Source organism: Coenobita brevimanus, chromosome 14 (genome assembly GCF_032717465.1).
Source record: "Coenobita brevimanus isolate Jiangsu-jjx chromosome 14, ASM3271746v2, whole genome shotgun sequence".
NCBI lineage: Eukaryota > Metazoa > Arthropoda > Malacostraca > Decapoda > Coenobitidae > Coenobita > Coenobita brevimanus.
The window spans coordinates 48,346,668-48,490,846 of record NC_136967.1 but is presented as its reverse complement, the minus strand read 5'-3'; positions in this window follow the sequence as shown (position 1 = coordinate 48,490,846).

Sequence of the window (144,179 nt, the reverse complement as noted above, 5' to 3'; positions counted from 1 at the left end):
CTAATTCTCATCTTATACATGACTTTTCTGAAAAAATAACACCCGTTTCAACTTTATATTTGACTTAGCACCTACTGACTGGCCTTACCATTATCATGAGCGTCATTTCGCCTTCCCACACAGTTTCAGTAGTGTAGGAAATTATGATATTCCTTGAAACAAGGCTGAAGGCACAACGCAACATTGCACTCGACACACTCATATCTTGTGTCTTTTCTCTGCGTGGATGGTCTGACTGTCGAGTGCCTACATACATGGCAGCGACGCTGGGGTTTATGACGGTTTGGTTCAGAAGGAATTGCGCTGGGGTAGTGGCGGCCTGCAAGACGTAGGGGAGTCTGAGCAGCACGGGGGGCGCGGGTACGGTGTGTGGGTCTGTCCTGGGCATGCTGGGCGATTATTTCACGTGCCAGCTCCCTCACAAACCCCTCAAAGGTCTCGGATACTCCGGTGGTCATTGCGTGCAGGTAGTGGGCGTTCAGGACCGTGATGTCGAGCAAGTGGAAAAAGAGTTTCTTGTACCACTTCATCGTGGTCCTGGCACAGTCAACACTTGAAATCATCGAGTCTGACTGATCAACTTGCCTCATGTTCAGATTATATGCAAGTACAGACTCTGTTTTCCATACGTTGCGCCTCCTCTCGCTACGGTGATCCACGGAGTCTGTGCGGTGCATCAGGGGGCTGTGAACAGTTGATAGGAGGCAAACTTCCCTGTTGTGGTTCCACAGGGTTGCAAGGATGTTATTGGCCTGGAAGAAAACCACCTCATTCTTGTCAAGTTTCCTCCCTATCTTGACCATATGGCGACGGTTTCTCTTGACTGTACCACAGACTCCGGTGTCGTGTTGGTGGAGGAACCTAGTGAGAAGAGGGCTAGTGTACCAGTTGTCCAGGTACAACACATGACCACGATGAAGGTACTCTTCTATCATTGTCTTCACCACGGCCCCAGAGAGTCCTATACTCCGATCTTCTATTATATCTGTCTGTGCGCCCGTACACAAGACTATGTCTTGCACATAACCAGTCTTACAGTCACACATAACAAAGATCTTGAACCCGAAACGGTGTCTCTTGCTGGGTATGTACTGCCTAAAGGAAATATTGCCTCTCCACAACACAAGACTCTCGTCTATGACGAGGTCTCTGTAGGGATAAAATGAGGAGCGGAACATTTCCCGTAAATGATCAAATACCATCCTAATTCTCCTCATTTTATCGGTGTTATTTGCATTGGCTGGATCATCTGCATAAAAAAAGTGGAGGCGGCCGAGAATAAACTGAAATCTGTTACGACCCATCACCTTTCCAAAGAAAGGTGTGAGGATGATTGGGTCCGTTGTCTAGTAGGCAGGAATTTGGTTTTTCCTCACCACACCCATCAAGATTACCAGGGCAAAAAATAGGAACATCTCTGAAATAGTCACGGGATAGTCATACTGTTCTGCATGCTTGCTTGTGGTTCCTAACCGTTCACTTTCACGGCGCTGGGATTGTGAAAAAAAATTTGTTTGTTCTACTATGCGCCCAACAAACGACTCACCAAAGAACAAGTTGAAAAACTCTAACCGTGACGACCCAGCATTTACATCTGGAGCCGTGCAACCTGACTGCCACTCCTCAGTGAAAGGGTGAATGATGGGAGTAAAATTACTCCCATCCTCCCAGTTCCACGTGACACCACCGTCTCCAGCCACGTCACCAACGTCCCCTTCGTCAGGGTGGGGAGGTGAGGGTGGTGGGGGAGGTTGGGGAGGTGGAGAGCGGCGCCTCTCATCACTCGCACTTCTCTTCCCTCTCCCTTTTCCTTTACCCTTTCCCTTCCCTTTCTTTCCTTTCCCCACATCCTGGGGCTGTGGGGAGGAAGTTTGGGAATATTCAGGGGCGAAAGAAGTGCTGGGGAGTGACTCAACCTCCTCTCCCCTAGGCCTACGAGCACCACGTGCTCGTGCTGCCTCCCTCACACCACTTGTCCCTTCACCCCGCACTACCCCCACACCACTCTTACTTTCACCCCGCGCTGCCGCCACAACATTTTCCCTTTCTCCCAGCAATCCCACCACACCACTTGCCACTTCCCCAGACAAAGTACTTTGACCATACCTTATGTGTCGTCTCGCCCCACCTTCTGATCCACGTGGTGATATTTTCTCCTTTCCCAACCACGCGGCAATATCACGTCCTAGGCCTCCGTCATCCTCATCGTCCTCATCCTCGTCCTGATCAGATTCGTGATGGAGAGATAGCTGTGCACGTGGTTGGGGAGCAGGCTGGCCTTCCCTTGCCTTACGGTATGTCACATACCGCGTTTTTCGGGGCGAAGGGACCTCCTCATCACTGCTACTTATTTCTTCCTCTGGCTGGACGTAATCGCGATCCACCACATCATCATCGAGTGGAGAATCACTATCTCCAGTGAAGGCTTCCAGGACGGATGCAATTTCCTCGTCTGAGAGACCTTTCCGCGCGCCATGTTTGACCTGGGTCACTGCTAGCAGGTGAGTGACCGAGACAAGGGCGAGCGCGGGTCACGCGGGGTCTAGGACGCTGCCCACCTGGCGGCAGGTAGGGGAGGCTTGGGTACCCGGGCGAAACGAAAATCTCCCGCGAATTTTGAAAATTGTGGAAATTATGAACCTTGCAATTGCAGGACGTTGAAGTACGTCCCCGGGATTAGCTGTGACAAAACGTGAGGACGTGGAAGTACGTCCCCGGGACGGTGTGGGTTAAAAAATCAGTAAGAAATATTATATATATATATAGATATATATATATATATATATATATATATATATATATATATATATCAGCAAAGGAGAGCAAATTCACTAGGTGATTCAGGTCATTGTAAGAAATGTTCTGTGAACATATGGTGGATGCGCAATGGTTACCAGCATGAATTTAAACCTTATTCGATATAAAAGTAAAAAAAAAATTCCATTTTATCACCTTTTACTCTCACTGATGATTTATTTTTTGTTAGACAGCTCACTGCGTCTTTCTTGAAGAGTGATTTCGTTGTCTTCTCAACAAAGAAATGAAAAGTAAGGAGAACGCAAACAAGGTTGGGATGGATAATTTCTCCATTTAGCACCATTCAGATCTAAATACCCTTTACTCCATAACTGTTGCACACTGACATATTGAATGTTCATAAAACATATATGTCTCAGAATGACCTTAAGAATTACTGCTGTAAACTAGTACGTCAGCTAGGCCTATTTGATATCTATCAATATCTGTATCTATATATCTACCTATCTGTTTGCCTATCTATCTGTCAGTATCTACATCTATCTATCTATCCATCTATATATATATCTCTATCTATCTATCTATATCTATATCTATGTCTATCTATCTATCTAACTATCTATCTATCTAACTATCTATCTATCTATCTATATCTATCTATCTATCTATCTATCTATCTATCTATCTATATGTATATATATATATATATATATATACATGTACGAAGTATGCTGATACCAACAAGGAAAAGGGAAACGCGAAATATCCCAGTCTACTTTCGTGTTTTCACATCTTCAAGGATGTAAACTAACGAAATCGATTTGAATATTTTTTATATTATCTTTCTTTGTGGATATCAGCATATCTATGAATCAACCGTTAATGATTCATTTGTATATATATATGCTTGTTGTACAAGGCGACTAAAAGGGTTGGCGGAGGGTTAGTGCCCCTCCCCGGAAAACAACTAACTAAAAAGACAAACAAGAAGCCTCGGACAAGGACTGACCAAAAGATGACGACCAAGGACAGGACAAAGGACATGGTAATCGGAACATGGAATGTAAGAGGTGCGAATGATGAGGTGAAAGAGAGAGAGAGATTGTCCAGGTGCTTGAGGGTGCGAAAGTTGATGTATGTGGAGTAACTGAGACTAAATGGCGAGATGAGAGTGTGAGAGAATGGGAGTATGGATGGGGTAGGCTATATGTGCAGGAGTAGGAGAGAATGAGAGGGCAAAAGAAGGAATGTGTATAGTTGTGAGTAAGAGATGGAAAAAGAACATAAGAGAGTATGGATCAGTTAGGTCAAGGATTTTGTGAGTAGGATTGAAAGTTGGAATACAAATGTGGGCGATTGTGTGCGTATTTGCGCCAACTCAAGATCGTGCAAGCAGAGTGAGAGAAGAATTCTGGACAAATGTGGAAGTGTGCATGGAAAAGTTTGGAAGGAATGAGAGAGTGTTTTTGATCGGTGATATGAATGGTAAAGTAGGGAATATGAAGGTGGATGGAATATTTGGTGAGTGGGGTGTGCCTGCTGAGATAGAATGACAGTGCGTTAGTGGACATTTGTGCTGGGAGGGGGTTGGTGATAGCTAATACCCTCTTCAGGCATAAAATGATCCACAGTTATACATGGCGAGTGATGAGAAGGGTTGGTGGTGAACTGAATGAAAGGAAGGCAATGATTGATTATGTGTGTGTGGATGAAAGGATGCGAAGATGTGTAATGGATGCAAGAGCTTATAGAGGTTGGGGGAGTGGACTTTCTGACCACTACTTGGTGGTGGCCACAATCAAGATACAAATAAAATGGAGTAATAGAAGAAAGGAAGGACGGGAAGAAGGAGTATTTGCAAGGAGAGTGGAAAGGTTACAAGAGGATGAGAAAAAGGCAGAATATAAGAGAGAAGTGGAGGAACGATTGGGCAAATATGAATTGGAGCAGATGGGGGACGTGGAATGTGTGTGCAGGATATTCACAGAAGAAATATGTGCAGCATGTGATGTGGTGTGTGGGATGAAGATAAAACGAAGGGGGGTGCAAGGAACAGTGTGGTGGAATGAAGAGGTGAGACAGGCTGTGGCACAAAAGAAGAAAGCATACAATGAATGGAAGAGAAATAGGGGCATGGAAGAAGTTGAGAGGCGGAAGAGAGAGTTATATCTAGAAAGAAAGAGGTAAAAAGATTAGTAAGAGAGAGTAAGAAAAGAGTGGATGAGGAATTTGGAAGGCATCTGAGTGTAAAGTGAAGAGACCGTAAGAAAATGTTCTGGAAAGAGGTGAAGAGAGTAAGACAGGGTGGAAGCGAAGTTAGAAGGAGAGTGAAAGATAAAAATGGTAGATTACTAGTGGAGAAGGGAGAAAAAGTGAGCAGATGGAGAAAACACTTTAAGGAATTGTTGAACATAGAGGATGGAAGTGATGGGAGTATAAGTGGCTGGGGAATGGCTGAGAGAAGGATGGAGGTGAGAAGACAGTAAGAAATCAGTAGGATAGAAGTTGTGGAAGCAATGAAGAAAGTTAAATTGGGAAAAGCCCCAGGAATTGATGGAGTGTGTGGTGAAATGTTCAAGCATGGGGGAGAGATAGTAGTAGAATGGACGTGGAAGATGTGCAGATTGTCCTGGGAGGAAGGTAGAGTTCCGGAGGATTGGAAGTCAGGTATAATTATTCCCTTGTACAAAGGAAAAGGGGAAAAAGAAGTGTGTGGTAATCATAGGGGCATTTGTCTTCTTAGTATAATAGGAAAAGTGTATGGTAGGATAATTATTGAGAGAGTTAGGGAAATAAAAGAGGAATTAGTTGGAGAAGAACAGGGAGGATTTAGGAAGGGAAGAGGTTGTGTAGATCATATAGTCATTCTTAGATCTTTAGTGGAAAAGCTTCTAGAGAAGGGAAAGAAGTTGTATGCGGCTTTCATGGATTTGGAGAAAGCATATGACAGGGTGGATAGACAAGGATTGTGGAAAGTATTAAGAATATATGGAGTAGATGGGAAGTTGATGAATGCTGTGAAGAGTATGTATGATGGTGCTAAGGCTGCAGTGCGTGTGGATGGTGAACTGAGTGATTTTGTCTTTTTGGAGGTTGGGTTGAAACAGGGATGTGTCATGTCTCCATGGTTGTTCAATCTGTACATGGATGTGGTAGTAAAAGAGGTACAAGGTAGGGTAGTGGATGTTGGAGTGGCCCTGGTGAGAGAGGATAGTGTTTGGAAACTCCCTGTACTGTTGTTTGCAGATGATACTGTGTTGTTGAGTGAAGACGAAGGGAAACTGCAAGGCTTGGTGGATGAGTTTGGGAGAGTGTGCAAGAAACGGAGTCTAAAGGTGAATGTAGGGAAGAGTAAAGTGATGGTCTTTAAGAGAGGTGAAGTCAGTGAATGTACAGCGAGGTTGGATGGTGAGGAATTGGAAAATGTGAGTATGTTTAAGTACTTGGGCAGTGTGATGAGTAAGGATGGAGGTTTGGAGGGTGAAGTGCTTGAAAGGGTACAGCAGGGAAGAAAGGTTGCTGGTTCTTTGAAAGCAGTGATAAGAAACAGGGAAGTGAGCATGGAAGTGAAAAAGTTACTACATGACAGTATTGTGATACCAACTCTAACGTATGGAAGTGAAGCTTGGACATTGTTGGAAGGACACAAGACAAGAGTGAGAGCAGTGGAAATGAGTTATTTAAGAGGAGCCTGTGGAGTCACATGGAGAGACAGGCTGACGAATGAGGATATAAATGAGCGTTGTGGTGTTGATGTGGATGTGATAGGAAGTGTTATGAGGAACACACTGAGGTGGTTTGGCCATGTGGAGAGGATGGAGGGTGAAAGACTGACGAAGAGAGTGTATGTGAGTGAGGTTGAGGGGAGAAGAGGGAGGGGGAGGCCGAGGATGAGATGGAGGGATGGGGTGGAGAGGTATATGAGAGAGGGGGGTGTGAGTTGGAAGCAGGACAATGAAATGGCGGGTGACAGGACGACGTGGAGGCGATTTTTTTTGTGGCCACCCCAAACGGGATTGAGGCGTCTGGCAATTGATGTAGAAAAGTTAGTGGGGCCCACGCAATTCCGAGACTGGGTGTTGATTGATGCTATTTTCTTTTTCGTGACCTGATTTGTGAAAAGATGAGTGTAATTTTTTGGTGTATATGCGTCATTACTCACAAAGGAATAATGGAGCATGCAATAATATATTCTTAGCCTGAAATTCAACTCAAACCATTTACCATCGGCCGTAATCGCTGAGAGGTGTCAAGAGGTTTATGAAATTTGTAATTCTACCTGGGGCATTTCCGAATCACATATCGTTATATTATTTAGCAATTCTGATGTAGAGTAAACAAGTTAATGTCGTTAAATTCGTTCGTGAAAGAAACAGACATTCTTTACGCTTTTGTCTCCACCTGCTTAAGACTTGGTTTCGCCACTCGAATCATATGGTATCTCATAATGATTTTCTTTTCTGCAGATAACACGTAAACGTAAGACCTCAGTATACCGACGTCAATGCATAAACTGCTAGTTTTGGACATTTAAAGTAAAACTAAATCCGGCAATAGCCTTTGAAATTATTATCCATGTGGTTCCACAAGAATCACGTCCCGAAACAAGCGTGACAACATCCCTGAATGATTCCAAACTGAAATATTCCTTGTGAATCATATTCAAATTTATAGCAATAGTAAATGTATCGTATTTAGTAAATTATGTAAAGAGATAACCCTTGGCTATATCCATTACTTAGCGAATGCATAATTTAACAACAGTCATATTTGGAATTTCTCACAGATTAATGTGGGAGATACCTAGCAGCTGAACTGTTGATAATGAAACTCATCAAACCCTTCAGTAACGACACTGCGCGCGCGCGCGTGTGTGTGCGTGTGCGTGTGTGTGTGTGTGTGTGTGTGTGTGTGTGTGTGTGTGTGTGTGTATGCCGTTCTTTACCTATCAAGGTGAGGCTAATACCATGACACAATTCTGCAATATACAAACTTAGCACGTATTCCCTAAGAATGATCAGTACTAGCACTGAAGTGGTACCATGTGAAGGAGTGTGGAACGTACATCTGGTGGCTGTCAGAGAAAGGGGTTGTTAAGCCTAAGGAGCGAGAGACACATAAACGAAAAAAACATATATTATTTAACGTACGTAAGAGCTATCATTGTTAAGTTAGATAATTTGAACTACATTAAGTGGCAAGCGAAAAGAAAGGACTGACTCTAACCTATAAGACAGAAATAGACAGATTAACAGAAAGGGGAAAGGGGGAAAAGGAATGGCTAATACCTATACAGCTAATATAGACAGATTTACAGAAAAGTGAAGGTAAAAGAAAGGACTGGCTAATACTCATATGGCAGAGACAGAGATGAACGGATAGGTAAAAGGAAAACAAAATACTGGCTAATACTAAGAAGGTCGATATAATAGATAAGCAGGTAGGTGAAGGGATACTGTAACAATAACAGCCCATATGAGCCTCAGTACAGAATCAAATCTTCTCCTACTTTCTGCTTTCCTTCTTTATATCTGCCTTACTACTCATCCTCAGTTCGCCTCTCTCTCTCTCTCTCTCTCTCTCTCTCTCTCTCTCTCTCTCTCTCTCTCTCTCTCTCTCCTGCCACGCAAACAAAGGCATGTTTCCACGAAGATGAGGTATTTTTAGAACAGTATACGACATAATAACACTATATTGAGTTTACATGGAAGCAGAGTAGGAGATATTTTTGTTGGCATAGGAGACTCCATGAGAGAGAGAGAGAGAGAGAGAGAGAGAGAGAGAGAGAGAGATTATCTATGCAGTACATTTGTGGTTGCTATCACGAGCGTGTTAGAGACTTCAAATTGGTGTTGTTAAATAGATCTCTCGTTTACTCAGCCATGATGCACAATGTGTAAAATGACTGGAGTTACTACAGATAACAGTTTCATACACCAATGAACACTCTTGCAGTCAAGGTTATCGCTAATCTCATTATGGTGGATACAACTCCTATTTTCTTTAAGATCTCGCCGAAAGGTTTTATTTTGTTTCGAGTTAGCCACAGGAACATGAGTGTTAAGTTTGATACCAATTACTTCCTTATGGTCAAAAGAATTCTTATATGTAATTCCTGATAGCGCTAGATGATTTTATTCAGGAGTTCGTTATAGATACCTGTGTGTTAAACAAGTGAGGCGAAAGAATCGATGGATGCATAGTGAAAGAAGCAAAAATAATGAAAAGTTATAATGGAATGGGAACAAATCTATCAATACTATTGTTACAACTGTAGTAGTTCAGTTGATACGTAGTGAACTACGCGTAGACAAGACAGGCGGTTAAACAAAGGCAGCTGAGTAATTCTGGGTCTTATTCCATCTAACCACAGCTGAGATACACTTGGAAAATGCTGTGACTTTTCTCATCCACGTCGCCTCACTCCTTCCCTCGCTACTACTCAGTCACTGTCCGTTCATTGACTCGCTAACTCACTGACTCTGATTGACTACTCCATTATTCACTGATTAGCTCTCACTGTCTGACTCATTATGTAGCTGACTCTGTCACTGTCCGTCCCCCACTGACCCACTGACAACTGTTCACTGAATCTCTCAATGTTCACCTACTGTCAATTGCTGACTCTCCCTCACTAAATTGCCACTGCTACGCACAAACTCACTCTGTTCGTTACTGACTAATACTGATCCCCTACTAGCGCAGCCCAGAATATTCTAGAGCCTAGCACAGTAAGTTTTGCTATATAATAAGAAGTTAATAAAATTAAGACAAATTTCATGCATGATTAAAGAAAGTGGCTTTATGATTAATTACTTAAATAAGAGGAAAGAACACATTAAAAGGCAGTAAAAAGAGAGGTAGAGCAATATTTGATGATAGATGAAGCTGAAGTTTTGTTGAATATCTATGAAGTTTCCTCGACTTTTAAATAATGTTTTGCGATATGAATATGGAGGAAGGGCCCTTGATTGAGATGTGTCGCGAGAGAAGGGAACGGCAGGGACAAGGGAGGCAAGAAAAAAATGTTAGAAAGATGAAGAATGTGTTAATCATGAGATGAAAAAGAATATCAGATATAATTTGATGTGATAATACAGTAGACTGCAGAGACCGGATACTTGAAAGGATTTACTTTCAATTATCTTCCCAAGTTCCACCTTACTCGGGGGAACAGTGATGCAAGTTCTTTCAAGTCATACTCGAAACATGGGGGCCGCTCTATTTAGATGTAATTTTCTATCTATCTATCTATTGCCAGACGCCTCAATCCCGTTTGGGGTGGCCACAAACAAATCGCCTCCAAGTCGCCCTGTCCCCCGCCATTTCACTGCCCTGCTCCCAACTCACACCCCCCTCTCTCATATACCTCTCCACCCCATCCCTCCATCTCATCCTCGGCCTCCCCCTCCCTCTTCCCCTCTCCACCTCACTCACATACACTCTCTTCATCAGTCTTTCATCCTCCATCCTCTCCACATGGCCAAACCACCTCAGTGTGTTCCTCATAACGTTTCCTATTACATCCACATCCACACCACAACGCTCCTTTATATCCTCATTCGTCAGCCTGTCTCTCTATGTGACTCCACAGGCTTCTCTTAAATAACTCATTTCCACTGCTCTCACTCTTGATTTGTTTCCTTCCAACAACGTCCAAGCTTCACTTCCATACGTTAGAGTTGGTATCACAATACCGTCATGTAGTAACTTTCTCACTTCCATGCTCACTTCCCTGTTTCTTATAACTGCTTTCAAAGAACCAGCAACCTTCTTCCCTGCTGTACCATTTCAAGCACTTCACCCTCCAAACCTCCATCCTTACTCATCACACTACCCAATTACTTTAACCTACTCACATTTTCCAATTCCTCACCATCCAACCTCGCTGTACATTCACTGACTTCACCTCTTTCAAAGACCATCACTTTACTCTTCCCTACCTTCACTTTTAGATTCCGTTTCTTACACACTCTCCCAAACTCATCCACCAAGCCTTGCAGCTCCCCTTCTTCTTCACTCAACAACACAATATCATCTACAAACAACAGTACAGGGAGTTTCCAAACACTATCCTCTCTCACCAGGGCCACTCCAACATCCACTAGCCTACCTTGTACCTCTTTTATTACCCCATCCATGTACAGATTGAACAACCATGGAGACATGACACATCCCTGTTTCAACCCAACTTTCAAAGAGAAAAATTCACTTAGTTCACCATCTACACGCACTGCAGCCTTCGCACCATCGTACATACTCTTCACAGCATTCAACAACTTCCCATCTACTCCATATATTCTTAACACTTTCCACAATCCTTGTCTATCCACCCTGTCATATGATTTCTCCAAGTCCATGAAAGCCGCATACAACTTCTTTCCCTTCTCTAGAAACTTTTCCACTAAAGATCTAAGAATGAATATCTGATCTACACAACCTATTCCCATCCTAAAGCCTCCCTGTTCTTCTCCAACTAATTCCTCTGTTCTTTCTCTAATTCTGTCAATAAATATCCTACCATACACTTTTCCTATTATACTAAGAAGACAAATGCCCCTATGATTACCACACACTTCTTTTTCCCCTTATCCTTTGTACAAGGGAATAATTATATCTGACTTCCAATCCTCCGGGACTCTACCTTCCTCCCAGGCCAATCTGCACATATTCCACATCCATTCCACTACTATCTCTTCCCCATGATTCAGCATTTCACCACACACTCCATCAATTCCTGGGGCTTTCCCTGATTTATCTTTCTTCATTGCTTCTACAACTTCTACCCTACTGATTTCTTCCTGTCTTCTCACCTCCCTCCTTCTCCCAACCATTCCCCAGCCACTTATACTCGCATTACTTCCATCCTCTATGTTCAACAATTCCTTAAAGTGTTCTCTCCATCTGCTCACTTTTTCTCCCTTCTCCACTAGTAATTTACCATTTTTATCTTTCACTCTCCTGCTAACTTCACTTCCACCCTGTCTTACTCTTTTCACCTCTTTCCAGAACATTTTCTTACAGTCCCTCCACCTTACACTCAAATTCCTCATCCACTCACTTCTTACTCTCTCTTACCAATCTTTTCACCTCTCTCTTTCTTTCTACATATAACTCCCTCTTCCGCCTCTCAACTTCTTCCATGCCCCTATTTCTCATCCATTCATTGTATGCTTTTTTTTTTTGTGCCACAGCCTGTCTCACCTCTTCAATCCACCACGCTGTTCCTTGCACCCCTCTCCGTCTTCTCTTCCTTCCACACACCACATCACATGCTGCACATATTTCTTCTGTAAATATCCTACACACACCTTCCACGTCTCCCATCTGCTCCAATTCATATTTGCCCAATCGTTCCTCCACTTCTCTCTTATACTCTGCCTTTTTCTCATCCTCTTGTAACCTTTCCACTCTCCTTGCAACTACTCCTTCCTCTCGTCTTTCCCTTCTTCTATTCCTCCATCTTACTTGAATCCTAATTCTGGCCACCACCAAGTAGTGGTCAGAAAGTCCACTCCCCCAACCTCTATAAGCTCTTGCATCCATTACACATCTTCGCATCCTTTCATCCACACACACATAATCATTCATTGCCTTCCTTTCATTCAGTTCACCACCCACCCTTCTCATCACTCGCCATGTATACCTGTGGATCATTTTATGCCTGAAGAGGGTATTGGCTATCACCAACCCCCTCCCAGCACAAATGTCCACTAACGCACTCCCATTCTCATCTATCTCAGCAGGCACACCCCACTCACCAACTATTCCATCCACCTTCACATTGCCAACTTTACCATTCATATCACCGATCAAAAACACTCTCTCATTCCTTCCAAACTTTTCCATGCACACTTCTACATTTGTCCAGTACTCTTCTCTCACTCTTCTAGCACGATCTTGCGTTGGCGCATACACATATGCAATCGCCCACATTTGTATTCCAACTTTCAACTTTACCCACACAATCCTTGACCCAACTGATCCATACTGTCTTATGCTCTTCTTCCATCTTTTACTCACAACTATACGTACTCCTTCCTTTGCCCTCTCATTCTCACCTACTCCTGCACATATACCCCATCCATACTCCCATTCTCTCACATTTTCTCCTCTCCATTTTGTTTCAGTAATTCCACATACATCCACTTTCGCACCCTCAAGCACCTGGACAATCTCTTTCTCTTTCACCTCATCATTCGCTCCCCTTACATTTCACGTTCCGATAATCATGTCCTTTGTCCAGTCCTTGGTCGTCATCGTTTGGTCAGTCCTTGTCCGAGCCTTATTGTTTGTTTTTTTAGTTAGTTGTTTTCCGGGGAGGGGCACTAACCCTCCGCCAACCCTTTTAGTCGCCTTTTACGACAAGCAGAGATACTGGGGGAGTATTCTTGAAAACCCCCCCTACCTCAAGGGTACTCAAAGCAGGAGCGCCACTATATCATCCCATAATGACTGGATGAATCACTCTTGCGTGATAATCAAACACGGTAAATAAAACCCACACTTGTAGACGAAGATAATATTTACCAAACAGTTTCGGTGGACACTGCCACCACCATCAGTTGTCAAGGTAGAGAGAGGGAATGACATATTGACAATACAAGGACTCCTTTTATGCGTGTGTGCGGGGGGGGGGGTAAAGCAGAGGTGGGGTGGGGTGGAGTGTAAGCGGGGATTTCCCCAAAGGTGAAAGGGAGGGGCATTACTTGATAGGTCAGGTGTAATTCCTCTCTGACCTCTCATGTGTCGGTGCGGAAGGGACATTTCCACCAGGGACCTCATTATAGCTTGTACATGCCTTCACTAAGGTTGAAATTCTCATATTTTTGGATACACATGGCATCAATAATTTTTCGTTTTCGAAAGTCATGACTTTTATACAGTAGATGGCTACCTTGCCAGTCAATTCTGTGGTTGGCTTTACAAACATGATTAAATATTACACTATTTAAATTACACGTTTTTATGGCATACTTGTGTTCCTTAATCCGTGTTTCCAAACTTCGACCTGTTTCTCCTATGTAAACTAGACCAACGTCTGCCTGCATCTGAATGCATTATATATTTGTTCTTTACTAACACTGTTTTGATGGTGGAGGTATACCTAAACGCTATATTTACATCACTACTATAACCTTCTAACTTTACCATATTCAAGTCTGCAACATAAGCCAAAGTGAAGGAGCGTTTCTTTTCTTTGGTGGGGTTTATACGTACAACCCATCACAGATAAGAAACGCTTCCATACTTTGGCTTATGTTGCAGACTTGAATATGTTAAAGTTAGTATGTTACAGTAGTGATGTCTATCTATCTATCTATCTATAGCCCGACGCCCTAATCCCGCAAAGGGTGGCCGCAGACAAAACGCCTCCAAGTCACTCTGTCACCCACCATTTGACTCCCCTCCCCCCAACTCACCCCCCCCTCCCTCATATACCTCTCAACTTCATCCCTCCACCTCATCCTCGGTCTACCCCTCCCTCTCCCTCCCTCCACCTCACCTACATACACCCTCTTAGTCAGTCTTTACCTCCACCATCAAATCAATTTTGGTAAAGAAAAATGTATAACATATTCAGAAGCAGGCATATATAAAATTCCTCACAAAGATTGTGGTCTAATTTACAAAGGAGAAACAGGTCGAAGTTTGGAAACACGGACTAAGGAACACAAGTATGCCATAAAAACGTGTAATTTAGCTAGTGCAATATTCAATCATGTTTGTGAAGTCAACCACAGAATTGACTGGCAAGGTAACCATCTACTGTATAAAAGTCATAACTTTTGGAAACTAATGATTATTGATGCCATGTTTATCCAAAAATATGAGAATTTCAGCCTTACTGAAGGCATGTACAAGCTAGTTCCTATAATGAGGTCCCTGTTGGAAATGTCCCTTCCCGCACCGACACAGGTGAGGTCAGACAGGAATTACATTTGACCCGTCTAGTAATGTCCCTCCCATTCATCCTTGGGGAAATCCCCACTAACCATACACCCCACCCCACCCCACCTCACGTTTACCCCTCACCCCACACAGACGCATAAAAAAGTGCCCTTGTTTTGTCAGTATGTCATTCCCACTCTATCTTGACCATTGAAGATGGTGGCAGTGACCACCGAAACTGTTTGGTAAATATACTCTTCGTCTACAAATGTAGGTTTTACTTACCGTCTTTGATTATCACACAAGAGTGATTCATCCAGCCATTATAGGTCACACGATAAGACAACGATTCTTCTGCTTTTACACTCTCACCTTTCCTCATCTCTTGGCATGCTTTCGACAGCATAATTAGCTTCTCATGGCAGTGAAGACCAGGAAACTACAACAACAATTTCTACTAGATTGCCTCCAGGAACAGGTCATCCCTAGATCCCTTTGACCAGCACTGTTCCGACAACCAGATTCTCCATTCCCCGATTCTGCCAAGTATATAATAAAGGAAAAAATCCAACAGGCAAAGAGGGACATCGATAAACTATACTATTGTCTCCGCCGAAAACTATGGATCCTATAGAATCAACTGCCACATGACCTCCTTGAAGTTCTTCGAGAAACAGCCAACAATAAGTATTTAAAACAAACGCATCTTCAGCAGTTAAACCTAACTAGAAAACTGTCGGAGTTGTGCGAGAATAGTGTTTGGAGCAAATGCAATATCCCAAATGCAGTACTAAATTTATCATCTTATGCGTATACAAAAGTTGAAGAACAGGTTCTCAGTCTTGGATTATCTTTTGCACTAATACTAAATAATAATGTTGCACTGGATTTTGTTGCCTCCACAATTAATACTCGAGAGAGTTTTCCATGTCTGGGAGGAATGATAATAGATGGGCTAGTGAAACATTTAATTCTCTTGATTCCAATGCTAGAAGATTTCGTGCTGCTCTCACAAAATTAAGTAAAAATGAAGAAATTTTCATAACTAAATCAGACAAAAGTAATACAGTGGTTATTCTTGGCGAAACCTCAATATGAAAATAAAATGAACCATCTATTGAGTGATACCAAAACATACGAAAAATTACGGTCCTCCCCTTTGAAGAGACTTGCATCAGCATTCAACAAGAAAGTGAAGCAAGTGTTGAAAAATGTGCCTAATGTATATATCAATAAGTTCATTCAGATCAACCCTAAATTACCATATATACAGTATATGGATTACAAAGACCTATAAAGATAATATTCTATTCCGTCCCATATTTCACAGTGTGGGTATTATACGTATAAGTTATCATAGTTTCTTGCCAATAAATTAGCCCCTGTAGTACGTACAGTAACCTCAGCACGCGTTAAGAACTCTTCAAATTTTATAAAATTAAATCACTTGGCTTTTTCTCCGGTAAAATGGTTAGCTTCGATGTTGATTCGTTGTTTACCGAAGTTCCCATTAACGATGTTTTGGAATTTCTAGGAAACAAATTGCCAGAATATGATCTTGACTTGGGTATACCAACTGACTGTTTCATAGAATCTGTAAAATTATGTGTGACTTCAAATGGTTTTTTATTCACCAACAACTTCTACATGCAATGTTTTGGTATGGGTATGGGTTCTCCATTGTCACCCATTTTAACCAACTTATATATGGAGTATTATGAAACGGAACTACTGCCACGAGTTTCTCACCTCAACTCATTTGGTTTCGTTATGTTGATGACATATTATCATTTTGGCATTCAGCACTTGATAATTTTGACGAGTTTTTCACACACCTAAATAATCTGGCTCCCTCCATTGAGTTGGAGAATGGGAGTGTTCTTCCTTTTCCTGATGTTCTGGTGATGGAGAAAAATCATTCTCTTTGCTTTAAGGCCAACCAATTGTAATTTGTTCATTATTTTTCGTATCATCAGTCTGCCACAAAACTGTCTGTTATCAGTGTTCCTTAGAGCCCTTAGAATTTGCAGTACAGAACATATACAAGAAGAAAATACTCTCATTTGGGAAACCTTCCAAAACTTAAGGTATCCCATATGGTTCATTAAACAAGCATACCTTAAAGCTAGGCAATCTTACTACGTACCTAAAAAACCCACCACAGAAAAGAGACGCTTCCTTACTTTGGCTTATGTTGCAGACTTGAATATGTTACAGTTAGTAGGTTACAGTAGTGATGTAAATATAGCGTTTAGGTATACCTCCACCATCAAAACAGTGTTAGTAAAGAACAAATGTATAATGCATTCAGATGCAGGCAGACGGTGGTCTAATTTATACAGGAGAAACAGGTCGAAGTTCGGAAACACGGATTAAGGAACACAAGTATGCCATAAAAACGTGTAATTTAAATAGTGTAATATTTAATCATGTTTGTGTGGTCAACCACAGAATTGACTGGCAAGGTAACCATCTACTGCATAAAAGTCATAACTTTTGGAAACGAAAGATTATTGATACCATGTGTATCCAAAAATACGAGAATTTCAGCTTTAGTGAAGGCATGTACAAGCTAGATCCTATAATGAGGTCCCTGGTTAAAATGTCCCTTCCCACACCGACACAGGTGAGGTCAGACAGGAATTACAACTGACCTGCCTGGTAAAGTCCCTCCCTTTCACCTTTGGGGAAATCCCCATTTACAATCCACCCCACCCCACCTCATCTTTATCCCACACATACACACACGCATAAAAAGGAGCCCTTGTTTTGTCAATATGTCATTCCTTCTCACTATCTTGACCACTGAAAATGGTGGCAGTGTCCACCGAGAATGTTTGGTAAATATATTCTTCTTCTACTGTACAAGTGTGAGCTTTATTTACCGTATATCATCCCTTAGCTATGGATCTATCTATCTATATACCTAGGATGCTTCCCTCAAGGAAAGGGAGGTAGCTGAGACAGGACGACACACTCCCCATTTACGCATCCATTCAACACATTGATTCGCATCTTAGCCCCAAAGGGGAGAAGGGACAGATCCTCACCGCACAAGAGTCAACTTCGCAGTGCAATCAGTGACATCCGCAGCAGGGTCCGACAGCAGAGCTGGTTTACCCCTGCCACATCATAATAGACCCATCCCCTTACCCTCGCCTGACCTGACTAACTGATCAGACCAAATGCAGGAGAATATCCCCTCAGGGCTGCGTCATCATTTATTCATTCACAGTTTCTCTCCATTCTTCCTTGCTCAACAGACATCCCTCTCACATCCAGCGCTCTCTTCACACTGTCCATCCATCCTATTCGTGGTCTCCCTCTCAGCGTTACACCTCTCACATCAGATCTAGTTATCTTTTTCACCAATCGTTCATTATCCATTCTCTCCATGTGCCCAAACCATCACAACACCTTCTGCTCAACTCTATCAGCCATCTCCTGAACAACTCCAGTTTTCCTTCGCGCTTCATCATTTTGCACTCGATCCATATGCTTCACTCCACACATACTCCTCAGACACATCTCCATTACATTCAAACTTTTCCTCTCTGCTACACCCATATTTCATGTTTCAGCCCCATATAACGCAGTCGGTACCACAACACCCTCATACAGCCTTCTCTTTACATCCATTCTAAGCGAACGACATCTAAACATCTTTTTCATTCCTCCCAGCACCTCTCCTACTTCATTCATTCTAAACTTCACTTCTGCATCTATTCTTCCATCCACAGCAACATGTGACCCTAAATATTTAAAACACTCTACCTCCTCAAGCAACTCACCATTCAAAACTGTATTCATCCCCCTACCATCTACCAACCTCGTACACTTCATCACTTTACTCATATTCCCATTTACTTTCAATTTCCTCCTTTCAGACACCCTGCTAAACTCCTCTACCAATTGTTTCAATCTCTCCTTTGCATCAGCCACCAGTGCAGTATCATCTGCAAACAGCAGCTGCTTCAGATTCCACTCTCCACCATCAACATTCACCAGACTCAGACCTCCACCTAAAACTCTTGCATTCACCTCCCTTACAACACCATCCATTTAAATATTAAACAACCAAGGCGACATCACACATCCCTGTTGCAGCCCCACTCTCACCGGAAACCAATCACTCACAGCATTTCCCACTCTTACACACGCTCTACTATTTACATAAAACCTCTTCACTCCTTTTAGTAACCTACCATCAAGTCCATACAATCTTAAAACAGTCCACAAAGCTTCCCTATCATTTCTATCATACGCTTTCTCTAAATCCATGAATGCCCAAAACACATCCTTGCTTTTCACTAAATACATTTCACACACTTGTCTCACAGCAAACACCTGATCCACGCATCTTTTCCCTCTTCTAAAGCCACACTGCTCATCACCAATCACTCCCTCTGTACCCTCTCTCTCATAATTAACACTTTACCATACACCTTACCTACAACACTCAAGAGACTTATACTCCTAAAGCTAGTACATTCATACTTATCACCCTTGCCATTATACAAAGGGACCACACATGCACTTGCCCAGTCAACTGGCACCATGCCTTTCACATAGCACACATTCAACAATCTTACTAACCAGTCAACAATAGTCACTCCATCACCCTTCAGGCATTCCACAGCACACCCATCCATACCTGCAGCTTTCCCTGTTTTCATTTCCTTTACCGTCTTCTCCACTTCCTCCATTGTGATCAAAGAATCATTCAACTCTCCCAAAACATTTATTCCTTGCACCCTTCCATCCGCCCATAGCTAGTGGCAATATTTTTCAGCAGGTCAGAGGTGCGGTAAGTCCATTTACGTACAGGATTTGGGTCCGTCTTTCATTAGTTAAGACATTTAACATTTAACACAAGTGAACAGTGGAGCGTAGACACTTGAAAGCGAATTTTCATAGTTACCACAGGTAGTGTAGTGCAAAAATATGTTGAATAAGCGTCTATTGCGTGTCATTTATGTGACAGTAATAATGGCGTCTCACGAAGTTTACTGACGACGTTTGTGGGACTTAAGTCCTTAGGATTAATGTCCCCTGGGACAAAAGCCACCTTACCTATCCTACACTACAATCTTATCTACTCTACCGTACTATTTCGTACCCTACCCTACTTTGAATCTGACCTAGTCTTCCTTAACCAAGTCTGTCTTTTCCTAGAACAACCTAATCTAAACTAACCAAACTTCATCTCAATTAGCCTAACCCAGCAAAGTGTTTTGTCCCAAGAGCTTTTAACTTACGGGGCTTTTGGGTGAACCTGAGTAAGGATAGCATAAAGCAATGATCTCTTACATCAAGGAGAGACACTAGTGCAGTCACTGCTAATGTAAACTTCTGTACTTCGAGAAGTGGTTGATAATGATTTACTAGTCCAGAGACTGGGGGGGGGGGGGAAGGAATATTCTCTGAAGCAAGTCTATTGGAATTAATGATTAATTCCAGTGCCACAATTTAAAATTCACATGATTACTGTGGCTAATAACAATAGGGAAATTCATTAGTTTTGTAAAATTCTCCTAATCATACAAAATATAATTTTCAAATATCCTTTTATTGCCTCCATTACCTTTTGCTTTCAAGGATGTTAGTTTTTTTTTTTTTTTTTTCAGTTCCGTGTGTTATTTCTTAAATTTCAGTTTGATTAACAAATTTTTCAACTATGTATTTTTAAGTAATTAAAATTAACTCTTTAAAACACTGCATGTCATTTTGAGTAACCTTTTGGTTTATAGTAAATAAACAATGAAAAAAAAAAATCTTTATTTCCTTTAGATTCCTAAAGCAAGCCTACATAGAATCTTTAACAGTCATGTTGAAATTAGGTGGTGCCTAATAATAACCGAGCTTGTCGCAAATGAACTAGAATCGTGTCAAGGTCCTCCATATCTATACCTTTATTTACGGACAAAAGGTAGAAAATGTTCTCATAGTTCATCGCCAGTTTACTTAATGAAGTGCGAGGATCCACCTAAACCGTTATTCGGTGACTGGGGGCATTTACTTCCGGATTTTTTTTTTTTTTCTGTCTGGAACGGCACACTTTACCTCTTATTTTCTTGAAACCGATGAAGTGTAGTTAAAGTGAATATAATAGTCAGGAACCAAAAAGAATAAAATTATCATAATCGAAGTTCACTATTGTGGGTTAACTGCTGGCTCTGTATTATAAATTTGCCGGTGAAATTCTTATGTTTTGGAATCGGGCCATGAAATATATTGAGCATTTATACATATGCTCCGTTTATTGAAGTATTATTCACTATCATGATATGTTCATAATTTATTTCATCATAGACGCCATTGCAGTTTCACACGGCTGTGTATTGCTTAATATAAAATACCGTAGCCTCCCTCCGCCTCACATCAATATGTGAGTGTATTTGTACTAATCAGCTGAGCTGACTTCATTCGCGGTTTGAAGTTGAGTAGAATCCTCTTTAAATGCAATATAACTCAGCGCTGTGATTGGCTGAGAGACTTACAGCCGACTAGCAATTTACATGAGGGGCTTACAATGGGCCGGAGCTACTTAAACATTAACTAGTTTTGAGAGTTGTCTGTATAGCCACACCGAAAATTCCATTCATGTAAAATTCATGTAAGGTAGTTAGTTACAAGGCTATCGCTCACGTAAATTACGCGAGGCTTCGACTATTCGGCCCCAGATCTGTAAGTGTATTAATTCTATTCTGAAAATAATGTATACCAGCACTGATAACTATTACAGTGGTTGGTGCATTTTGGTAGATGTGGCAGAAATGTGTTTGTGTAGGTCGTTCATTCAGGGGTATCAATGGTCTGGCAAACCCTGTTAATACAATCTTATAACAGTGAAATTTTCTGTTCATATAGGCTGAAGTGGATGTATATAAAGTATATGTATGCATATTACATCCACATGGAATATAGCTGCAGTACTCCTAACATATAAATAATAATTTAGATGAATAGGGTATACTATTAAATCAGGTGTGTCTGACTTCTTTCCGGCTAGGTGAAACATGAGTGCATTGAAGCAACTGATATCAATAGCCTTAGTGATAAACTAATAGGTTAAGTCATGGTGTTCTCTTAGGACAACTAAAGAATATAATATGCACAAAATGACATGTTTTGCAGAAACAGTGTTACATATTCAATATCTATCAGGCATGGAAGCAGACGGAGTTCGAAGGGTTCAAACGAATCCCCCTTTCCTTTTGAGGTTCGAATAATGGATGACCATGCAAGAAAATATTTATAAATGATTACGGTACTAACTTCATGCATGCGTATGTTAATATGGAATATGAAATGACGAAGAATTTAACATTCTTGTAAGAGAAGCTCCCTTTCTTTCACTGACACACGCTCCCATCCCGTAGTACTACCTTTTAAGCACCTGCTTGAAGCACACACCCCGTCAACACGCACGTATCCTCTCTCTCTCTCTCTCTCTCTCTCTCTCTCCATATTTTACACACACCTCCTGATATTTGCATCTCCCTTACCTCATTCTTTCAAGTAAATTATACTGCTACGTATCATCTCCCCTCCTATTTTTAGTTAACTTCCTTCTCCACGAGTTGTCCTTCCCCCGCGTAGTATTTTTCCTCTTTATCCTCTCCTTCCTTCATACACAAACTTGCTGTTCATGTTGCCACATCCTTGCTCACACTCTTACTCCAAGCACTTCCTCTCGTCTCATACACCTTCCCTAATAGAAACACTATTTCGGGAACCCATTTCCTCAATCTCATCTATTTTCATACTGTTTTTTAAAACGATACTTATCTTTGTTAGGTTGTGTGCTACATAAACTTATTTCCTCGTACGCTTTGTATTTGATAGTAGTTTCTATGTTCTGTTCGAAGTGATGTGTTTATCTGTCTGGTTGTCTGTCTTTAGAGAAAATACAGAGTTTATCTAACTTTAACCAAAGTTAGCATAATAGTTGAGGTCAGCCTAGAGATGGTCATTATTTACTGAAAACTATATAAAGGTCACAGTGCTAGATCAAAGTGGTTGGGTCAACCGAAAAAGTTTTTTTCCGATTAAAACCAGACTTGTGGAAGGACTGAGTGCACTACAAGGAGGACTGAATTCGGCCTGATAACAAAGTTCATGGTCACAGGGCAAGGTCAAATTTCAACCACTGTGTATGTGTGTGAAGAACAATAATTACCACAATTTTTATCTAATTTGCACCAAACTTAGTGGAATGGTTGAGGACCAGAGAGGGGTTTATCTATCGCTTCTGCAGCCATTACTTTAGGAATCTGGGTCACATTGAAAGATCAACTTTGAAAGTTTATACCTTCATTAAGCAAAACTCTGTGGAATTCTATGGAATAAGACAGTGACAAATATAAGGATTCGATTTCGAAGTCAAGCAATTAAAGTTTACGGTCAAAACTAATGGTGAATGGTCAGAATCACAGGACAAGATCTGCTTCAACACGTTGGATCTAATTTGAATCAAATTTACTGGATGGGTTAAGGTCAAACAAGAATAAAACAATTCGTATTTGATAACATTTGATCACTGGTCAAGGCCAGAGTGTAGTCGAATGCTTGGTCCCTAGACCAATACGTGGACGCGGGTGTGGTACGCTCAGGGTCTTCCATTTTGTTACTTATTTAATAAATAATAAATACTGAGTAAATAAAAGTGAATTTAAGTGAACAAGTGATAGGTTATAGCTGATTATATTGAGTGCCTTAACAGAAGTGATTTTTTTTTTTTTCAGGACAATTACTACACGAAAGTTGGAGTTAGTTTTAGATATTTCTTCCTCCCTCGTCAATTCCTGTGTTCACCGCAGCATTTTGTTATCTATCTGTGATATGCAGTGAGTGGTTATGATTTAGTAAAGGTCGTCTAGGTATGCTGTCGTTTATTTATCATGAACAAAATGACACAATAGTGTATAAGAGATGAACAATTTCCCTCAGCCCCTCTCCCTCTTTCACCGTCTCCAGTATTTAGTATTCTCTATTCAAGATATCACTTGCAGCTGAGTGGTGTAGTTGGCTGTAATGGTCCATATAATATGCATATTCTTCCTCATTCTCCACTGTTACTTAGAATATCTGCATACTTGCACAAAGCTGACGGTATCCCAGTAAGAAAAAGGAAAATTATGACATTTTTGCCGTTTAATCATAGGTCACCGATGACAAACATGCATACAACTCTGCACCATTATAACAAATCTGATCGTACTAGCTGTAGAGAATAGTCCTTTAGCAGCAAAACTGCCATCCAAACACACACACACACACACACACACACACACACACACACACACACATATACAGTATATATATATATATATATATATATATATATATATATATATATATATATATATATATATAAAGTTTAAGGCAACCCGATGTCAGGATTGTGACCTTTATCTTTTTCTCTCTCTCTCTGTATAGAGAGATCATTTATTATCTTGTCTGGTTGACTGAAGAGACTCAGACAGAGGGAGAATAAAAGCTGGAGTTGTAGGGGAACGTCAGGGTAGGTCGTCTCTGTCCCGTTATCCTCATCGTATTTTAAGCAAGGTGAGGTGATGAAATAGGTAGAATGGGATCGATGGACTTTTACTGTGCGACAGTTGCTTGACAGAAAATTTAAAGAAGCTTGACGTGATCCGTGTTTGGTTAGTAGCAGTTTGTGCTTGCTAGCATCTTCCTCCAGCTCCTACTCTCCTTGTCCTTCGTTCTTCCCTGGCTGTCTCTGGTGTTGATCTCTCTGGCTCTCTCACTGGTTCTCTGATTCTCCTACATGTGATTTCGGACTTACATCCCCCTCTGACTTCCGGGCGAAGTGTGTGGGCGCACGTGTTTGTATGTATGTGCGCGTGTGTGTGTATATTTAAGATCACACTTCCGACACATGAACAGCGTCCATCAGGTCATCCTGTGTTTGGACTACATGAGTGTCAGGCTAAGTGGAAATATACGTAACCTCTTTCTGGAGACCTCACACATAACTACCTCTATTACTTATCGTTACCTATAGCTATATAGTTACATAGTTACATATTACAAACAGTATGGTGTAACATGTTAATGCCTACATATCGCTCGGTCACGCCGAACTCTCCTACCCACAACATCTGTATATATTACAGTTTTACAAAGCATATGGGAACATGATACCCCGATAAGAATATAATGAACATACATTCATAGCACTCATTATAATATTGTAGTGACATATTAACACTGTAGAAAATAACATATGGCATTGATATATTATACCAGCATAACTGTATATGTATAACAGACATATGTATATATTTATACAATGGTAATATGATGGTAATACAATGGGAAGTGAGAGCAGTGGAAATGAGTTACTTGAGAGGAGCATGTGGAGTGACGTGGAGGGACAGGTTGACGAATGAAGAAGTGAAGGAACGTTGTGGGGTAGATGTGGATGTGGTTGAAAAGATTAGGAGAAATACACTGAGGTGGTTTGGACATGTGGAGAGAATGGAGAATGAAAGACTGACTAAGAGGGTGTATGTAGGTGAGGTGGAGGGAGGGAGAGGGAGGGGTAGACCGAAGTTGAGGTGGAGGGATGGAGTTGAGAGGTATATGAGGGAGGGGGGGGTGAGTTGGGGGGAGGGGAGTCAAATGGTGGGTGACAGAGTGACTTGGAGGCGTTTTGTCTGCGGCCACCCTTTGCGGGATTAGGGCGTCGGGCTATAGATAGATAGAGAGATAGACAATGGGAAATCTACAGTATTCAGCTGTATCATGAATCAGCCATATGTAATGTACTTCCTATTTATGAACATATATATTAGATATATTAATACTGTTATATAATGCAGATACATGTATATGAGTTTAATTATATATGCATTATATTAAAAGTACATGACCCCATAATTTCTTTCTTTTCCTTTATATATATATATATATATATATATATATATATATATATATATATATATATATATATATATATATATATATGTGTGTGTGTGTGTGTGTGTGTGTGTATGTATTACATTAACATTATTTACATAATATACATGTGTACAGTCAAAGACAAAAATAGTGTCGCGGTTTTGTCCGAAGATTATGTGCAGCACTTGAAACATTATGAAATCTCTACCACAGCTACACGTTCGTGGTTGGCTAGCCTGACTTCCTCACTTCATCTTTGCTGCTGATGGGATGACAGTATGAATAAACCCATGAAATTCCGAAGCCTTAACATCGACTCGCAAAAATTGCTGATTCCGAACTTCCTATGAGAGACGAAATTCCAACGGTTAGGCGATGCTCACCTGACATTTCATCTTACATCTTACCACAAAACGTCAAACAGTATAAAGAGGTCAAGCAACATGCATCCAACTAATAGGAATATGAGAGGTGGCATGATCTTCCTTTATTTACGGAAAGCTAAGCCTGAACAGAAAGCTCAAACATTTGTTACAAGCATAACCATAGAAAGGTGGATTAGGATTTCAGGAGGAAGGCACAACAGAGAACTGTCATCGTTCAGCTCGTCCTCGTCTTACCACACCACTATAGGACCAGGAAATAATCACAACGATGGAAGCAGCACCCGCAAGCAGTGCTTACGCCGTAAGAAACGAAGTGAACCTAGAATGAAGCACACGGACAGTTGTGCATAAACTTCGGTCGTCTGGTTTATGTGTTCGAACTCGTCTGTGGGATTCAGTTTGCCAGCCACTCTAAAAGAAAAAAAAAATCAATTATCATAGTACAATAACTCTGTTCTCATGTGCTGAATACTATAGTGAGTCTTGTTTTACAACACTGTTCAATCATGTTCCAGGTCATAACTATCGACTTAATTAGCTAATTAACAGTTAATAAAGATGGAGAACTGACTTCGAAGACCTATGTAGCTAACTGAATTGTAACGTTGCGAATGTGGTCATAGATAAAAGATGAGAAACGCTTCATAAATACTAAATAAAAACAGCAGCCAGAAAGATTTAATAATTATGAAGATTAGTTTCGTTGTTACAAATATATATATATATATGCTGGCATCCGCAGGCCAGCCACCTGGAGCAAATGGCAACTCAAGTCAGTGCTACCAACCGATCGTTCGACACAAAGCAGATCTCTCCAAAACTATAGTCTTTCAGCCGATATTTTCACCAAATTTCACGACACGACTTTTGCCTTCGACTGTACAACTTTCATTAAGGGGGTTTGCCTGAATGTTGACTGCTCTTCCCCCCGTGAATAATGATTCTAAGTTTGCAGTCCTAATTTGCATTCTGTGCATAGCCAATAGTGATATAGCAATTTTGATGGAGAAGATTATACAGACAACTGGAGCTGGACTATACACATACAATGGACTGAACATACTCAAATATATTTTTCCCAGGGCTCCATTGTTTGACTGATCAGTTGCATGGTTTAAAACTTGGGTTAAGTCAACATAATGTGCACTCAAATTTAAATCCATCTTAGGTAGTGTTTCAAAGTGCATATGAGTGTGATTGAGGATGGCATGGTGTTTTTTCGTAGTTAAGACGGGCAAAGATGGTATAAGCACAACACAAAAGTCAGTTGCTATGTATGGACCTGATGCTGAAGTATAAGATGGTGGTGAATCTGGACAAATTACGAAGAATGATGTGTTATGAGTCAAGTAGAACTGCAAATGACTGATGGGTTGATGATAGATGAGCTTATGTGGAGCAAATGTGAAGCTGCAATGCTTATGAATGTTGTAGTTTCTTATGATAGCCATTTCACAAAAGGACTGATCCAGCTGGCTGAAACGTGAAGATGCAGGCAGGACAGAGGTGAAAAGCATTTAATGATGCACGACAATTCGTTCAATTGTTGATTCACAAGCGAAAGTGACAGCGTCCTGTTTCTTATCCACCATGATAAGTTCCATGTTAGTGTTGATGGTGACCAATGTGTCATCTTTCTTTAAAGGGGATGAGTATATTTAATAAACAGTGGACAGATAATCTGTTATGAATGTTACATGAACTACTATTTGTAACGATACCCTGTAAACCATACATTGTAACCCCATACTATGTAACTGTAACCATGCTATGTAACCATACCTTGTAACCTCATACTATGTAACCGTACATTGATAATATCTTAAATTTGCAAACTAGAACTAACAGTACATAAGTATATAAGTTAACAGTATATGTACCTACTAGTGAGTGCCTACGTGACGAAATGTGCACGCATCATGTTAAGTACTGGTATCTTGTGCAGCCCACACCGCGTGATAGCTCAAGAGGATAACAAGTTTGAAAAACAGGAATTCTCAACTAGAGATACTGTACCAAGTGGATGTATGCAGGTGATCTTAAGTGTGCACTGCGAGGCCTGGTATTGGAAGAGTCACTTGCACAAAGTGCCAGTATATCTCCTCCTTCTTCTCCAATTCCTCCATCTGAACTCTCTTCACACACCTTCACCTCCCTCACCCAATGAATATCGAACCAAGTTGCGTTCCACAAACAAACGTCCTATTTCATGCATATTCACCTCCACATAATCATTCCCATTAATTCGAACTTATTTTATAGGTAAGATGTTTGAAGCCTACCTGCTGGCAGTTGTGACCCTAATAGGGTCCGGGTTAGGTGAGGAAGATGGTGGAGTATGTCCCGGGGCTTTGGTCGGCTGAGGAGGCAAGGTAATAGTGATGGAAGATGTAGTCTTCCTGAGCTACGAGCTTGAACCCCTGGGCGACGTAGCCATCGCTCTGCCTCATTACACATACCAAATGAATGAGATACGGGACCTCCTTTCGACCATCGTGGGGAAACACAACCCAGATAAGTTTCGATACTCTCTTTATCTACCACTTTCTTGGAGACTGGTATATATCAAAAGTAGGTTCTCTCACTTAAATGACACATTTTCCACCCAGGCACCTGTAGGTCGTTCACGTGTGAAACGTGGTCTCTGACCTTGGGGGAGAAATTCTAAGTGGCTTATTTGGAGTTGCAACAACTTGTGACCTCTCTGATTTCAAATCCGACCTTGTTCAGTTAGCCGGTGCCCTTGAGTCTCAAAATTGAGTAATAAAGGTTCAACACACTATGCTACAGAAGATCACAACCCACTTAAATGATGTTACATACACTCTAAACAACTTCACAAAAATTCTAAAAAAACAAATTTCATAAATTAGCATTGTGTTTGAGCTCGTTTATGTAAAACTACACAATGACAGCCTTCAACTCTCCCTAGACTCTCTTCTTTCACAAGTCACTACCTTAGTTCGTATTCTAGTTGATGCTGTCGGTGGTGGTGTCACTCCAGACCAAGTACCTGTCTCTGATCTTTGTTCTGTTTTGGAATGGGCTGGCTCTACTTTCGACTTGTCTCCAGTGCTTTCATTCTCCTCTCTAGAATTCTACTCTCCAGTACTTGAGGCAACCATCCTCGCTAAGGACATTGTCGTTCATATTCCTGTTCGTTCTATCATCACATTCGATCTCATCCAAATTATTTCTTTTCCTTTCTTGTTCGATAAGTCGTTACTGCAGGCCTCTATTCTCTCGAAGTATTTCCTCTTATCCTACGATCGTCTCTCCATGGCTTTCACTTTCTCCAGTGATCTCGACAAGTGTTCTTTCCTTACACCTGCATCTCATTTTTGTGCTGCCTACAGTACCTTCTGGCTATTTTTCTTAGTAGCGCCGCGCCCTGCGAGTCTGCCTTGGTTTGCAACCATTCTGTACAATCTGCCTGTTCCTTTATTCCAGCTCCTCAACTCCCAGTGCATCATGCTTATGTGAACCACTTCCAGTACTTCATCACTGTCCCAGTCTCTGTTAGTGTCATGTGTCCTGGAACTTCTGTTCGTACAGTGCCTGCTAGTGGTCTCTATAAGGCATCAGACTAGTGTACAGTTAAATCAGAATCATCACCTATGCTACTCGTTATCATCAGGTCGTACGCAGTCACACATATGAAATCTTCCAACCCATCAACAAGACTTCCAGCCTCCCTTTTGACAATGCATCCATCACTTTTGCAAACTTGGGTATGTTGGACTTTCTCAACGAGAGTGATTTTGTTATGTGTCAGTTTTCCTTGGCCTTCAACCATTCATAGGTATATCCGGTCTTTGTGTTTCCCCCAGTGGCTATCTCATTTATTGGATTCAGTATAACCATTGGTGCAGTGCCTTGTTGTGTTAGGAATGAAATGCAGACTACATCGCAACAAGGATAGCACAGCCACCACAGGACGTTGAAGCTGGCCGTACTTAGCATCCTCTCATATGACTGCTAAAAGTGTAAAAAGAATCATATAACAACTGTGGAAAGTAAAATGACAAATACGGAAAGTAAAACGACAAGTAGAGAGGTTCACTGACTACACAAAAAAAATTAATTAAATACAGTGATACTGTATACTGAAAAGGATGTTAAAGAAAAAAAGAAGACAAAGAAGAGAGAACAAGTGCACAGAACATTATCAAAATAGTAACACAGAAATTAATAGAAAACACAATGAACAGTAAATAACGTGAAAATGACACGAGGAACAATACCCCAAAATGACACATTTAAAAAAAAATATAAAAGAAATATAAAAGAAAAGAAAAGTGAGAACATATCTGGACTTCATCCAGACAATTTTTGTGGGTTCCACTGTTGAAATATCACTATCCTATTTATTATTATAATATTATATCTGTGTACAATGTACTTCGACCATTGAGTGAGGAAGAGTACTAATCTGCATTATTATTAGAAATACTATTCCCACTGTGCATATATCCACTATATACATATTCTTCCATTTATATATTACTGGATTTCTCACTTGATTCACATGGCCATATATTGTAAATACTGTCCTTCTATGAATCCTACTACTTATATTAGACCATTCTACCTTATAATTATTATCTTTCCAAGTACTTAGAAACCTAGTTAAACTTATTCCCTTCATATACTCTTAATAAAATAAACACATTGTATTATAATGACTCACTGTGTCAGGAGACACCATTTTAATTAAACGGGATAATATTGTAACCATACCTTGTAAACCATACCTTGTAAGCCCATCCTATGTAACTGTAACCATGCTATGTGACCATACCTTGTAACCCCATACTATATAACCATACACTGATAATGTCTTAAACTTGCAAACAAGAATTAACAGTACAAGTCTATAAGTTAACAGTATTATGTATCTACTATGAATCCCTACGTGACGAAATGTGCACGCATCGGCTGATTTCATAAACTGCACAGCAAGCATGTTGGCTTCCACGCATTGCCCTCGCTCTAGGTCACTTGTGGGGCTGGTATAGAACGGGTTGGACCTGTGTTTGTCTTCTCCAAATAAACTCCCGTTCAGAATACATCTAGACCTCTAGATTACTCCCAGCTGGGGACACAAGAGGGGGTGGAACATATTAATGTCGGTGTGAGAGTTGCATCTAAATATGGGTAATATAGCACGAGTTTCTTTTCCTCAAACAACGGCTTTAAACCATGTTTATAAATGCCTTGACTGACTATTTAACGTAATCGTGGATTGGCAGTAGGCTAATGGTGATCTTGCCATTACCAGCATTGGCAATATCTTTCATGAAAGCTTGATAGCAAGTCCAGGTATTGTCTAACTGAAGTATTATTATGTCAGTTGCTCCATGACCACTGAAAAGTGTTAAAAAAGTGTCATATTACCTTTCAGTGCAATTAATTTCTCCACACTATCTTTAGTTGTTGTTTTTTTCTGCCTTTCTGAGATTTTTCACAGTTGTCATCATTGCAGTGTTCTGTGTATCAGTTAGCTTCTGTTGATATGTCAAGATATGAACTGTCCTATTAAATTTGTTCTTTATTTCTTCAGGATCTCTTTCTGTAGCCAATCCGAAAATGTTATCCATAATTCCTCCACTTAGATCGAACAAACCACTTCTGTCACGCGTATGTGCGATGTTGTTTGTGTCCCTAAGTGACTCAGTCCCATGTGATGGGATACCTTGGATCATGGTGAGCATGAGGAATTTTGCTTTTTCCAGTTTCCATTCTGCCAGCTTAACGAATTTAGTCACTTCCTTCGTGTGATGAGCTTCTAACGAAGAGCTTCTAATCACTGCTCCCAAAGTCCTAAGTGGTCTAGCAATGTTCTCCAGCATCAGTGGTAAGTCGTTGATGGTATCCAAACTAATTTCATTACTCATTACATCCTGTACCATTGCCGTCGAGGCTGTTGGGGTGATAAGGCACCCTTTCCTTAATATATATTGAGGGTGTAAGTGACCCGATCCTCTTGCTATATTCAGGAGAATCCATGGAATAAGTCTCCTCATCGTTACCGAGAAAATAACTTTAGTAAGTAGCTAACTTAGTCATGCTGAGGAAGATGATAGTGATGATGAGCATTATAAACTGGAGCTTGGAGAACAATAGCTATGGTCTACATTGCTTGATGTTTTACCTATGAAGCAGTTTAAATCTATTCCTAGATCATGTTAATGCTGTACTGTGGCATTTGCTGTAACAGTCGCAACTATCTTTGTTTGTTTGGTATGCGACCGTAATTTATTCCTGTATGTGTTAATTTCTTCTTGTTTACTGTCATCGTATGTGCTAGGTTGTTTGACTGTATCCGACGCTTCATAATTGCTGGCTGAATTCCCTAAGACTCTTTTTAAATGATCAACATAAATTTGTTTTTTATCAGTACTTGACTGCGACTTAAGCACTACTTTATCGGCTGTTTTCTTAATAACTCTGTATGGGCCTTCAAATTTTGGTGCCAGTTTATTGTCTCTAGTGAGAATGATGCCATAGACCAGGTCGCTTATGTTAATATTTGATTCTTTTGCCTTTTTGTTAAATGACTCCATCATTTCTTCCTTTGATATTGTTAATTGTTTTCTCAAGTATGTGTGTATTTCTTGGAACTCATGGAAACGTAGTTTAGGGTAATCGTCATAATTGTACATTGGCAATTTTTCACTTTTTGGATCTCGTATGGTAAACGTTTGTCTTTCCTGTAGATAATGAAATGGGATGTGTCTCCTATAGGCTTGTTTACTGTATAATTTATTGATGCATTCTCTCTGGGAATCCAATCATCCCTGCTTGCGTAATTCTCATTGAGACTATGTCGTGGTACGTCCAGCACCTTTTTCGTTCTGTCTCTCGAGCAATCCATCGAACGCTGGATGAAATGCAAGGACATTAACTTTTTTTTATATTGTATTGTTTCCATACTTCTTGTAAGAGTTCAGAATTAAATTCACCTCCGTTATCACTTATTAGTACCCTTGATGTGGTGAAGCTTCAAATAATATTATCTGTAATTACCCATGCGATTGTTTCAGCTGTCTTATCCTTAATTGGAACTAAAATCATATATCTTTAGCAATGATCAGTAGCCACGAAGAGATACTGATTATTATTATTAGATAAGGGTAACTTAAGTCAACCGCAAGTCCGCAACAACGTCCCACGGTTGATTTGGGATGGGATAAGGGCCTCATTTTGTAGGGGTGGCAGAATAACCTATGTGTCTTGCACAAGACCCACCTTTATCAATGTGCTCATGTATGTCTTTTCGTAATAATGGCCAGTAGTAGAACATCCGGGCCTGTCTGACCATCCTATCTTTGCCAGGATGTCCTGCATGTGGACTATCGTGTATTGTCCATAGAATGTGAGGTATCATTGCATTAGGAACCATTAGTTGTCTGTTATTTCTTCTGTTATTTGGTTGTCCTGGGTTTGCATTATTGACTATTGTGAATTGTTTGAGTGGTATATGTTGCTTGGGTAATTGTATGTCCTCGCCACTCTTCAGTTTGTATATAACTTTGGACCACGTTGGCTCAAGCCTCTGTGCTTGCGAGATTTCGTCATGGTTGGGGATTAGTTCCCTTAGACTTAATGTAGCGACATAAGTTGGGTTCCTTGATAAAGCATCAGTCACTGAATTTATTTTGCCCTGTATGGAGGGAATATGTACATGGTAATTTTCAGCTGTACATTTCCATCTTGCTCTCCTTCCAGAAAGGAGTTTTTCCTGAAACATACCCACGAGTGGTTTATGATCTGAATAAAGATATGATTTCTTAACCATATACCAATCACGAAACATTTGTAATGTAGGGACTATTGCTAGAGCCTCTAGGTCTGTAATACAATAACTCTCCTCTGCACCTTTTATCTGTCTGCTAGCGAATGCAGTTGGTTGATATTTTCCACCCAATATCTTCTTGCATGAATATGGCCCCTAATCCTTTAAGAGATGCATCCGTTCAAATTACATATGGTTTCGTAAAATTAAGATAGGCCAAGCAAGGTGCATATGTAAATTTATCTTTTAATTGTTATTTTTTGTTCCTCTCCCCACTGAAATGTAATGTGTTTTCTCAGTAGCTGGAATAATGGTTCTGATCTTTTAGCAAATCCTGCATAAAAGCAAGGTAGTAACCTGTTAGACCGAGAGCTTGTCTTAGCTCATCCACATTTTTTGGTTCAGGGAGGTCTCGCACGCTGTTATCTTATCACCTAAGGTGTGTATACCTACTGCAACCAGTCTGTGGCCGAGGAATTTCATTTCCTTGAAGCAAAATTTACATTTCGACAATTTTTTTTTTTTTTTTAACTAGCATTGGGTAGCTTGTGTAGGAGCCGGTAATAGTGGCGCTTGTATTAGAGTGAATTCAGACTATGAAATTGAATGTTGTGGTGGAGGTGGTGATGGTGGTTATTGGTGTGGTGGTGGTGATGGTGGTAATTGTTGTGGTGGTGGTGATGGTGGTAATTGTTGTTGTGGTGGTAGTGATGGTGGTTATTGTTGTTGTGGTGGTGATGGTTATTGTTGTGGTAGTGATGATGGTGGTTATTGTTGTGTTAGTGGTGACTGTGGCTGTTGCTGTTGTTGTAGTGGTGGTGATGGTGGTTATTGTTGTTGTGGTGGTGGGGGTTCTTGCGGTTGTTGTTGATTTTGTTGTGGTGGTGGTTGATGACACGTTACTCGTGGCGGATTCGGAAGAGAAACTGCAAGACCTGGTGGACAGATTAGTGGAAGCATGTCAACAAAAGGGGTGAAGATTAACATTAGGAAAACAAAGGCAATGGTACTAACAAAACGGAGAGAAGAGATAATTATCCAACTTAATATCCACGGAAGCTATATGGAGCAGGTGAGAAGTTTCAAATACTTGGGTGCTGTTATAAATTATGAGATGACGGAGGAAGTGAGAAGGAAATTGTAAGAAGAATTGGTATTGCCAAAGCAGCTTTCGGATGAATGAGAAAAATATTAACTAACATAACTATGGATATGAGGACACGAATAAGAGTGTCCAAATCTTTTGTCTGGTCAACGCAATTATATGGGTGCGAACGTGGACAGTAAAGAAGAAAATGAGAGTGAGATTACAAGCAGTTGAGGTATGGTTTTTGAGAAGAATGATGCGATTGTCATGGATAGAGAAAGTAACAAATGAAGAAGTTCTCAGAAAGGCAGGAGTGGAAAGAGAAATGATGAAGACTATAAGGAAAATACATGGAATTTTTGGGACGTGATAAGAGTAAAAGAACTTGAAAATGACTGTTTACTTGGAAGAATAAAGGGAAGAAGAGCAATAGGAAGACAACGATTAAAGTACATGGACTGTACAAGAAGCGATTTACAAGGAACAGCAATGTGGAGTTAATCAGGACAGCTGAGGATAGAGGATGATAGCGCTCCATGGCCGCCAACATCACATGACCGGCACTTCGATAAAGGTAAAAGGTGGTTGTGGCTGTTGTTGCTGTTGTGGTAGTGGTAGTAGTTGTGGTGGTGGTGGTGGTTGTGGCTGTGGTTGTTGTGGTGGTGATGGTTGTTGTGGCTGTTGTGGTGGCGATGGTTGTTGTGGCTGTTGTGGTGGTGATGATTGTTGTTGTTGTGGTGGTGGTGGTGGTGGTTGTAGTGATGGTTGTTGTGGTGGTAGTTGTGTTGTTGCTGTTGTTGTTGTGGTGGTGGGGTTGTTGTTGTTGTTGTGATGGCGGTGGTGGGGGTGTTGTTGTTGTTGTGGTTGTGGTGGGGTTGTTGTTGTTGTGATGGTGGTGATGGGGGTGTTGTTGTTGTTGTGGTTGTGGTGGGTGTTGTGGTTGTGGTAGGGTTGTTGTTGTTGTGGTGGTGGTGGTGGTGGTTGTTGTGTTCGTTGTTGCAGCTGTGGTGCATTGTGATGGTGGTGGTTGTTGTCGTGATGTTGGTGGTTGTTGTTATGGTGGCAATTGTTTTTTGTTGTGGTTGCTGTTGTTGTTGTGGTGATGGTGGTGGTTGAGGTGGTGGTGGTTGTGGTGATGATGGTTGTGGTGGTGATGGTTGTGGTTTTTGTTGTTGTGGTGGTGGTGGTGGTTTTTGTTGTGGTGTTGGTGGTTGGGGTGGTTGTTGTGGTGGTGGTGGTTGTTATGGTGGTGGCTGTTGTTGTGGTGGTGGTGGTTGTTATGGTGGTGGCTGTTGTTGTTGTGGTGGTGGTTGTGGTTCCTGGTTCATCTGAAACGTGAACTCTGTGGACTGCAGGCCTAAGTTTCCTTTGTGCAACCCATCATCATCCTTTCGGGGGATAGGAAAGTAGCAGAGGGACGCTTGCATAACCAGACAGTTGAGCCGCTCTTGCTATCGGTGCCACTGTAGATACGTTCCGACGCTTTCTGCACCAAAAAGCAGCATAGTGTTGCGGCATTTCTAGGCAAACAGTGGTCAGTTTTGCCCATTGTCAGGAACACAACATCGTCTGCCTTGACCACTCCAAGATGGCTGTCGCGTAGACGCATCGAAAACAGTGTCATGCGGCATCTAGGCTTATTTATATCTATGCATTTATTGGCTGTGTGTCCTGGAGTACGTTAATCTCGTGTTTAATCTGGTTTGTACAACCTAATTTCTCATCAGGTAATGGGACTGTCTGTCGGTGCTTTTGTATTAAATTTAGTAGATCATTATCCACATTAAAATTTCCTGAGTGAATCAAATTCTTATTTTTGCACTCTTTCTGTCGATTTTATTTTGATATTCCACCAATTGTTACTTCGCAAATAGGAGCTGGACAAGTCTCTGAAGTGCATACACAAGTTATTTTTTTGATCTGTACTCCTCCATTCATCTGATTAATTAGGAACACATGAGTTTCCCAATTGTTATTCACCTGACGTAGGGCATTTTCCACAAAGACTTATTTTCACTTACAAGATTCATCTAAGGCAATAACACTACAGTTGTTCTGTTTACACTTTATCGTGACTTTCGTATATGATTTAGGTGGAATAACTGCCTCATTGATGAGATGTGAGAGAATTGATGTGGGAAGTTTACTGTCACCTTGGTCCCTGGGTAGAAGGGAAGGTAGAGATTGGTGGGAAGGGTGAGTTGTCTCGTTTTCTTTGAGGTCAGGCTGAATCGTTCTGCTATAGTGTTTAATTGTTGACATTCCCTTTGATTTTCTACCATTGTTGGGTGTAGGAAATTCCTTTATCAAATCTCTGTCGTACTTTATCTCATTGAAGTATGGCATTAAGATGATATTATCGTCTCTCATGGTACTTAGGCATAAAAGGATGTTTGTTGTAACTGCTAAAGCTTCCACAATATAGAAAATAGTAGTGACTGTTTTTGTAGTCCCTGTGAATTTGATATCTAACTTTATCGTGCCCTTTACAGGTATTTGTTTGCCATCTGCAGTATATAAATCTAAATTAGATGCCTCCATGAATGTCATTTTTTTTCTTATATCAAAATACCTCTTTAATACCTCTTGTATTATTAAATTCTTTGGTGAGGGCTGAATCCAAAAATAATGAAATCTCTTCATCTTCACAGGAAGCTATCGATCTATCTATCTATTGGCAGACGCCATAATCCCGTATGGGGTGGCCATTTGACTCTGAGTTACTTGTTTTACAGGGAGGGGCACTAACCCTCCACCAACCCACTTGACATGTAGGGAGCACGTATGGTTTGGTTATATGGTTACCACCCAGCGTTGTAAACGGTTTCTTGGCTTACAGGAAACGGAAACCAAAATACACTCATTTCCATGTATGCTCCCTATTTAAACTTCAGGTTTGGATTTCTTCATGTATGGTCGCTTTTTGTACTGGTATAACCTTCTACTGACTTAAAAACAGATAAACAAGTTAACATCCAATCTCCTGTGGCCTCATACCTTCTGCATTAAGGCTCAAGTCGTTATTCTTTTTCCTTATCCTCTTTGGATTTAATATAACGCTCAGATTTTGTATGGCCTGGGTTAGCACGGTAGGCTAATAAGAGAGTGTTAACCTATCTCTAGAATGTGACCTGCTAAATGATTTACCATATTTAAATTTTTCTGTGGCACGGTTTCTGCCTGGACTACGTGCAAATTTTTTTTAGGCTGCCTGCAGCCTGGTGTATGCAAATGGTGCCTTGGTGACTGATGTTGTTTTGTTTGTTCTCTGGTTGAGATCTCCATTGTAGTGTACTTGCGCCAGATGTATTTATAGCTGCCACTGTGTCTGTAATTCTCATCCCTGTTATATTGGATTGTTGCGTTTCAGCCACTCCGGCTTTGTTATAACTCAATTCCACGTCATCAAAAAAGTCAAGTAAACATGTTCCTGGATTACAAGGGATTGTTTTAGCAATCGTTAAGATTCTCTCAGGCAGTTTGCATAATCCAGCATTATAACCAATAATATCAACTACATGCATTGATTATACCATATTCCTCCATTAACTATGACTCAGTCTGAGTTTTCAATGCTGACTAATAGAGTTCTTGTAATCATGGACACATCAGCTGCGATTTCACTTAAATTATAAGGTGTGTGTTTGTTTGATGAGACCTACAATATTATGTAATTCTGGTGCTATACTTGTTAAATAATTTCTACCACCAGAGAATTTCTTCATGAATTCTGTTTTAAATTCATTATATGTCACAGATAGTAAGAGTTTATCAGATTTAAGCAAGTTTCCAGCTGGACATCTTTCTTGATTAATTCTAGATGAGTGCATGCTATTTTCTCTTTCTTAACCGTTATATTTCTTCCAATAAATAGCTGACCACACTCATTTATGACTGTGTGGACATCAGTTCTATCTTTCTCAGTGCCTGAGAATTTAAGAACATTTTTGTATTCCTATACACAAATAATAGAAGGTGATTTCTGTGTGGATTGGGTGGATTCTGTGAGGAATGCAAATCACTATCACCTGTTGCACTAGCCATTGTGTTTGTGTGTTTATCCAAATTCACTTGAATTCCCATGCTATTATGATTAAGGAATGCATCATGTGTTTCCAGATCTATGTTCTCTGGTGCATAAATTGTTTGGGTTTGCTAAATTTTCGTAAGCATGTATGATTTCTCTATAATTATCCTTCTCTATCTCTGAAAACACTGGCCATGATACTTCATCCTCAATTACTCCTACAGGTGATGTGTTTGTTTCCTGATCACGTGTTTGTGGAGAATTATGTATTTTATTTCCGTTTTCCTCTCTTTCTGCTAACTGTGAGCCATTATTTGTTTGTTGGGGATTTTCTACAGAAGTACTTGTTCCCTCAAACTGTGTATCGTCATTAGGTATTGCTAATGCAAGTATTTTTTATATGAGTACCATAATAACACTAATCACTAGATCTCATTGATAAGAATCCATTGCTAATGAGTGTTGCCTAGTTATACTTATAAAACTCGTTTTTTATGTTTGTGTCAAATGTATAATTGTGTATCACTTATGTGTAGGCAAAAATAGGATTTGATGATTATATAAGTTGGGAATAAATGAATGATATAAAGGATTGTATGGGTAGGTCAGATAAATAGCTTACTGGGAAGAACAAAAGTAAAAGTACATTCTACTCGATGTTAGCATATAAGCATTGCAATGGCTTCCGTCGTCACCAGATGTCATCAGCTAGGTAGGACGGTCTGTAGGGAGTCAGGTAGGCAGGCATTTAGGCAGTCTGGTTGTTGTCAGACACTTGGAATGAATGACGTGTTGTGCTGCTCATAACAAATGATGACATTGCTGAGTCGCTGCCTTACTCTGGTAGTTGAAGTGGTGAAGATGGTGGTGTGGGAAAGCGTGGTAGAGATGGGAAAGAGTGGCGGAGATCATATTGGGGGGTGGAGGAGGTTGATGGAATGACGAATGGAGATTGAATGTGTTGATGCTACTTCATCATGCTGGATCAACACTATTAGGACAGTACAGATGCACTTCCTCGTTCTTCACTTTGCTTGTTGTTGCTTGTAGTTTGTGGAATTGTTGTGGTTTGTAGTTTGTGGAATTGTTTTGGCTTGTAGTTTGTGGAATTGTAACTTGTAGAACAGTCGTAGATTGTTTGGTTAAGAAGTTGATTCTTAATGCTCGTCGGGGAAGAAGTGACAGTGCGGCCTTATTCTTTACCGACATCCGCGGCCTTACCACAAATTTAAACTCAGTTCATTTTTTCCTACAGTCCATATCCCCTTTGGCCCTTTTCCTCACAGAACCACAAATCTCATCCTCTACCGATATATCTCCATTTTGTTTTCCCGGTTACCATCTCCTTACAAACTTATGTAACAAGGGCAGCACCTGTTCTTATATCAAATCCCAATATGCAGTTGACACTATTTTAAACTTCATTTCTTTCAGTTTTGATTACTCATTATAAAAACTAAATTGTCAAAACATTACCAAATATATTTGTGTAGTTTATCGTTCCCCCAACGCTTCTTTGGAACCCAGTGTATTTTATTCCATATCCACTCAGTTTAGTAAACTTAACCTTGCCCTTGGCACCGAAATTACCATTTTGGGTGATTTTAACATACATAATGTTGAATGGTTATTGCATTCTGCCCGGACTGACGACGCCGGTCTAGAGTGCGAGCTGTTTGCGGGATCATTTAATCTCACACAGTTGGTAAAGCAACCAACCAGAATACCTAATAATCCTGACCATAATACCCATCTCTTGGATTTATTCTTGACAAATAATCCAGATCAATACAGGATAGAGGTGCTGTCACCACTTGGATCCATTGACCACAATCTCATCAAAGCCTCATTAGTTAACCCTCCCACACCTCCCCGTTCTGAACCTGACAGGGTGACCCGATGGCACTTTGATAGGGCAGACTGGGATGGATTTAGAAATTATCTTGCTGACATTCCATGGCAGTCTTTCTTCTCTAGTGATCCCAATACTACCCAGTCCCACATTTGTGACTTAATTCTAGCTGGTATGGATTTATTCATACCAAGTCAACAGTTCACTAAAAGATCGAACTCTTCAAAATGGTTTGATGGCAATGTGCCAGAGCAACAGCCCAAAAGTCATTAGCATATAACTCTTACTTAAAATCAAAAACATCTGAATCACTTTCCAAATTTCAAATCGCTAGAAATCATGCAAAAGCTGTATTAAATCTATCTAAATCAGACTTTCTTCAAAAGCAAGCATCAAAACTACTTAACAACCCTAATGACAATAGAATATTCTGGTCAACTCTTAATTCTTTCAATAATAACTTTAACAAGTCATCTTCCATTCCCCTACTAAAATCTTCAGATGGCAACATTACAAATGACCCACGTGGGAAAGCAGATATCTTTGCCAGTACCTTTGCCAGAAACTCTACCATAGACGATACCAGCCAGAATGTCCCAGTACTGTAACTTGATTCTCCCGAAATTGCCCTACTTAAATACAGACAAGATACGTAAAATCCATCCTAGACAATTTACCAACCAACAAAGCTCCAGGCCCAGATGGAATTCCGCCAATTGTTTTGAAAAAGTGTTCCCCTGAACTTGCCTCTGTCCTAACAAAATTATTCAGACTATGCATACGTACTTCTTTATTCCCAAATTCATGGAAAGAAGCCAATATCCACCCAATTCCAAAGAAAGGAAGTTCGTCTGACCCCTCCGATTACAGACCATAGCTGTCACATCTTCTCTTGGTAAGGTATTTGAAACTTTAATTAACCCATCACGTCCTGACCACTTTCGCACCTCTGACACTCCCCAGTCCCGACGATTTTTGGAAAAATTATTTTTTGGCTAAAACCTCCGCTTTTGGTGAGAAACATCGAAAATTCATAGAGAAATCGCTCACCTGAGGTTTAACCCGCCCCGTCCCGACCACTTCTTCACCACTGGTACCCCCCAATCCCGACCATTTTTGGACCCAAATTTTTTTTGCTAAAACTTTCGCTTTTGGTCAGAAACAATGGTCAATCACGAAGATAGTGTTCACCGGGGTCCATAAGTTGCCTAAACAGGTATACCTTCGTCACACCTGGTACCGTGTTCTCTGTAGGTGGTCTGAGGCTCTCACGTTTTCTATGGTATTATAAGTCTGGGAAACCAATGAAAGTAAGTAGATATGTATTTATTACAAACATAAAAACATGTGATACAAGAGTAAATTGGATTTTATACAAAAATAGAGGTGAAATAAGCATTGTACCATCGGGCAAACCGAGTGAAATCGGCCTAACTGTTCACGATGAATCGCTAACATTGCTGAATCATGATACATATCATTTTTTCTACTTAGATAATACATCTCCAATAACATTATACCATTTTACATTTTATTGAACTGTTTTTACGTATTCACAGGCCTTTCGATAACATTTAACGTAATGTTAGCGCTTATTTATGTAGTGAGTGAACTCGCTGTGACTGTTGTTTCAACTCGTATTGTGTTTTTTCAACTTACATAATACTTTCCTAAGAACATTATACACTTTTCCACTTTAGAGAACTGTTTTGAGATAGTTTCAGGCCTTACGTAACTATTTAGCGTAATAATAGCGCATAATAACACAGAGGGTAAAGTCTATCTATCTATCTATCTATTGCCAGACGCCTCAATCCCGTTTGGGGTGGCCACAAACAAATCGCCTCCAAGTCGCCCTGTCCCCCGCCACTTCCTTGCCCTACTCCCAACTCACACCCCTCTCTCTCATATACCTCTCCACCCCATCTCTCCATCTCATCCTCGGCCTCCCCCTCCCTCTTCCCCCCTCCACCTCACTCACATACACTCTCTTCGTCAGTCTTTCACCCTCCATCCTCTCCACATGGCCAAACCACCTCAGTATGTTCCTCATAACGCTTCCTATCACATCCACATCCACACCACAACGCTCCTTTATATCCTCATTCGTCAGCCTGTCTCTCCACGTGACTCCACAGGCTCCTCTTAAATAACTCATTTCCACTACTCTCACTCTTGACTTGTGTCCTTCCAACAATGTCCAAGCTTCACTTCCATACGTTAGAGTTGGTATCACAATACTGTCATGTAGTAACTTTTTCACTTCCATGCTCACTTCCCTGTTTCTTATCACTGCTTTCAAGGAACCAGCAACCTTTCTTCCCTGCTGTACCCTTTCAAGCACTTCACCCTCCAAACCTCCATCCTTACTCATCACACTACCCAAATACTTAAACGTACTCACATTTTCCAATTCCTCACCATCTAACCTCGCTGTACATTCACTAACTTCACCTCTCTCAAAGACCATCACTTTACTCTTCCCTACATTCACCTTTAGGTTCCGTTTCTTACACACTCTCTCAAACTCATCCACCAAGCCTTGCAGCTCCCCTTCGTCTTCACTCAACAACACAGTATCGTCTGCAAACAACAGTACAGGGAGTTTCCAAGCACTATCCTCTCTCACCAGGGCCACTCCAAGATCCACTACCCTACCTTGTACCTCTTTTATTACCCCATCCATGTACAGATTGAACAACCATGGAGACATGACACATCCCTGTTTCAAACCAACTTTCAAAGAGAATAATTCACTTAGTTCACCATCCACACGTACTGCAGCCTTCGCACCATCGTACATACTCTTCACAGCATTCAACAACTTCCCATCTACTCCATACATTCTTAACACTTTCCACAATCCTTGTCTATCCACCCTGTCATATGCTTTCTCCAAATCCATGAAAGCCGTATACAACTTCTTTCCCTTCTCTAGAAACTTTTCCACTAAAGATCTAAGAATGAATATCTGATCTACACAACCTCTTCCCTTCCTAAAGCCTCCCTGTTCTTCTCCAACTAATTTCTCTGTTCTTTCTCTAACTCTGTCTATAAGTATCCTACCATACACTTTTCCTATTATACTAAGAAGACAAATGCCCCTATGATTACCACACACTTCTTTTTCCCCTTTTCCTTTGTACAAGGGAATAATTATACCTGACTTCCAATCCTCCGGGACTCTACCTTCCTCCCAGGCCAATCTGCACATCTTGCACATCCATTCGACTACTATCTCTCCCCCATGCTTCAGCATTTCATCACACACTCCATCAATTCCTGGGGCTTTCCCCGATTTAACTTTCTTCATTGCTTCCACAACTTCTATCCTACTGATTTCTTCCTGTCTTCTCACCTCCCTCCTTCTCCCAGCCATTCCCCAGCCACTTATACCCGCATTACTTCCATCCTCTACGTTCAACAATTCCTTAAAGTGTTCTCTCCATCTGCTCACTTTTTCTCCCTTCTCCACTAGTAATCTACCATTTTTATCTTTCACTCCCCAGCTAACTTCACTTCCACCCTGTCTTACTCTTTTCACTTCTCTCCTGAACATTTTCTTGCAGTCCCTCCACTTTACACTCAAATTCCTTCCAAATTCCTCATCCACTCTCTTCTTACTCTCTCTTACTAATCTTTTCACCTCTCTCTTCCTTTCCACATATGACTCTCTCTTTCGCGTCTCAACTTCTTCCTCGTCCCTATTTCTCACCCATTCATTGTATGCTTTCTTCTTTTGTGCCACAGCCTGTTTCACCTCTTCAGTCCACCACGCTGTTCCTTGCACCCCCCTCCGCCTTCTCGTCCTTCCACACACCACATCACATGCTGCACATATTTCTTCTGTAAATATCTTATACACACCGTCCACGTCTCCCATCTGCTCCAATTCATATTTGCCCAATCGTTCCTCCACTTCTCTCTTGTACTCTGCCTTTCTCTCATCATCTTGTAACCTTTCCACTCTCCTTGCAACTACTCCTTCCTCTTGTCTTTCCCTTCTTCTATTCCTCCATCTCACTTGCATCCTAATTCTGGCCACCACCAAGTAGTGGTCAGAAAGTCCACTCCCCCAACCTCTATACACTCTTGCATCCTTTACACATCTTCGCATCCTTTCATCCACACACACATAATCAATCATTGCCTTCCTTTCATTCAGTTCACCACCCACCCTTCTCATCACTCGCCATGTATACCTGTGGATCATTTTATGCCTGAAGAGGGTATTGGCTATCACCAACCCCCTCCCAGCACAAATGTCCACTAACGCACTCCCATTCTCATCTATCTTGGCAGGCGCACCCCACTCACCAACTATTCCATCCACCTTCACATTACCAACTTTACCATTCATATCACCAATCAAAAACACTCTCTCATTCCTTTCAAACTTTTCCATGCACATTTCCACATTTGTCCAGAACTCTTCTCTCACTCTTCTAGCACGATCTTGCGTTGGCGCATACACACACACAATCGCCCACATTTGTATTCCAACTTTCAACTTTACCCACACAATCCTTGACCCAACTGATCCATACTGTTTTATGCTCTTCTTCCATCTTTTACTCTCAACTATACACACTCCTTCCTTTGCACTCTCATTCTTATCTACTCCTGTACATATACCCCATCCATACTCCCATTCTCTCACACTTTCTCCTCTCCATTTTGTTTCAGTAATTCCACATACATCCACTTTCGCACCCTCAAGCACCTGGACAATCTCTCTCTCTTTCACCTCATCATTCGCTCCTCTTACATTCCATGTACTCATTACCAAGTCCTTTGTCCGGTCCTGGGTCGTCATCGTTTGGTCAGTCCTTGTCCGAGGCTTCTTGTTTGTTTTTTTAGTTAGTTGTTTTCCGGGGAGGGGCACTAACCCTCCGCCAACCCTTTTAGTCGCCTTTTACGACAAGCAGGGATACTGGGGGAGTATTCTTGAAAAACCCCCCTACCCCCAGGGGGTAGGGTGAAGTCGCTATGAGTATTATTTCAACTTACAACCTATTTTTGTACTTATATAATACTTCACCACTAACATTACACATGTTTCCACTTGATATAATTGCTATCACATAATGGGAGACCTTACTATTCTACTGAGCGTCATATTATCGCATATTTACACAGTGTGTGTTATCGCGATATCATTTGTTTCATCTTACACTAGTATTCAACTTATAAATTACTTTCCTACTAACATCACAACCTTGTCCACTTTATATCATTCCTATCACATACTTACAGACGAGAATGTTCTACTGAGCATAATATTTTCGCAGATTTAAACAGTGGGTGTACTCGTGACATCATTTGTTACAACTTACACTATTTTTCAACTTATACGTTACTTTTCTGCTAACATTACACCCGTTTCCACTTTATATTCTTGCTATCACATATTTACTGACCAGAGTGTTATACTGAGCGTCATATTTTCGCAGATTTACACAGTGGGTGTAGTTTTGATATCACTTCTTTCAACTTACACTATTTCTCAACTTATACATTACTTTCCTGCAAACATTACACCCGTTTCAACTTTATATAAGACTTAGAAAATACTGACTGGCCTTACCATTATACTGAGCGTCATATCGCCATCCCACACAGTTTCAGTAGTGTAGGAAGTTATGGTACTCTCTGAAACATGGCTGAAGGCACAACGCAACATTGGTGGTGGTGGGGGAAGTTGGGGAGGTGGAGAGCAGCGCCTTTCATCACTCGCACTTCTCTTCCCTCTCCCTTTTCTTTTACCCTTTCCCTTCCCTTTCCTTCCTTTCCCCACATCCTGGGGCTGTGGGGAGGAAGTTTGGGAATATTGTGTGGCGAAAGACGTGCTAGGGAGTGGCTCCACCTCCTCTCCCCTAGGCCTACGTGCACCACGTGCTCATGCTGCCTCCCTCACACCACTTTCCCTTTCACCCCGCACTCCCGCCACACCACTTTCCCTCTCACCCCGCGCTCCCGCCACACCACTTTCCCTTTCACCCCGCACTCCCACCACACCACTTTCGCCTTCCCCGGACAAAACACTAGGACCATACCTTATTTGCCTTCTCACCCCACCTTCTGATCCTCGGGGTGAGATTTTTTCCTTCCCCAACCACGAGGCAACATCACATCCTAAGCTGTCGTCCTCATCCTCATCCTCGTCCTCATCAGAATCTCTCTCTTGGGATTGGAGAGAGGTCCGTGCAGGTGGTTTGGGTGCAGGCTGGCCTTCCCTTGCGTTACGATATGTCACATACCGCTTTTTCCGGGGCGAAGGGACCTCCTCATCACTGCTTGTTATTTCTTCCTCTGGCTGGACGTAATCTCGATCCACCACATCATCATCAAGTGCAGAATCACTATCTCCAGTGAAGGCCTCCAGGGCGGACGCTATTTCGTCGTCTGAGAGACCTTTCCGTGCCATGTCTGACCTGGGTCACTGCTAACAGGTGAGTAACCGAGACAAGGGCGAGTGCGGGTCACGCGGGGTCTGGGACGCTGCCCGCCTGGCAACAGGTAGGGGAGGCTTGGGTAGGTGGGCGAATCGAAAATCTTGCGCGAATTTTGAAAATTGTGGAAATTATGAACCTTGCAATTGCAGGATGTTGAAGTACGTCAACGGGATTGGCAGTGACAAAAACGTGAGGACGTGGAAGTACGTCGACGGGACGCCGCGGGTTAAAATACTTGATACAGGTAGGAGTACCTCCTTACCTTATAGGGTTTTCTATCAGGCTGGCTGCAAAGAAAACGAGTTCTGTGGGAGGATAACTATTCCACACCACTCCTAGACGGTATTGATTGATTGATTTATTTGGTACGAATTTATATGTAGTACAAGAGTATATTGGTTTTCAAACAGTAATATAGGCATTATAAGCATTGTTTCACTCACTAACTCATCACCATTCCTGACCTTCTTTTGCCACATTACCTGATCATCATTTCTTACTGTTTCTTCCTCTAATGCTATGTAAACTTTGTCCTCCACATTGTCATCGATTGGGGAATCACTCTGGCCCTGAATGTCTTTATTGGCCAGGTCATTGGTAACAGATGAAATGACAATGGCATGCAGGGGGGGAGGTTATGCGGTGTAAGGCATTGTCCCTGCTTGGCATCTTGTAGAGGAATAGTTGAAGGTGTCCCGTGTATACGTACGAAAAATCACGAGCGAAAATTGAACATTTTGCAAATTAGGGACCTTTCAATTGCGAAACGTACCAGTACGTCGACGGGACTGTCAAATGCAAAATGTTGCAACGTACCCATACGTTGACGGGATGTCTCGGGTTAATAAGCACATTGTTAGACATCTTGAATCCAACAACTTAATTAGTGATAGAGAATATGGTTTTCACCACGAAAGATCCAACATTGACATACTCAATCTCTTAACTCATACCATCCATCAATCAATTGATCTTTTTGGAGAAACTCATGCAGTAGGTCTAGATATCTCTAAAGCTTTCGACAGAGTATGGCACCGTTCCCTGCTGTCCAAACTCCCTTGCTATGGACTAATGTCTTTTGTTCCTTTGATTTCGTCATATCTTAGTGACAGGAAAATAAGAGTAAAAGTAGATGATGTATATTCCAATTTCCACTCAATTAACGCCGGCGTGCCGCAGGGATCAGTTCTGGCGCCAACCTTATTTCTGGTTCATATTAATGATCTCTTATCTGTCACCCACAATCCCATTCACTCATATGCAGATGACTCAACACTATGTAGTTCATTCACACTCAGACACCCATTTACAAAGTCTAATATCTCTACCTCTCAACTCAGTACAGCCATCTCCATAAATCAAGATCTATCTACGATCAGTGAATGGGGACAAAACAACCTTGTCTCTTTTAATGCTAGTAAAACTAAATATATACAGTTTACTAATAGACAGATATTGCCAGATTCGTACATTACCTTCAGTGCTACTAATATTCCCATCTCCAAGAGTGTTGAAATTCTTGGCATCTCACTTAACAGTGCCCTCAGCTGAACCTCTCATGTCAGATCACTTGCTAAAACCGCCTCAAAGAACCTTGGATTATTGTACAGAGTCCGTAACTTCTTCGCCGATGAGCAGTTAGCTATAATTTATAAGACTCACGTGCACTCTCAGCTTGAATATTGCTCACCCTTGTGGAATAGTTGTAGAGAGGTTGCATTAAGACAACTAGACAAAATTCAGAACAAAGCTGTTAGAATCATTAACAACCCTGTCATTACATATAAACTACCTCCCCTGCATGTAAGAAGGAATGTTGCCTCCCTTGCATTATTTTACAGATATTTTTTTGGCAAATACTCAGACGAAGTTGCGTCCATGGTGCCACCTCTCCATGCCTTCCCTCGTGCTACATGGGCATCTGGTAGCTCTCATGACTGGAATGTCACTCAGCCATATTGCAGAACTTCTGCCTATCAGAATTCTTTCATTCCCAGAACTGCATCTCTCTGGAATTCGCTTCCCCAGAGTTGTTTCCCTCCAAATTTCAACCCACAGCTGTTCAAGTCTAACTGTTACAGATATTTTATGAACGGAGGATGCCAGTAATCTGGTGTATGGATTGTTTTTTTTTTTACTCATTTGTTTTTCCTTCCTCCGTTCTGTTATTTATAAAAAAAAAAAAAAAATTGTTCGTTGAATGTTGATAGAGATCTTAATCAGCTTCGTTTACTATTTGCATATAATTTTGAGAAATGGATTCTTTGTAACTCATTTCTACTGCTCTCACTCTTGACTTGTGTCCTTCCAACAATGTCCAAGCTTCACTTCCGTACGTTAGAGTTGGTATCACAATACTGTCATGTAGTAACTTTTTCACTTCCATGCTCACTTCCCTGTTTCTTATCACTGCTTTCAAAGAACCAGCAACCTTTCTTCCCTGCTGTACCCTTTCAAGCACTTCACCCTCCAAACCTCCATCCTTACTCATCACACTACCCAAGTACTTAAACGTACTCACATTTTCCAATTCCTCACCGTCCAACCTCGCTGTACTGTACATTCACTAACTTCACCTCTCTCAAAGACCATAACTTTACTCTTCCGTACATTCACCTTTAGATTCCGTTTCTTACACACTCTCTCAAACTCATCCACCATGCCTTGCAGCTCCCCTTCGTCTTCACTCAAGAGCCTGTGGAGTCACGTGGAGAGACAGGCTGACGAATGAGGATATAAATGAGCGTTGTGGTGTGGATGTGGATGTGATAGGAAGTGTTATGAGGAACACACTGAGGTGGTTTGGCCATGTGGAGAGGATGGAGGGTGAAAGACTGACGAAGAGAGTGTATGTGAGTGAGGTGGAGGGAGGAAGAGGGAGGGGGAGGCCGAGGATGAGATGGAGAGATGGGGTGGAGAGGTATATGAGAGAGGGGGGTGTGAGTTGGGAGCAGGGCAGTGAAATGGCGGGGGACAGGGCGACTTGGAGGCGATTTGTTTGTGGCCACCCCAAACGGGATTGAGGCGTCTGGCAATAGATAGATAGATAGATTCTTTGTAATTGGTCCGTTTTTCCCGCTTGCCACCAATGTCACTAGACGCAGCCATAGACGTACAGTAGATAGACGCAGAATTTTTTTTTTTTTTTTTTTTTTAAGTAATTGAAGCACCGCCAGTATAAAATCGTAACGTGTCATGTGGCGTGAACTTGTGGCGGCCATAAATATCAAAGGCCACCAGATGTCAGGATTATGTGGTTTTTATTTTGTTATAGGGAGAGAAAATGTATTATCTTGTCTGGCTGATTGTAGAGACGCAGGCAGAAGGAGAATAAAAGTTGGAGTTATATGAAATTGTCAAGGTGGGTCGTCCCTGTCCCATTATCCTCTTCATATATTAAGCAAAGTGAGGTGATGAAATAGGCAGAAACGGGTCGATGGAGTTTTATTGTGAGACAGTTGCTTGACTGAAAAGTTAATGAAGCTTGACGTGATCCGTGTTTGGATGGTAGCAGTTTGTGCTTGCTAACGTCTTCCCACTCTCTCTCCAGCTCCTACTCTCCTTGTCCTCCCTTCTTCCCTGGCTGTCACTGGAGTTGATCTGTTTGGTTCTCTCACTGGTTCTTTGACTCTCCTACATGTGATTTCGGACGTATATCCCTCTCTGACTTGCGGCTAAAGTGTGTGGGTGTACGGGTGTGTACATATGTGTGTGTGCGTGTGTGTCTGTCTGGGCTATAAACAAGCTGTGCAGAGGAGCTCCGTTATTTTCAAGCGCCTACAGTGACCAGGAACCTCGTACAAAACCCTGAGGTGGTCTTAAAGCTCCGTGAGTTGTGCAGGATTAAGGAGTCAAGTTTTGGGGTCTTGGATATAGCTGGACTTAGTCGCTGTAGCCTTATAAAAGTGAAATACTCAGGCTATACCCTCCCTTTGACCCTGATCCTGGCTTCTGCTCATGCGCAGTAGGGCGCCGTGACGTCACAGCTGTCTAGTACTCGCTGCACGTCCCATCCCCCCCTGCTCACCTCACCTACCCACCTCGGCCCCAAACACCAAACAGCTATTTTATCGCCGATATGGCGAGGAGTTTGGCCGAGGTGATGAAGCAGCGGAATCAGCTGGCAAGAATTAATAAAAAAGAGCTGATAGAGAAGATATTAGCTGCTCAAGGGGGGGATGAAACACCCGTACTGAGGACGCTTGATGAGAAGTTGAATGCAGTTATGGCAGAAGTGGCTGAGCTCAAGATCGTGATAACATCACCTGAGAGTTTCGTCGCCAAGAAATTCGCCGAACTGCATAACAGAATTGACAAGCAGGCAGAGATAATCTCGAAGCAACAATGTTTTTTAGGGATGCTGGATCGGAAGGAGCGGGAGATGAACGTCGTGGTGCTGGGACTGCCGGACGAGGGTGAGGCGCTAGATGGTGCGGTCACGGACACAGACAAGTTGGAGTGAGTGTGGGAGAAGGTGGGCGTGACTGGTGTGGAGTGTCAACACCGGAGGCTGGGTGCTGAGGCTGACAGGAGGCGTAACAGACCCCTGCTGCTTACAGTTCAGGACAAGGAGATGCGGTCGTGGATCTCGCTAATGCCAAAAATCTCAAGACTGCCGGAGAGAAATACTCTACGGTTTACATTAAGAAGGACGTCCATCTGGACGTGAGGAGGGAGTGGCAGCGACTACGCGAGGCGGAGGCGAGGGAAAAGGAACGACCGAATAATGTAGGGTGCGATATCAGGCTGGACATGCGGCAGCACAAGCTCTACCGCGATGGTGAAGTCATAGACACTTGGAACCCGCAGTTTTTGTAAAAAGCCCACAGTGTGCTGAAAGTATTAAGATAGTATCATGGAACGTTAATGGTGTATACTCAAAGCTAGAAAGAGTCAACGTGGATCGTATGTTGCGTGTTTATGATATAATTGCACTCATCGAAGTTAAAACCACCCTACCCGTCCATCTGCCTGGGTTCGTGTCCTACGCTGGGAAAACAGTGGGCACTATGGACCGAGTTGGTATTGCGGTGCTAGTCAAAAACCATTTGAGCAGTTTTGTTCATAACACTGATTTAAGTATAGGTGATCAAGTATGGTTGCAGCTTAGCATTTTTGAGCATGTCATGTTTGGTTTCTGCAATGTCCCCCCGTGTGACTCCCAGTACTACTCCCTTGATATTTTTGCTTCAATCCAGGAAAAGATAATGTCTAATCACATGAGGAATGGCTATGTGATTATGGGCGACATGAATGCCAGGTTTGGGAAGGCTGTGAGAGACTTGGCAACGATGTTTGAGTTGCCAGGTATGAATATTTCTTACCCCATCATTGAAGATGACGTGGGTCCAATGAATGATAATGCAGGATTATTATCATCAATGTGTCTGGACAATGAGCTACTTGTGCTGAATAACCTTGAAACTCAACATAGACATTATATTAGTAGTAAGATGTATCGGAAACACACATGGGTGTCAGAGTTAGACACATGTATTGCGTCTCCCTGTTTAGTAGAACATATTCACGACTTTGTGGTCATTAAGTGGGTAGATCTTCCCTCCGACCACGCCCTCATTAGTATATCTATGAGCAATCCAGGGACTCATTTGGACAACGTCTTGGCCAGGGCTGAATTGCTGGGGGACCACGCTGTGCTGTATGGCAGTGCCGCGAGGTATGGTGTGGCAAGGAAACCTGTGAGGTTTGCTAACATAGATAGGCAGAAATTTACTGTTAATATTGCATGTACGGATATTCCTAACGTGGGTAATGATATCAATGCCTTTGCTAAGAACGTGTCAGACACACTATATGAGTGCACTGAGAGCAGCAGGAGTACGGTTCTGGCGGGTGTAAGTCAGGGTGATACACATTTGAGTAGATGGGAGAGGCTGTTGGGTGATGCTGATGATGCTAGAGTGTGGAAAGCCATTAGCTGGAAAGGGGACTTCGAGATGTCCAGGTGTAATATGGCAAATCTCCCCAGCGATGAGGATTTTAAGTTTCGTTTTGAGCGCGTGCTGAACCCCAACCCCGCCCCACCGTCCCTGCACATCAGCACCGATGTGACGATACTGGTGCTGGATGGCCCCATCTCGCCCGCAGAGGTGGAATGTCAGGTTAAGAGAATGAAAGTGGACAAAGCTTGCGGGCCAAGTGAGCTCACCCCTGGTGTCCTCACGATCTTGCCAGCCCTGCGGCTGTTAACCATTACTGTACCACATTATTTAACGCGTCTTTATGTCTGGCATGTACCCTGTGTCATGGGTGAGGGCTATGATTTTTACTGTTTTTAAGAGAGGAAGCAGATCTGATGTTAATAATTACAGAGGTATTAGCATCATTAATTCTCTTGCTAAGTTACTTGATATGGTTCTTTGCAACAGACTAAATCTGTGGTTCCGCCCATTCCTTGATCAGGCGGGAGCCCAGAGCAAGCGCGGGTGTACTGAGCACATCGTTGCATTACATCTTCTCACGGACATGGCGCGCCGGAAAAAGTGTAAACTATTTATAACCTTTGTTGAATTTAGTGAAGCCTATGATCTGGTCCCTAGTAACAAACTATTTATGATTTTAAAGCATATGGGTTGTGGGTTGGTAATGTTGGCTGCATTGGTGGCTATGTACAGTGTCATGGAGTCGGTGATAGGGGAAGCCATCATGACTGCCACGCTTGGGGTCCAGCAGGGCTCACCCACGTCCTGCCATCTCTTCATAGTGTTTATGAATGAGCTCATTAGGATGCTCAAGCAGGGGTGCGCGCCTGACTCTAGTTTTAATGGATGATACAGTATTGTTATCCACGACCAGGGGGGGCATGATGAACAAACTTAGGATATTGCATACCTTTTGTAAAGATCATGGCACGATTATCATTGAATCAAAGACGAAGTTTTTTGTCATTAGCGGCACAGAGAAGGAGGCGGAACCGTTGCGGGTGGATGGGCTAGTTATTGCCCCCTGCACTTCATAAATGTACCTGGGGTCGCCCTTCACCAGTGACGGATCTGCCTCGTCCGCGCTCAAGTTACATGCAAAGAGCAAATTATGTCACGTGCTCAAGTTCGTATCTTTTGTTAGAAAGAACAATGACGTGCCTTTTGTGGTGAAGCGAAGGGTATTCGATGCGGCGTTGGTGTCTTCGTTACTTTATGGCTGTGAGTCATGGGTGGGAGCCGACCTAAAACCTATCATTAAGCTTTATAATTGGGCCCTTAAGCAACTCTTGGGAGTGAGAAAGGCTATCCTGAAGGATGTTTGTTATGCCGAGCTAGGATACCCTTCGTTACCCGACTTGGTCAGATTTAAGCAACATAAATTTTACTCCAAAATGGTATCAGAGAGATCCAGTCTGACAGACGATCCCTTGATTTTTGCCATTGATATTGTCACTAGAGGTAATACTGGGATGAGGAGGACGATTAGAGGGTTCATAGATACGAACGTGCCAGATATGAGTGCTCTCATGCAGAATGTGTATGCACGTATCACAGCGTCCAGTGGTTCAAGGTGTGCAGTGTACCGTAGCTTGAACCCCAGCTTTATGCTCCACAGTATATACAAGGACCGTCATACGGTGAACGATCGCTTTCGAATGGCTTTCACCCGTTTCCGTGTGTCGGGTCATAGTTTGTGTATTGAGACTGGACGATGGAATAGGCGTGGACGGGGTCGTTTACCACTGGAAGAGCGTCTGTGCGTATGTGGATTCAGACAGAAAGGCACGTTGTGGAGAGTTGTCCTGTCACGAGCGATATTAGGCAAAATGCAGGCTTGATAGGCGTACAAGAGCTCTTCAGTGGCAAGTACGCAAATGATGTTGCATGTAAAATTGTTTACGACAGTCTTAAATTATACCCATAGAGCGTACGTATATTTGTTGGTTCCTGACATGATGATGACCGACCATTTTCATTTTCTTCGTTTCTTGTTCAAGTTATTTTGTGGATTGCAGAATGAATTTCCGTTTTAATAGTTCACATTTTATTTACTATATATGTTGATATATATGTTTTCTTAATGTAAAGACAAATGTAACTGTGGTCAATAAAATATCTATCTATCTATCCATCTATCTATCTGTCTATCTATGTAGGATCACACTTCCGACTCGTGAACAGCTTCCATCAGGTCATCCGGTGTTTGAAATACATGAGTGTCTGGCTATGTGGAAATGTACGTAACCTCTTCCTGGAAAACTCAGACATAACTACCTCTCTTACATAACGTTACCTACAGCTATATGGTTACTTAGTTACATATTACAAACAGTATCGAGCCATAACATAATAATGCTTATATATATATATATATATATATATATATATATATATATATATATATATATATATATATATATATATATATATACTGTATTATATATAGAAAGATAGATTGATGCATACATATTACAGTACATATATACATACTTACATATACTCAAATACACACATATGCACAGGTACACATTTACACACACGTATACACTGGTACACACTCACATACACACATATACAGTATACACAGACACGCGGAGATAGATTCATACATATATCCATTCACACACATACACACGCATACACACATAGAATCACATACACAAACATACACACACATACACATATACTGTATACACCCATCCACAGTTCCACCTGCTGTTGATCGTCATATTTATACCTTTTTCCCACCCTTAAAACCCTCCACCTACATTACTTTCCTATAAGATTATACCTCTGATATAATCGCACCCTGCGAATCTAACACCTAATCTTCTCGATCTCAGTGTCTGCAACATACCATTTACAATAAAATCTTTCATAATTATCAGTCGTTTACGTCACTCTAGTTCACGATGATGACACATTGGGATATTTATATGCGTGTCAGTTGACAATGATTTGGTGCGATAGATTATATATTTATTCGTAAAAAAAAATCGTGGTCCATGATTGCTTCATTAATACACTCACAGAAATCCGGTTCTGACAAGAAATCCAAGGAGTCAATCCCCACCTACCTATTTCCCGTAGGGAAGTTTGGCAAGTTTTTCCTAATGGGCCAGCTTTCCCCGATGAACCTTTTATCCCAATGAGCCATCCGATAAAACGTTACATACAGACCTAGTTTTCCCCATAGGCATTTTTTTCCCTTGGATCTTTTTTTATCTATGGAACTATTTTTTTTTCCTCCATGCGGGTATATAATAAACATTGATCTCCTTTTAAACTGATGTATTTTATATAACTGGCCTATTTCACTCTTGGACCTATTTCCCCATGAACGTAGTACCCTTTATGGACCTACTGTATTATCCCATGGACCAATTTTCCACATAAACTTGTCTTCCATTATGGACCTATGTCTCCCCTTGTAGCAAAACCAAATGTGCACATGGATACTTTCATGGACCTATTTGTACACAATGGACATATTTTTGTTTAGGCAAATATCCACAGGAATACATTAGCCATTATCCAGTTTCCCATATAAGCCTGTTCTTATCATGGACCTCCTCGCCTTACTGGAGTATTTCACACTCTCCACTATCCCATCCATCTTGACTGTCCTCTCACTCTGAGCTTCCACCAGCACAAGCATCCAGTCCAATCCATCCCACCCCAAACACCCATAGAAGCACAATTCACTCACAGGCCCACTTATCCAATGAACCTAACCCATGCACCCATCCACAGTCCCACCGACCCACTCTCTTATCCCAACAACCCACCCTCCATACCCATTCACCCTATCTACCTGCTACTCCGCACACCCTACCGATTGTCACAGCCACCCTGACCTAGCGCCGACCCACCACCCCACAGACCCACCTTGCCTGTTCACCCATTCGCACAAAGACCCCAGTCATTTATGCCCCACTCAAACAATCCACCCACCCTCCCACTGATCCACCTACCTATCCCATCTACCTCACTCACCTTACCTACCTCAGCATTGCCACTATTACCGTCAAGCTTTACAAAACATGACTTTACAACCATGTAAGTTTTCTCTCTCTCTCTCTCTCTCTCTCTCTCTCTCACAGAGAGAGAGAGAGAGAGAGAGAGAGGCGAGTAGATACATGGACGTCAATGACAGGGTGTGTGAGTCTAGCTGAAGGTGCATAAGAGGAAGGAGAAGCTACAGGCAATGTGGGTCAGCTTGAAGGAAATAGGGCTTCTTTAAACTGAACATTAAATACTTGGTCATTTCATTTTTTATAATAATATTGCGCGTCCACGAAGATAGTAATCATTCAGAAATAAATATTTTCTGTACGATCACCCATTAGTTGAACTCAAAAGGTAAAGGAGATTCGTTTGAAGTAGAGATCCTCGTTATAAATGGAGGTGTGAACAGCAAAGGATTCTATGTCTGTCAATCATGCATCTAGATAATATTAAATTCTGTGCACACGAGATTTGTGTAGACGGCACAATTATGATGGCAATAGCTTTTGAAACTGACGAACTCACTGCCACTCCCCACCTCTCACATGGAACAGTGGAGGAAAAAGTAAGGAAGAGAAGAATGGGTAGATTATGAGATACAGAAGACTGACGTAAGGACCTTCAAGACGATGTTGGTCACTTCTGCAGTGGTGATAGTCCGCTGAGATATTCATACGTATTCCCTTACAAGCTGTCACTCATTGTTAGATTTTCAATAACAAATACTATTTACCTAGGGTGCTGAATGATAATAGGGGAGTCAGTGGAACTCGTAGTGGTTGCAAATTTGCAGTGGTGATGATATCCTGAAATTTCGTACTCACTCACTGATTCCCATATTCCCTGACGTAAGGGAGAGTTGGTGTTCCTAATGTCGTGATAAGGGCACGAAATCTGCGAAGCAAAGCAGACTCTTTCTTAGCGACTATTATTGCATAATTATTACACCTTCATTCTCATGTATGTTATTTCTATTGTTTCAGTACAAACACTGTTGCATCATAAGATAAAAGGGGTTATGAGGTGTATTATGCAAAATAAACTGATAAAGAAGAGGTGATACGAAATCTATAAATCCCCTCAGAATACTAAACAATATCTACTTCACAACGTGGGACTTCACTTAGGATAAAAAAATCGTGTCGCTCTAGCATGAGAAAATGTAACACCAGAACATTTAAGGGAGTTATTGTTAACTTATTCACTGTGATAAATATCAGGCGATACCAAGAAAAGACTAAAGGGCGGAAAGAACTTGCATGAAAATCATTCAGATTGGGAAATATGTCGTCACGTAAAAACAGTCAATTGAAAGTAATGAGATTTGTATAAAAAATCTCATTAATCGAACGCGTGCCTACGGCATGCCAAGCAAACCGTCAGCCGGCATAAATGTCAGAGGAATATGAACTGAAACTGCCTATGACTAGCTCATACAGGAGATTCACATCTATTAGTTCCAGTCTGCTAAGGGCCATTCAGATCTGCTCAGCCTTTGTCATGCCATGTAAAGTCAGCTCATGACCATTCAGATTAAAGGACTTTGATGCCTGGTCCTGGAGAGTTTGGATGTATGCTCGTAGTCTCTCTCCTTTTGTTTTTAGGGCTGCATCTCAAACATTTTTCACCTTTCTTGAGTGATTAGGATAGCTAGTTTTCAGTCTCCCCTTCCTTGTTAGTTTGGCAGAGTGGGTGTCTGTACCTTTGTACTGAGATTGTCTTTGCCTCCTTTCCACGGACGGTTTCCCCTCACTGATCACTCTGGGGGCGTGAGTACACGGTTGGGCCTCCCAGGAATGGGTTGTGAGGCCAATTTCAGCCTTTGTTAGTCTGTCCTGGGTCACTTTCCCTTGCTCGCATTTCTCCTTCTTCCCACTTCCGCTGAGAGGGTGAGGTGGTTACTATGTTGACCCCACCTCCATCTCCTCGAGCCGTTAGGGAGCGGGGTGGTTCAGATCTAACCTTCACTGCAACACGGACCTACTCCCGAAATGACAGCTCCCAGACTCGAGCCCCACTAGACGTCATTGTAAATAATGCAACTTATGTCCGTCAACATGCTCTAGGTTCACCTTCTCTGGCCAGTCTCAGTCCTTTCATTATCTTGAAGGTGACTGATGGCTGCGCTAATGAGGCTGAATGTGTTACAAAACCTGATGATGATGGTCTCCTAATTGAGATTGTTAATGCTTCACAGGTTAAAGACTTACTCAAACTGATTAAGTTTCATTGTTATAAAGTCCAGCCGATGATTTCATATTCCATGAGCTCCTGCATGAGTGTAAGCACTTGCAAAGACCTTATGGGAATGAAAGAGGAAGAGATCACACGTGAACTTGCTCAGGAAGATGTTGTTCATGTTCGATTTATCACATGGTTTTCAGAAGGCTTGAGGACAAAGACTGCCAATTTTATGTTGACTTTTGGCAAACTTTACCTCTCAGTCAATTAAAGTTGCTCAAGAGCTGTGCTTTTGTGCCTACACCCTGCCCAGGTAAACTCTTTCATCTTTGTCTATCAGCTTGTACCTTTCCTGCTTGCTATTGCTCATTTCCTCTAACATCTTTTGTTTCAAAAAGTTTCGAGTCTTTTCTTTAAAAAATTCTAAAACATCTTTCCTATCACAACCTCCTTTCTGACCGTCAGAATGGGTTCCACCAGGGACGTTCCACTGGCTATTTTCTCACCTACCTTTGAGACTTCTGGTCATCCTCGTTTCGGGACTTTGGCGAAAGCTTTGCCATTGCATTTCACATCGCAAAGGCTTTCGATCGTGTCTGATATAAATATTTCATTTCCAAACCGCCCTCTAATTGTTTCTATCCTCATATCAGTGCCTTCATCTCTAGCTTCCTTTCTAGTCTTTCTATAGCTGCTGTTAGAGACGGCCACCGTTCTTCTTCTAGAGCTATCAATGGTGGTGTTCCTAAATGGCTCCGCCCTACCACCAACTCTCTTCCTTTTATTCATCAATGACCTTCTAAGCTGTATATATAACCCTATCCACTTGTAGGCATTATATAGGAACTAGTATATGTCTCATATCACAATGTGCAGGATGTAGTGTCTGCTGGAGACATACACAGCTTCTTACTAGGAATATCAATCCACATAATGTATATCCACAATCTTGTCCTAGACCATCAAAAATGTCTTAACATATGATGTACCTCAAACAATATCTTTGCAGTCCACATGAATGGTAATGTACCACATACACACATCCTCTCCGAGATGTATATAATGTCGGAGAGATTCCCTTCAGGTCAGAATGGGTTAGAGATTGCCCAAGAACACAATCGAGGGTGGAAGGCAGGAGATAAGGTCAGCTAGGACGCTTTGCCATGACGCTACGTTATACTGTAAATCACAGTTCGATAAAACTGCATACAATAACCTCCGTAACCGCAGAGTTGCTCTGTAACTCACTTTGCCATATACTGTACATACAGAAATCACACCCACAAACTGAAGTGGCTTTTAAGTTCTACCTTGGAATTTGTTGTGTGCGGTGCAATATTTAATAACACGTATCTGTTTGCTTTCTTTTCTGTCCCCCACATGGCCCCATTTACAGTATAGTCGTGTTTTAACATCACTTTTTGACCACCTTCCAGGGCATAAATTACTTCTGGGTGATATTAACGCCAATCACTATCACTGGGATTGCTTGATGATCAATGGTCGTGAGGAGCAAGCAGCTGACCTAATACTACAGTCTAACCTGTCGTCTGAGCAATGGTAAAATGACTGGGGTAGATGATCACACAAGTAATTTTTCAGCTACTGACTTACCTCTGGCCTCCCCAAAATACATCTAGATTTCTTGTGGGACCCTTATGAAGACTCCATGAGAAGTGATCATTAACCCATGTGTCTTTCATACTCAGGCAATGTGTTTTCGGATCCTCCACTTCCAAAATTTAACCTTAAGAAAGCAGATTGGGGATCGTTCTCATGGATCACAGATTTAGATACATCTGGCGAGACCGTAGATGTAAGGGTAGAAAATTTAACTAATTTCATTTTTCACACGATTGATGCTGCTATTCCCAAGACTTCTCCAATTCATGCAATGCATAGAGCTCATTGGTGGACCCAGGACTGCCGACAAGCACTGAGGAAATGCAACAGGAGATCAGGGGTTTCTGACAGTCAGCCAACTGAGGAAAACTTTATTGCTTACATAAATGTATGAGCTGAGGCTAGGAGAACTATTAGAAGAACTAAACATGACTCCTAGAGTTCTTTTGGGTCCACGGCGAATTGCAATGTGATTCTTTCTAAACCACACAACAGGTGAGTGACGATCCCATGGATGTATCAAGTATCCTCGCCAGGGATTATTCTCACGTAAATATCTCAGCCAATATCAACCAATGTTTCCAATACTATAAACGCACGGCTAAGCTACAAGTGTTAGACTTTGCCACAGAAGACATAGACTCCCATGGCCACTAAGTGTTTACAATAAGTAAAATTCTCATTACCCTAAAATTTTGTTGACACCAGCCCTGAACCAGATACCATTACGTACGGTTTGATCCAGCATCTTAATTAGCGAAACTTGTTTAGGTTATTAGCTTTGTAAAATGAGCTTGGGCATCTCAAACATTCCCAAACTCATGGCACTTCACTTCTGCCATACTGCTACCCAGTTATTCTGGTCATCTTATGGATCCCACTTCACTTTCTCTTTTTGTTTTGACTTCTTGTCTGTGTAAGATCATTGACTATGTGGTTGATAATAGGCTTCTTTTTGTTATATAGTCCAAGAATTTGTTAAATGCTAAACAATGTGGCTCCTGTAAATACAAAAATACATTAGATCATTTCATGTTTATAGAACACAATATTCTGTTTTGGAGATATTTGACAATAAAGAATTCATGATAGGGGTGTTCTTGAACATTCATAAGGCGTACAGCAAGATGTGGTGAGACGTTAAATTGATGAAGCTCAGTGCTTATGATTTAAGAATTCTATCTATCTATCTATTGCCAGACGCCTCAATCCCGTTTGGGGTGGCCACAAATAAATCGCCTCCAAGTCGCCCTGTCCCCCGCCATTTCACTGCCCTGCTCCCAGCTCACACCCCCCTCTCTCATATACCTCTCTACCCCATCCCTCCATCTCATCCTCGGCCTCCCCCTCCCTCTTCCCCCCTCCACCTCACTCACATACACTCTCTTCGTCAGTCTTTCACCATCCATCCTCTCTACATGGCCAAACCACCTCAGTGTGATCCTCATAACGCTTCCTATCACATCCACATCAACACCACAACGTTCCTTTATATCCTCTTTCGTCAGCCTATCTCTCCATGTGACTCCACAGGCTCCTCTTAAATAACTAATTTCCACGGCTCTCACTCTTGACTTGTGTCCTTCCAACAACGTCCAAGCTTCACTTCCGTACGTTAGAGTTGGTATCACAATACTGTCATGTAGTAACTTTTTCACTTCCATGCTCACTTCCCTGTTTCTTATCACTGCTTTCAAAGAACCAGCAACTTTTCTTCCCTGCTGTACTCTTTCAAGCACTTCACCCTCCAAACCTCCATCCTTACTCATCACACTACCCAAGTACTTAAACGTACTCACATTTTCCAATTCCTCACCATCCAACCTCGCTGTACATTCACTGACTTCACCTCTCTCAAAGACCATCACTTTACTCTTCCCTACATTCACCTTCAGATTCCGTTTCTTACACACTCTCCCAAACTCATCCACCAAGCCTTTTAGCACCCCTTCGTCTTCACTCACACACAGTATCATCTGCAAACAACAGTACAGGGAGTTTCCAAACACTATCCTCTCTCACCAGGGCCACTCCAACATCCACTACCCTACCTTGTACCTCTTTTATTACCCCATCCATGTACAGATTGAACAACCATGGAGACATGACACATCCCTGTTTCAACCCAACCTCCAAAGAGAAAAATTCACTTAGTTCACCATCCACACGCACTGCAGCCTTAGCACCATCGTACATACTCTTCACAGCATTCAACATCTTCCCATCTACTCCATATATTCTTAACACTTTCCACAATCCTTGTCTATCCACCCTGTCATATGCTTTCTCCAAATCCATGAAAGCCGCATACAACTTCTTTCCCTTCTCTAGAAACTTTTCCACTAAAGATCTAAAAATGAATATCTGATCTACACAACCTCTTCCCTTCCTAAAGCCGCCCTGTTCTTCTCCAACTAATTTCTCTGTTCTTTCTCTAACTCTGTCAATAAGTATCCTACCATACACTTTTCCTATTATACTAAGAAGACAAATGCCCCTATGATTACCACACACTTCTTTTTCCCCTTTTCTTTTGTACAAAGGAATAATTATACCTGACTTCCAATCCTTCGGGACTCTACCTTCCTCCCAGGCTAATCTGCACATCGTCCACATCCATTCTACTACTATCTCTCCCCCATGCTTCAGCATTTCACCACTCACTCCATCAATTCCTGGGGCTTTCCCCGATTTAACTTTCTTCATTGCTTCCACAACTTCTATCCTACTGATTTCTTCCTGTCTTCTCACCTCCCTCCTTCTCCTAGCCATTCCCCAGCCATTTATACTCGCATTACTTCCATCCTCTACGTTCAACAATTCCTTAAAGTGTTCTCTCCATCTGCTCACTTTTTCTCCCTTCTCCACTAAGAATCTACCATTTTTATCTTTCACTCCCCTGCTAACTTCACTTCCACCCTGTCTTACTCTTTTCACTTCTCTCCAGAACATTTTCTTACAGTCCCTCCACTTTACACTCAAATTCCTTCCAAATTCCTCATCCACTCTCTTCATACTCTCTCTTACTAATCTTTTCACCTCTCTCTTTCTTTCTACCTATAACTCTTTCTTCCGCCTCTCAACTTCTTCCACGCCCCTATTTCTCATCCATTCATTGTATGCTTTCTTCTTTTGTGCCACAGCCTGTTTCACCTCTTCAGTCCACCATGCTGTTCCTTGCATCCCCCTCCGTCTTCTCTTCCTTCCACACACCACATCACATGCTGCACATATTTCTTCTGTAAATATCCTACACACACCTTCCACGTCTCCCATCTGCTCCAATTCATATTTGCCCAATCGTTCCTCCACTTCTCTCTAATACTCTGCCTTTTTCTCATCCTCTTGTAACCTTTCCACTCTCCTTGCAACTACTCCTTCCTCTCGTCTTTCCCTTCTTCTATTTCTCCATCTTACTTGCATCCTAATTCTGGCCACCACCAAGTAGTGGTCAGAAAGTCCACTCCCTCAACCTCTATAAACTCTTTCATCAATTACACATCTTCGCATCCTTTCATCCACACACACATAATCAATCATTGCCTTCCTTTCATTCAGTTCACCACCCACCCTTCTCATCACTCGCCATGTATACCTGTGGATCATTTTATGCCTGAAGAGGGTATTGGCTACCACCAACCCCCTCCCAGCACAAATGTCCACTAACGTACTCCCATTCTCATCTATCTCAGCAGGCACACCCCACTCACCAACTATTCCATCCACCTTCGCATTCCCAACTTTACCATTCATATCACCAATCAAAAACACTCTCTCATTCCTTCCAAACTTTTCCATGCACACTTCTACATTTGTCCAGAACCCTTCTCTCACTCTTCTAGCACGATCTTGCATTGGCGCAAATACGCACACAATCGCCCACATTTGTATTCCAACTTTCAACTTTACCCACACAATCCTTGACCCAACTGATCCATACTGTCTTATGCTCTTCTTCCATCTTTTACTCACAACTATACATACTCCTTCCTTTGCCCTCTCATTCTCATCTACTCCTGCACATATACCCCATCCATACTCCCTTTCTCTCACACTTTCTCCTCTCCATTTTGTTTCAGTAATTCCACATACATCCACTTTCGCACCCTCAAGCACCTGGACAATCTCTCTCTCTTTCACCTCATCATTCGCTCCTCTTACATTCCAAGTACCCATTACCAAGTCCTTTGTCCGGTCCTGGGTCGTCATCGTTTGGTCAGTCTTTGTCCGAGGCTTATTGTTTGTTTTTTTAGTTAGTTGTTTTCCGGGGAGGGGCACTAACCCTCCGCCAACCCTTTTAGTCGCCTTTTACGACAAGCAGGGATACTGGGGGAGTATTCTTGAAAAAAACCCTACCCCCATATATTTATTTCCAATTTTTTAGGGCAGAATTTTCTCTGTCAAACTGCCCTGTAACATAATATCAGTTGATTTTATCCTATAATAAAGGACGTCCCACCACCGAGTGCTTAGTCCGACATTGTTTAGTATTATACTTATCAATGATATTGTGTTCTCAGCTTCCATCCCGAGGAATAACAAATGCTCACTGCATGCTGATGATCGTGTAATAGAGCACTCCACCTGTTATACACAATTTGCAGACGAGTGGATTCAAGTGGCTCTTGATTTCGTCAACTAGTGGGCCTTCCAAAAGGAATTTAAGTTTTTCGTCCCTAAGTGTGCCACTGTGGTTTTGACCACCTGTAATGTCCCTGACTTGAATCTGAGTTTAGATAATCAACCAGTACCTTTAAAAAAAAAAAAATAAGATTTTCCGACTGGCATTTTGACTGGCGATTGAATTCTAGATTTCATGTTAGTAATTTGCTTGTTTATTATAGTAAGGTACTAACTGTACCTTAAGTACCTAATGGGTACTGACTGGGGAGCCTACGGTAAATCTTTATTAATGGTGTAAATGCCCCTCATATTTCAAGTGCACTATGGCTAAGAGGTATAGTGTGTGGCATGTGTTGCCACATAGAGAAAGTTGGATATGTTGCAGAATAAATGTTTGTGAATGTGTCTTGGTACCTTGTTGTGTATGTCTGTAGCTTCTATTGAAGAGGAGAATATACCTCCCCATCTAGACCACCTGGTTTTGTCTTATGACGTGAGAACCATATGGAAATGAAAAATCGGTAATAAGGCTTGTATTCCCCCTGCATCAACACCCCCGTCATGTACAGGGGGTTCGTCGGCCATTTGCCATTCGTCTCCACTGACTGACTCATGGGCCTGGTGTGGACTCTATTGACTATGAGAAGTTGTTGCTTGAAAATATAGCAGCCTGGGAGCCACCCAAACAGTTGATGTTTCATGGCTCCCAACACTGAAGATCAAGGCGCCAGAGACGGAGGACAATCACTTGTTTGGTAACATCATCAAAAATCATTTGGGTCCCACCAGTCATACATCGATGGCTTTAAGTCGGGTGGATATGTGGGTGCTCGTATGCGGCTGACTAAATATGCCCATCAGTGTTTACCTCTGAAGTTGTTGACATTGATAAAGCCATAGACTATTCTCAAATTTCCCAACATTTGTCATATTTTCTGACTCGAAGTTAGTTCTTCAGGCATTGCTTGTTGCAAAAATATTCATTTAGAGCCAGACTAAATTATTCTAAAGGACTGACGGCCTTTTCAGCGAGTTGTCCTACTGCCTATTTGGGACAAGATCGTGTGGTATGGTCAGGTTAAGAAAGTTTGATCTGGTTTAAACCAAACTTGAGGGAAGGTTTAAGGATAGAGGTCATAGGGCAAGGTCAAATTATCGACCCTATAACTAAATCACTTTCCATTCGATTAGGATCAGAGATGATAACAGGGCTGAACGTCATGCGCGGATGAATGGAATAGGTTTTGAGAAAAATAGGTCAAAGTTCAGGGTCTTAGAGGAAGGTCAGCACAAACAGCTTTGATCCAGGTTGAACCAAACTCGGTAAAAGGACTGAAAGTTAGGAAAGGATGAAGTAATTTTGAGAACAGTTGGTTGCAAATCAGTCACAAACCAAATCAAATATTCGTTCTTCACACCAAGTTTAGTGGACAGTTGTTGCACTCTGTGGGTGTTCCATCTTGTTGTAATGGTCACCACATCAGAGTATTCATGGGTGGTGTTGATGGGGTGAGCTGGATAGCCTGACTTGGTGACTGTATATGCTGTGGAAACGTGTGTCATAGACAGGTTGGAAGGTGCAAGATAATGGTGATGAAGGAAAGTAATGGGTAAAAATGGATGAGTGATGGTGGATGTGGGTGTTGGGTCTGGATGGAGATAATGTAACCAGTATTAATGAGTGTTTTTGGTTGGCCGTGGTAATAACTTAATTTGAGCCGAAGAAGAAGAAGAAGCAGAAGAAAATGAAGAAGCAATGAAGAAGAAGAAGAAGAGGAGGAGGAGGAGGAGGAGGAGGAGGAGAAGGAGAAGGAGAAGGAGAAAAGTAGACATGTGTTGCTCTCACATAATTGTATTTCATCTCGTGACATAAGGATAAATTTGATATCGTAGTGAAGGCGTCATACACTCAGAATCAAATCAGTCTTACACAAGGATGGTAGGAAATCATCCCATATCGTAATCCTCATCTCCTTAAGAAGATACAGACTGAATAATTAAGGATGAATCTACAGTACTTAGGCTGATAAGATGTATCATCGTCAGCATCTCACTTCACCGCGCTCACCCTCATTCCACTCCTACGTTCTATGCCTCAGTCGATGACACTGTATTTTCCTGAAGGATTTGACTTACAAATTGTTTCTGGCTGCATTAGACATTAAACTGAAACGAAATCTGTATTTGACTGAGATGGGGCAGAGGCCTTAATCCAAGTGGCATATGAGATTTTATGCTGCCGATTCCTTTGCCATTTCATCCGAACATTGAACCTCAGTATCCCCTGATATGTTACTGGGACGAAGTATATCGGTACTAAAGATATATAATTAACGTAAAGGAGTTATGAAGGTGTAGTAGGAATATTAAATCTCTGGGAAAAATGTACCACGAAGCCTTCAATGCCAAAAAGAATACGGACGCAGATGATCAAGAAGTGGAAATCGGGGGATGGAGCAAGTGTCAGGACGCAGTCTAACATACTAAGGCACTATTAGGTGAGTATGTGACAGTCGCTAGCATATACAAGCACGAGTGGCTGGAAAAGTTTCCAAGCATTGCCCAGGTGACGACTCGCAAACGTCGATATACAGTGCAGGTCTTTGTTCTTAATTACAGTTTAATGAACATACCGGGTTAAGAAGATCCTGGTCAAAGGTCCTGTGATCGACTTTGGAAAAAAAATGTTTTGTGTGTGTAATTGGCAGTGGCCATCAACAAGCGCCAATTTTCTGTTCTGGTTTGAAACTGCTTCACTCACCTCATATTTTATACCGTTAGCGAAACGGAAATCATGAATTTACTAACGACACCAATCACGTAGATATTGTGCTAGAGTTGGTTTTTACGCATGTATTTGTGTTTCTGTCTATATTAACAAAGTATCTCATGAATGCCCGGTACGATTAGAATCTAAAGTGGAATACGTATTGTCTAGTTCTGGGAATAAGTGACGTGCAGATGGATCAAAGGTCAGAGTCTCTGGTCTAAGTTAAAGTTCAGGATGCCGAGAGTAAGCTCATGAATTCGTACCTGACTTGGGTCATACTTGGCACAAGTATTTTGTGTGGAGATGGGCAGAAATTCCTCACTGGTAGCACAGCTCAATCAGATATCAAGGTCAAGTCATGCTCAAAGCTCGGGGGCAACATCCTCGTGTTCACTAAGCATCCTTTCTAGCTTAGGGTTTGATCCAGACCTCGACGCTTGGATATGATATATGTATGTGGAAATTATTTGCTTTTCAGAGTAACGATTCCAGCACAAATATCGATAAACTTGACCACGGAAAAAAAAAAAAAAAAAAAAAACAAGAAAGTGGCATATAATTATCAAACCCTAAGGTGCGACCATTGAGGCCCGTATACTTTTCAGAATATTAGGTTATAATTTCATAACTGATTTAAAAATATATCGGGTTAATACTCTAGCTGTTTTTACTGTCTAAGACTCTTGTAAAGCTGCTAAAACTAAGCATGAAAGACTTACACTTAAGATTTTTAATAACTGTTTCCACCTGAGAACCTTTTTCCTATTTTTGGAAGTTTGTAAGCGATTCCATGGGGGTTTAGGAAAGGTTGATTGGATTGAAAGGATTACTGAAAGCTACATCTAACCCTTGTAGCTCAATGCGTCTCTCCTAAATGAAAGAAAAAAAAAAAACACCTAGAGATAAGAAAAACAGACCATTAAATCCGTCATCGAAGAGGTGTTTAAAGTGTAAACATTATGTGAATATTACGGTATTGATAAATGGGGAACACCTATTAAGTTGTAAAAAGTGTCTAATTTTTCACATTTATTGCTCAGGCCTTAATCTGCCGCCCTAAAATCCGGACTAGAGTGTCGTTTAAGTTTACCTGTCGGCCTGTCTATTAATTTTTTATCTATCTATCCATATAATTTTTTTCTATCTACCCCTGCCCATCCTGACGTTGCATCCTGTGAGTCTACCTATATGTTTATTTTCCAGGCAATCAACCTAACTATCTATGCAACTTTTCACTGCATATCTGTTTGTCTGTCAGTCTGTTTACCTTTATATCTATCTATTTTCTATCTGTCTATCAAACTGTCTAGCTATTTATCCATCCATCTATCAACCTATCCATCTTTAGCATCTATCCATCTATCTACATCTCTATTTTATCTTTCTACTACTTATCTACCAGTCTATCTATCGGTTTATCTATCTATCTGTTTATCTGTCTATCTGTCTATCTATCCATCTATCTATCTACCTGTCCATTTATCTATCTATCTTTTTGTACCTGTCCATCTGCCTACGTCTATCAATCTATTTATTTATCAGTATTTGTCTACGAGTGTCTATCTTGCTAATCTGTCTGCCAATCTACTATAACTATTTGCAATTATTTTTATCACAGCACCTATGAGTACCTAGTTATCAATTTAGCTGCCAGTCTACCTTTGTGCCTCTTTCTTTCTGCATATCTTTCTATTTTTTATCTGACTGTCTTTCTATGTATCTATCCATCTATGAAATATGTTTATCTTTTTCAGTATCTGTGTAATGTATCTATAAATATCTAGCAAGCTGTATATCAGATGCTTGACCCCAAATTATGTGAAGCGTGGCAGTGAAATCCGAAACTTCAGCCAATTCTGTCCCTACTCCGTAAATAATCCTCTTCATGAGACTCATCATGACCCTTCCATTCAGAGGACCGTATTTTAGGTGGCAGAACAGGCTACACAGTTACTTTCCTCACCGTTTTATTTTATTTTTTTTTCACATTACACCCTTTTTCCCACCTTTGGATTGGTGGGGAATTTAACACACACACACACACACACACACACACACACATATATATATATATATATATATATATATATATGCAATTAAATCAATAACACGTGATTCAAAGATGTGCCGATATCCTTTTCCTTGTGGATATCAGCATGTATATATATCTGACACATTTTGTCTGCATTCTTCTCTATTTCATCTCTCCACCTCCTTTCTGGCCTTTTTCTGCTACTCTTACAGTCTCTTGGAGTCCAGTCAGTCAGCCTCTTGTTCTAACGGTTATCTCTTATTAATACCACATGGCATATCCACTTCCATTTCTGTTCTGTTATTACTTCAGTAATGTGTTTGACTTTAATCTGCTTTCTCTCGCAAGTTGATCTTTTCCTGCCTCTTAAAGTATTGCGAACACAGACCTTTCCATTCTTCTTTCGGAACGGATCAGTTGATTTTCCATCGATTTTGTAGGTTTCCAGGACTCCCAAACGTATGTCATAGCTGGGACTATGTGTTCGTTATAGATATATGGTTTCATACATATTGGCAAGCTACTTTTCATTATGTCTATGTTTACCGAATGCTCTCCATTCAATTGTAATGAATCTGTCACGAGTTGGCGCGTCCTATATTTGAATAAACTCGTAACATTAAACTTTAGTGAGAAACTGCGAATTCTAGTGGAATCCCAGTATTTATCACTCAGTCAACCGCCACGTATTCACCCGATCGGGATTGTTTTTCAGGACATTGTTCACTGTTTCATAAGTGATCGTCCTTGTGCACAATGTTAGCACCTCCGCTGAGTGATATTGTGGGTGTGTATCACTCCCACATGTTGGCCGTTAGCAAGTGCGGCTCGACACTTGCCTCTCTCTCACAATTTGAATCAGTCAGGATCTGAGTGCCGTGAAAGCAGGTTGGGCCCAGTGTGTAGCAGTGCCGCCGTTGTCCAGTTCCTGAATTCCCACCTAGCGTGATTTGGCAAGAGGCTCAGCGTGTGCAGGCGTCCTTCCTCAGCAACGACACCCAACCATGCTTAGTCCACTCTCTGATCAGTATTTCTTTTCGCTTTTCCTAGGTATAAGAGCTTAGCTTTTGAGTGAGCGAGTGAGTGTGTTCTTATTTTTGAATTCATAATGAAACATGTAACGTAAATTTATTTCATTGTAATAAATAAATTTAACAGTTCTTTTTCTTGAGCTTAATGTAATGTAAATTCGTGTTTTATTTCTCCATTAAGCTTATTTTAGTTATAGCTCTTAGTTTGCATAAACGCTTTGCATTATTCATAACTGGTACTTAGGCCAGTCCTTTTGTATTAAGCTTAAAACCCGTTGTGCAACCAGGAGTTAATTGCACCAGCAAGAACCTGTTTATCATTAATAGCATTAGTTGTTGATTGTCAGTGGTGGAGTCACTTTCTCCAGAGGCCAACAGTACTAATAAACAGCACGTATGAATAATTAGTCTCTGCTGTGTACTGTTGAGAAAGTTTATAAATTCTTGTCCTTAGAGAATCGGCGAAGTAAGCTGGATTAAAGTAAACATTGCTTGATTTTCACAAGTCAATTCTTTGTCCTGTTCTCAAGTATTATTGAATATCATTCTTTAATATTGCATACGCATAAAAACCCCGTGACAGAATCTCTATATTTCTTTATCATGGTATTAAGTTAGTTGTATTTTTGCCCTACTCCCTGACTTCTTCAAGAATTTCTTCTCTTATTCTGATTGACACTCTTTGGTGTATTCATATTAAAGATTACACTATTTTTATTTTGGTTCATCTTCAGACCTACTTCAAGACTTTCTTTGTTTAGGTCATTTAACTTTTCATGCAATGTCTTTGCTCTTTCAGAGATTAGGACAATGGCATCTTCAAATCCTAAATGGTTTAAGATTTTGCCATCTATGCTTTCTTCTTTGTTTCCAGTCTAGCTTTCTGAAATTACTTTCAAGGTATGCTGTAAATAATTTTAGTGAAACTGTATCTCCGTGATGCACAGCCTTCTCAGTCTTTTTTTTTTTTTCGAGTTTTCGTGTAATTTTATTGTAGCAGTTTCCTCTTTATATATGTTTTCAAACAATTTTACGATGTTCTCATTTACTTTTTGTTCCCGCAATGAATTTATAATTACTATATTCTCCATAGTGTCAAAAGCCTTTTCGGATTACAGTAAACCTAAGCATCGTGGTTCATTATATTCCGTAGTTTCCTCAGTTAGCTGATTCACTGTGTGTAGATGATCAGTAGTTGAAAACCAGCTTCGAAATCATGCCTGCTCCCGATATTGGTTTCCTTTCAGATTTGTTGTTATTCTGTTCATAAGGACTTCAGTGACGAGTTGGCAAATAACTGGTAATAAGTTAATGCGTCGATAGTTACTATGAAATTTTGAGTCACCTTTTTTGTAAAGCAAAATAACTATAGCATTACAATATGTTTTGGGAAGTTTCTTCTTTTTATACATTGATTAAGAAAGTAGTGTTTCCTGTTTTGTACTTCTACTCCTGCATCCGACAGTAAATCTGCAGCTGTTCCATCTTCTGGGGCCTTCCCTCTTTTCATACTTTTAAGAGACACGTTAACTTCGTCTGGCGTTACCTCAGGTATTTCACTTGTGTCAGCTAAAAGACTTCACCATTTTAGTCTTTTAGTGAAAATAATATTTTATTGCTTTCCTAGTGCCATTTTACTTCCGACCTGGTTCAGACTTTTACCTTTTTTGGTGGTTTCTTTGACCCGATCCATGTTCCCTCCCCCCCTTTTTTTTCCTTCTCTCTATCTCTTTTGGTGAGCATATATATTTATTCATCTTCTGTTTCATGTTTCTTTTTTACTTTCATATCTATTCTTCTTTTTTTGAATACTTGTTGGTTTTGGTTGTATTAGCTTTCACTACTACCTCCAGTGGCGCCTCTGTGGTACAGTTGTAGAATGTGCGTTTTCGTACATGGGAGAACCAGGGTTGGCTCCCGGCCAGAGTAATAAACTCTGGGAGTGTTCACCAGGCCACAGACTACTTTGGCGGACATAGGAGGTGCTGTGGTTGAACTAGTGTTGCATACTATAAAGTATGCTTGCACCCAGTCGTCTTGCTTAGGCTGATTACACTTGGTTCACAGACTACTGTGCACACACAGATCCAAAACCACTCCAACATTACAATCACACTTACAAGCACTTCTTACCCTACATGCACTCTCTGCCAGACAGCCTAAGGCACTTGGTAGAGATACATAGGCTGTATCATCCCCACTTTGGTCGGGATAGGCCGGTCCTACAGTGGATACTCAAACGGCTGCTGATGATGATGATGATCACTACCTCCACTGATTCTCTTAGCCCTTCTGTTAGTCTATCATTCAACTCAACAATGTCACACTCAGCATAACTGAAAACCTGAAATCTATTTGTTGTTTCTAACTGAAAGGTTACTTTGTTTTTGGTTACTAGCTTGGGGCTTATTATTATTTTTTTTATCCCCTTCTTTCATTCTCTTTCTAAAGTGAATCTCGCTCTGCAACCCACCACTCTGTGGTCAAGTCTTATATTTACTTTGTTGAAAAGTATGATATTTATGATCCTGTTACTCTTTTCTGGTATAATGAAGTTGATTTCATTCTTTGCTTCTCCATTTGGACTTCTTCAGGTCCATTTTATTACTGTTCTTTTGTTCATTATTCATTTGTTAAATATTTCATGAAAATTTACCATAATTTCCCCTCTCATTCCCTTCTCCCACTCCGAAGTTTACCATACTTGGGGGAGGCCATGGCTGAATCGGTAGAGAGGTGGTCTGTAGTCCTAACGAACCTAGGTTTGAATTGCCGCTGGGGTAGAAAACTGTTTAAGGATTTGAATTTCATAAAATGCAGACTTTACTGATATACCAAATGATCCGCCAACATGTAGTAAAAGTACCCCCGCTAATACCAATACAACAGTCCTGTATGAGACAGCCCTAGCATGTATTCAATATGGACGGTGGGTGTTAGCGCCGAAGTGGTAACATGTGGAGGTGTAGGAGGACTACTGGGCCTTGGGATAGGCTACTGCCCCCGAGATATAGGCCCTGAAGCCTTTGCCCAGAGTCGGACACATAAAAAAAAAAAAAAAACAGTACCTTATACAGACTGAGTAGTGTGTCAGTGGGGTACTTGGGTACCTACCTACCCTGTGGTAGTCATAGAAAATGGCCGCGAGTTCAAAGGGTGGCAGGAAGGTGAGTGCAGTATATGACAACAGCCAGTGGTGCTCTGTGCCCTGAATCATGACGGCTTTACATGTCAGCCGGTGGTTAGGGGTTAATAAACAAATATCTTGCAGAGAACGTTGTTAAATTCAATATTGTATCTGACAGAGCAGCATGGATTGTAATTAGACTAATGCAAAGGATACACTCTGAAAGTAATACAAGTATATGCACTGACGTCTCAAAACTCTATCAATCTATCTATCTGTCTATTCCCAGACACCATAATCCTGTAAGGGGTGGCCATTGACTTTGAGTTACCGGTATTTGTTTTACGGGGAGGGGCACTAACCCTCCACCAACCCACTTGTTGACACGTAGGTAGCACGTATGGTTTGATTATATGGTTACCACCCAGCGCTGTAAATGGTTTCTTGGCTTACAGCAAACCATTTGGCTTGTCACTCAATGTAAAGCCACCTGTAAAGGAAAGAAAAGCAATCAGATGAAGAAATAGAAACATTCTATGACGACATCTCCCAGATTATAAAAGAAGAAAAGACTACATACTATACTCATGGGAGACTTCAATGCAAAAGTTGGTGAACCAAAAAATGGAGAAGCAATTATTTTTTTCTTTTCTTTTTTTTTTTATGTGTCAGACTCTGAGCATAGGCTTTACTGCCTGCTTCCAAGGCCCAGTAGTCCATCTGCATATCATACACCTCCACATGTCACCACTTCGGCGTTAACACCCACCGTCCATATTGAATATATGCTAGGGCTGTCTCATACAGGACTGGTGTATTGGTATTAGCGGGGTATTTTTACGACATGTCGGCGGGTCATCTGGTAGATCAGGAAAGTCTGCTTTTTATGAAATTCAAATCCTTAAACTGTCCCCTGCCCCAGCCAGGATTCGGACCTGGGTCCATCAGGACTGCAAGCCGCCTCTCTACCGATTCAGCCACCGCCTCCCCCAATGTAGAGTGATGTCTTTCTTATCCTCCTTGTCCGATTTCATCCCTCCATGCGCGAGGCCTATTACTTAATTGACCCCACGAAAGTTCTGCCCCTACCGCCAGGGAAAAGGGCTTAGTGACTGAGCAGGTGTGTGGGAGACTGTAAATGGTAAACAGGTATACACAAATGTGTTTTTTTTAATACATAAGTGAAATGTAAGTTCTAAGTTATATCTAGTAAGTATTATGACTTAAATGTTTATAATAAGTTTTATAAGTGCATTGCAATAAGTGTTACTGTTTATGGCTATTTGTGAAACAATGATTGGATATACCTTGAGTAACCCTCTCTAGTACAATGATAGAAAACCAAAAGTGCATGGGAGAATAAGAAAAATGACTTGGTTGGCTGTAACTATTTTTTCCCCTCGTTACTCAGAAAATAATGTTGAATATGTGAGCATTAGCGTATTTGTGATGTGATGTACAAAAAATGTATGTTGTGTATAACATTAGTAATATTGTCACATTGCCCATGATTAGTACAAATTTGCCAGAATTTCTGTACATGTTATTACCTCATACTCACCCATCTGCATGAAACAGCCACAGCATTTACTTCTCAAGGTGCAATTACCCGTAATAATGATGTCAAGTGCAAATATAAGTGCCGTAGTAGAGGGAAATTATTGTAAATAACACAAGAAATGAGTACAAAAAATAAAGAGCTATTCTTTTCCCATATGTTTATGGGGCATAATGGCGTTATGAAACGGGCGGAAGACCCTGTGGGGAGCCACATGGAAGGGGTGATGACTCATCTTTACGACGGAGAGTAAAGTCGAAAAAATTATTAGAATATTCTGAGAGGCCGGGCAGTGTTACAAGCACCACTGTGGTCAGTGCTGCCAATGCTAGCCAGTGCGTCCAAGGCCACTGGCAGTGGCACGCAACTGGATTAGCCAGCCAAAACACAGAAAACCAGTCATCTTTAACTTATCCTTACTTATCGGCGGGACCACCTGGAGACCTCGGGATACTTTCATTTGAAAGAAGAGTTGGTGAGTCTAATGTATACTTAATTTTTTCTCTAGTTGCAATAGTTTGGCGGATATTATGGTCTGAAGTAAAGGTATTTTTGCCAAAATCTCGGAAATCCCTCGTAAGGAGGAATGAGCGACGACTAGAAACCCCTGGAGGCTAAGGATAAAAACCCTACATTAATAAGACTTTCATTTTGCCTTCTTCTGTTGTAAAGTAGGTGGTTGCTGTCTTGGAGATGAATTAATTTTTCTTCTGTTCTGTGGAGCTCATTCAAACCTACAGTATCCCAACTAATGTTTTCTAATTTAGTCTCTAAGTTACTAAGTTTGAAATATTCTACAAGGCTTTTTACATCGTACGTGTACACTTTCATGACCTGGTCTATGAGTTGCCGAGACATCGCCCGCTCACTTCCGGTGGCATGCTGCCTTTAAGCACAGGAGGCAGTGCAGTTGGACCTATAGCAGACCATGATCCAATAGGAACGTCCGTCAAATCATTAATATCAGAATTCACGTTTGGTCAGGAGGATTATGGCAAACAATCTCACCTCCCTGCCACATAGTTTCTTATTAGATATAATTTTTGTGCCACCTTATTCAATATATTCGTTTGACATTGTTACGGAACAGAGAAAGATAATGTACACTTCAAGTGAGAATACTAAAAATCACTACTGTCCCGCAAAGTTCCAGGTTCAAAACAAAAGAGTTAGGTAAAATTACAAGTTAAAGTTTAATGCTCAAACTAACAACAAAACATTCAGGACTCATAAGGATAATGTAATGGCAAAAAACAGGTTAAATATATGGTTAACTGCAATAGCCTCTGTTAACACGAAATTTGCGAGAGTAAATTTATCTAAGTCAGCCCTGATAAAATGAAAATACACCAGGTAATGCTCAGTTAATGCAAGATAAATTATTACAGATACAAGCTATTATCAAAAATGACTGACATAAAACCCAACATTAATCAAAAACCTCACTAGGCCTAAGAATTAACCTTATGCTACACAGTACAAGAAAAAATACAACAGTTATACTCAAATTACACACAGCTGCTAGATGTTTGGAGATTTCTTGAGCAACTCACAATAATAATAACTGTACAGGGGAGGACAGAGATGTGAACAAAATGAGGAGCAGATCTAAGTGGCAATGATGCAGAGACTGAGCTCATTATATAGGGGCCGGCAGAGCTTGATACAACTTGTAAGAAGGACGCGCAAATGAAGCCATGGGGACAAAGAGCTGAAAATCCTGCTCTGAACTCCAGAAATGACGACTTACTCTACTATAACGGTAGAAGGGGGGAACTGAGGCAGAACACGCTCGTGATCAAACATGCAGCATACTGTGGGTTAAAATTACACAAAGGATGATGAAATCATAGGCTATGTAACACCTCCCCACAAAGAAAAAAGAAATTTACAAAGGAAATTTCTTATTACTCTAAAACAATCTGTATATGGCATTACAGAACATGCAAAAGTCTTTCCTAATGTTACAAAACATGAGATCTCCCTAGCACGTTCAGTCATAGGTACTTGCCAGTATCCCTTTAACAAATCAAACTTACTTATGTACCTAGCCTTTCCGATCTTGTCTATGCAATTTTCCACACGAGGGAGAGGGTAAGTGTCTGTTTTAGTTATCTGATTAACACGTCTGTAGTCGATGCAAAGCCTCTGTGACCCACCTGGCTTAGGGACTAGAGTGACAGGAGAACTCCACTCGCTCTGACAGGGCTCAATCATCTTGTGGTCCAACAGGTAGCCAAGCTCCTTCTGGATGAGAGGAACTTTCACTGGGTTCACACGGTAAGGAGGCAGTTTAATTGGCTTTGCGTCTCCAACCTCGACATCATGCATCAACACAGTAGTTCTTCCTGGAGTGGCATGGAACACTTGCGGGTACTCCTGCAGTAATGCCGAAAACTCCTGCCTTTCCTCGGGAGGTAGATGAGAAAGCTTAGTCTGGAGATCATTCATGATATCAGGATTCTTCCCCAAACTATCACTCAGGCTCATACTGCATGGGAGAGCTTCACTTGCAGACTCGGGTGGAACAGCTACAGTACAGACTGGATTATTTTTGTCCCGCCTGTGATACAACTTTAGCATGTTGATGTGACATAGTTGCTTGTTCTTTCTACGATCTGGTGTGGCGATGACATAGATGACATCACTGAGTTTCTTCTCCACGAAATAAGGACCACTAAACTTGGCTTGAAGAGGTTGCCCATGAACTGGTAGCAGAATCAAAACCTGATCTCCTGGCTGAAAGTGGCGTAACCTGGACTTCTTATCATACCAAGTCTTCATCTTCTCCTGAGCAGCTCCTAAATTCTCTCTCGCCAGCTGTAAAGCAGTGGACAGCAGGTTGACGTCATCTTCCTCCGACAGCCAGCATTCCTTGAGTAACTTAAGGGGTCCTCTTACTTCATGGCCAAACAGTAGTTCAAAAGGTGAGAAGCCCAGTGATTCATTTGGAGATTCTCTTGCAGCAAACACAACGAATGGAAGACCTTTATCCCAGTCTTTCTGATGTTCCAAACAGTATTTCTTGAGCATCGATTTGAGTGTTTGATGATATCTCTCCAACGCTCCTTGGGTCTGGGGATGGTAAGCTGAAGACGTGATCTGGGTGATGCCCAACTCTTTCAGAGACTGCTTGAAAACATTTGACATGAAATTACTTCCCCGGTCTGACTGTACCTCCTTGGGCAGACCAAACTTTGTGAAGAACCCTAGCATTTCCTTAACCACGTTCTTTGCTGAGATATTTCTAAGTGGAATGGCTTCAGGATAACGAGTAGCCATATCAATCAGGGTCAACACATAAGAAAATCCTGAAGAAGTCTTAGGAAGAGGGCCCACAATATCCACCAACACACGGGTGAAAGGCGCCTCAAAAGGAGGAATGGGAACTAGAGGTGTAACCTTTTCGGTCTGATTACACTTCCCCACAACTTGACAGGTGTGACAAGACTTACAATACCAGGAAACATCCCTGAAGATACCTGGCCAGTAGAAGTGTTTCAAAATGCGTGCCACAGTCTTCCTCACTCCAAGGTGTCCTGCCAAACTGGAATCATGAGCCACTCTAATGATATCCTGCCTACAAACACGAGGGATGACAACTTGATGTACAACCTCCCATTCACAGTCGGCTGATGCTGTTGGGGGCTCCACTTCCTCATAAGTACTCCTGACTTTACATAATAACAAGTAGAAGCACCGGCTGACTCTTCTTCACTGTAAGCAGAGTTAGCTAGACCTTTCAACTCAGGGTCAGCAACCTGCAACTCAACCAACTCTTGACGAGACAAATTATCAACACTACGGGGTACTGCCTCATCTGGTGAGTGGTCCAAATTAGCAAGAAAAGTGTCAGCTAGGATAACATCATCATCATCATTATCCTCTAAATCACCAGTAACTTTAGACTTAGCCCTAGTGACAGCACATGCAGGAAACACATCAGGGACATCACAATCCTGGGATGCAGCCACTGGTTCACTAGACAACTGAGGAGCTGGACACATTTGACTTCCACCAATATCATTTCCAAGTAAGAATGTTACACCTGACATTGGGATTGTCTCAACCAACCCAACCATAACGGAACCATTAACAAAACCAGACTCTAAATTCACTCTGCACAGAGGGACAGAGAAGTAATTATTCCCTACACCTTGTAAGATTACAGTTTCATCAGAGGAATTAACATTAGAGCCTAGAACACTGGTCAGCATAAGGGATTGGCAAGCACCTGTATCACGATATATTTTAACTGATTTCCGGTCATTACTGTCCAGAGGACTGACAAAACCATCAGACATGAAATTAGCACATGAACTCTTGAGAGTGTCACCCACTTTACTGCTCAAAAGAGGAGCTCTATCATGAGAATTTAAGTTACCCCTCAAAGCAGGTTCTGTTAACTCAGTTAAAGAATTCTGGGAACTCTCAAGAGTGGACACTAGACCAATTGACTGAATATTTAAAGACACCTTTTTGTTCACATCACGTTGTCTCCTGAAACATCTCTCCGTAGTATGACCAAGCTTACTACAATAAGTACATTTACTTTTCTGAAATCTAGAGGTGAAGCTGGTATTTACTTCCTGAGAAACATCATCTTTATTCTCTTTCCTGTTACCTGTACTCTGAGTAGAGGCAACGTACTTACTCTCAGCTTTCCCTTTTCCTCTAGAATATCTCTTGTGAGTGAGAACATACTCATCAGCTAAAACTGCAGCATCAGACAAATTATCTATTCTTTTCTCATCAAGATATAGGCTTACATCTTTACTAATACACCTTTTGAAGTCCTCCAGCAAAATCATCTGCTTAAATTTACCAAAATCAGAATCCACATTCTTAGAATTTAACCACTGCTCTAACAGATCTTCTTTGATTTTTGCATACTCAACATGGGATTGCTTATCTTGCTTGTAAGTTGTCCTAAATTTTACTCTATAGGCTTCAGGAACAAGCTCATAGGCCTTAAGAATGAAGCTCTTAACTACATCATAATTATCAGATTGATCCTGAGGCAAAGATGCATAAGTTACTTGAGCTTTACCGGTGAGAACAGTTTGAAGGAGTACTGGCCAATTCTGTTTGGGCCAATTAAAACCTGTAGCTACCCTCTCAAACAACTGAAAATACTTAGTTAAATCAGATTCATTAAAAGGAGGGACAAGTTTAACATTTTTAGCCACATCAAAATCATCAGAGCTAGATGATCCAGTTCCACCTTGTTTCATGCGATACTCATGGTCTGCCTGAATCCTAGCAATTTCAACTTGTGCCTCAGCCTCTTTAGAACGGGCCTGAAATTCAGCCTCCTTAGCACGAGACTCCTGCAGGGCTAGCTGTAACTTAGCTAATTCAATCTGCGTTTGCTCATTTCGAGGAGTTACATTAAACAAGCTTTCATTAATCATGTCAACAATTTGATCTTTAGAATGATGAAAGCGAACAGCAATTCCCAATTGTTGAGCAACAAGCTTAAGTTCATTCTTTGTTCTGTTTTCTATATCACACACTGTTTGCACATTTGACAAAAAATCTTTGGCTTCATCAAGTGTAGTAATAGTAGACATCATGAATAAGTAACAGTCACAAAATATCGAGCAATATCCTTATGATAATATCCTGAATATCCTGGCGAGGTCGCCAAATTTATTTTACGGAACAGAGAAAGATAATGTACACTTCAAGTGAGAATACTAAAAATCACTACTGTCCCGCAAAGTTCCAGGTTCAAAACAAAAGAGTTAGGTAAAATTACAAGTTAAAGTTTAATGCTCAAACTAACAACAAAACATTCAGGACTCATAAGGATAATGTAATGGCAAAAAACAGGTTAAATATATGGTTAACTGCAATAGCCTCTGTTAACACGAAATTAGCGAGAGTAAATTTATCTAAGTCAGCCCTGATAAAATGAAAATACACCAGGTAATGCTCAGTTAATGCAAGATAAATTATTACAGATACAAGCTATTATCAAAAATGACTGACATAAAACCCAACATTAATCAAAAACCTCACTAGGCCTAAGAATTAACCTTATGCTACACAGTACAAGAAAAAATACAACAGTTATACTCAAATTACACACAGCTGCTAGATGTTTGGAGATTTCTTGAGCAACTCACAATAATAATAACTGTACAGGGGAGGACAGAGATGTGAACAAAATGAGGAGCAGATCTAAGTGGCAATGATGCAGAGACTGAGCTCATTATATAGGGGCCGGCAGAGCTTGATACAACTTGTAAGAAGGACGCGCAAATGAAGCCATGGGGACAAAGAGCTGAAAATCCTGCTCTGAACTCCAGAAATGACGACTTACTCTACTATAACGGTAGAAGGGGGGAACTGAGGCAGAACACGCTCGTGATCAAACATGCAGCATACTGTGGGTTAAAATTACACAAAGGATGATGAAATCATAGGCTATGTCACAACATCTATACATGTGTTGGGTATCCCATGGTCTGCGCTGGCTAAGACAGTACTTCGTATATCTGGAAGGCCTTCCACTATCCACCTCCCAGGAACAAACCAGGTACTGTACCAGTGGGATCCTGCCCATATATATCTACTGTATGTATATATATATATATATATATATATATATATATATATATATTACAGGGAATTTGTGTAACCGGTGTTTTCATGAAATCCCTAGAGAATTCGTGAAATAAATTTTGATTAGGATGGGTTAATAAAGGTTAGGTTAATTTAGGGTGTGGTTAGGTTAGGCTGGAATAATCTAGGTTAATTTAGGTTAGGTTAGGTTGGGTTACTCAGGTTAGATTCTATCTTTCTGTTCAAAGACGTCTTACTTCGTAATCCCGCATGGAGTGGCCACAAAAAATCGCCTCCATGTCGCCCTCTCCCCAACCATTTCACTGCCCTGCTCCCAGCTCACACACCCCTCTCTCATATACCTTGCCACAACATCTCTTCGTCTAATCTTTGGCCTCCCCCTCGCTGTCCCCTTCTCCACCTCGCTCACATACACTTCTCATTAGACTATCATTCTTTATCCTCTCCACATGGCCAAACCACCTCAATATACTTCTCCTACAGGCCCCGTCACACTATCAGTTGGCAAGTGTGGTGGCCAAGCATGGTGCCGAAGAGCGTGTTTCAGCTGGAGTTTTGCGTCGTTGACGAACCTGCTCAAGCAAGGATGGTGCTTCAGTTCTGCACGTCTACACGATCATTTTCCACGCATTCTCCGCTCCCATGCTGAATCACCACACTTGCCCACTGATCGTGTGACGGGGCCTTAACGCTTTATATCACACCCACATCCACACCACAACACTCCTTCACGTCCTCATTTGTCAATCTGTCTCTCCATGTAACACTGCATGGCCCTTTCAAATAACTCATTTCCACTGCTCTCACTCTCGACTTTTGTCCTTCCAACAAGGTCCAATCTTAACTTCCGTACGTTACACTTGGTATCACAATATGGTCATGCATCGACTTTTTTACTTGCATATGCAATTCCCTGTTCCTTATTACTGCTTTCAGAGAACCAGTAACATTTCTTCCTTGTTGTACTCTTTCAAGCACTTCACTCTCCAAACTTCCATCCTTACTTATCACACTACCCAAGTGCATAAATGCACTCACATTTTCCATTTCCTTATCATCCAACCTCATTGTACATCCAGTGACTTCATTTCTCTCAAAGACCATAGCTTTGCTCTTCCCTACACTGAACTTTAGATTCCGTTTCTTAAAGACTCTCCCAAACTCATTCACCAAACATTGCAGTTCCCCTTCATCTTCACATAACACTAAAGCATCATCGGCAGAAAACAGTACAGGGGGTTTCCAAACGCTGCCCTCACTTATTAGGACCGCTCCAACATCCACTGTCCTACCTTGTATCTCATATATAACCCCATCCATGTACAAATTGAACAACCATGGAGTCATGACACATCTCTGTTGATTCAAACATTCAAATAGAAAAATTCACTCAGTTCGCTATCCAAATACAATGCATCCTTAGCATCCTCATACATACTTTTCACGCTATTCAAGAACTTCCCATTTACTACATAATTATATTCTCAATATTGTCCATATTCCTTGTCTATCCAGCCTGTCATAAGCTTTCTCCAGATCCATGACGGCCGCATACAACTTCTCTCCCTTCTCTAGGAACTTCTTCACTAAAAACCTAGGCATGAATATCTGATCTACCAAATCTCTTCCCTTCGTAGAAAACTCCCTGTTCGTCTCCAAGTAATTCCTCTGTTATGTCCGTAACTCTATCAATATGTATCCTAGCATATCCTTTTCCTACTACACTAAGATGACAAATACCTCTATAATTACAACACACTTCTTTTTCCCCTTTTCCTTTGTACAGGGGAATAAGTATAACTGACTTCCAATTCTCCGGAACTCTACTTTCCTCCCAGACCAATCTGCACATCTTCCATACCCATTCTGATACTATCTCCCCCATGCTTCAGCATTTCACCACACACCCCATCATTTCCTGAGGCTTTACCCAGTTTGACTTTGTTCATCGCTTCCACTACTTCCATCCTACAGATTTCTTCCTCTCTTCTCTTCTCCCTCCTTCTCCAGGCATTCCCCTGCCACTAATACTCACATCATTTTCATTCTCTATGTTTAGCAGTTCCTTAAAGTGTTCTCTCCATCTGCTCACCTTTTCTCCCTTCTCCACTAGCAATCTACCATTTTTGTCTTTCAGTTCCCCACTAACCTCTTTATTACCCTGTCTATCTCTTCTTACCTCTTTCCAGAACATTTTCTTACAATCCCTCCACATTACACTTAAACTCCAAATTCCTCATCCACTGTCTTCTTACTCTCTCTTACTAATCTTTTCACTTCTCTCTTCCTCTCTACATATAACTCTCTCTTCTGCCCCTGCTTCCCTTCAGCTCACTATATGCTTTCTTCTTTTATGCCACAGATTGTCTCACCTCTTCATTCCATCAAGCTGTTCCTTGCACTCCCATTCGTTTTCTCTTCATCCCACACACCATCTCACATACTGCACAGATTTCTTATGCGAATATATTGCACATACTTTCACCTCCCCATCTGCCCCAAATCATGTTTACGCAATCGGTCCTCCATTTCTCCCTTACATTCTGATTTTTTTCCGATCCTCTTGCAACCTGTCTACCCTCCTTGTATGGGCTACTTCCTCCTGTCCTTCCCTCCTGCTATTCCTCCATTGCATTTGAACCTTAACTTTCACCACCATCATGTGGTAGACAAAATGTCTACTCCTCCAACATCTGTATGCCCTTGTATCTATTACACACCTTCTCATTCTGTTATCCACAGACACATAATCAGTCAATGGCTTCAGTTCATTCAGTTCACTACCCACCCATCTCATCATTTGCCACGTATACCTGTGGATCTTTTTGTGCCTAAAGAGGGTATTTTCTATCACCACATCCTTCCCTGCACAAACGTCCACTAGAGCACTGCCATTCTCATCCACTTCTGCAGGCACACCCAACTCACCAACTACCCTATCCACCTTCACATTTCCCACTTTTCCATTCATATCTCCAATCAAAAACACTCTCTCATTCCTTTGAAACTTTCCTATGCAAGCTTTCAGATTTGCCCAGAACCCTTCTTTCACTCTCCTTGCACGATTTTGCATTGGCACATATACACACACACACACTCGCCCACTTTTGTAGCCATACTTTCAATCTTATCCACACATTTCTTTAGCCAACTGGTCCATACTCTGTCATACTCTCCTTCCATCTCTTGCACACACCAATACATATACTCTCTTTTCCACTCACTCTCACCTACTCACGCACATATACCCCATCCATATTCCCACTCTCTCACACTCTCACTTCCCCATTTAGTCTCAATTATTCCATATATGTCCAGTTTTGAACCCTCAAGCTCCTGGACAATCTCTCTCACCTCATCATGAGCACCCCTTACATATCTCGCAATCCATACCATGTCCTTTGTTCGGTCCCTAGTCGCCACTTGTCAGTCATATAGATTTTTACCTATAGTCCTTCCAAAATATCAAGATTGTTTAGGCGTTGTCCCTCACGGGAATTCCCCTACATGCGATTTTGCCACAGTTTCTACTGGGCCAATTATCGAATTAGAGACAAACTTCAAGGGACAACCCTCACTCCCAACTCACTGCCTCTCTCTCTCTCTCTCTCTCTCTCTCTGCATATAAAATCAACATTATATGGAGATTTATTTCTATAAAGTCTATATGGTTTTATGAATTATTAGAGTTTGAGGAAAACCTCCTGACTCTGTCTGTCTGTCTGTCTGTCTGTCTGTCTCTCTCTCTCTCTCTCTCTCTCTCTCTCTCTCCATATAAAATCAACATTTTATGGAGATTTATTTCTGTAAAAAGTCTATACGGTTTTATGAATTATAGGTCCTCTGTTTGCCTTCTCTTCTAAAAAAAATACTTATTTACACTGTACATAAGTTCTTCTCGACTGTGGAGCAGACGAGGGCGAGTAGTAGGGATAGGAGCTTATCTTTGATGGCGGTCAGAGAGGAAGTGACCTGCGGACTGATACCTGACCTACCCTCACTGACTCACCTACAAGCGTGACAGCGTTGGAAAGCAACGTTGACAAGTGTTGAGGTATTGATAGTCATTGTTATTATTAAAAACAATAGGCATTTTCTTACACTATATAGCCTTAATAGAGAATTATATATACATAAACTGTAAATAAATTTCATTTAGAAGTAGTAAATAGCTGACATGAGACAGAGAGGTGTGTTTTGGTACGGATTCGGCAGAGTTGCGCGAAGGGGAATTCCCGTGAGGGACAACACCCAAACGATCTTGATATTTTGGAAGGACTATAGAAATGCGAGACTGTGCTCAATGGTATACCTCTACCCAGACTGGATAAGCAAAGTGAGTCTCCTGGGAGCCGTCCTTCTCGTTCGGAGAGTGGGGGGGACAGCAGTGCCGCTATGCATAGCCATTTTGTGTGTGTGTGTGTGTGTGTGTGTGTGTGTGTGTGTGTGTGTGTGTGTGTGTGTGTGTGTGGGTGTCAGCCAGAAAAAAGGAATTTGAACCGAAGTAGACACCCCCTGGGACAGAATTTAGGGTGATTGGGACCATTAAAAACCACCCCAGGGGTTCTGGTCAGTGTTGGGCACCGCTACTAATTTCAACATAACTGTCCTCGCACATTCACCCTAACATCCTCCCACTCCTGTTCCTTTGTCGTTTCCTCCCATACCTCTACCATTCTTTCCCAGATTGTCCCCTCTCCACTGTCTGTCCTCCCTTATTTCTTATCCCTTGTCTCTTACCATCTCCCCTTCGCTTTATCCCCCGCCATGTCCTAGCACCAGCCTTGTCATCCTCCTCCCTGCAGTATACTTCATTAGGGTGCACTGTTATTCTCATCAGAGGCAAAGAAAAATAAAGTTTATGCTTAGCGGCATAATAAACCATTTTGGGTGCTGAATTTAGCCAAACCATGCACTTCATTTGAGCAATGACAAGTAACCAAAAGCGTGCTTACTTTTACGGGGGTTAGGGGGAATGAGGAGTTAAGACGTATTAGGTAACACTGAAACAAACAAAAATTATTATCTGAGCACTTTATTGGTTAACGTATTGCCAGGAAATAATATTACTAGTTATTAAGGTCCTGCCTTGTTTATTTCTGACAACAATTAATTGAATGTGTAACTCCAAAATAAAATGTTAAATTTAATTATGATAATCAAATGACAATATTAGTTATTAAGGTCTTGCTTTGTTTACTTCTGAAATCAGTTAATTGAATCTGTAGTTTCAAAACAAAATAATTTTAAATGGAATATAATATTTTAAACTGAAATATAAAATTTATAAGATTTGATATGTCTTTTGAAATCTCTTTACCAAATAAATCTGCTTACGTATCTATTATGGGCTGAAATCCCTTCGAGTATGCTGGTACTTGCTAAATGCATTTTACTTGTGAAGGTGTTGAAGTAAATGGTGAATATGCCTTGGAAGTAGATGTATGGCTAAAAAAAAAAAATAATAATAAGATATTGGTACCCAGACGAAAGAATAACAAATTGCATTTTCTGCAGAATTGAAAAGGCCCCTCCCATTGTTCTCCTCCTCGCTTTGTCCTCTCCCCTCTCCCCCATTTCCTGTCCCTGACACTCTTTTCAACCCTTTCCTTCTAACCAGACTCCCTCCTCTCCCGCGCCCGTCTCCCCGTGCCCTCCCCACCCACTCTTCCTTCGTCTTCCAACACTCTATTCTTCACCCAGTCCCTTATCTCACCGTCTCCTTATCATCTTGTCTCGTCTCCATCATCTGACATCTTGTCCCTTTTCTGCCTGTCCTCTCCCTCCTGTAAGCTCTTTTGGTGTCTTCTCTCCCCCACCTGCCCTGTCCCATCTTGTCCCCCTTCTTTTCTTCCCAGTCTCGTCCTTCCTCTTAACTGACCCTTCCTTTTCCTACCACCAACCCGCCCCTTCCCTCCCTTACCAGTCCTGCACCTTTTTTGCTTCTACTTTCCTGTATCCTCTTTCCTCCTCACTGTTTCCTCCCCCCTCTCTCACCTTCTTTCCCTATCCTATTTTCTTCCTCAAACTCTGTCTCCTGTCCCGTTCCCCTTTATCTCTCTCCCATTCCTTCCCCATACTCTATCTCATTCTTCCATCTCATCCCCTTCCCCGTCCCCCATCCCACCCCTCTGTCTCTTCCTGACCCATCACTCTTCCACTTTTGTTACCTCCTCCCATCTCACCTCTCACCGTACAATCTCTTCATCCTATGCTAGCCTTTCAATATGGCAGCTGAAGTTCTTAAGGAAATACAAATTTCAAAAAGTCCATAATACATCCACATCATAAATATATATATATATATATATATATATATATATATATATATATATATATATATATATATATATATATACATATACATATATATATATATATATATATATATATATATATATATATATATATTATATATATATATATATATATATATATATATATATATATATATATATATATATATATAATATATATATACACAAACATTCTTGAAATTCGTAGTATTTTTGGACAACAGTTAATGAAGCTGTAATTACACTGAGGTGACGGTTTAGAGACTGAGATAGGGATGCTGAATTTTATCTGGGGTGGAATTACGAGTATTTAGAATCTTACTGCCATATGTATAAATAGAAATTGTTTATTTTCAGATCTCGAGAGGTTTTTAGTAGCTAGGGTAATCGCTTAGTGTTAATAAGTCACATCTTGTTTTCAAAAATTAACTGAAGATAAATTTTTTGGCTTCTGGCCTCAGAAGGAATCCTAATGGAAAGAAAAATCATCCTACGCTAGCCAGAATAAAATCGTTTGCCCGTTGTTAATTAATGATACATAAGTCTTTCCTCAAGGGTTGACATTATTATTATTATTACCAGCCACGATAGCGAAGTTGGTATTGTTTTCAATGTGTCTTTGTGTGTATCTGTTAGTACTATGACTCCGCAACCGTTCAAGATATCATCACAAAATTTTACAGGTATGCAATAGGGATGAAAATCTACGAGTATCGTTTTTAGTCTATGTGTCTGTGTGTCTGTTAGCAGGATAACTTCGCAACCACTCAAATATCATCAAAAAATTTTACAGGTGTATAGTAGGGATGAAAATTTCCTATGAGATTGAAATTAGAGAAAGTAGGTCAAGGTCTGTGTGTTTGTTACCACGATAACTTCGCAACTCCACAGGATTAAATCACATAATTGTACAGGTGTGTAGTAGGTATGAAAATCTCCTACAAGTTCGAAATTGGTGAAAGTAGGTCAAGCTCAAGGTGGTATTCCCAGTCACGTTAAATATGTATCAGCTCGCGGCTGCTGTGATTCCTTCCTTGGGGGTACCTTAAGTTGTTATTATTATTATTATTATTATTATTATTATTACAAGGAGGAAGGTAATTGCCAAATCTCATCTTGTCACCTTCGGAGCATAGGAACCTAAGGAAGGCCATTGTTAGTTCAGAACATTTAAGGGTAGGAGATCCATTTATGCTTCTGTTGTGTTTACGTGATAGAATAATAATAGCTTGTAGACCACAACGCATTCTAACAACAGCTGTCTACCAATTGCACCATCAGGCAGGAAGTTAATTTTGACGGTAGCTTTTGAAAATCTGTGACGAAAATAGGGCGTGTCTGACCTGATTGTGTCATTGCAAACTGCAGTATAGTGCCAGTATTATAACTAGGTGCAGATTTTTGTCCTTGAGATATTTTTTTTTATTTCTTTATGTATTACTTTATTACTTTTTTGCCGTAGTTCAATGGCAGAAGAAAATACTGTGACTGACCATCCTTTTGATACAACTTCTTCGTGACCACAATGATATTTTAGTGTTATTCTGTTGTTATGGCTTAATATGCAAGATGAAAAGATGGCACTCTTATGCTTAGTTACAGTGAATACGGTGTAGGGAACGTGGAATGCTAACTAATCAAGTCCATTAACAAATAGACAGCATCCAGAGAGCGTATTCCTCTGCAAACGCCGATATCAGATAACTCAGATCACCACCCAAGTTCAATCAAAGCTTCCTTGACCAATGCCCCACATATCCACATGATTTCATTGAAATCTATCAGTAACTTTATATGTCGTGGACAGACAAACTGTGATGAATTCATAACCCTCAGACTTCACTGGGGGAGCTAACCATGAATATTTCATAAATGTCTGTTAAAATTGAAGATTTTCTTTTCTTTCCTCATTTAATTTTAAGATTTGGGTTATTAATGATTAAAGTACGGAAATTTCTAGGCTGAATAAAATGTCTGGCGATAGCAAGGAGGAAATAATTCAGTAAAACCAAGTCCTAAATAGGGTTACAAGAGACTTTTCAATCCTGGAATAACGAGGGGCTCCTTCTCGCATGAATAAAACAACCACCCAGCAGTAAAAAGCCCTGTCAGGTAAGATTTTTTCGCGTCCACAAAGGGTAAAAAATTCTTTTTATAAGATTTATTTTCTGGTATTTTCACATGCATTAAATTCTTGTTTAGCTTCGAAGTGTCTGATATCTGTATTAGATTATATATAATAATAAAGAACAATAATATGCACAACTAAAGGTCAGTTTGGTAGCAGTATGAGTAAAGATAAAAATATACAAGCACTATTATACATAATATACATTTTCCTTGCCATCTGAGAACGACTTTATTTTCTACCTAACTTTGAAAGACCATTTTACTGTGCTTCAGGGAGACTTTGATTTGGAGTGGTTAAATATAGCCATTAAGTAACCTTTTATTGCTGGAGGTTCTTCCAATAAAAACGTTTAGTAGTAGCCTGGCTTGTATGCTCTAGGCTTACAATATAATTTGTAAGTTCTTTGTAGTGATGTTTTGTAGATCAGTTATACATACTATACTTGTGGACGAGCGGTTGTTATACTTGAGTAGTTGTGCAAGTAGATAATCTTGGTTCCCTTTTTGTCATGCAATGACAGGAGAGGTAAAGATGAGTATGGGACTATTTTTATTTGTCTTGGAAATATTAACAAAGTCTCTCACACACGAGTGAAGTATAGAGTCCCTCGAGCTACCTTCCTGTCTCGCTCTCTCTCTTCCACCCTCTCGCCCATGTTTCTAGGCTCCTTCTCCCTACTACCTGTCGGTTCTATGGCTAGCCTCCTTCCTAAATTCTGGTGTAGCACGTGTGTTACACTGTGTTACGTGTGTTACACTGTTGTTGGAATGTTCTAGAAACCTGTGTGTGAGTATGTGTGTATATGGTCACGAGGCGCTGTCATGTGCCTATCAAGCATTCCTTGAGTTAGAGTGTGTAAGCATGTTTAGCATTGCTCAATTCTCGCAGACACAGTACCTGTCTCATCCTCTGATTTGCTGCTTCTATCTGTCTGTCTATCTATCTATTTATCTATTATGATTTGTAATTATAATATGGAGTCTTAACATTGCTCGGTCATGCCGCTGGAGGTCCTCTGATAGCAATCATCATTGACATATGCTAATCTATTAGTACATAATATTGATTATAATATTACGTAGACATAATATTCATGATAATATTGTACTGATCCAGTAATATTACATTTTAAACAAGTTGTATATAAAATTGAACAAATGCAATGGTTGTTGTATGACATTTTGTAAGATATGTATGTATAATAGACATACGCATATAACTGTGCAATGGTAATACTGCTAGGTTATTACATTACATATGGAGTTGTCCCTAATATTTCACCTAACTTGTATGATGATTCTGATAATACAGAATTGTGGTAAAATTGTATGACTTGTTACATAATATTGGAGTAATGCATAATTGTGTTAGCCATATAACTGTAGTTACATTTTGTTAATGCAACTGTTACATGATTGTGTTGGCCTTATAAATGTAGTTACATTTTGTAAATGCAACTGTTACATAATTGTGTTGGCATTATAATTGTAGTTAAAGTTACATAAAAGTTACATCTTGTTAATGCAACTGTTACATAATTGTTACATATTGTTTGTTGTTACATATCGTTTGTAGTTACATAATTGTAATAACTGCAGTCCTGACATTGAATCCGGTCATGCTGTGGTCGATGATGTTCCATGCCACTAGCTTGTGGAGACAACAATTTGCTTTTTGTTTCACTTATAGAAGGAGTTTATGTGATGATGTGCCATGCCACTTGCTTGTGGAGAACACTAATTTGCTTTTTGTTTCACTTATAGTTTATGTTGTATTTTGGCATTTGTAGTAGCACTTACGCTTATTTTCATTTGTTTGTTATGTGATCGTACAGTATTTCTTTTTTTGTTTTTTGTTTTGTATGTATTGATTTTCTTTAGTTTTTTTTTTTTCTTCGTTTGTCTACGCTTTTTTGGTGTTGTTTGAGGTTGCATAATTGCTGGCTAATTTCCTTGGGACCCTTTTTTAATGTTTAGTTTATATTGCACAGATATTACTGAAAATGATATTATATAGCCCTATGTTTTGTTATTTTATATAAAAAAAAATATATATATATACACTATATACAGTATTAACTACATACACTGACTTCTTGTTCACTTGTACCTATCGTGGGCAATATATGTGTGAGCACTGTGTGGAAATCTTTGTCTTCACGATTGTGTGGAAGATGTTATTCATTCTTGCTAACGTTATTTGTGTTGGCCATTTTTTATTTTTCCTGGTTTTCCTTGTAAATTAATTTATCTGTTTCCACTAGGTAGCTTTAATTAATAAATGTTTAATACAGTTCTTTAAATCGCTCACTGAGTAACTGTGATAGTATATTTTCTTTATTACTTTGTAGTTGTAATAATGTATAGCTGTATGTATGAAACACGTATTTTATGTAGGTATAAATGGTAAAACTCGTTGGTAGTAACAAAATGCTATAATAAATGAACGAATATATACAGTGTAGAATATTTATTGTTGGTGCAAGTATTCAATGATTAAATTATGAAGATAACTATAGCAGGTATATGTATTTAAGTTGCAACTATACAGCCGGTTTTATATGTTTGTGCAAAATGTGTTGTCTATCACTGTGTATTGTATAAATGAAGTAACTATGTAACTCACTAATTTACCGTGGTGGGAATGGTGTTAGTGATGGTGCAGGTGGTGAGTTGATTGGTTTGGCTTCGTCTCAGCAAGCAAGCATGATGACGTCGACTTCTCACACTGGTAGCTGTGGTGAGTGAATGAGTAGCGATGAGTAACTTGAGTGAAGATGAGTAAGATAAGTTGTGAATATGGGGTTGGTATTTGCATCGTCGTCTTGACCTCTTCACTCCTGCGTCAGCGGTGGAGGTTGGGGGACGGTAGGAAAGAGAGGAGGGTGAGGTCTGGTGGTTGTGAGTTGTGAGTCGTGTCTCACTCTTCGTTTGTTTGTTTTGTTTTTCTTTCTCGATGTATTCTCGGTCCTTTTCTCTTGTGATTTACTCGTTGTGGGATGAAGACTGCCGCTACTTGTAGGTGCGTGTAGAAGATTATACAGACGACTCGTAGAGTTGTTACTTGTAGTTTATTGTAGATGGTTGTAGTTCGTTGGTTCGTCGTAGAAATTGCAAGATTGTTTGTATCAATATTTTGTTAAACTACATCAACGTGATGATCAGGCAGACGGAGAGGGGGTTGGAGAGAATACTGTCAGGAGCTGGCTGTGAGTTGTTGGTTGTAAGAGGTATTTTTTTGTTTTCAATCTTGATAATGCAGAATCAACTGTACACTCGTAGACTCGTAGGCTTGTAGACTCATAGGCTTGTAGGCTTGTAGACTCGTAGGCTTGTAGCTTGTATTTTGTACGAATTCACTGTAGAACTGAAGCTAATCTTGGTTAGAGTCTCGCCTGCTTTTGTAGAAATTCACTGTAGATTCGTAGACGAGGTTCGTAAGTTCGCTGCCACCATATCTCACAATAACTTTGTAGCTTCTTGTCACCATATCTTACAATATAATTTGTAGTGATATTTTGTAGATCAGTTATACATATACTATACTTGTGGATGAGCGGTTGTTATACTTGAGTAGTTTTGTAAGTAGATAATCTTGGTTCCCTTTTTGTCATGCAATGACAGGAGAGGTAAAGATGAGTATGAGACTATTTTTATTTGTCTTGGAATTATTAACAAAGTCTCTCACACACGAGTGAAGTATAGAGTCCCGCGAGCTACCTCCCTGTCTCGGTCACTCTCTCTCTCTCTCTTCCACCCTCTCGCCCATGTTGCTAGGCTCCTTCTCCCTACTACCTGTCGGTTCTATGGCTAGCCTCCTTCCTAAATTCTGGTGTAGCAGGGGTCGTGTCACGTGTGTTACACTGTTGTTGGAATGTTCTAGAAACCTGTGTGTGAGTATGTGTGTGTATGGTCACGAGGCGCTGCCGTGTGCCTATCAAGCATTCCTTGAGTTAGAGTGTGTAAGCATGTTTAGCATTGCTCGATTCTCACAGACACAATACCTGTCTCATCCTCTGATTTGCTGCTTCTATCTGTGTGTCTATCTATCTATCTATGTATCTATCTATCTGTTATGATTTGTAATTATAATATGGAGTCCTAACACTAGTATGGTTGTGAAATGTTTTGTAGTTGTAGGGGTGAACAATGAAATATAACAAAGAAATTCTCTACACAATTTATGTTAAAGATAATCCCCCCCTCCCCAATCTCTGCGGAATGTATTTATATTAGTTTTAGATACTCACCGAAGGATGCACTCGAACTGAGAACAATCCTAAAAGTAAATGGGTTAAAAATTGTCCTTCATGTTGCGTATAATTAATTCCTTGTGATTTTGAATAACCTATTAAATATTCGTAAATATCAAATTAGGTGACCCTGTGACAAACACCTCCTCCCCTCACAAAACCCTTTCTTGCCCAGTAATTCGTTGTCATCTTAGATACAGTCGGAGGTCAAGTCCTTTTGATACTTCTCATCTTCCATTTTTCAGTTTACTCCTCTGGCCAGCTTTCGTATACTGTGAGACTTGGTAAGTTTGTCTTCCATCGACTATTCTTCACGAATTGTGCCAGGGAAGAGTGTGACTGACATGTCGTAGATGTCAAGTAGATGTAGTTGAATTGTAGGCTAACTTTCTTGTCATCTGCAAAGCTGTCGAGGATAAATCAAATCTATATCTGTCTGGGTACATTTATTCATTGTTTACTGTGAGAATGTTTTGCAGTATTTAAATCTGTTTGCTAGCATAACATACTGTGGGTGCCCGTTCCTTTTCCCCCTCCAGTATAATACATCGTATTATTACAGTACAGTTGATGGGATCGTAAGTACCTTCCATACGTCATTATCATGTACACCACACATTTCTGATTGTATTCCCTGGCACAGATGAGTCCATTTTATCCATCTCTCTACAAGATTTAGGAATCAGGTGGGTAGCATGTGGGTGTCAGTCATATACGAGTGTCGTTATCTCATTGCAGCAGAAGAATACAAGTGGTGATGATGTCTGTGACCACCAACCAGTATTGTGTGTGTGTGTGTGTGTGTGTGTAGGGGGGGGGGTCCGTTTTGAGGGACAGTGGCACAGCGGTATGACACCTACCTCGAAGCAAAAAGATCTTGCCATTGGTTTTCTGACTGGCCAGATTGGTAAGAAAATGATTATTTTCTTTGACGTAGTGGCAGCACATACAGACACAAGTGTCACAGCTGGAAGAGCCTGGTACTGGACCTGTTACACTGGCGGAATAAATACTGTTTTTCCTGGTGGAATGGTAGCACATACAGATCGCAGCTGGAAAACCAGAGTTGGATTTTGTGCCAATCAGAGTTCTGTACAAATTTCATTTCCCTCTTATTTTTGTTCACATAACAAAACAAGTGATGCCAGGCAAAACGAACCTCGCCCAACAGCAGTTATTTTATTGCCGTTAAATACTTAATCCTTATTGCCATTTATTGTCAGTACACAAAGTCTAAGGTGATGTCACAAATATTTTCAAATTACTCCCTCTGAAAATCCGTGATATCGCATTTGACTTTTCAAGGTTACTTAAAGTCAAAGGTCATGGTGGCACATGAAGCCCATTTGAGACCTTTTATATCTTGACAATAGTAAATATCTATCTTCAACGAGTTCCGAATTATAGCCCCCTGAATATCCATGACCTTGAGTTTGACCATTGAAGGTCACTTACAGTCAAAGGTCATGGTACCAATTAAAAAACCCATATGGGACCTCCTATAATAGTAAATATCTCTCTCTTCAATAAGATTTGAGTTATGGTCCCCTGATTATCCTTGACATTGAATTTAACCTTTCAAGGTCACTCAAAGTCAATGGTCTTGGTGCCAAATGAAAGCCCATATTATGAGTTCCCGTATGTTCTTAATAGTAAATATCTCTATCTTATACCGGTTTCAAGTTATAGCCCTTTGAAAATCCATTATGTTGATTATGACCCTTCAGGGTCACTCAGTTACCTCCAATATTTAATCACTTTCTTTCGGAACCAGTGCCCACATATCCTGAAAGTTGTATACAGTATAATTTCATTCAGCCGTTTTTCCGTAATGTTGCGAATAAAAAACAAACAAACAAACTAGCAAAGAAACAAAGAAACTCGACCAAAAACAATATCTCGCCGTACTCCGTCCAGACGAGGTAGTAACTAGCAACCTGAGAGACTCTTATTTAAAATTCCAGTTAGTCGGACTGATGGGCAAAGCTTTCATCTGCACTGTCCCTATTCGTAGTATAGTTGTTCTTATCCTTTTTCCTACTTTCGCTATCTCTGACGATTTTGCTAAGTGAAAGAGATTGTAAAGACATATCCTCACCCAGTGCTATGATGGGAAGGGCTGGGGAGTGGAAGGGGGGCTCGTCTACAGCATCGATACAACCAATACCAGAATCCTAGCTTTACATGGGATTCTTATTTCCAAAAATGTATTCCTGTGGGATCAGGAGTCCTGCTAGAGCGATAGAGCAGTGAAATGCTGGCCAAATGCACTCGGGATTGAACACACGCTTGTATAGGGAAAGATCAGAAAAGTCAGTTACGCGCAAGCAGTCTTACTACACTAATGCAGACTCAGCTGAAAAGTAGAATAATAATTTGTATAGTTGCGGTCAAGTAAATCGTTCCACTTTGTATCCAAATGTTTGTAATTGCCGTGGCTCAGTGGATCTGAGTACAAGCTGTCGCCCGAGGGGTCGAGCATTTGATCTTACCCTAAGGCAGTTGGCTGACATTCTGAGGGACTTCCTGTCGCAAAGTGCTTCACGTTCGAACGAAAATCCTTTACATAGAGACAACGCCTAAGCCACACAAAAAGGCTAGTGCACGGTGTAAAACTGCGATATTTTAATTGTACATTTACAGATTTCGGAAACGTTTATCGGGCTTTGAAGACAGAAATTCCGAGTTTCGAAAGTAAAATACTCAACGTCTCGTTATTTTTCGCAATGAAGTTTATCGATATTTCTGTCCGCAGCTCTACAGCAAGAGTACCCTGCACAAAAATCTCATGGTCGACTCAGAAATAAAACCCTGGATATGTGCAATACAGTACCACAAACCGGAAGCAGTATCTCAGCTAACACTAAACCACAGATTCTGACATGTATTTCAACGGAGAGAAATGGGTTTGTCTTCATGTGGAATACCCAGATTGTTACTGACTTTCCTGTCAGGGGTAGCTTGGGAAGTGTTAACCGTTGTATCAGGATGGTATCTTTTCTCTTTTGTTCTTGCAACCATTAGTCGATTCTCTTCAACGATTTTATTGAAACCTCTTTCTGAAGAAGTTGACTACAGTTACATCGAACTCCTACATTTTGATAAGTCTCCTTTAAACTAGATAATATTGTCTGGATTTAACAGTTTAAACCAAGAATATATGTTCACTTCAATGACGGGTCTCTGTTTTACACTGGTATCTCCAGATTTTTTTTTTTTTTATTCAGCCTCGACTAGGCATTTCGAATAATTGAGGTTAGTTAAAGCCTTCATAAACCTCTTCACTATTACAGATATATTTTAGTCTTGAAAAAAAAAAAAAAATCAAGGGAGAAAAACGAAAAAATGCTTCTTCATAACAAAGGGGTTAATTCACGCAGCTCTAGAATCTGAATGATTTGGCTGAAAATTTTTCTTAAGTTTACATCCATGCAGTACAGATAACCTGAAAATATAATTCAAATCAATACATACATTAAGAAAACACCCAAGTCTCTTCCACAGCAAAACAAATTTGTTAATATCATGTCCATATGACCCACTTATTGCTTAAACTGAATTAATTGTCATTGTATAAAACAACCTGTATTTTCTTTGTAAAGCTGCAGACAAATTTGTCACAACTTCGTTATGGTAAACTCAGAGACGGTTAACAGTGACTTTCAAAATCCAATGATGCGACATTTGGGAACACAACTTATCTTTAAGACCATCAAGTATCGTAATTGTTGGCCAAGAAAGTGTACTTACATTTCGCAGCTGTAAATTATAAGGAAACTTAGGTCCAGTAATTACGTAGTATATGTATAAGAAATTTTAACATTCACTGGAGCATAAGGCAGTCGACCCAGTCAATGGGAATCCATCCAATTAGTTCATTACCATCTGGCATAAATCCTGAATTCGGTATCCGAGAAGTAAAGGCAAAAAAGTATTTATTTACTTGCACATCTTATACAAATGTGCTGTTAGCCTTGCGTTCGGATTGTTTTTCCGAGAAACAATCACAGATATTCGTACGAAGACAAAGACTGAAACAGGCAGATGCAGCGACAGAGATAGAAACAAACACAGAATGAGATTCAGAGACACATTCAAGCAGATGCAGACACTCAAAGACTTGAAAAGGGATAGAGAGATACTAGAACAGAAACACAGAATAACAGTAAAAGGGACAAAAGAAACGATAGTTAGTTCTGTTCTCATGAAGGTCATTAAACTGAAAGGTGTTCAGTAAGTCACCTAGCGGAATCCCAGGACCGATGGACGGAAGAAACTTCATGGAGTAATATAGAACAATTCAGCAGATTACAACTTTCTTGGGCACCTAGTTTCCGGGAAAACAATCCCTTTACCGGGTCATTAATATGATTCCGTCGAAGCAGTGATACTCTCAGGTGACTCTTTAATGCAGTGTTTCTTAACTTTTTCCAACCTCAGCACCCCCTGTAATAAGGTTTCAGTCCAGCCAGCACCCCTTTACATCTACTGTAGTTACTGGGAGTACAGGTGCTACATTACTGTAGGGTTAAAGTAAAGTGAAGTGAAGTACTGCCTAACAGTTTGTTTGTACACTCAATATATATATATATATATATATATATATATATATATATATATATATATATATATATATATATATATATATATATATATATAGAGGTAGAATACCTTTCCAGAACTTGGTCTTAATTTTTTGTCCTTTGTACCCAGGGTCTTTAAATTCAACTTCATTAAGACTTTGTTATTCAGGTGTTATAACCTTTCCTGAGATTGGAATTTGTTCCATTTAGAAATTACTAGGCTTAAAACATATTTCTTGAATAATGGATATTCTTTGCATCTTTTTGAAAGTACCTTACACAAGTTCCTGGATAAATTATTCAGTTGCACAAAGCCTGTGTCTTCAGTTCCCAAACAAGTACTTCATATTAGTCTCCCTTATTATGGGCACAGCAGTGTTCACATCAGAAAGGAATTAAATAAACTGCTTAATGCAGTTTATCCACAGGTTCCATTAGGTTCATCTTTAAAAATTCATATACTATTGGATCCTTTTTTAGGTATAAGGATAGAATCCCTAAAGCTTTATGCTCTAACATTGTGTACAAGTTTAATTGTTCCTGCTGTAATGCAGGATATACTGGGAGTTCTATTCGAAACCTGAAAATCAGGATGTTCGAACACAAAGGCCTGTCATATAGAACCACTTTACCACTCTCAAACCCTCCTTTCTCGGAAATCAGGGAACATTCATTTGTTTCGGGTCATATATATGATCTGGATGATTTTGAGATTTTAATGACAAATAATGATAAAACTAGTCTTAGAATAGCGGAATCATTGTTTATACATGACTTAATGCCTTCACTGAATATCTATAATTCTTCCATTAAATTATTTACCCACTGATTCACTGATTCGATTCAGCAGTCTCATATAGCTCAACCAAGTTTACTTTTCCACAGACTTTCGTCTACTCATCAGATGCTTTGTGTAGTTGCCACGGTGTAGACTTGTATAGGTTAGATTTTTAGTAATTTTGTGAATGATTTTTTTTTTTTTTTTTACTACTTCATTTTCTTAATTTAATTTGTATATATTTTATTGGTTTTATTAATCTGTGAATGAGGTTTTGGTGAAACTTCATTTTCTAATTCATGTTACGTATTTTAGTTTTGTCTGATGATGAGGTTGGATTTCCTCAAATCGTCACTGAAATAAATCGTGAACATGGCCCCAGTCCATCGTCTCCTTGTCCTGGTCTTCAGTTTTATATATGCCATCAGGTTCCCTACTGGATCCTCAGTTGTTAATACTCTCTCTCTCTCTCTCTCTCTCTCTCTCTGTATATATATATATATATATATATATATATATATATATATATATATATATATATATATATATATATATATAAAAGATGCTAATACTAAGCAAAACCAATAAGAAAAAAAAAACAATAATGCAGCATTTTTCAGCACCTCCTGAAATTTATTTCAGCACCCCTGGGGGTGCTAGCACCCAGGTTAAGAAACGCTGCTTTAATGAATGTTAAGTTTATGGTTTTCTGAATCCAAGGAAACCATTAGTTTAGTTGGAGGCCCCCAAACTGTGGAAACTATTTTCCCCCTAAAGGAAATATCTTGTGTGTAGCGGTATATGCACACCATAGAGGCGGTGGCTCAATCGGTAGAGAGTTGGTCTGCAGTCCTAACGGACCCGGGTTCAAATCCCGCTGGGGCAGGGAACAGTTTAAGGATTTGAATTTCATAAATATCAGACTTTACTGATCTACTAGAAGACCCGCCACATGTCGTAAAAATATCCCCGCTAATACCAATACACCAGTCCTGTATGAGACGGCCCTAGCATGTATTCAGTATGGACGGTGTGTGTTAGCGCCGGAGTGGTAACATGTAGAGGTGTGCGATACATAGGAGGACTACTGGGCCCTGAAAGCAGGCTGTGAAGCCTATGCCCAGAGTAGGTCACATAAAAAATAATAATAATAATAATGTTGCTGTCTCTGTTAAAAACAGGAATTTTCCAGAGAATGTTTAGTATTGGTTCAGAGCTTATTAATAACCCAGGGATTCGCTCTAGTTTTCAGATTAATACTCTTTATTATGAATAAATTAAATGCTACTGCATTTAACCTTTCATGGACAAGTATGATGCATATAAGTGTACAAATACTTATAATGATATGAATATCCCATAACCCTGACTGCGTATGCGTGGTATGATGACGTGGAGAACGGGAGAAGCTCTTTTATATCATAACGTAGATAAAATGAATATTTGGCTTTAGTTTTTATTTAGAACTAAGCTTAACCTGTTAAGTTTGACCTTCCTCGTAAATTTCATGAAGCAATTCATTGTATTTAGGTAGCTGCAATTAAATATTTGGCATCTCTGAATCCAATGAAGGAGATATGCCGTGTTCAATCCCGTTTCAAGCAAGCTAGCTGACTGGAGTACGCTGTAAATAATCAGCACCTGGATGCTTGGATTAGACCCACACAACCCAACCAAGACCGCAAGCCCGTCATTGTCTGGCATTCTGATTTGTCAGGCTGAGTATCCTTTGAACTTTGGCAAAATTGAGAGGAACTGGCAAGGATTTATTATTAAGGAGATACTAATGGGTTTGAGAGCTAGGTTTACCTCAATCTTTCTAAGAGACTCCTATTACATAGTTTTTACATTTTGTGTTTGACAAGAATACCTTCAGTGTAAATTTTCTGACAGAATGGGTAAGTCCCACTATATGGATAATATAAACCCACTGTGTAATATGGAGTCCTCATATGAAAGAAACACCGGTCCATTGTAGGAACAGGTGCCTGTAGCAAAAATATTTCCTTCTAGAAACAGAGAACAGTTAGGAAACTGGAAGACTAACTCTTCTAAACAAAGTGGACCGGTGGAGAAGAAGAGAGGAGAGAGGGGGTTTGGTGGAAAGCAAACACTCGAGGTTGAAGTCGTTGAGTATGGTGGAGGGGAAGAGAAAAAGGGAGGACGGAGGGAGGGGGGAGACTTGAATTGGGTGGAGGAGGAGAGAGGGGAGGAAAAGTTGAATTAAGTGGAGGAGGAGGACGAGGGGCAGGAAAGAGGGAGGAGTTGAGTATTGCAGAGGGCACTGGAGAGAAGGAGGAGGGGGAGGGTAAAGTATGGTAAAAGGGAGAGCACGCAAGAAGAAATAGTGGATCATAATTTTTATAGCAGTTTGCATGATATGATTAACTGAATTAGTCAGGTATGTTCGCTACGCTGTCGATCTACTAGAGCTGCGTAAAATATGAAACAGAATAATTTCTTAAACTTCGTCAGTAAAGTGCGGAATTAAAGGGCTAAATATTCGAATCACGCTAATTAGTGTTTCATTTTCACTCACTATTCACATTACATTCAACTTCCTTAATAATACTCAAAACCTGAGACTAACAAACCCCAAGAAAGGCAAGTAAACGGTACAGAGGATGATCGCTGAGCGGGGTTGTGGTGAACTTGGAATGCATTTTCGCTTATCTTTACAGCCACGATAATGTATAATGAGTTTTATGTGTAATGTTCTGGTTATGGAGGGTAACCTCAATATCTGGCTTTGCTTATAGTATAATGGTCAGGCATATTGATCAAATTACTTTTACTCACTTCATCATCGCAACTGTTATGATACCATTTACAACTTGTTACTGGCTGCTCCTACCTTAATCTACAACTGTTTATGCAATCAAAATAATGAATATTAACACCTATAAACATTGACAATTCAGGGCATTACTATGCATTACTTGTATCACAGCCGCCTGCCCCTGTCCCAGCACTCTCCCCGACACGCTGCCTTTCTCTCTCTTTTCCCTTGTCTTTTCCTGTCCTGTCCCATGACCTTTTCTGTGACCTTGTCCTGTCCCTTCCCTGATATTATCCTACCTCTATCCTGCTCCTTCTCAACCAGTCCCTGCCTCAGCATCTTCCCTGTTAAGCTACTTTTTTCATTTTCCCCATTCTTTCTTTTTCTTTTCCTTTTCTTGACCCTTCCCTTGACCTTTTTTGTTAATTTTTCCTGCCCTTTCCCTGATATATTCTTAACCCATTCCTGCTCCGTCCCAGGCAGCCCATGTTCCAGCACCCTCCCTGTTACTCTTTTTCTTTTTCCCTTGGCTTTCCTTTTCCTTTTCTTGACCCTTCCCTTGACCTTTTTTGCGACCTTTTCCTGCCCTTTCCCTGATATTTTACTAACCCATTCCAGCTCCTTCCCAGCCAGCCCCTGTCCCAGAACCCTCCCTGTTACGCTACCTTTCTCTTCTTCTCTTGTCTTTCCTTTTTCTTTTCCTTTTTCTGCCCCTTCCCTTCATCTTTTCCTGCCCCTTCCCTTGACTTTTTCTTACCCTTTCCCTTGACCTCTTTTTTTTACCTCTTCCCTTGACCTCTTCTTGTCCCTTCCCATGACCTTTTCTTACCCTTTCCCCTGATCTATTCCTGGCCTTTCTGTTGACCTTTTCTTACCCCTTCTCTTGACCTTTTCCTGCCTCTTCCCTTGACCTTTTTAACCCCTTTCCTTGACATCTCCTTACTCTTTCCTCTTCATCTTCTCTATCTTGCTTTCTGTTTTTCCTGTCCTTCACATTACTTCTCCTTTATCGTTCGTTTTTTTCCCTTCTTCCTTCTCTTTCCTTTTTCTGCCTCTTAGTTTTTATTGTTTACCTCCCCATTCACTTTCCATTCTCCTCCTGTTTCTTTATTTCATTTCTTTTGCTCTTTTCTTTCTCTTGCTTTCATTTTCTTTCCTTTCCCATCGCCTGTCCCTCTCCCTTTTCCTTTCCTTCCCTTTCCTGGTCTCTCTCTTTTTTTTTTTCTTTTCCATTCACCTGTTCCTCCCCCTCTCATCGTTATCCTTTTCGTTTTCTCTTCCCTCTTGCCCCTTCCTCTCCTGCTGCTTCAAGTTTAGTCTTTTATTCCATCTCGACTCGTCCCTTTCTTTCCCTACCTTCCCCTGGTCCCCCCTCCCCTCCCAACCCCGTCTCTTCTGTCTTCTCCTCTCTTCCTCTCTCATCTCACCATCCCTTTTTTTTTCCTCTCCTTCTCTTTAACTTTTATTCTGTTGTTTTCCCCTTCCTTCCTTTCTTTCCCTCTCTCTCCTCTCCTCTTCTCTTTTCTTCCCTTCCCTTAACTTCTCTTCTTTTCTCTTCCCTCCCCTCTCCTCTCCTCTTCTCTTCTTTTCTCTTCCCTCCCCTCTCCTCTCCTCTTCTCTTCCCTCCTCTCCTCTCCTCTCCCCTCCTCTCCCCTCCTCTCCTCTCCTCTTCTCTTCTCTCCTCTCCTCTCCTCTCCTCTTCTCTTCTCTTCTCACCTCTCCTCTTCCCTCCTTTTCTCTTCTCTTCTCTCCTCTCCTCTTCTCTTCTCTCCTCTCCTCTCCTCTCCTCTTCTCTTCTCTCCTCTCCTCTTCTCTTCCCTCCTTTTCTCTTCTCTTCCCTTAACTTTTCTTTTCCTCCTGTCATCCATTCTCTCCCCTTCTCTCCCTGACCTTTCCCACCCTTCCGCCCTGAGAGGCAGTAGTGAGGTGGGGATGGTGGTAGTTGTGGTTATGGTGGGGATGGTGGCATTTGTGGTCGTGGTGGGGATGGTGGTAGCTGTGGTCGTGGTGGGGATGATGGTAGTTGTGGTTGAGGTGGGGATGGTGGTAGTTGTGGTGGGGATGATGGTACACTCTTAGAAATAAAGGGTATGATAGGGGTAAAAAAAAAAAAAAAAAAAAAAAATTGTGGTCACCCTTCTAAGGCATACTTCATCCAACTTTCTCCTTCTCATTTACCATTTTTCTAGGGTAAATTTGGTTACAAAATTACTTTTTTACAGGGTAAGCTTAATTACAACTTTATCTTTTTATTGGCTAAACTTTTGAAAAACTTACCTTTCTCTAGGATATTATATTCAGTAATTTATCTATAGCTTCGGTAAAACTGAGAATAATTTTCCTTTCCTAGATTATTTCATGCCTCACCCACAGCATTGCCTCAATCCGTCCCTTCTCGTCCTGCCTTCAGAATAAAAATCTACCAAATTGGGTCATGAAAGAGCCAAATTCTCAAATACATGTACGCCAATGCATTTAGCAATCATTTCACAGTACCATGTTACATGCAATCATAAAAACATTTACAAGTACACGTGCATATGAAGTGTCACATGAAAGTCAATTCATAAACTTCTACATGTACAGGAATAAAATGCCCGCCGCCGGACCACCCACCCCGCCACCCCCCACTCCACCACCGGGCCATAACCACCCCACCACCACCCCAGGAAGAGACAACGGGGGGGCTAATGACCCAGGGCGAGAGGGTCACCCGCCCACTACTGACCTGTGCCCCGTTTTCCCGCAACTGCCCCGACACCAGGTGAACCAGGATCGGAAACAACCTCGCAGGCGGGACAACCATCGACAGCAGTGGGGTGGGACTGAACAAGAGTCAGTCCCTAGTAACGTTTTGGCGACGGCCATAGTTACACCCCTCCCGGGCAGGAGGCCCTACAGTGTGCCACGAGGGAGCAATACCCTCTGCCACATCCAGGGCAGGAGGCCCTACAGTGCGCCACAAGGGGCCAGTACCCTCTGCCACATCCCGGGCAGGAGGCCCTACAGTGTGCCACGAGGGAGCAATACCCTCTGACACATCCAGGGCAGGAGGCCCTACAGTGCGCTACGAGGGGCCAGTACCCTCTGCCACATCCCGGGCAGGAGACCCTACAGTGTGCCACGAGGGAGCAATACCCTCTGCCACATCCAGGGCAGGAGGCCCTAAAGTGTGCCACGAGGGGCCAGTACCCTCCGCCACATCCAGGGCAGGAGGCCCTACAGTGCGCCACGAGGGGTCTATACCCTCCGTTACACCCCGGGCAAGAGGCCCTTTAGTGCGCCACGAGGTTCCAGTATCCTCCGCCACTCCAAGGACAGGAGGCCCTAGTGGAAAGCGAAAAGTGGGTCCCAAGGTAAAGCAACCTGGAGCCACGGCTGTGACAGAGACAGGAGAGAGAGTCGCCTCTGTGCTTCCCTCCCTGTATATAGGAGAGGACACGGTCTCCGTGTGCACTCCACCTTCCGCGTCCCCCTGTGAGAATAGCTTGACACCACCCGGGAGAGTTGCCCTGAAGGTGTCACCAGAGTGGAGGCAAAGTCCGAGACCAGACCTGCCTCCCACTCCTGGGAGATCTCTGTCTTCCTCAGGCACCAGCAGGAGACGAGGCCGCAGCCCAACCCTGACGGCGCGTCCCCTGGCAGACCACCGCAGCCCCAGGATCCCCAGGCAATCCCAACAGACTACAGGCGAGGGTAACTCTGACCCCCTCACCCCGCGTAGCCACTGATGCCAGACCCGCCTCCTCCAACTGTTTGGCCCCAGCCCCGAGGGCCACCTCTCAGGTCGAGGCCCCCAGACAGGCGGGCCTCCCTGCACCCCACCAACGAGACCCTGAGGTAAGGGTCTACCTTCAGGTCGAGGCCCCCAGACAGGAGAGCCTCCCTGCAACTCACCGATGGACCGGACCCGGGCAGTGACTCCCCTGCGGGTAGTGTGTTGCCCGCCACAGGCAGAGTCCCCCTGAGGTCCTCCCCCTCGAACAGAGTGACAGAGTGAATTAACCCAGGAAACACGGGTAAATCAGTGACGCCCCTTAGACCTAAGTAAACCCGAGAAAGAGGAACAGTGAACAGTGACAGAGTGACAGAGTGTGATCCATATGAAAGCAGCGGCTAATGTTATTTAACCCAACAAACTCACATGTCCCTTAAAGGAAAGTAATACAATAATAATATGTAAAGTACTATCACCCTCCCAGAATACAGGAACTTCCCGTAAGTGTGAATGACAATCAGGGTGTGCAGGAGAACCAAAACGTGTGAAGAGTGTCGCCGCGGCTAGTTAACTGAGTCGAGTGTCGTGATCCGCACCCTGACTTCCTTATAGTAATATTCCTCCCCCAGACTCTTAATCTTGTGTATTCCCCTTGCTACTGTGAATATAGATATTTTGGGTTTAAATGAAAAACGGTCATCCACACTTATAGAACTAAAGCCATTGTTATATGTGTATCATATCGTGTGTTGAGTACAGTTGTATCTCGTGTCATCCCAACCTAACTCTGTGTCCCTGTATCCTATATCCTAAATATCACTCTGTATCATATTGTAACGGTTTTAGAATTAAGGCAATAGATGTGTTAAGGTATACTGCCTAGTTTTTAAGTCCTGTTCCTTTGTTGGTGCTTTACTTCCGGTCCGGAAAGAGGACCCCGCTCAGTCGCTAGTGTTTTTAGGGTGAGGAGTCGACCTAAAAACACTCAGCATAACAAGGAATATAGCATTAAACGACTGCTACATGTGTATGGAAACGTGTATCAGTTTCAATGATCCGTGGGAAATTATTGTGTAATCACGTCCTTTATTGGGAAGTAACTCTTCAGGTGACATTTGGATATTTATTGACCATCTCCAGCACATACCGTGGTGTGTAGGCTAATCAGTTATTGTCTTCAGACGGAGAGTAACCATAGGAACTACCTAATAACTACCCAGTGCTACAGGTTATATGAGTTACCCAGTGTCACAAGTTAATGATTAACTAAAAAAAAAAATGTTCTTTCTGTATGAACATAAAGGCATTCTGAGCTTCTTTGCCCAAGCTGACATTGTCGCTGGCGCCATTACTGTCTTCTTGAACCAAATTTCTCCCCCCTCCCAAAAAAAAAAAAAAAAATTGACTTGTTAGTTTCTTTAGGGTATTTCAAAGCAAATACTCAGTAGGCCTGGAATAATGCTTCTAAGGCACTGGTGAATTTTGCTGTCTTGGTCATTAAGACAGGATTACAGTTAATATATAGCTGATATTCATAGTCCACTGAAACAAGAATAGGGATGGAGACTTGATGTTCTGAAAATATAGGAGAAATGCAATTAGGACGACAGTATTATCTTGGCTCAGCAATGTTCGCTTTCCTGTATCCCATTTGCAGGCCGTAGCATTGGTAGTTGTATTCTAGGTATGCACCGAAGTGAATTTGCTGGATAGCCAGATACCGGATATTTGTCAAATTTATAAAGATGTATGCCAGATATCCTGCCTGGATGGCTGCCGGATATCCAGCATATCAGAGACAATTTAAACATGATTCTTTTGTTGTTATATCTAATTACTAAATCTTTTACTGAACTGATATATAAGTTTAACTATTCCTTACAAGAAGAAGAAAAAGTTGTGCTTATGGAAGATAACTGGGAGCTACACTACCAGGGTAGTGTGGCGAACATAGCTGGTAGCATGGAAGATGAAGTGAGGGAAAGGGTGCAGAATGGTAGGAGAGTTACAGGGACACTGCAGGGACTGGCAACATAAGCATGAGCATAGAAGTGGAGAGGTCATTGCATGACTGCGTGTTGGTGCCAACCCCGACATATTGCTAAAGGGACAAAAGTCAAGGGTGAGAATGGAGAAATGAGCTACCTGACGGGTGCATGTGGAGTTAGAAGGTGGGATAGGTGGACAAATGAACGACTGCTGGAAGAGACGTTTGGATGTAGATGTGGTGGGAGTGGTGGAAACACCCTTGGGTGGTTTGGGCATATGGAGCGGACAGAGGGTAGACGACTAACCAAGATGGTTTATCCTAGTGAGGTGGCTGGGGGGCAGAGAAGAGGTAGACCGAGGACGAGATGGAAAAACAAGGTGGAAGAGTGTATTAGGAGGGGGGGGGGAAGCATGGAGGGGTTGTTGTTGTGTGGCCAGATACCGGATATTTACCAGATATCCGGTGCATCCCAAACTATCAAAACTAAGGCAAGATGATTTTACTTAGCTGAGGAGAAAGGAATGACAGGTAGTGTTAAACAGATGACGAGGATAAAAATGAGAAAAATAAACAGATACCTCAGTGGTGGTCACAATAATCAGCCACTCCTCCTCACTGAAGAGACATGGCAGCAACTCCATGGCAAACAATTGGGCATATTCTGAAATATGAAAAACATCTTAATTACACCAGATATACAAGGTGCTATGCGTCTTGGTTTGGTATTAATAAACAGTCCTACAAGTCCTGCTAGGGTTACTCGTAGAACTATTACAAGTGCCTTTTACCCCCAAGAATCTCTTCTAAAAGAACTTTAAAAGTAACTCTTTCTTAAAAGTAAGAGTTGCTCAAAGTAGTTCGAGTTTCCGCTACATCTAGCAAGTGACAATTACAACAGTTATAAGAGTTAATGCAGGCTTAAATTATATTTATTGTTAATATGACTTAGCTATTAATACACTGAAGCAATTTCTAACAACAATACAAACCTATTGCATCATGGCAGGGGGTATAAATTTCTGCATATGTCGATACTTTGCAAAACATAAACAAATTTGCCTCAGCCCTTCAATCTCCGACTACCAAATCCTTTCACTATCAATCCTTAATCCACAGACTTAATGTTATAGTTTCTAAAGCCAAGGACATGGCTATAAGCCTCACCATTTTGCATGCTGGCACTATATTATCACTGTATAGTTGTTTATCGGATAGCCTAAGCATGTGAAAAATGGTGTGTTACTTCTTCATGCAGATCCTTTTTGTTCATAATCAATTACTTTCATTTTTTTCATGTATGACAACATAATGAACAACCAACCATCATGCAATATATGGCTCAAATTCAGAGTTAGGCAAGGTTACTGTAGGTCACTTGCCCACATCATCAACCAAGTTAAGGAATACATGTAGCTACTGTACTGTATAGTGCTCATGTTTAAAGGCTGCATTTGTCACTACTGATATTGGTTACTGACGATGTTACTTCGAATGTTGTCCATAACTGTACTGTTGTCTACTCAGGTTTTTACGGTAGACATATTTTGTAAGGGTTTGGACCATTATAAGACAATGTTAAGGAAAGGTACAGTAGGCCTACCTAGTTATATAGTATTTATCAAATCAATTATCAAACAATGAAGCATTCACACCCATAGCGGGACAAAAAATATATATAATGATTTAAACCCATTTTAATTACAACAGGACAACATTCTGTGACAAGGCTCGTTAACAACAAAAAGGACAGGCTAGCCTCAGAACCATTCACACTGAATACTATACTTGATCAGATGTACAACCAGCAGAAATTTAAGAATTTGTTTTAGTCAACAGCTCTCTTTGAATGCCGAGTACAGGTAGGGCATCAGATAATTTTTTAACCATATTTTCACTATGCATCCCGTACTTTCACACATCCCCACTTCTCACCACACATCCCTACTACCCACTACACACATTCCTAACTATAATCAAAGTCAGGGTCCACACATGCTAAATATTAAAATCATAATGCGGTTAATGCAAAGCAAAATAGCATGTACTGTAACTCACTTTTCTTCTGGATTACTGAAAGTGTACTCTCAAAATCTTCAGAGTATTGATGGAAGAAATGCTTGAAATCCCTGCATCTCTGTTTAGAGAATTTGGAGGGCTGTGCCAAGGAATTATGCATTAGTTCCTATGTCTCTTCAGTGGGTGGTTGTATCTCATAGCACCTGGCCTTGCATTCAAGCTGAAAAAAGATGAATTGGATAAGCCAGAAGTATAGTGAAATTCCTACACTGTCTCATAAAGCATAGGTTAACCCAACACTTGCTCGGACTATACCTGACTCTATACACTAATTTTCAGTGGATATCTAGAAAGTGTCAGAATACAATGGTGCTGACAGACAATCTACCCATGCAAGCCTTTGAAAAATTAGTCAATACCAAACTTTCAGAAAATACAGCCATCATGTGATGACACTTGAAATGTCCCACCACGGTAGCTTGTAATAGTATATGGTGATATCTTAAGCTTATGAGTTATGTATTAGCAAACATTTAATGACAGTGACTATAAATGCAAAGTAACTGAAGCATACCCCAACAATACTAACGGGCTGACAATCACTTTTATTTTTTTAAATTTCTGCAAAATTCAACAAAATAACTATATGGTTCTTGTTCAAAAATTTACACATGAAAAAAATATATATACTGTATATAGTATATATATATATATATATATATATATATATATATATAATCATCATCATCAGCCATTTTAAGTCCACTGCTGAACAAAGGCCTCCCCCAACCTTCTCCACGAATTCCTTGGCTGAGCCAATCTTTGCCACGTTTTCCCTGCAAATTTCTCTATCTCATCTCTTCACCTCCTGTCTGGCCTTTTTCTGCTACGCTTACCATCTCTTGGTGTCCAGTCAGTCAACCTCTTACTCCATCGATTATCCCTTGTTCTTGATACTTGGCCTGCCCACCTCCATTTCTGTTCTTTTGTTACTTCTATAATATCTTTGACTTTAGTCTGCTCTCTCGCCCAAGTTGATCTTTTCCTGTCTCTTAAAGATATTCCCAACATTGACCTTTCCATTGCTCTCTGAGAACGAATTAATTTATTTTCCATCGATTTTGTCAGTTTCCAAGTCTCACAACCATACATTCGTTTATACGGTACTTTTCGTTTCATACAAACTGGCAAGCAACTTTTCATAATGTCTTTATATTTACCGAAAGCTTTCCATCCAACTGTAATGCGTCTTTTTATTTCGCTATCATTATCTTTCGTTAATTTTAGTATTTGTCCCAAGTAATTGTACTCCTCAACTTCTTCAAGAATTTCTCCACTTATTCTTATGACGCTCTTTGGTGTTTGAGGATTAAACATTATTTTTGTTATACTCCGGTTCATCTTTAGCCCTACTTTGAGACTTTCTCTGTTCAGGTCATTTAACATTTCTTGCAACGTCTCTGCTATTTCTGAGATTAGGACAATGTCTTCTGCAAATCTTAAATGGTTTAGGTTTTCTCCATCTATGTTTACTCCTTTGTTTTCCCAGTCTAGCTTTCTGAAAATATTTTCTAGGCGTGCTGTAAATAACTTTGGTGAAATTGTATCTCCCTGACTCACGCCGTTCTCAATCTTACTTTTCTCTGAGTCCTTGTGTAATTTAACTGTAACAGTTCCCTCTTTATATATGTTTTCGAGCAGTTTTACAATGTTCTCATTCACTCCTTGTTCTCGCAATGAATTTATAATTGCTATGTGCTCCACTGAGTCGAAAGCCTTTTCGTAAACAACAAAACCTAAACACAGTGGTTTATTATACTATGTAGTTTTCTCAATTAGCTGATTCATTGTGTGCAGATGATCAGTGGTCGAATACCCGCATCGGAATCCTGCCTGTTCACGAGGTTGGTTTTCCTCCAAATTTGTAGCTATTCTGTTTGTAAGGACTTTAGTGAAAACTTTGTAAATGACTGATAGCAAGCTAATGGGTCGATAGTTACTAAGGTCTTTTGAGTCGCCTTTTTTATAAAGTAGAATAACAATTGCATTACACCATGTTTTGGGAATTTTCTTCTGTTTTATACATTGGGTAAATAAGTGAGCAAGCCCATTTTGTACTTCTGCTCTTGCATCCAACAGCAAATCTGCTACTACTCCATCCTCTCCCGGAGCCCTCCCTCTTTTCATATTTTCAAGAGAAATATTTACTTCGTCTGGTGTTATCTCAAGTATTTCACTTGTGTCAACAGAAAAGTTAACTATTGGTACTACTGTCTTTGATGCATACAGTTCTTTGTAAAATTCTTCAACTCGCTTCAGCATCATATCTCTGCATTTAATGGCTTCACCGTTTTTGTCTTTTAGTGATGTAATTTGTTGCTTTCCAAGTGCCATTTTATTTTGGACCTGTTTCAGACTTTTTCCTTTTTTGATGGTTTCTTTGATTTGATCCATGTTTCTCTTTCTTTTTTCTTCTCTTTGTCTTTTGTTGATAAGCTTATTTAATTCCGCTCGTTCTGTTTCATCTTTCTTTGTTTTTACTTTCATTACCTTTCTTTTTTTCATAAGCTCAAGTGTCTTCTCTAAATAAGTATATATATATATATATATATATATATATATATATATATATATATATATATATATATATATATATATATATATATATATATATATATATGCTAGGAAGAAGGAACCAAAGGTCACGAGCCCGCAATGACTGCTCCTTGCAAGAGAAAAGCAGAACAGAAGAGAGAGCCAAATTCAAGGTCCCATCATTTCGAGATGCCTGGACACACTGCGTTTGAAAGACTAGAGATCATAGTTAGCAGGAAATGCAGACAGATGGAGACAGTTCCAGAGTTGACCTGTTGCATAAATGAAGGACTGGGAATAACGGTTAACTCTTGCATTAGAGATCTGAACAGAAAAGGGATCAGAGTTTGCTGCTAGACGGGTGCTACGCACCCGCCGTAGAGGTGGAGGAATGCAAGCGGACAGTTCAGAGGAGAAGTGACCATTAAAATAGCGATAGAAAAGAGATAAAGATGCAACAGTGAAGAGAAGAGACAGAGGTTGAAGGGAGCCAGTAAGAGGAGGAGAGTTAATGAGACGAAAAGCCTTTGACTTCACCCTATTGAGAAGAGCTGTATGTGGGGAACCTCCCCACACATGAAAGTTGTACTCCACACAGGGGCAGATAAAACCCCTGTATAGAGTCAACAATTGTGCAGGGGTAAAAGAGGAACGGAGTCGGCTTAGCACAACTAATCTCTTGGAAGCAGATTTTACAAGAGACGTAATATGATCTTTCCAAGATAAGTTCCGAGTGAATGAAACCCCAAGCATGTTGAAGGATGATGCAGGATTAAGCTAAATATTATTAAACATTTGTGGGTACACTGTGGAAAATTTTGTCGGGTTGATAGGTGTAAGAACTGAGTCTTTGATACGTTAAAATCAATAAGATTACTTTTACCCAAGGCAGAGATACAAGCCAAGTCAGACATTAGGTGTGCCATAGCCTCATCCTTTGTTTGTTGAAGTAACTGCTGAGATGGACCTTGTGGGAACAGAATGGAAAGGTGAAGGATGGAATCATCAGCGTACGAATGGATAGGAGGAAGGGAGTTGGTGATAGTACAGAGCCCTGAGGAATATCACTGCTGATAAATCTAGGAGAAGAATGATGGCCTCTACAACGGCGGCTATAGAACGACCAGAAAGGAAGCTAGAGATGAAGGCACAGATAGAAGGATAGAAACCGTAAGAGGGCAGTTTGGAAATTAAAGAGATATGCCGGACACGATCGAAAACCTTTGAGATGTCAAGTGCAATGGCAAAGCTCTCACCACAGTCCCGAAAGGAGGATGACGAGGAGTCTGAAAGGTAGGTGAGAAGATCGCCAGTAGAGCGTTCCTAACGGAACCCATACTGTCGATCAGAAAGGAGGTTGTGATAGGAAAGATGCTTTAAAACTTTTCTATCAAGAACTGACTCAAAAACTTTTGAGATACTGGATGTTAAAGCAATTGGATAATAGTTAGAGGGTTGGGAATGGTCACCCTTCCTTGGAACTGGCTGAATGAGAGCAAACTTCCAGCAAGAAGGAAAGTTTCAAGTTGACAGACAGAGGCAAAAGAGTTTACCTATGCACAGAAGCACAGTTCTTGAGGACAACAGGAGTGACTCCATCAGGCCCATATGCCTTGTTAGTAATGAGGCCTGTGATGGCAGGAAATACATCAGCTGAAGAAATTTTAATGTCAGCCATGAGGAAGTCAGAGAGGGGAAGTGATGAAGGAATAGCACCGGAATCGTCTAAGGTGGAATTGGAGGAGAAAGGCTGAGTGAGGAGATCTGCTTTATCAGTAGAAGAAATAGCTACAGAACCATCAGAGTAGAAAAGAGGTGGGAAGGATGATGAGGTAAAGTTGTTAGAAAGGTTTTTGGCAAGGTGCCAGTAAGAGCGGGGAGAATTCGAGTTGGAAAGTTGAGAACATTTATTACGGATGAAATTATTTTTAGCAAAGCGAAGAGCAGAATTAGCAGGATTCCGGGCAGAAACGTAAAGAAGATGTGATTCAGGGGTGGGTTGGCTCCAGTATCTTTTATAGGACCTCTCCTTGTTGCAGACAGCATTAGAACAAGTGTGATTAAACCAAGGCTTTCTTGCACTGGTCAAAGGATATGAGAAAGGAATGTATGCTTCCATGCCTGAATGAATAACCTCCATAATGCGCAAGGCACACCCAGATGGCTCCTGGCCATGGAAGCAATAATCATTCCAAGGAAAATCAAAGATATACTGCATGAGGGCCTCCCAATCTGCAGCTCCAAAGTGCCACAGACGACATTTCCTTGGAAAGTCTACAGGCCGTACTGGAGCGACAGGAGAGGTTAAGGTAATAAGGTTGTGATCGGAGGAGCCCAACGGAGAGGAAAGATTAACAGTGTAAGCAGAAAGATTAGTTGTAAGGAAGAGGTCAAGTATGTTGGAGCTCTCTCCAAGGCGGTCAGGTATATGGGTAGGGTGCTGTACAAGCTGCTCTAGGTCATTAGGGATAGAAAAGATGTAGGCTTGTTCATCAGGTGGATCAGTGAAAGGAAAGGAGAGCTAAAGGTGGTGGTGAACATTGAAATCTCCTAGAATGAAGATTTCAGAAAAAAGGTGAATGGATAGAATGTGTTCCATCGTAGAAGTAAGATAGTGGAAGAATTTTTGATAGTCAGTAAAATTACGGGATAAGTAAATAGCACAGATAAATTTAGTCAGAGAATGACAGGAATGCCGAAGCCAGAGTGTAGAGAATTCAGAAGAATCAAGCTCAGGAACATGAGAGCAAGATCAGTCGTTGAGTATATATACACAACAGCCACCTTTGGCTTTGAAATGAGTATAGAGAAATTAAAAGTGATGCTTACACAGTTTATGTTTATCAGCCCTGGAAATTCTTTGAGTAGATCAGCCACCGTTACCCGAGGGTCATACACTCTCTTTTCTCTATATGCAGTTATTCTTTCCATCCTTCTAGTAATCAAGCACACATCTGGTGCTGCTTTTCTGCTCTTGGCTTACAGAAACTCGAGGTGACTCCGAAGGTTTGCATGTCTGCTCAGGTTACTACATCAGTCTGCAAGAAAATATAACAATAAGGTTTACTGAAGATTACTGAAGATGCACAGTACTGGTACGTGCAGTAACCGAGGGGATAGAGTCATGCAAGAGGCTGAGGAAATATTTTGTGCCGTGATTCCTTCAGTTATGTCTTTTGTAAGTAGACACTGATTTAAATAAATTTTTGCATCTAGGAACGCAACACGAAACTGCAAACAAACTTTCACATTCATGATACAGTTCCAAATGCTTTGTATATTGAAATATATATATATATATATATATATATATATATATATATATATATATATATATATATTGAAATATATATATATATATATATATATATATATATATATATTGAAATATATATATATATATATATATATATATATATATATATATATATATATATATATATATATATTCAATATATATATATATATATATATATATATATATATATATATATATATATATATATATATATTTCAATATATATATATATATATATATATATATATTTCAATATATATATATATATATATATATATATATATATATATATATATTTCAATATATATATATATATATATATATATATATATATATATATATTTCAATATATATATATATATATATATATATATATATTTCAATATATATATATATATATATATATATATATATATATATATATATATATATATATATATATATATATATATATATATATATATATATATATATATATATATATATATATAGATATATTTCAATATATATATATATATATATATATATATCTATATATATATATATATATATATATATATTTCAATATATATATATATATATATATATATATATATATATATATATATATATATATATATATATATATATTTCAATATATATATATATATATATATTTTTTTTTCAATATATATATATATATATATATATATATATATATTCATGTGTTCGACTCTGGCCAAAGGCTTCAGGGCCTATATCTCGGGGGCAGTAGCCTATCCCAAGGCCCAGTAGTCCTCCTCCACCTCCACATGTCACCACTTCGGCGCTAACACCCACTGTCCATATTGAATACACGCTAGGGCTGTTTCTTACAGGACTGGTGTATTGGTGTTAGCGTGGGTATTTTTACGACATGTCGGCGGGTCATCTGGTAGATCAGGGTGTCTGCATTATGAAATTCAAATCCCTAAACTGTTCCCTGCCCCAAACGGATTCGATCCTGGGTCCAGCAGGACTGCAGGCCGCCTCTCTACCGATTCAGCCACCGTCTCCTATATATATATATATATATATATATATATATATATATATATATATATATATATATATATATATATATACTTAAACTTAAGTTCACGATGACCATTTGACATTATGCTGTTGCCTCCATCTGAAAGGGAAAAATAATCATAGTATGAAAAAAATTAGGTGAGTACTCACAAGTGAAAACTGGACCAAGTTCCTTTAAGCCTATTATTTTGTTCATGCCAATTAGCTACCGGTACCCCATTATTATCCCACTCCCCTGCCAGTACAAGATCTTGTAAAATTAATAGTTTACAATTCAGTAAAGAAAATAATTACAGTAAGGGAGTAGTTTTATTTATGACAACATATCAGCGTCTAGGTAAAAAAGTTTAACCCGCTGACTACAACGGCTTCTCCTCAGCTAAATAAAATTTCTGACATTGGTTTGAGTAGGTACAAATTTAGACTGACATCATTACTTATCTATCTATCTATCTATTGCCAGACTCCTTAATGCCTCATACGGGTTGGCCACAAAAAAAATCGCCTCCACGTCACCCTGTCCCTCGCCATTTCACTGCCCCTTCCCAATTCACACCCCCTTCTCTCATGTACCTCTCCACTCCATCCCTCCATCTCATTTTGGCTTTCCCCTCCCTCCCTCCCCATCCACCTCACTCACATACACTCTCCTCGTCAGTCTCTCACTCTCCATCCTCTCCACATGCCCAAACCACCTCAGTGTGTTTCTCCTAATGCTTCCTATCAAATCCACATCCACACCACAACGCTCCTTCACATCCTCATTTATCAGTCTGTCTCTCCATGTGACCCCACAGGGCTCCTCTCAAATAACTCATTTCCACTGCTTGCACTCTTAACTTCTGTTCCTCCAACAACGTCCAAGCTTCACATCCATACGTCGAAGTTGGTATCACAATACTGTCATGTAATAACTTTTTCACTTCCATGCTCACTTCCTTGTTTCTTATCACTGCCTTCAAGGAACCAGCATCCTTTCTTCCTTGTTGTACCCTTTCAAGCACTTCACCCTCCAAACTTCCATCCTTACTCATCACACTACCCAATTACTTTAACGTACTCACATCATCCATTTCCTCATCATCCAACCTCACTGTACATTCACTGACTTCACCTCTCTCGAAGACGATAACTTTACTCTTCCCTACATTCACCATCAAAATCCTTGTCTTACACACTCTCCCAAACTCATCCACCGAGCCTTGCAGCTCCCCTTCATCTTCACTTAACAACACGGTATCATCAGCAAACAACAGTACAGGGAGATTCCAAACACTGCCCTCTCTCATTACGGCAACTCCAACATCCACTGTCCTACCTTGTGTCACTTTTATAACCCCATCCATATACAAATTGAACAACCATAAAGACTGACACATCCCTATTTCAACCCAACCTTCAAATACAAAATCTCACTCAGTTCACTATCCACACGCACTGCAGCCTTAGCACCCTCATGCATACTCTTCACAGTATTCAGCAACTTTCCATCTACTCCATATATTCTTAATACTTTCCACAATCCTTGTCTATCCACCCTGTCATATGCTCTCTCCAAATCCACGAAGGCCGCATACGACTTATTTCCCTTCTCTAGACACTTTTCCACTAAAGATCTAAGAATGAATATCTGACCTACACAACCTCTTCCCTTCCTAAAGCCTCCCTGTTCTTCTCCAACTAATTCCTCTGTTATTTCCATAACTTTGTCAATAAGTATCCTACCAAATACTTTTCCTATTAGACAAATGTCCCTATGATTACCACACACTTCTTTTTCCCCTTTCCCTTTGTACAAGGGAATAATTATACCTGACTTCCAATCCTCCGGGACTCTACCTTCCTCCCAGGCCAATCTGCACATCTTCCACAACAATTCTACTACTATCTCTCCCCCATTCTTCAACATTTCACCACACACTCCATCAATTCCTGGGGCATTCCCCATTTTGACTTTTTTCATTGCTTCCACAATTTCCATCCTACTGATTTCTTCCTGTCTTCTCACCTCCCTCCTTCTCCCAGCCATTCCCCAGCCACTTATATTCGCATCACTTTTATTCTCTATTTTCAATAATTCATTAAAGTGTTCTCTCCATTTGCTCACTTTTTCTCCCTTCTCAACTAGTAATCTAATTTCTTTTATATTTTTCACTCCCCTACTGACTTCATTGTCACCCTGTCTGACTCTCTTCACCTCTTTCCAGAACATTTTCTTATATTCCCTCCACTTGACACACAAATTCCTTCCAAATTCCTCATCCACTCTCTTCTTACTCTCTCTTACTGATCTTTTCACCTCTCTCTTACTTTCTACATATGACTCTCTCTTCCGCCTCTCAACTTCTTCTGCGCCCCTATTTCTCATTCATTCATTATATGCTTTCTTCTTTTGTGCCACAGCCTGTCTCACCTCTTTATTCCAGTGTGCTGTTCCTTGCACCCTCTTTCGTCTTCTCTTCACCCCACACACCACCTCATATGATGCACATAAATCCTCTGTGATTACCTTCCACATCCCCCATCTGCTCCAATTCATATTTACACAATGGTTCCTCCACTTCTCTCTTATATTCTGCCTTTTTCTCATCTCTTGTAACCTTTCCACTCTCCTTACATCTACTCCTTCCTCTCGTCTTTCCCTTCTTCTATTCCTCCATCTTACTTGTATCCTAATTCTGGCCACCACCAAGTAGTGGTCAGAAAGTCCACTCCCCCAACCTCTATAAACTTTTGCATCCATTACACATCTTCGCATCCTTTCATCCACACACACATATTCAATCATTGCCTTCCTTTCATTCAGTTCACCACCCACCCTTCTCATCACTCGCCATGTATACCTGTGGATCATTTTATGCCTGAAGAGGGTATAGGCTATCACCAACCCCCTCCCAGCACAAATGTCCACTAACGCACTGCCATTCTCATCTATCGCAGCAGGCACACCCCACTCACTCTCAGTTCTGCTGTAGTCTATTTTTCCACATATATTTTACCTGCACAGCGGACCATGGCACTATATTTTCCGGAATCATCGAGCAAATTCAAAACGCGAGGGAGTCAGGTGTGGTGTATACACAACATCAGCGCCGCCCTGGACCCCTTGCGGCAAGCACACAAACTACGCCACGCTACCCACGAGCAAGCGCCTCCATATGAGCTCAGTGGGTTCATACGATCTTCCATTGTTTAAGTACCAAATTTCCTTCATTTCTCATGTAGGATACAATTTCTTTATACTCATTTACATTCTTTTTTTACAGATGTTCATTCACCACCCCAAAAAAATGACTGTGATCAATACTCAGGTAACATAATAATTGCATGTAGACTGTCCCTAAACTGAGGTGGATGCAACCTTCCAATGGTATTATATTTTGATAAAGAAGCCATTTTTTTCTTCAGTATTATATGTAGATGAATAAAAAAATAATATCCTTAGCTGTTATGATGCACACTATAGAAGCATTCCCTTGCTTGATGTCTGCTGTGAGTAACTCACTGACCCATCCAGCAACAAAGTACTTGTAGGCTTCCAGACTTCAGTATGCTCTAAGTTCCTTATGATTATATGCACTTTTGAAGTTTATTAAGTACTTGTATATGTCACTGTGGCATAAGTCTGGTAGATCGCCACCAAGCAGAGTCATGATGTCTTTCCACTTGTGCCACGGTAGGCTATGTTATGTGGGACTATATTACCTGCTTCTTGGCACTTTTCACAATATCGAGACAGATTCAAAGATCACATCTGAAGAACATAATTTAATATATGAACACCATCAATAACTTTTCCTGCCATACTGAATAAGCTCCGTGTGAGCGATTGTTCTGTGTCTAGAGAGGAAGAAACCCTGTTTGTTAACATTTCACCACGGCCAGAGTCGAAACCACTCGTATTAGGGATGGGGCTTAGTGACGTCAATACATACCATCTATAAGGCAGTATTAATTACATTAAATACATTATCTTGGATATATGTTTCCCCAAGACTTAAAAATAAGCACATTTCATATTCTTCTATCGCTTTCACCCTCACTGTGTACTGCCGAAAATTGCTGGCTCTGCACGTCCGAGTGTTCATCTTCTTCCCACACCATACTTACACTGAAGTGGTATTTGGATCTTTATCTCAACACTACAATTCATTTCTCTAAATATGAAAAACACACACTTATATATAATATGTATAAGTGGCGAGAGACGTAACTCCAATGTGGAAATGATGGCACCAGAACACTCTGTCTCCACCCCCTGTACCTCTGTCTCCTCCCCTTTCACCTCTGTCTCCTCCCCCTTCAACAGTGTCTCCTCCCCCTTCTCTTTTGCTTTTTGTAAGTGTTACCCATTGCTCTGGTTTAGACTTTATCCAAAACTGTTATATATATATATATATATATATATATATATATATATATATATATATATATATATATATATATATATATATAGTGGTGTTTTTCACTAGATTTCTATCCGTCTTGCCCAACTAAGATATTTTTTTTAGACCTTGAAGTTATAATGTACTGTTTTTAGCATTAGGCCATGTTCTTCAGCTTTGAGAGGCTATTATGTTGGTTTACAGTAGTGGTGATGATGATAGTGATTAGCGATTGTGGTCATGATAGTAATGGTGGTGATGATGGTGATTAGCGATTGTAGTCATGATAATAATGGTGGTGATGATGGTGATCAACGATTGCAGTCATGATAGTAATGGTGATGATGATGGTGATAGTAATGTGATGATTGGTGGTATGTTGTAGCATTGGTGATGGTGAATATAATCATTGGCCAAGGTGGTGATTGTGTGATTATAGAAGAGAGTATAGTAATAACTAATTGTGATGACTATAGTAGTGATGATGGTGATGCTTAGTGGCGACTAGCAGTGATGATGGTGATTATAATGATTAGTAATGATAATGATGGTGTGATTATAGTAATGATTATAGTAATGACACCTATGCTGAAAATTATAGTAATGATGACAATAATGGTGGTAAATGATGATGAATAGCAGTGGAGATGGTGTTTATGATGATTAGTAATGATACTGATTGTGTGATTATGATGATGATTATATTAATGACACCTAATGGTGGTGATCAGTGGTGTCTGTAGCAGTGGCGATGACGATTATAGGTAATAGTGATGATTATGGTGATGAAAGTAATGATTATGGTGATGACTAATGGTGAAGATTGTAGTAATGATTGTAGTGATGACTAATGGTGAAAATTAGTTGTGGTAGTCGTGAAAAGGATTTTAGTGAGTGATGTGATGAGTATTGAGATGATGCTGATAGCGATCAGTAAAACACCTTTGGCGGCGTGGTACGAGCGAGGCCATTTAAATCTAAAAGCATTGGAATGTTGCCTTTCACCCCGAGGATGCGTAGAGTGTATTGATGGCTCTCTACCAAGTTTACACCCCGAGGATGCCTAGAGTATATTGATGGCTATCTATCTACCAAGTTTCATGCCTTTACGACAAACTGGCCTGTGGCCCTCTTTTGAATATTTTTGACATGCTGTACTTGGTGCGTGTCGTGTGCCAAGTGCACTGCCAGGGTGTGATGAAACCTGAAAAAGAAAAAAAAAAATCTTAAAGAAATGGCTATCATATGGTGCAAACCATGTAGTGATCGGCCCTGTGGTTGCCGAGATATAAGCTTCTCAAAAGCGTTACGGTCGGACCGGGCCGGGCCGGGCCGTGCCTGGTTTGGCCGCTGATTTTTTAGAAAATGCCACTACTTGACCAGAAACTCACGAAGCCTTCGCCCTTGTTCGTAAGTAGTACTGTTCTTCACCGTTGCTGTTGCTGTCACTACCATGCCTGTCATTACATGTGATCCCATAGCGGTATATAATCGCCAGGCGGTAGCAAGAAAAAAGAAAAAGAAACAGAAGCAGGAAAGAAAAACAAAATCGAAAGAAGGCTGGGTTATTTAAGCCAGAGACGTAGCAATGTATCAGTGGGGATGAGTGCAAGTATTAGGGTGCCACCGAGAATAGTCCCAATACACCATCACTAATACACCCCTGATACACTAAAACTACACGTCTGATACACTCCTAACATTGATACACCATCTCCATTGCACCCCTAATACACTAATACACTACCCCAATACACCCCTGACACCATGCCAGCACACTGATACACCCCTGACACCATGCCAGCACACTGATACACCCCTGACACCATGCCAGCACACTGATACACCCCTGATACCACCCCAACACACTGATACACCCCTGATACCACCCTGTCACACTAATACACCCCTGATACCACCCTGTCATACTCGTACACCCCTGATACCACCCTGTCATACTCGTACACCCGTCATGAACCCTTACTACAAATACACCACCGGTAAAACACCCCCCCCTGTTTGTCTGCCAGTCTGCTTGTCTGTCACTGTGTATGTCTGGCTGAGTCACCGTCTGTTTGTCTGTCAGTTTGCATGTCTGGTTCAGTCGCTGTCTGTTTGTCTGCCAGTCTACATATCTGGTTTAGTCACTGCATATTTGTCAGTCTGTATATCTAGTTTAGTCACTGGATGTGTTTGTCAGTCTACTGTACATATCTGGCTCAGTCACTGTTTGTCTGTCAGCCAGCATATTATGTTCAGTCGCCGTCTGTTTGTCTGTCAGTCTGCATATCTGATTTAGTCACTGTCTCTTTGTCTGTCAGTGTGCATATCTGGCTGAGTCACCGTCTGTTTATCTGTCAGTCTGTATATCTGGCTGAGTCACCGTCTGTTTGTCTGTCAGTCTATATATCTGGCTGAGTCACCGTCTGTCTGTCAATCTGGAAGTCTGGCTGAGTCACCGTCTGTTTGTCTGTCAGTCTACATATCTGGCTGAGTCACCGTCTGTTTGTCTGTCAGTCTACATATCCGGCTGAGTCACCGTCTGTTTGTCTGTCAGTCTGCTTACATGGTTGTGTCACCGTCTGTTTGTCTGTCAGTCTACTGTACATATCTAGCTGAATAACCAGCGTAAGATTTATCCTGGTGTTTGATAGGCCAGTGGAGGAAGAAATGCCATAGTTGTGTGGGTTTAGGAGGAGTGGCTGGAGTTGAAGCACTTCACTACTTTTTTTGCTCGAGCGTCATCTTAGTCACTCCCTTAATTTCGTGATATAATATAAGTCATGCGTACAAAGTACTCCAAGACGTTGAGACGTAAGTGAACAATTTGTACAGATCTCATAGATTAGCTTAGCTTAGATATTTCATTGACCACAACAATACACAAATACTGATAATTGAGGTAATTACAACGATTTGAGGTCTAACATAATATTTAATCTGATTCTTTTAGGACCATCCTTAACTTTATACAGTGTTTATAATGGTACACATTCTATAAACAAGTATTACTCAACAAAATGAATCAATACCGTCTATGACAACGTTGACAAACATAAAATGGTTGCACTATCACTTTGGATAAAACTTCATCAAATATCGTATGATTTTTATGTTAATGGGAACATTAACCCCTGAAGCAAGCAACTCACTCACAGGTTTCACTCGTCTACTCGTAAACGACCCTATCATCCCAGACAGGATGTATATGGGTCTTAAATTACACAAATGCTACAGAAGCTGAAGGAAATCGCCTGGTAATAACTGGAATAATAATAAAAAATAGTAGTATATCCACACGCCACACGCTTCAAAGAGTAAAATAATTAAAATGCCTACACAGGGAGAGCTAGTAATTTGGGACAGAATACAGACTTAGGATTGAGTTAATTATTGGGCACACGGATGCACTATCAAATCTACCCATAAATAAATCACTAAGGGTTGTAAACTGATAAGTGTCACGAATATGTTGGGAGAGTGGACAGTCCTCCACTACGCATAACTCTGTCTGCTCCTGTCCACATGTAGGCTACACAGCCGCTCCTCAGTGGGTAGGTGGCCACACCCCCTCCTACTCCACCTTCCTACTTCCACTGCCAGCCAGTGTGCTGACAGCCGAAAACGACTGAAGGCAGTTTTGTGGTCCTCTAGCACTGTATGCTTGCTAGATTAAATATCATGTTCGCCTAGGTTCAGGTTCATTTCCCTATAAGTACATCTTCTTGATGAGACAGACTGAGATATGTTATTCTAAGGGTTTCCATTGCCACAGCTATGTCATCTACATCTTTATCTATAAGTTCTGACACATACATGCTTGTAGAATATCTAGCATTAAGGGTTAAGGTAATAGCTAAATTTAAGGGGTCATCGTTCATAAGTGAGCGCTCATGCCACGTTTCCCAAAAAAAATTTCCATTGCGTACTCCTTACTAAATCTTTAAGTGGAGGATATCCAGATTCTATGTAGCACATATTAAGTTGTTGTCCTGACACCAAGCAAGTTCTTAATTGACCAATTATACAGTTTTAATATTGGCCTTAGGTCTGCCTTTAACCAAGACTCACACCCATACAAGATGGCCGACATAAGTGCAGCATCCAAAATTCGTTTTTTAACTATAAATGGGATATCGTTATTTTTTCTTAAAAATGAGACAAATTTATTAACATGAGCCATCCTAGTACTGGCATGAACCCTGACTGCAGAAGATACAGCTCCATCACAGGTGAATGGTGAACCTAAATATGCCACTGGCTGCACGACTCTACCACAAGCCCGTCCAATACTAATGGTTGTTTGTCTACTTGGGTGCCACAAATAACAAACAACTTTGTTTTATATTCATTAATTTTCATACCATAATCATCGCAGATTTTTTTTTAAGTGTTGTTATTTCCTTATCATATTTACCCTACTAGTAGCCAATAAGACTGTATCATCCATTAAGACAAGTAGATGCAACCATGACAGGAATCCATCTGTTCTACAGTTCTCCTTAATAAGTTTTATCATATCATTGACATATAATATACGTAAAAGGCAGGAAGTGGGCGACCCTTGACGTACACCAACTGTAGCTGATATAATTGCTGTCCCAAGAATGCTATCAGTAACACGGTACATGGCAATCTGGGCAGTTAGCACCACAACTCTACAACCCAACCTCTTTAATATCATAAATAATATTCGTCTAGGTACTAAGTCATATGCCTGTGAAAAATCTACAAAAGTCACAAATAAAGTCTTCTTCATTTTCATGCAAAATCAGTCAAAAGTCGTAAGGTTACTATATGCTCTCAACACCGTCGTCCTTTCTGTTTCCCTGCTTGTCCTCTGTACGGTTTAAACCAAGTTTCTAACCTTGAACACAAAACCATGTCATACAGTTTAGTAATACTATTTATTACAGATATCCCTCGGTAGTTCCTGGGTTCCATTTTATCATCTTTCTTGTAAATAGTAAATAACTTAGCTCTGGTCCAGTTTATAGGAAAACTCCCTGATGTGAAAACAGAGTTAAACAAAGCAGTGACAGTTGCGACCCAATGGACAGGTAGCAACTTAAACAAACATGGGGAAACTCCATCAAGGCTGCACGCCTTATCTGCTTTTATTTTCTTTATTTGTGATTCTACTTCACTGGGAGTTATATATTCATCTATCTATCCATCTATTGCCAGACGCCTCAATCCCGTTTGGGGTGGCCACAAACAAATCGCCTCCAAGTCGCCCTGTCCCCCGCCATTTCACTCCCCTGCTCCCAACTCACACCCCCCTCTCTCATATACCTCTCCACCCCATCTCTCCATCTCATCCTCGGCCTCCCCCTCCCTCTTTCCCCCTCCACCTCACTCAAATACACTCTCTTCGTCAGTCTTTCACCCTCCATCCTCTCCACATGGCCAAACCACCTCAGTGTATTCCTCATAACGCTTCCTATCACATCCACATCAACACCACAACGCTCCTTTATATCCTCATTCGTCAGCCTGCCTCTCCATGTGACTCCACAGGCTCCTCTTAAATAACTCATTTCCACGGCTCTCACTCCTGACTTGTGTCCTTCCAACAACGTCCAAGCTTCACTTCCGTACGTTAGAATTGGTATCACAATACTGTCATGTAGTAACTTTTTCACTTCCATGCTCACTTCCCTGTTTCTTATCACTGCTTTCAAAGAACCAGCAACCTTTCTACCCTGCTGTACCCTTTCAAGCACTTCACCCTCCAAACCTCCATCCTTACTCATCACACTACCCAAGTACTTAAACGTACTCACATTTTCCAATTCCTCACCATCCAACCTCGCTGTACATTCTCTGACTTCACCTCTCTCAAAGACCATCACTTTACTCTTCCCTACATTCACCTTTAGGTTCCGTTTCTTACACACTCTCTCAAACTCATCCACCAAGCCTTGCAGCTCCCCTTCGGCTTCACTCAACAACACAGTATCATCTGCAAACAACAGTACAGGGAGGGGGAGGCCGAGGGAGTTTCCTCTCTCACCAGGGCCACTCCAACATCCACTACTCTACCTTGTACCTCTTTTATTACCCCATCCATGTACAGATTGAACAACCATGGAGACATGACACATCCCTGTTTCAACCCAACTTTCAAAGAGAAAAGTTCACTTAGTTCACCATCCACACGCACTGCAGCCTTCGCACCATCGTACATACTCTTCACAGCATTCAACAACTTCCCATCTACTCCATATATTCTTAACACTTTCCACAATCCTAGTCTATCCACCCTGTCATATGCTTTCTCCAAATCCATGAAAGCCGCATACAACTTCTTTCCCCTCTCTAGAAACTTTTCCACTAAAGATCTGAGAATGAATATCTGATCTACACAACCTCTTCCCTTCCTAAAGCCTCCCTGTTCTTCTCCAACTAATTTCTCTGTTCTTTCTCTAACTCTGTCAATAAGTATCCTACCATACACTTTTCCTATTATACTAAGAAGACAAATGCCCCTATGATTACCACACACTTCTTTTTCCCCTTTTCCTTTGTACAAAGGAATAATTATACCTGACTTCTAATCCTCCGGGACTCTACCTTCCTTCCAGGCCAATCTGCACATCTTCCACATCCATTCTACTACTATCTCTCCCCCATGCTTCAGCATTTCACCACACACTCCATCAATTCCTGGGGCTTTCCCTGATTTAACTTTCTTCATTGCTTCCACAACTTCTATCCTACTGATTTCTTCCTGTCTTCTCACCTCCCTCCTCCTCATCAAGAATGGGAATGTTTGTTTGCGAGTTCAGGTTTTCGTCAGGGTTTTCATCTAATGTAGGGTATGGGCGTTCTCATTATAATTTAAAATCTTGATCACTGGGAACAACATTCTTAGTACGGCCATCATGGAGCCTTCCCTTCCAGTCAATAGCCTGCCACACCCTAGTATCGTCTGTGTCCCGAAGTAGTCTGTCCCATCGGTCCACACTTACACTTACATTATTCGTGGCTATACTGATTCTACATGTCTTGGAGCATTCTTATAATACTTCTGTTACATGGTCAGCGAACACATTTACATCCGTGAAATTATCATTCAGTCTTACATCAGAAATAGTGTTAACAAGTTTTTCTTGGTAAATTCTAGTAAATCTTATAGGCTTCTTAATTAGTGAAGTTTTGTGTGAATTTCTCATTATTGCAGAATCACCAAGGAAACAGGCTTGAGAAAAGAGACGATCAATATCTATCCCTGGCAAGAATAACTTTAAAGATACTGGAGCCTGGTCTGAAGGTAAGATATCAGATTGATGTACACAAAAACAATCTATATAATCTCACATTTCATATGACACCATACATATACCCAACTCCGAAATCCATCTGTTTCCTGTTTATGTGTTAAATTACTGGCAAAAACCCTATCTCTCAACATTAGATTATTAACCACAACTAATTTATTGTCCATACAGAAGGTTGAGAGCACATAATTATACATTATTATTTGGGTTGTGTACCTGGTCAGGAATATATGGGTATGAGTAAGTATCTGAGTCAGGCATTCCAGCAGGGGCAGGTTTTAAGGGGAGGCGATGGCCGAATCGGTAGAGAGGCGGCCTGTGGTCTTAATGGACCCAGGATCGAATCCCGGCTGGGGCAGGGAACAGTTTAAGGATTTGAATTTCCTAAAAGCGGACTTTGCTGATCTACCAGATGACCCGCCGACATGTCTTAAAAATACCCCCTCTAATACCATTACACCAATCCTGTATGAGACAGCCCTAGCATGTATTCAGTATGGATGGTGGGTGTTAGCGCCGAAGTGGTGACATGTGGAGGTGTAGGAGGACTACTGGGCCTTGGGATAGGTCACTACCCCCAAGGAATAGGCCCTGAAGCCTTTGCCCAGAGTCGGACACGTAAAAAAAAAAAAAAAAAAAAAAACAGTATCACCAAATCTGGCATTAAAGTCGCCAATTATTACATACTTCTTAATACTTCACTGTCCGATAGTTTTTCCAGGATAGATGCAAATGAAGTGTTTGAAAAGTAGGGAGAATCACTCGGAGGAATATAACAAAAGCCAAACATAACACCTGGAGCTCAGCTTAACTCAAGCCAGACTTGGTCCTCCATGGTTACATCTACACTTATCACATACTTTGATAAATAATTTTTCACCATTACTACTGTACCTCCACGGTGGGAAGACGCTGTATTTCTACTTCTGTATCATGCATAATCAGGGAAACCTACTCTTAACGGGGTCTTAATTTCATTCAAACAAATGACATAATATTTCATTAAAAATTCCTGTAAACCACTCTTTTCTTATTTTGATTTTACTCCATTTATGCTCCAAGATATAACTTCTATATTTCCTTTGTGCTGTTGTGGTCGTTCTAGAATCCCAGAAGGCTCCACCTGTCAATCACTACTCCATCGTTATACAGCTGTCGCTCTCGTGTGTTGAGGTAAATGATGCAGCCCACGTTTTCTGGACATTCCTTTTCCATCTTCTCAGCATCACGAAGTCACCTTCATTCTGCTCTTACACCAGGATGTAAATCTTTCTTAATGTAGATCTTCTTGTAAGCATCACCCGATGTCTTGAGTGCTTTGGCCTTCTACACCACAGCCACAGCATCTCTGTCATCTTTGGCTGCGACAGTAACAAGAAGAGGACGAGGTTTACCAACCATGCTGCTACCGTTGCCTAGTCTTCGGACACCACTTACTTCACTTGTAGCTCCCACGTTATCCCATATCTTGGTAATTTTTTCAGCGTTCGACGTTGCACCATCCAAGCTCTCGTGACTATCAGGAACACCCGCGATTATCTGGTTGTATTCACGCTTCTTTCTGTCTATACCCTCGAGGAACCGTTGTTGTCTTGCTATGATTTCAGCTTGCTTTTCAACTTGAGACTTCAGTTCCAAAATTTTCTTATGGACGGCCGCATTTGCTGCTGCAATTGTCCTCATAAGCTCTGCCACTTCGTTTACTAAATCATCAGTTTTAATGGTGATTACGTGCAATGCTTCATCCTCATGTGAAGATAGACTGCTATCAATAAGTTAGTCTTTGGTTATTGATTTTAATTTGTTACGATGCATTTTTCTAAGCTCTGATAAGGATTGCGCCATATTTGCTTACTTAGAGAGATGATAATTACGTAAGACTAATAGATCGAAAATAAGATAACTCCAGCAATGAAACCAGCCAGCAGCAATGAACACAGTCAGCCGCGTCCCCGTTGCCATGACAACCGTGAACCCCTACCGCGCATGCGCGAGATCCAGAGACTGGGTTGAGGGAAGAGTCTACCAGGAACTTGCCAGTTTTCCTTGGCAAAAACTACGAAGTCCAACACCCTCTCACCAACAAGAAGTCATCATCTGGTTCTTACTGTGCTTACACGGTGTTTAGCCGAAAATGGCAGCATTTTGTAACGAGAAGTAACCAACATTTAAAACGGCTGGAGGGTGTGTGAATGGTCGCGTGGCGCATTTTACTGAGTATTCTATTTCACAGTTCTACTTTTGCCTACTCTCGGACGCTACTTCAACCCATCTCTTAAACCCGACAATCCCACGACCCTTCATATCATGTTATTCTTACAGGATAATGAATTTATTCAGCTCAGAATATATATATATATATATATATATATATATATATATATATATATATATATATATATATATATATAGAGAGAGAGAGAGAGAGAGAGAGAGAGAGAGAGAGAGAGAGAGAGATCCTCCCGCCAGTTGTGAAAACTTTGGGAAACGTTCACTGAGCCACTTGCTACTTTGGCAGACATAAGGGGTGCTGTGGTTGAACCAGTGTCGCATACTGGTATGCTTGCACCCAGTTGGCTTAAGGCACGCCGATTACACTTGGTTCACACACTACGCACACATCCAAACCCACTGCAACACAAGAATCAAACTCACAAGCACTTCCAACCCTACATACAGTCTCTACCAGACAGCCTAAGCCACTGGGTAGAGTTACATTGGCTGTATCGTCCCTGCTTCGGTAGCGATAGGCCGGTCCTGCAGTGGACCTCAACGACTGATGATGATGATGATATATATATATATATATATATATATATATATATATATATATATATATATATATATATATATATATATATATATATATATATATATATATATTGCCAGACACCACAATCCCGCAAAGGGTGGCCATTTGACACTGAGTTAGTTGTTATATATACTGTGTATATATATATATATATATATATATATATATATATATATATATATATATAAATATATATATATATATATATATATATATTCATCATCCAATCCTACGTTGCCCCATGAGGAACGTAGTAGCCCAGGGCTAGGCAGTTGGTCTTGACATTTAAGATGAAAGTGACTAGCCTCACTCAACCATGAGTGGCATTATCTATCTATCTATCTATATACCTAGGCTGCTTCCCCCAAGGAATGGGAGGTAGCCGAGACAGGACGACACACTCCCCATTTACTCATCCATTCAAACACATTCATTCGCATCTTAGCCCCAAAGGGGAGAACGGACAGATCCTCACCGCACCACACCGCACAAGGGTCAACTGCGCAATGCAATCAGTGACATCCGCAGCAGGGCCCGACAGCAGAACTGGTTTACCCCTGCCACATCTTAACAAAACCATCCCCTTACCCTCACCTGACCTGACTAGCTGATCAGACCAAATGCGGGAGAGTATCCCCTCAGGGCTGCGTCATCACTTACTCATTCACAATTTCTCTCCATTTATTTCTGTCACGCATAGCCACTATTCCTTGCTCAACAGACATTCCTCTCGCATCCAGTGCTCTCTTCATACTGTCCATCCATCCTATTCGTGGTCTTCCTCTCAGCCTTACACCTCTCACATCAGATCTAGTTATCTTTTTCACCAATCGCTCATTATCCATTCTCTCCATATGCCCAAACCATCGCAACACCCTCTGCTCAACTCTACCAACCATCTCCCGAACAACTCCAGTTCTCCTTCTCACTTCATCATTTCGCACTCGATCCATACGTGTCACTCCACACATACTCCTTAGACACCTCATCTCCATTACATTCAAACTTTTCCTCTGTGCTACACCTATATTCCATGTTTCAGCCCCATATAACGCAGTCGGTACCACAACACCCTCATAAAGCCTTCTCTTTACATCCATTCTAAGCGAACGACATCTAAACACTTTTTTCATTCCTCCCAGCACCTTTCCTGCTTCATTTATTCTAAACTTCACTTCTGCATCTATTCTTCCATCCACAGCAACATGTGACCCTAGATATTTAAAACACTCTACCTCCTGAAGCAACTCGCCATTCAAAACTATATTCATCCCCCTACCATCTACCAACCTCGTACACTTCATCACTTCACTCTTATTCTCATTTACTTTCAATTTCCACCTTTCACACACCCTTCCAAACTCCTCTACCAACTGTGTCAATCTCTCCTCTGAATCAGCCACCAGTGCAGTATCATCTGCAAACAGCAGCTGCTTCAGATTCCACTCTCCACCATCAACATTCACCAGACTCAGACCTCCACCTAAAACTCTTGCATTCACCTCCCTTACAACACCATCCATGTAAATATTAAACAACCAAGGCGACATCACACATCCCTGTCGCAGCCCCACTCTCACAGGAAACCAATCACTCACAGCATTTCCCACTCTTACACACGCTCTACTATTTACATAAAAACTTTTCACCCCTTTTAATAACCTACCATGAAGTCCATACAGTCTTAAAACAGTCCGCAAAGCCTCCCTATCAATTCTATCATACGCTTTCTCTAAATCTATAAATGCCCAAAACACATCCTTGCCTTTCGCTAAATACTTTTCACACACTTGTCTCACAGCAAACACCTGATCCACGCATCCCCTCCCTCTCCTAAAGCCACACTGCTCATCACCAATCACTCCCTCTGTACCCTCTCTAACTCTCATAATTAACACTCTACCATACACCTTACCTACAACACTCAACAGACTTATACCCCTAAAGCTAGTACATTCATACTTATCACCCTTGCCTTTATACAATGGGACCACACAAGCACTTGCCCAGTCAATTGGCACCATCCCTTTCACAAAGCACACATTCAACAATCTTACTAACCAGTCAACAATAGTCACTCCACCACCCTTCAGGCATTCCACAGCACACCTATCCATACCTGCAGCTTTCCCTGTTTTCATCTCCTTTACTGCCTTCTGCACGTCCTCCTTCGTGATCAAAGAATCATTCAACTCTCCCAAAACATTTATTCCTTGCACCCTTCCATCCGCCACAATCTCAGCCACCCCTTCCTCCTCTACATTTAACAATCGTTCAAAATACTCTGCCCATCTCTTCCTTACTGCATCCATCTCAAATAACATCCTTCCATCCCAGACTCTCCCTTTCGCACCCTTTTCACCTCCTTCCAAAACATTTTCTTATTCTGTTGAAAATTCTCTGTCAGCTGCCTACCCTACCTCTCATCTGCTGCCATTTTAGCATCACGCACAGCCCTTCTCGCCCTATTCCTCTTTTCCTTATACCTTTCATATGACAACTCATCCTTCCTCTGCAGCCACACTTCATATGCACGTCTCTTCTCAGCCACAGCCATACTTACTTCCTCGCACCACCATTCACTTCCTTTTCTTACACCACCACCCACACGTCTCACACCACACACCTCTTCTGCATGCCCCACCACAGCACTCTTAAACAACTGCCATTCCTCCTCCACACTGCCATTTTCCCGATCTTTCACTGTGTTCCACTCATCTTTCAATTTCTCCTGATACTCTATCTTTTTCTCTCTTTTATCCAGCTCACTCACTTTCAAAACCTCCCTGCCACACCTAACCCTCCTAGCTCTCACCCATCTCTTACCTACTCTTAACTTTCCCTCCACTAGGTAGTGGTCAGACATACCCCCACCCTCCCCTCTCAGAACTCTCACATCCAACAATCTTCCTATTACATTCCTAGACACAAGCACATAGTCCATCAAAGCTCTATCAACAACCCTTCCACCCTCCTGTCTCACCCATGTATACTTATAGATCTCTTTCTTCTCAAACAAATATTTCCAATCACCATCTCTCGCTCAACACACATCGCTATCATTCGTTCCCCATTTTCATTTCTTCCAGGCACACCATGCATACCAACTACACCTTCAACTGCTACATTTCCCACTCTAGCATTCAGATCTCCCATCATTACCACATTCACATTCGTTCCAAAACTCTGCAGACACTCATCAACATCATTCCAGAATGACTCCCTCTCTTCTTCATCCCTTTCACTACCAGGCCCATATGCACTCACAAACACCCACAACTCACGTTCAAATTTCGCTTTCACTCACATCAGTCTCGATGACACCTCCTCCCATTCAGTCACACACTGCTGTACTTCCGGACTCACTAACAAGGCCACACATTCTCTTGCCCTTCCTCTATCAACACCTGACAATCTTCCATTCACACTTCCAAACATAGACTCACCCTTCCCTTTCATCTTCGTTTCACTCAAAGCTAACACATCGAACTTTCTTCTCACAAACATTCTCCCAATCTCCTCCCTTTTAGCCTCAATCGTACTACATCCACGCACATTCATAGACCCAATCTTCAGGGTACGGGAATAACTCCATCCCCCAACCCTTTCTCTGGCCTGTCTCTTTTCAGGAACTAAAAAACAGAGGAGGGGGTCCCTAGTCCCCTCACCCCGCCCCTTTTAGTCGCCTTTTACGACACGCAGGGAATACGGTGGCAGTATTCTTCCTAACACAACCTGGCCGCAGAGTAGTAGCACCATCCCATAGTGCAGCCAGATTGTGTCCCCCCCGCCACAGGGGATTATATGAGCAATATATATATATATATATATATATATATATATATATATATATATATATATATATATATATATATGAGTAAATGCAGAGTGTGTCGTCCTGTCTCGGCTACCTCCCTTTCCTTGGGGGAAGCAGCCAAGGTATATAGATAGATAGATAGATATATTCAGAGGCAGGATCCCACTGCTACCTGAAGTGTCCACGGGTAGAGGAAAGTGGAAGGCCTTGCAGATATACAAAGTACCTTCTTAGACCGCACTGCCTCCTGTGTGAGTAGGCACTCTCTCAGCAAATCAGAGACCACGACATTAAACAAAGTGAACTCCACCAAGAGCTACAAATACAACGAAGCCGTGCAGAAGACAGACTTCATACCTTAATGGCTGAATTAGAAAACATAAGTCGGGATATTGCTGTTTTTTGTGAGATCCACTGCAAAGAAGATGAATTAATTCAGCTCCAAGACAGGTACCACCTATTTTACTACAGAGAAAGGTAAAATGAAAGAGTTAGTGGTGTATGAAAGAGTTAGTGGTGTATGATTTTAATTAACAGATATTTTGCAGAGAACTTTGTTAAGTTCAGCAGTGTATCTGTCAGAGTAGCATGGATTGTATTTAGTTTAGGCAAAATATACAACCTGAAAGTAAGACAGGTATATGTACAGACTTCTCAAGGCTAACATGAAGAAACGGAAACATATTACGACGAAATCTCCCAGATTATGGAAGCTGAAAAGACCAGGTATACTAAAGGCTTTTTCAGTGTTTCAGTAACACAGAGAGTAGGCCAGCATGCACTCCAACAAAAGTTTCTCTAACTGTCAGCACCATTCTGCGTGCACAGTACACACTACACTATCTTTCCAAAATTAAAAAAGAAAATGAAAAATGGCGTTAATGCCTCGAAGTCCCCAAGGGAAGGAACCATAAAAAGCCCCACCATCCGCCCCTCTCCCGGTGACGACTCTGTAAGATGTCTGGAACCACTGTCACACTCACTTCTTCATTTCTGCAACATTCGCGGCCTTTCCTCTAATTTTCTCTCTGTTAAACACCACCTCTCCTCCTCTAAACCTCGCCTTCTCTTCTTGACAGAGACTCAACTGTCTGAGGCAACTGACAGCAAAACCTTTTCTGTTTTCTCCTACTTTCTCTATACTCATTTCAAAGCCAAAGGTGGCTGTTGTGTATATATTCGCAACGTCTTATCTTCCTCATGTGTTCCTGAACTCGATTCTTCTGAATTCTCTACACTCTGGTTTCGGCTATCCTGTCATTCTCTGACTAAATATATCTGCCCTGTTTACTTATCTCCTAATTCTACTGACTATCAAAAATTCTTCGACTGTCTTACTTCTACGATGGAACACATTCAATTTTTCCTTTCTCTGAATCTCCATTCTAGGAGATTTCAATGTTCACCATCACCTTTGGCTCTCCTCTCCCTTTCACTGACCCACCTGGTGAACAAGCCTACATCTTTTCTATCGTTAATGACCTAGAGCAGCTTGTACAGCACCCTACCCATATCCCTGACCTCCTTTGAGAGAGCTCCAACATCATACTTGACCTCTTCCTTACAACTAATCCTTCTACTTACACTGTTAATCTTTCCTCTCCATTTGGCTTCACCGATCACAACCTTATTACCTTAACCTGTCCTGTTGCTCCGGTATGGCCTATGGACCCACCAAAGAAACGTCGTCTGTGGCACTTTGGAACTGCAGATTGGGAGGCCCTCAGACAGTACTTCTTTGATTATCCATGGAACGATATTTGCTTCCATGGCCAGAAGCCACCTGAGTGTGCGTTGTGCATTATGGAGGTTATTCTTTCGGGCATGGAAGCATACATTCCCTTCTCATATTCTCTGACTAATGCAAGAAAGCCTTGGTTTAATCACGCATGTTCTAATGTTGCCCGCAACAAGGAGGGGGCTTATTAAAGTTACAGGAGCCAACCTACTCCTGAATCATATTTTGTTTATGCTTCTGCTCGGAATTGTGCTAAGGCTGTTCTTCGCTCTGCTGTTAAAGTAAATTCATCTGTACTAAAGGCTCTCAACTCTCCAACTCGAATTCTTCCCGCTCCTCCTGGCACCTTGCCGAAAACCTTTCTAACACCTTTACCTCATCATCCTTCCCTCCTCTTTTCTATTCTGATGGCTCTGTAGCTATTTCTTCTATTGATAAAGCAGATCTCTTCGCTCAGACTTTCTCCTCCAGTTCCACCTTAGACGATTCCGGTGCTGTTCCTCCATCACTTCCCCCCTCAAACTTCCTCATAGCTGACATTAAAATTTCTTCAGCTGATGTAGTTTCTGCCATTGCTGGCCTCAATACTAACAAGGCATATGGGCCTGATGGAGTCCCTCCTGTTATTCTCAGGAACTGTGCTTCAGTGCTTACATCCTGCCTAGGTACACTCTTTCGCCTTTGTCTGTCAACTTGTACCTTTCCTTCTTGCTGGAAGTTTGCTCTCATTCAGCCGGTCCCAAGGAAGGGTGACCATTCCCAACCCTCTAACTATCGTCCAATTGCTTTAACATCCTGTGTCTCAAAAGTTTTTGAGTCAGTTTTTAACAGAAAAATTTAAAAACATGTTTCCTATGATAACCTTCTTTCTGATCATCAGTATGGGTTCCGTCAGGGACGCTCCACTGGCGATCTTCTCACCTACCTTTGAGACTCATTGTCATCCTCCTTTCGGGACTTTGGCGAAAGCTTTGCCATTGCATTTGACATCTCAAAGGCTTTCAATCGAGTCTGGCATAAATCTTTAATTTCCAAACTACCCTCTTTTGGTTTCTATTCCTCTATCTGTGCCTTCATCTACAGTTTCCTTTCTGGTCATTCTATAGCCACTGTTGTAGACAGCCATCATTCTTCTCCTAGATCTACCAACAATGGTGTTCTTCAGGGCTCCGTCCTATCACCAACTCTCTTCCTTTTATTCATCATCGAACTTCTAAGCTGTACATCTAACCCTATCCACTCTTATGCTGATAACTCCACTCTTCACCTTTCCATTCGGTTCCCGCAACGTCCATCTCAGCAGTTACTTCAACAAACAAGGGATGAGGCTATGGCACACCTGATGTCTGACTTGGCTTACATCTCTGACTGGGGTAAAAATAATCTGGGTTTTTTAAATGCATCAGTTTTTACACCTATCAACCCGACAAAGTCTTCCACAGGAGTACCCACTAATGTTTAACCCAAGAAGTCCCGTCGACGTATAGGTACGTTGCAACATTTTGAATTTGCCAGTCCCAACGACGTACTGGTATGTCGTGCAATTGCAAAGTCCCTAATTTGCACAATTTTCAATTTTTACGCATGATTTTTCGTATGTATACACGGGACACCTTCCTCTATTCCTCTACAAGATGCCAAGGAGGGACAATGCCTTTCACCGCATAATCTCCCCTCCCCCTGCATGCCATTATCTTGGCAATTCACCTGTTACCAGTGGCCTGGCCAATAAAGACATTCAGGGCCAGAGTGATTCCCCAATCGATGACAATGTGGAGGACAAAGTTTACATAGCATTAGAGGAAGAAACAGTCAGAAATGATGATCAGGTAAAGTGGCAGAAGAAGGTCAAGTATGGTGATGAGTTAGTGGGTGAAACAATGCTTATAATGCCTATATTATTGTTTGAAAACCAATATACTCTCGTACTACATATAAATTCGTACCAAGTAAATAAATAAATACCGTTTATGAATGGTGTGAAGTAGTTACCCTCCCATAGAACTCGTTTTCTTTGGTGCCAGCCTGTTAGAAAACCCAGTCAGGTAAGGAGGTACTGCTACCTGGATCGATTATTTTAAACCTCAGGTGAGCAATTTCTCTGAAATTTCGATGTTTCTCACCAAAAGCAGAGGTTTTAGCCAAAAAAATTTTTTTTGAAAATACCTCGGGATTGGAGGGTCTCGGAGGTGTGAAATAGCTTGGGACGTGATGGGTTAATAATATTCAGCCTAATCCTGCATCATCCTTGAACATGCTTGAGGTTTCATTCACTCGGGACTTATCTTTGAAAGATCATATTGCATCTCTTGTAAAATCTGCTTCCGAGATATTAGGTGTGCTAAACCGACTCCGTACCTTCTTTACCCCTGCACAGTTGTTGACTTTGTTCACGGGTTTTATTCGTCCCTGTTTGGAGTACAACTCTCATTTGTGGGGAGGCTCCTCAGATACAGCTCATCTCAATAGGGTGGAATCAAAGGCTTTTCATCTCATCAACTCTCCTCCTCTTACTGGCTCCCTTCAACCTTTGTCTCTTCGACGCACTGTTGTATCTTTATCTCTTTCCAGTCGTTACTTCCATAGTCACTGCTCCTCTGCACTGGCTGCTTGCATCCCTCCACCTCCATGGAGGTGATTCTCTTGGGCAAGGAAGCATACATTCCTTTCTCATATCTTCTGACTAATGGAAAAAAACCTTGGTTTAATCACGCTTGTTCTAATGCTGCCTGCAACAAGGAGAGGGCCCATAAAAGGTACCGGAGCCAACCCACCCCTGAATCACATCTTTTATACGTTTCTGCCCGGAATTGTGCTAAGTCTGTTCTTCGCTCTGCTAAAAATAATTTCATCTGTAATAAATGCTCTCAACTCTCCAACTCGAATTCTTCCCTCTCCTTCTGGCACCTTGCCACAAACCTTTCTAACAACTTTACCTCATCATTCTTCCCTCCTCTTTTCTACTCTGATGGCTCTGTAGCTGTTTCTTCTACTGATAAAGCAAATCTCTTCGCTCAGACTTTCTCCTCCAATTCCACCTTAGACAATTCCAGTGCTGTTCCTCCATCACTTCCCCCCTCTGACTTCCTCATGGCTGACAGTAAAATTTCTTCAGCTGATGTATTTTCTGCCATTGCTGGTGTCAATACTAATAAGGCATATGGGCCTGATGGAGTCCCTCCTGTTGTTGTCAAGAACTGTGCTTCTGTGTTTACACCATCCCGAGGCAAACACTTTCGCCTTTGTCTATCAACTTGTACCTTTCCTTCTTGCTGGAAGTATGCTCTCATTCAGCCAGCCCCAAAGAAGGGTGACCATTCCCATCCCTCTAACTATCGTCCAATTGGTTTAACATCCTGTATCTCAAAAGTTTTCGAGTCTCTTCTTAGTAGAAAAATATTAAAGCATCTTTCCTGTCACAACCTTCTTTCTGATCGTCAGTATGGGTTCCGTCAGGGACACTCCACTGGCGATCTTCTCACCTACCTTTCAGACTTCTGTCATCCTCCTTTCAGGACTTTGGCAAAAGCTTTGCCATTGTACTTGACATCTCTAAGGCTTTCGATCGAGTCTGGCATAAATCTTTAATTTCCAAACTGCCCTCTTACGGATTCTATCCTTCTATCTGTGCCTTCGTCTACATCTTCCTTTCTGGTCATTCTATAGCTGCTGTTGTAGACGGCCATCGTTCTTCTCCTAAATCTATCAACAGTGTTCCTCAGGGCTCTGTCCTATCACCAACTCTCTTCCTTTTATTCATCAATGACCTTCTAAGCTGTACATTTAACCCTATCCACTCTTATGCTGATGACTCCACTCTTCACCTTTCCATTCGGTTCCCGCAACGTCCATCTCAGCAGTTACTTCAACAAACAAGGGATGAGGCTATGGCTTACCTAATGTCTGACTTGGCTCGTATCTCTGACTGGGGTAAAAATAATCTGGTTGTTTTTAATGCATCAAAGACTCAGTTTTTATACCTATCAACCAGACAAAATCTTCCACAGGTATACCTACTAATGTTTAATAATATTCAGCTTAACCCTGCATCATCCTTGAACATGCTTGGGGTTTCATTTACTCTGGACTTATCTTGAAAAGATCATATTACATCTCTTGTAAAATCTGCTTCCAAGAGATTAGGTGTGCTAAGCCGACTCCGTTCCTTCATTACCCCTGCACAATTGTTAACCAGCTATGATGTAATGTTGTGAGGCCTGGAAACTGATAACATTAATGGAAAATCAGCTAATCCGTTCTCAAAGAGCAATGGAAAGGTCAATGTTGGGAATATCGTTTAGAGACAGGAAAAGATCACCTTGGGTGAGAAAGCAGAAAAATTTTAGACATTATTGAAGATATTAAACAGCAGAAATGGAGGTGGGCAAGTTAATGTGGCAAAAGTATGGGATAACCAATGGAGCAAGAGGTTTACTGACTGGACTCCAGGACAATATAAATGTAATAGAAAAAGGACAGACAGGAGGTGGAGAAATAAGATGAATTTTGCAGGTAAAACGTGGATGAGATTGGATGAGATAAGAAATTCGTGGAGAAGGATGGGGGAGGTCTTTGTTCATCAGTGGACCTGCAGTGGCTGATTATAGTATATATATATATATATATATATATATATATATATATATATATATATATATATATATATATATATATATATATATGTGTGTGTGTGTGTGTGTGTGTGTGTGTGTGTGTGTGTGTGTGTGTGTGTGTGTGTGTGTTAATAATTATTATTGGTCTAGACATATTTGAATAAACTTTTAACTGAATGGTTATAACTCACCACCTATATATAGAGCATATGATGTTATATATAGGTGCGAGATGTTGAGTGAGGCGGGAGGCTGCGTTGATTGTTGAGTTTACTGACTGGGTGTCATGAGGTTGGAGTCTCGTTGACAGCAGGCTTGAGGCAGGAGGTCAGAAACGTTTGCAAGTTCCAGGCCACCGGGTCACTGGAGGATTGACAAACAGCAGAATCGTGGTCGGAATTAGAGACAGACTTGGTGACAGACAGGCACAGTGACAGATGGCAGACATCTACTGTAGCTGATGGTAGACAAACTTCATAGTAGATGGTAGACAGCTACAGTATCTGTCGGTAGACACGTTTAGATGATAGACAACTACTGTATTTGACGGAAGGTATGCTCCACGGTAGATGGTAGACAGGTGCTGTATTTAATATCAAACAAGCTAAAGAAAAGGCGTGTTCCTGATATGACAGTCACCAAAATGTGAGAAATACCGTAGGTCGGTAGTTATACCTTTGGATTGTTCTTTAAGACTCCATACAATGGCTGGATACTTTACCGGAAGAGAGCTGTCTTACAGTTACTACTACTACTACTACTACTACTATTACTATTACTACTACTACTACTACTACTGCTGCTGCTGCTGCTGCTGCTGCTACTACTACTACTACTGCTGCTGCTGCTACTACTACTACTACTACTACTACTACCATTACTATTACTACTACAACTACTACTACTACTACTACTGCTGCTGCTGCTGCTGCTGCTACTACTACTACTAGCACACCTGCAAGATGCAAAGCGATAGCTGGTGTTATGTTCTGATCAGCGTGTGTGTGTGTGTGTGTGTGTGTGTGTGTGTGTGTGTGTGTGTGAGAGAGAGAGAGAGAGAGAGAGAGAGAGAGAGAGAGAGAGAGAGAGAGGAGAAAAATATAGCCTACAAACACGGTTTTAATTAATTATAAGCAAACTGGATACAAGGAGTGATTGTTAGTCCTTGAGGACACTTAATGTTTCTAAGACGACTGGCCAAATGTCATGGCCACAAGGCTAGGGTAAACGTTGACCTAGCAAAATGAATTAAAGCGTTTTCATCCCATTCAGTCCATATTTGGGAAAGAGGATGACACTGAAGTAAGAATGGGCCAGTCCGTCAAAGCTCAAAATCACTGGGCAAGGGCAAGGTTGTCCCTTTGCATGTG